The following is a 144179-nucleotide window of genomic DNA, read 5'->3' as shown; positions in this document are numbered from 1 at the left end:
ATCACCTGTGTGCTCCATGGAGCATACGGATTTGCTCAGCCTTTTATGCCACAGAGGACTTAAACCTGCAAAGTCAACCACATTGTTTTCCTCTGGAAGATTTATGGAACTGCAGACTATTATTTTTCACCTGGGGCTTCTGAGGTCCCCAGTTAAAATACGTCTGTTCTGGCATCACTTTCCCTCAAGAATACTTTCTGCTTTCTAATTCGTGTTGGTATTTTACCCTGACCATTATAGTTCCCACTGTAGTTCTGATTGGCATTCTAGCTTGTAGATCAGTCTCTGGTGAGTATATCTTAATTTTTGACTCTTGCAAAAATGAGTTCATTACCCTGCAATATCAAGAACCAACCCTTAGTGGTAACCAAGCAGATTCTCATCAGAGATCTAGCTGCTTTTGGCACACTCAAGTGTTCATAGTCAACTGTTCCAAGTTGAATTTGTCTTTTCTAAAAACCCAAAATACCCTTCTTTTCTTTTTTTGTTCCCTATCTTGTGTGGTGTCACCACCATCCACTCCAAAATCAGGAGTCATCTCTTTACTGGCTGTGTCCTTCTCCCTCATGCATCCAGTTAGTAAGACTCCACTTCCTGTAGTTTCTTGAATCCATCCCCCATCAGCCTTGCTTCGGTTTAGATACAACTTATGTTGCTGTTGACTCTCTACAAGTTTCCTGTCACTGTCTACCCATTCCCAGGTTTTCAGCCCCACCCCAACCAATGCCAAGTTCACCCTCCTTCTCCTAGATAACATGGTTCATAAATATAGCCATCCCATTCTTCTCTCAATATCTTTCAACAAATCCCAAAGTTTAGGATGAAACTGCATCTCCAGAGCACCTCTGACCCCATCTCGCTGATGCACATTGTGCACTGTGAGGTTTGTTTTCTTGCTCTCCAGAGACTAATGAGGTAAAAAGCACTTCATGTGCACCAGGGCCTGCATTTGTAGCTTCTCGCCAAACAGATTGCATTTCACAAACTTCATGACAATGATCAAAACACATGGAAGTTGAAAAATAATACAGAGATACTGCATGTTCTCATCATCTATGAGCAATAAGTATCAACCCATACACAATCAGAATTGATCTCTGCCCCCTTCTCTTTCCTGCTGCTGCTGCTAAGTCACTTCAGTCGTGTCAGACTCTGTGTGACCCCACAGATGGCAGCCCACCAGGCTCCCCCATCCCTGGGATTCTCCAGGCAAGAACATTGGAGTGGGTTGCCATTTCCTTCTCCAATGCAGGAAAGTGAAAGTGAAGTCGCTCAGTTGTGCCCGACCCTCAGCGACCCCATGGACTGCAGCCTACCAGGCTCCTCCGTCCATGGGATTTTCCAGGCAAGAGTACTGGAGTGAGGTGCCATTGCCTTCTCCGTCTCTTTCCTACCACCATGCAATTAATTCAAAATCAACCCTATATGAGTACGTGCAGGAAATTGCTTTCAAAGGTGAACTGGAAGGCCTTATGAATAACACTAAATAAGCAATTTTTGGATCTGTTGTATTCCTCCATTTTATTGGCTTGTAAGATAATTCAGACATCCTCGATGCAGGAATAATGTTTTCAGTTTCTAGGTCCATGAACAATACACAGCCTTATAGGAAAAGAAACTTTTGCAGGTGACTCCAGCCAATGCAAGTGAGTGTACTAGGCCATGTGGTGTGCTGTGTGATGGTGCTGTAGGGCATATCAGGTGGCTGTAAGAAGCCTATGTCAAGCCAATAGATGAGAGTCTTCCTGGCATATACTAGAGGAACAGCATGCTCTCTTCATCTTTTCATTGCCTCCCTGATACTAGATGACTAAATGCCCCACTGTGAGATACCAGGTCTCTCAAGCTGCCCTGCGTAACTGGTGATTTCTGAGGCTTAACAATTCATTAAGGAAAGAAAGAGAGTAGGTAAATAAATAGATCCCTATAAGAAATTATCCTTTGGGCCACAACACAAAGGCCACACATACATATTTGAGGACTATAAGAATGTTTAAGGAAATCTCCTGACCCTGCTAAGGTAAGGCAGAATTAGAGTGATTGGTATGCTCCTATGCATGGTCACAGAAGAAGTCAGGAGGTTCTGACACCAAAATCAAAGGAACAAAAGCAAAAAATAAGCAAGCAGGGCTATATTAAACCAAAAGGCCTCTGCCCAGCAAAGGAAACCATCAATGAAATGAAAAGGCAACTATTAAATGGGTCAAAATACTTGCATGTCATATATCTGATAAGGGGCTAATATCCAAAAAAAAATATGGGAAATTCCCTGGTGGCTCAGATGGTAAAGAATCTGCCTGCAACACAGGAGACCCAGATTTGACCCCTGGGTAGGGAAGATCACCTGAAGGAAGAAATAGAATATGTAAAAACCTCATACAACTCAAGAGCAGAAAAGTGAATAGTGCCATTAAAACTGGGCAGAGGATCCGAATAGAAATTTTCCCAAAGACATACAGATGACCAGTGTTACTCGCTCACTTGTGTCTGACTCTTTGCAGACTCCATAGACTGTAGCTGGCCAGGCTTCTCTGTCCATGGACTTCTCCAGGCAAGAATACTGGAGTGGGTTGCCATTCCCTTCTCCAGCGGATCATCCCATCCTAAGGATCAAACCCAGGTCTCTCACATCGAAGGCAGATTCTTTACTTCTGAGCCACTAGGGAAGCCCAGATGGCCAACAGGTACATTAAAAGATGCTCTCACCACTATTATTCAACATAGTTTTGGAAGTCCTAGCTACAGCAATCAGAGAAGAAAAAGAAATAAAAGGAATCCAGACTGGAAAAGAAGAAGTAAAGCTCTCACTGTTTGCAGATGACATGATACTATACATAGAAAACCTTAAAGATACTATCAGAAAATTACTAGAGCTAATCAGTGAATTTAGCAATGTTGCAGGATACAAAATCAATACACAGAAATCACTTGCATCCCTCTACACTAACAATGAAAAATCAGGAAAAGAAATTAAGGAATGAATCCTATTCACCATTGCAACAAAAAGAATAAAATATATAGGAATAAACCTACCCGAGGAGACAAAAGAACTGTATCCTGTATACAGAAAATTATAAGTCACTGATGAAAGAAATCAAAGATTAAAAAAACAGGTGGAGAGATATTCCATGTTCCTGGGTAGGAAGAATCAATATTGTGAAAATGACTATACTACCAGAAGCAATATACAGATTCAATGTGATCCCTATCGAATTACCAATGGCATTTTTCACAGAACTAGAACAAAAATTTCACAATTCATTTGGAAACACAAAAGACCCCGAATAGCCAAAGCGGTCTTGGGAAAGAAGAATGGAGCTGGAGGAATCACCCTTCCTGACTTCAGATAATACTACAAAGCTACAGTCATCAAGACAGCATGGTACTGGCACAAAAACAGAAATATAGACCAATGGAAAAAGATCCAGAAATAAATTCATGCATCTATCCATACCTTATTTTTGACAAAGCAGGTAAGAATATACAATGGGGCAAAGATAGCCTCTTCAATAAGTGGTGCTGGGAAAACTAGACAGCTACATGTACAGAATGAAATTAGAACACTTCCTAACACCACACACAAAGATAAACTCAAAAAGGATTAAAGACATACATGTAAGACCAGAAACTATAAAACTCTTAGAGGAAAACACAGGCAGAACACTTGATGACATAAATCAAAGCAAGATCCTCTATGATCCACCACCTAGAGTAATAGAAATAAAAACAAGAGTAAACAAATGGGACCTAATTAAACTTAAAAGCTTTTGCACAGCAAAGGAAACTATAAACAAGGTGAAAAGACAACCCTCAGAATGGGAGAAAATAATAGCAAATGAAACAACTGACAGAGGATTAATTTGCAAAATATATAAGCAGCTCATACAACTCAATACCAGAAAAACAAACAACCCAATCAAAAAGTGGGGAGAAGACCTAAACAGACATTTCTCCCAAGACATACAGATGGCTAACAAGTACATGAGAAGATGCTCAAAATCACTTAGTATTAGAGAAATGCAAGTCAAAACTACAATGAGATATCACCTCACACTAGTCAGAATGGCCCTCATCAAAAAGTCTACAAACAATAAACCTGGAGAAAAAGGAACCCTCCTGTGCTGTTGGTGGGAATGTAAATTGATACAGCCACTATGGAAGATGGTATGGAGATTACTTAAAAAACCAGGAATAAAACCACCGTATGACCAAGCAATCCCACTCAGAGGCATATACCCTGAGGAAACCAAAATTGAAAAAGACACATGTACTCCACTGTTCATTGCAGCACTATTTACAATAGCTAGAACATGGAAGCAACCTAGATGTCCATTGACAGATGAATGGATAAAGAAGTTGTGGTACATATACACAATGGAATATTACTCAGCCATAAAAGGAATGCATTTGAGTCCGTTCTAATGAGGTGGATGAAACTAGAGCCTATCAGAGTGAAGTAAGTAGAAAGAGAAAAATAAATGTCGTACACTAATGCATATATCAAGAAGGTCAAGGTCAAGAAGCAACAGTTAGAACTGTACATGGAACAATAGACTGGTTCCAAAGCAGGAAAGGAGCATGTCAAGGCTCTATTTGTCACCCTGCTTATTTAACTTCTATGCAGAATACATCATGAGAAATGCCAGGCTGGATGAAGTACAAGCTGGAATCAAGATTGCCGGGAGAAATCTCAATAACCTCAGATATGCAGATGACACCACCTTTATGGCAGAGAGTGAGGAAGAACTAAAGAGCCTCTTCGTAGAAGTGAAAGAGGAGAAAGAAAAAGCTGGCTTAAAACTCAACATACAGGAAAGTAAGCTCATGGCATCTGGTCCCATCACTTCATGGCAAATAGATGGGGAAACAATGGACACAGTGACAGACTTTATTTTCTTGGGCTCCAAAATCACTGCAGATGGTGATTGCAGCCATGAAATTAAAAGACGCTTGCTCCATGGAAGAAAATCTATGACCAACCTAGACAGCATGTTAAAAATCAGAGACATTACTTTGCCAACAAAGGTCCATCTAGTCAAAGCTATGGTTTTTCCAGTAGTCATGTATGGATGTGAGAGTTGGACTATAAAGAAAGCTGAGCGCTGAAGAATTGATGCTTTTGAACTGTGGTGTTGGAGGAGACTCTTCAGAGTCTCTTGGACTGGAAGGAGATCTAACCAGTCAGTCCTAAAGGAAGTCAGTCATGAATATTCATTGACTGATGCTGATGCTGAAACTCCAATACTTTGGCCACCCGATGCAAAGAACTGACTCATTGGAAAACACTCTGATGCTGGGAAAGATTGAAGGCGGGAGGAGAAGGGGATGACAGAGGATGAGATGGTTGGATGGCATCACTGACTCAATGGACATGAATTTGAGTAAACTCCAGGAGTTGGTGATGGACAGGAAAGCCTGGCATGCTGCAGTCCATGGGCTGGGAAATAGTCGGACACGACTGAGTGATTGAACTGAATGCATATACCCAAAATCTAGAACGATGGTAACAAACAATTTATTTGCAGGACAGCAGTGGAGAAACAGACATAGAGAACAGACTAATGGACACAGGGAGAGGGGAGAAGAGGGTGAAATGTATGGAGAGAGTAACATGGAAACTTAAATTACCATATGTAAAATAGATAGGCAGTGGGAATTTGCCGTATGTTTCAGGGAAATCAAACAGGGTCTCTGTTTGAGACCCACAACCTAGAGTAGAGGGATGGGATGGGGAGGGAGATAGAAGGGAGGTTCAAGAAGTAGGGGACATATATATACCTATGGCTGATTCATTTTTAGGTTTGACTGACAACAACAAAATTCTGGAAAGCAATTATCTTTTAATTAAAAATAAATAGAAAAAAAAGATGCACTATGCTGTTAACCATCAGGGAAATGCAAATCAAAATGATAATGTGATATCACATCACACTTGTTAGAATGGCCATTATGAAAAAGAAGAGCTGTAACAAGTATTGACAAAAATGTGAAGAAATATGAATCTTCCTACACCACTGGTGGAAATGTAATTGGTGCAGCCACTATGGAAAACAATACGGATGTTCCTCAGAAACAAACAAACAAAAAAATAGAGCTACCATATGATCCAGCAATTCCACTCCTGGGTACGTATCACAAAAGAAAAAGAAAAATGCTAGCTTGAAAAGATACATGCAAGCCCTTTCCCAAGTGTTTTGGAGGAGACAAACCCAGCTGGCAGAAGCATTTGTAAAATGCTTATGTTTTTCAGTAAGATATGTATGTTGAAAAAGCTCCCACTTGTAGATGTTATTATTTGTGATGACTACAAGCATGATGGATGAACATATGGCTCTGGGTGTGCATCACACCAGATACCGAGTGGGACTCTGGGCTCTGTAATCTGGGCATTGATGAGAGGTGGTGGGTGGCAGGGGTAGGGGTCTCCAGGCCGGAACTGAAGTTCTCCCCTGGTTAAGGTAAGAAAGGTGGTAGGTAATCTGACACCTTCCTATGTGAAGTTATCCTTTTGCCTACCACATGAGAGCCACAATACATGTTCAGATATTGTGGGGTGTTGGGCAGTTCCTGGTAGAGTGAGGCAAAGTTAGGGTGACCAGCATGGTTCTGCAGAACATCAGTGCAGAAGTCACAGGGAACAAAACCGGAACCAGTGAGCATGCAGTTCTGTCTGGGTAAGATGGTAATTGATGTGAATGGTAAGTCTCATAAGGATATACCCTCTCCCCACTGCAGCCGCTGTAATAGCCCCCATACAGATCTTATGAGGTCACCAAACTGATGTTGCTCCTACTTGGAATGTTTCCCTTGATGCCGGAGCAAAGAGGAGGCCCATATAATTGCTCTTAGGCACTAAAAAGGCATTCCAACAGGGGTCTTCACCTAGTCCCCAGTTGAGCCCCCCTTCTGGTAAGCTTTCACTAGTGGTAAAGAACCCATCTGCCAATGCAGGAGATGTAAGAGACACGGGTTCCATCCCTGGGTCAAGAAGATCCCCTGGAAGAGGACATGGTAACCCACTCCAGTATTCTTCCGTCCACCTATAAAGTTGTTTGCTGCTCAGGATCTCATCTTGATTCCTTGGGTGACTCAAAGTTGAAGTGTTTACAGGAAAGAAAATCCTTTTTACACAGTTTTTTCATAGTTTCTCTTTTTTACTTAGTGTTTCAAACATATTAGACAAAACATAAGTATGGAAGGGATCTGGGCGTTATGGATTTAAATTATAAGTAAACTATAAACCTTTAATTATGCAGAGTTTTATAACGGAAAAACGTTTTAAAACGGGTCAATGTATGTTTAAACCACTAATCATATTAATAATATGTAACGAAATTTAAGTGAATTACAACCTGTCTTCCTGGAGTCTCTAGCCATTTAAATTTTTTTTTCTTTTCTTTGAAGCATATAAGCCATAGTAGGTTATAAGGAAAACTGAAGAGATCATTATACTTATTTCCATATTCATTCTAAATGGCTAACTGTATAATCTAATTTCTATTGAAGACAATTATAAGGAATAACTTCGAGCAGATTAATATTAAATTTCACATGGTTTACAAATCTCACTATTTAAAAAAGAGGAAAAAGAAAATGCCTTTATCTGACCATCCTCACTGGTGAGTGACCCAGCTGAAAGGTAAGCCTGGAATTATCCAGAAGCAACAATGCTCTGACTTTTCTTCCATTGTCATAAAACATTCGGTTGAAAAGGCCTCACGTCAGGAACACAGCTTTGAAAGAATCATTCTGAAAACGACTCCTTGGTGAAGCAAACATGTTTACTAGTTTTACAATCACAGATAATGCACGGTGTCCTCTCACACTTTAGGGCAGCTTTGCTCTGCAAATAAGGGTTAACCTTATCTTCTGAGTGTAATCTTAGTTTGCATGTTAAAAGGAGAACAGGCACTCTTGTTTATTTTCCTCCTTGGCATGTAGATCTCTGGTATCCTTGCCAGAGGAGTTTCTCACACTGATTTTTCACACTAAGGTCAGTTTCATCTCCAGTGTACAACTGAGCTACACATAATTTCTTGTCTTCGAGTCTTATAGATAACTTTTGTCCAAATGGCTCTGCTGCTGAAAAGTCGCTTCAGTCGTGTCTGAATCTGTGCGACCCCATAGACGGAAGCCCACCAGGCTCCCCTGTCCCTGGGATTCTCGAGGCAAGAATACGGGAGTGGGTTGCCATTTCCTTCTCCAATACATGAAAGTGAAAAGTGAAAGTGAAGTCGCACAGACTTCTCCGACTCTTATCCACCCCATGGACTGCAGCCTACCAGGCTCCTCTGAGCATAGGATTTTCCAGGCAAGAGTACTGGAGTAGGGTGCCATTGCCTTCTCCGCGAAATGGCTCAATAATAGGTAAACAATGAAAATTTGGAGACACTGACAACATGAGATATCCGGGTTCTTAGAAAGATGCCTTCTCCAAAGAACTATGCTAAGCAGTACAGGACGTGTAAGATGAAACAAGAGTCCTGTTCTTCAGGGATGCATAATACAGTAGCAAAAGCATGGGCTATGACAACAGGAGACCTACAATTGGTCTAATATCTGCCACCTGTAATCCACGTGACTCTGCGGACGCCGCGTCCTGTATCTGAATTTCTTTATACGTCAAAGTGAAATGTAAACGGAAGGGACACCAGGAGGTTCAAACCTACCTAACAAGAATAACGGAGAAGGCCGTGGCACCCCACTCCAGTACTCTTGCCTGGAAAATCCCATGGATAGAGGAGCCTGGAAGGCTGCAGTCCGTGGGGTCGCTGAGGGTCGGACACGACTGAGCGACTTCACTTTCACTTTTCACTTGCATGCATTGGAGAAGAAAATGGCAACCCACTCCAGTGTTCTTGCCTGGAGACTCCCAGGAACCGGGGGAGCCTGGTGGGCTGCCGTCCATGGGGTCGCACGGAGTCGGACACGACTCAAGCGACTTGGCGGCGGCGGCCACAGCAGCAGCAGCAGCATCAAGAATAAACAATAATAGTTGGGAAGCACGTGCCTGCAAACCAGAAAAGGATTTTTAAAATATCAGGGACTACTGCTCCTGATCCAGCGAGGGGTCTGGCCAGGAGGACCAAAAGCCTCTTAACTCGAGTCCCTGGGACAATCCTAGTGATGACTTTCGGGGACAGGGGTCCTAGCCAGGCGAACTTCCTGGGAGAAAAGGCCCCCGGCTGTTGGAACGCGATTCGGCAGTAATCTGGGCGCAAGACACGCGGCAAGTCGGGGGTCCGAGATCGCGGACGCTCGCAGGAGACAACCTCCTTCGCGGCGCCGCCAGGACTCCCGTGAGCCCGAGACTCGGTGACCTGAACTGTCCTTTTTTTCTGCATCCGGGGCTGACCCCAGGATGGGGCGGACGTGCGGGACGCTTCCTGACTCGCGTGTGCGCGCCTACGCAGGTTTGGGGGGCAGAGGAGAGGGGGTGATGGGCGTGGCTATCACGCAGCCACCGGAAGCCATCCTTTCGTTTCCGGTGGGCGCCCGGCCCACAGCACGAGACCCCAGAATGGCGAGCCGGGGTACGGTCTCGAGGCGCTAGAGGGGTCACGCCGGAGACTGAAGTCGCAAGGTCCGCGCGCGCCCGGGGCCTCGCGCCTTCCCGGCACCGCCCCCGGGGGCGCGGGAACCCGCACCTGCCTGCCTCCCCGCGACGGCGTGAGGTGTGGTGACTTGATAGCCGAGCCCAGGAAGAGGGAATTGGCGTCCACGGAAGCCAGAGCTGGGTGGAGGTAATCGAGAAGCTGATTTTCCTTGGGGGTTTGGTCAGGAGAGCCTCGAGAAATCCCGAGCCATACCCTTAGAGATACCTCACGAGCCAGCGGGGGTGGGGGGAAGGGCGGAAGTCAGCCGGGGCGGGCGGCCTTTTCGATGTCGCTGTGGCTTCTTTGCCAGGCGGCGGGTGGGTCTGAGACCCGGCGATACCTGTTCTCGAGGAGGCCGGTACTCAGGCCAGCACCTACAGTCATATATAACCTCCGGAAGCAAACTTCTGGACACCGTGTGGAAACAAACCCCAGGGTTGCTGCTGAAGTCGCCTCGGAGGCTGCTGGTGTGTTGAGAGCTTTTGGTACTTTGGACCCAGAAGGTGGAGGTGGGCCGTAGGGCGGAAAGGCCTACCAGGGCACCCAGCGAAACTTGCCCATTTCTGCTGGCTTATGAGCATATTACTGGTGAATTTGAAAGTCGCGCAGTTGTGTCCAACTCTCTGCGAATGCAGTCCGTGGAATTCTCCAGGCCAGAACACTGGGGAAACTGTAGCGTTTCCCGTCTCCAGGGGATCTTCCCAACCCAGGGGTCGAACCTAGGTCTCCCACATTGTGGGCGGATTCTTTACCACCGGAGCCACAAGGGGGAAGTCCCAAGAATACTGGAGTGGGTAGCCTGTCCCTTCTCCAGCAGATCTTCCCGGCCTAGGAATCGAACTGGGGTCTCCTGCATTGCAGGCGGAACTGAGCTAGCAGGGAAGCTCCGAGAAAGAGGTCATTTCAGCCTCCAAGACATTAGTTTCTGCTGACAGAGAAATGCAGGAAGTGTCCCTGTACCTCTGGAGCCATTCCTTTGAACACCTGTGGCTTCCTTGAAAGAGCCTTGTTGTTGTTTCTCTTGGGTCACCTCTGAGAAAATCAGACTCTCAAGGCCATCGTCAGCCTTGCTTAAAAATCTCTATGACCCTGAGGAAATGTCAAGTCAAGACAAGGGTTACCTTTTCTAGGACCTTTCTTGTTTCCGAAGATCCTTAATCGTCCCTGTTTCTCCGTTTGTGTGTGTGTGTGTGTGTGTGTGTGTGTGTGTGTGTTTTAAGAGTGTGACGTTTGGATATCTTGGAAACAAATCGAGCTGTCAGTTTTTCTAGTTAAGTGAGCAGAAAATTTCATACACAGGTAGAAAGGGGCTCCTGCTGCTGCTGCTGCTGCTAAGTCGTTTCAGTCGTGTCCGACTCTGTGGGACCCCATGGACGGCAGCCCACCAGGCTCCCCCCTCCCTGGGATTCTCCAGGCAAGAGTACTGGAGTGGGGTGCCATTGTGTTCTGTGAACAAGGCCACAGTGACATTCATATGTGTTCCCAGGAGGTGCCAATGAAGCAGTGTTAATGCCATCTAATAGCTTAGTGGGCGAAACTTGCTGAAAGGAATAAGGTTACTTTTTCTCTAATTTTTTTCTGATCTGAGTGTTTCAGTTTGCCTTCAAGTATTAATATGCTGAAAAAGATAATCTAGATGTTCCATGAAGCAAAGGAATCAGTCTGCATAAGAAGATGAAGGGACAGAGCGGTTGTCCCTCATCTCACTGAGGATAAGAAACTGGAATGATCTATTAAAATGTAGAGAAAGTCAAATACCCCCATTTATAAAGGTGGGACAGGAAGTACACAGATTAAGTATTGGATAACATCAAAGCTCCTTTTAGCAAATGCATGTAAGTTTTTTCATCCCTCAACCTTAAAGAAAAAGTGATGAACTAGCATTTCTCTTTCCAGAGTTGTATATTTGTTTCAAACTTGGGTAACAGAGGAAAGGTTGAAAACATGTCCTGAGTCTTGAGCCTTCACGAGTGGCAGTTAATTTTAAAGAGGAGGCAGAACGGTTACTTCTGTTCCTCCTTTTCTGATAACTTTCTGTTCTTCTTCTCTGATAAGTAAGTAAATGTGTGTCATGTGGCTTTCTTCTTGACGTGTACTTTTTTTTTCCTCCCCTCTCTCAGTGCCCTTGGGGAGAAGATCCACTCATTGGTTTTGTACCAAAGCTGACAAGGCCTCAGTTATCAGGTGGCCCAGGAGGATGTCACAAATAGAAGAAAAGCTGTTCCCAGAGCAAATAATGATGAGCCCTGTGAAGGCGCCTGCATGCTTGTACCCACATGTGGAGGTTTTACAGGGGACTAAGAGGTCTGTGAAAGAGAGTTCCAATAAGAGTAAGAAATCCAGCCCACAGATGGGCAGTCTTCATCCTGAGAGTGCTCGCCAGCACTTCCGGAGCTTCTGTTACCATGACACACCTGGACCGTATGAGGCTGTCAGCCAACTGCAGGAATTATGCTCTCAGTGGCTGAGGCCAGAGATCCACTCAAAAGAGCAAATCTTGGAATTGCTGGTGCTGGAGCAGTTCCTGGACGTTCTGCCCAGTCATATCCAGAACTGGGTGCAGAAGTATCATCCACAGAACGTCAAAGAGGCTGTGGCCCTGGTAGACCGCTTTCAGAGAGAATCTGGTGGAATAAGCAATGAGGTGAGCAGAAAGATTCCTTACATGTACACTGTGAAAGAGGGTGAAAGTGGGGTCAATAATTGGAGAATGAGATGGATTAAGTCACTCTTCTGTTGTTCCTTTAGAATAACTAAGTGCAATCTGAAATCACAGGCTTGCACTGACAGCTTCCAGGTTGGGGAGTTCCTGAGAGTCTTTTCCTGGCCTTAGAAAAAGAAATGCATTTTGCCCTCTTTAGGGCCAGGGTGAATTGAAGGTGGTGGGCCTGGCCTAGCATGGCCAAGGAGATAGGACCTAGCAGCCAAGAAATAAAAGGCAAGAAAATGCTAGGAAGGGAGGAAAAAACCTCCAAATGCAGGGTTTTAAAGGTCAAAGGCAGGAGAGGGTAGCAGCCAAAGTATAAATCAAACCTTTCTGGGGAGACTGCAAAGAAAGAGAGGAAATGGAAAGAGAAAAGGGAAACAAGGATCAGAAAGAAGAAAAAAGCTAACAGTAAAATGGAGAAAATCTGAATGCTGAGGGGTGGTGCTCTCTGGGCTGGGAACACACATCGCAGGGCCAGGAGAAAAGCGTCTCCATGGCCTGCCTTCATTGCTTTGCCTTGGCCTTGCTGGTGAGTGGGTAACCAGGTCTGCCCTGGGGCGATGGCAGCCTACTTGTCCTTGAGAGCCCCGCCTTGAGGAGCACAAGTGTCTTATACACCTGAAGTATATGGCAGAAAGTTGAATCCAGCTCTTTCCCCATTTTTTCCTCCGCTGCATCCCCTTTCTCCATGAAATTGTTCCCTGGACGTGGGAGGATTGGAAAATCCACCTGACAGAAAACCCTCTTTTATTCATTTTCTTATTCTTTAGAGGAAACTAGAAAATCAAAGTCCACTAAAGCAAGGATCCAAGCCTAGAAAGCAAGAGATTGGAGGCAGTGAGAGAACAGACAGCCTACCCCTACCCTGCTCTTGGCCTGAGCTGTGACTGTCCAAGGAGGTGTGGAGGCAAGCAAGTCATAGCTTCTCTCATTTTAATCTGATTTTCCCAGATCATGTGTACAGTTCTTTGTGAGAAAATCGTGGCGCAATATCTCTTCATTTTTAAAAATTTCCTTACTGCTCCCCAAACCTGGACTCTACTCTTATTTGTTCTTCCATCACCACCCCAAAACCAAAAGCTCTTTTCTAATGAGGATGGGGGTTATTTTTAGGTCACAACCCATCAACTGGGAAATGACACAGCGCTCTTGGGAGGAACAGCAGTGGCCCCAGGCTTTAAGTGGAAGCCAGCAGAGCCCCAGCCAGTGGGTGTGTTCCAGGAAGCATGTTCGAATATATACCAAGTACTGCAGGATCCGGGCTGGAATACTCACAAAGAAAGCCAGCCTGTGGATAAAGGAGGTGAGGAGTTTCATCATCATTATATTCTCCTGGGAGCTGTGATAGTAATTGGTTCAGGGAGCATTGCATGGGAATTTTCCAGGTGCCCAGTCATGCTTTCAGTTAGGATGTGTTTCTAGTGAGAGTACAGTAGGTCTGTGGTGGGTGAAGGTGAAGGCCATTCTGGGGTACAGAAGCATCCAAACCACAGAACCCTGGTATTCACAATGTGGACCTTTCTCTATAGAAATTTGAGAGGGGAGAAGAAGGTAGAGCAGGGACAAGGCAGGGGGGTCATCTCACCATTAGAAGTTAGAGGAGAAATTGGGATCAGAAATGGGCTGTCAGTGGCAGAATGGGAAGAGAATTGTACACCAGGAAAAAAGTGATAAAAGAAATCTCCCATGTTTCCCACCAAGGTTTTAATTTTCAAACACCTCTAATGCTTGCCTAGCTCAGTGAACATTTTCTTTAATGAGAGGAAAAGCAGTGGATTTCCTTTCATTTAATGAAAACTGGGAACCAGTTCTATGGAGTGGTGGCTTTTTGGTTCTAATTTATGAGAAGGCCACTTGTGGTGCACATGTGTGAGCTCGTGTGTGCACACACACACGTGAAGGTGAGCTGTCTTTACTGAGGGAGTCCTAAACTGTAGAAGTTGGTTTGGGGTATTCATAAACAGAAAAAATATATTTTTTTTCTGGCTCCTTCCCCACAGCTGTGCCTGCTGAAGAGAGTCCAACCTTTTCTGAGGAGAAAAGCACCCCAAGCTGCAAGTTGGCATCTAAGCTCACCTTGCCTATGTCCCAGGTGAGCTGTACTTTACAAGCGTTTTCAGGCAGCCTGAATGTGGCCTTGTCTGCTTTTCTCTGCTGCCCATGATCCTGCCTTACACAGCAGATGCTCTGAGGCACATTAGCCCAGGGTGTTCCCTAGGCAACTAGGATTGGCGCTGTGGGATTGGGCACCTCCCAAGCCGTGTACTGATCTCTTGGGCACCTTTCCTGTCATCTCACTCCTTTTCCCTTGAATCTTCTCTTAACTTTTTTGGTAACTGGCCTCCCATGTAATTCAGAAATGAGTGATAGGACGGCTTCTGTTGTAGCGAGTACTGAACTACAACTTACTCTCTTCTCTAGAGTCCGTTGACATTTGCAGATGTGGCCTTGTATTTTTCCGAGGAAGAATGGAAAATAATGACCCCTGATGAGAAGACCCTCTACCTTGATGTAATGCAGGAACTCTATGAGGATGTCGCCTCTGTAGGTAAAGAGTCTTCCTTTCCTTTGTACAGCAATTGAGCAATCTGTTACATCCTCAGTTCATGGAAAATGCACACCTGTGAGAGTGTCCCAGCAGTGGGTTGGTTCTCAGCTTGATGGTGTGAGGGGAGAGGGAAGGCAGATCCAGATCACCTGGAGAGCTTTTTACAAATACACCTCTTTCTCCTAAGTAGACTGCTTGATCTATCATACTCTTGCCCTACCCTGCAAGCCCACTCTTGCCAGATCTTTTCCATGTCAGTAGAAAGCACAGTTTACCCAGGTGTTCAGGCCCCAAAACTCTCAGTTATCCTTTTTTCCAGTCCTTTTGTTATCCCCTACCCCCCAGCCAATCAGGGAGCGAGTACTCTTAACTCTGTCTTCAAAAGAGCTCCTGAATACAACCATGTCTCAACCTCTTCTGCTCTTACCATCCTGGTCTCTGCCGCCTCATCTCTAACCAGGTCTGCTGGAATACCACAAGACTCCTGTCCCACGACGTTTCCATGTGTCCTTAGGGTTAGTTCCTAGCTTCCTCATTGTACATCCAGCCACAGCCACGGTAGAATATAAAGAAGATACTGAGTTTAAGATTCTGCCCATTTAAATGTTTGGAGTAAATAAAAGTATAGAGAGTTATTCGCTTTTTCTGAAAATAGTCTGGAATTTAGATGGCAGTCCATGACCTCCAAGTTTTATTCTCAGAGCGTTATCATTGCACCCTAAACTTAAAGTGATCTGTTTAGCACAAGGGCAAGAACCACAGACCCAACGTCCCTAAGAGTTCGAGGACATTCTTGGAGAGTCTCTTTGAGGTAAACGTACATATAGGAAGAGGAGAAAATTCCTTAATAGGAGCCTTTATAAAGGCTTAACAATTTTAAGATTTTGTTCCTCTATATTTTTAAAAATTAACCTCTTTATTGACTGACTTGTAGATTCACAAGCATATTTAAAATGTAATTCAAAGAACCCATATACGCTTTACCCATTTTCCCTCAGTGATAACTTTTGCAAACGTACATGACGTCACAACCAGGATAATAAAATGGGTACAGTCCACTGACCTTATTCATACTTTGATTTTCCTTGTATTCATTGGTGGGTGTGTATGTATTTAGTTATATAAGATTTGATCACGTGGAGGTTTGTATATTCACCACCCCAATGCAGATCCATTACCACAAGGATCCTTCCTGTTGCCCTTTTATCAATACAACAACACACCCTTCCCTCCCACACCCTACCTCATCACCAACCTGTGCCAACCACTGATCTGCTTACAGTTTTCAAAAATTTTGTCATTTCAAAAATAGAGCTTTGGGAGATTAACTTTTCTCCTTCACAATAATTCCCTGGAAATTCATCTGAGTTATTGTGTGTATCAGTAGTTCATTCATTTTTACTGCTGAGAAGTGTTCTGTAATATTGATAAACGATTGAAAGATATTTTTGCTGTCTTCAGTCTTGGGCTATTGTGAATAAAGCTGCCATGAACATTCCTGTACAGAATTTTGTGTAGAGATGGTAAGTTTGCGTTTCTCTGGGATAGAGAGTGAAAGAGTGAAATTGCCATTTCATATGGTAATTAGATGTTGAATGCTAAACTGGTTTGTAGAGTGGCTGCATTATTTGACCTTCCTGGCCAGCAATGGATGTGATCCTTTCTCCACATTCTTGCCATTGTTTAATAGTATTACCACTTAAAAATTTTTTGGCTTTCTGTTAAGTATGTAATGTTATCTCATTGTGGCTTGGACTTGCATTTCGCTAATAGCTGATGATGATGTAGTTTTTCATGTGCTTATTTGCCATCTTTATATTATCTTCAGTGAAACGGCCTTTGCCATGGTTTTCATTTGGTTGTTTTTTAAGTGTTGAATTTTGAGAGTTCTTGTATAGATTGTAGTGCTTTCTAGCGTATATGGTTTGCAAGTAGTTTCCCCAAGTCTGTATATTTTTCCTTTTATCCTCTTCCCATGGGTTTCCACAGAGTAAGTTTTTTATTTTGATGCCCAGTTTTTCACTTTTCTTTTTACCGGTTATCTTTGCTATCAGGGCTAGCCATAGATCCCTAAAATTTTCTATGTTTTTCCTAAAAGTTTTTTAAGTTTGCATTTAAGTCTGTGATTCATATTGAGTAGATTCTATATAAGATATGAAATTTAGATTGAAGCTCATTTGTGTTTTTGCTTGTGTAGGTCCAGTTGCTTCAGCCTTGTTTATTGAAAAGGCTGGCCTTCCTCCATTGAATTGCTTTTGCACTTTGGTCAAAATCAGTTGGGCATACTTGTGTATCTGTTTTGTTCCATCGAGTTATGTGTGAGTCTTTCTTCCCACTGTATTTTGTCAAGATCAATTTTATTTTAAGCTATGCTAGGGCCTGTCCCTTTCCATGTAAAGTTTAGAATACGCTTATCTATAAGAAACTTTTTTGGAATTTTGCTAGAAATAACATGAAACTATATGTGAATTTGAGGAGGAATGATCTCTTTACTGTGTTGATTTTTCCAAACAATGAACGCAGTATGTTTTTCAAGTTTTCTTTGATTTCTTTCATCATTTAAAAAATGTTATCTACTTATCTATTTTGGCTACACTGGGTCTTTACTGTGGTGTGCAGCCTCCCTAGTTAGAGCTCGAGGGCTCTCTCTAGTTGCAGGGTGCTAGCTTCATTGCCCTGGGGCATGTGGGATTTTAGTTCCCCAACCAGGGATCAGACCTGAGTCCCCTGCATTGGAAGGTGGATTCTTAACCACTGGACCACCAGGGAAGTCCCATCACCAACTTTCTGATAGAGAAAAAAATTTATTTTATCTATGTTTGTGTTAGTTATTCATCTACTTTTTATAATTTTCAGTGTGCAGATCCTCTACATGTTTGCCAAGCATATGCAGGAGCATTTAATTTTCATTGGCATAACTGTAAATGGTATTATTTTAAATTTTTGTTAAAACAAATGTTCAGTGTTTTTATATAGGTCTGCCTCTAATTTTATGTTTTCTTCTTTTATCCTGTGACCCTACTGAACTTGCTTATGAGTTCTAGGAAGGCGTTTTTTGGTAAATTTCTTGGGGTTTTTATACATAGTCACATGATCTACAGTGCTTTTTATTTCTTTATTTATTTGTTGCCTTGTTGCAGTAGGTCCAACTTCTGGTACAATGTTGAATATGAATGGTGAGAGCAAACATCCTTGCCTTCTTCTCAGTTTTATCATGGAAACGTTATGTCTTTCACTTTTACATGTGATGTTCGTGCAGGGTTTTTATTGATACTTTATCAGGTTGATAATAATTCCTAACTTTCCTAGGGTTTTATTTATTTATTTTTGGCTGTGCTGGGTCTTCATTGCAGCACTCGGGATCTCTTTAGTTGAAGTGTGTGAACACTTAGTTGTGGCATACAAATTCTTCGTTGCGTCCTTTCGGTATCTAGTTCCCTGACCAGGAATTGAACCTGGGCCGCTTGTATTGGGAATGTGGAGTCTCAGCCACTGGTCCACCAGGGAAGTCTCTCTTGAGTTTTTTTTATCGTTAATGGATGTAGGGTTTGTCAAATACTTTTCTGTGTCAGTCAATGGGATTATGATCTTTCAAAGCTTGTTGATATATGGTGGGTTATGTTGGTTGATTTCAAATATGGAAATCCTACTTGATCACGGTATATAATGCTTACATACTGTTACATTCAGCTTGCCAATATTTTGTTGAGGATTTTCGTGTTGAAGTTCATGGGAGATGTTAGTCTGTAGTTTTCCTTCTGAGTACTGTCTTTGTGTGATTTTGTTATCAGGGTAATTACTGGCCTTATGAAATGATTTGGGTAATAGTTCTTGTTTTCTGGAAGAGATGATATAAAAGTGGTGTTAATTGTATAGATACTTTGTAGAATGCTCCAGTAACACTATATGAATCTGGAGATGTCTGTTTTGGCAGCTTTTTAATTATGAGTTCAAGTTTTAATTTTCAGAGTGCTATTCAGATTATCTATTTCACACTGGTTGAATTCTGGTAGTTTGTAGATTTTGAGAAATTTACCCATTTCCCCCTAACTTTTAACATTTGTGAACATAAGTTGCTGATAGTATTCCCTTATTATCTCTTTAATTGCTGCAGAACGTGTAGTGATAGACCCAGTTCCTTCCTGATATGGATGGTTTGCATCTTCTTTCATTTTTGCCTAAGTTAATACAGGTTTATCAGTTCTATTAATTTTTGAGGAGCAAGTTTTTTGTTTAATTTTTGCTGTCATCTTTATTATTCCTTCAATTTTTATTTTCCTTTTATTCTAGCTTCTTCAGGTAGAAACGTAGATTATTTATTTGAGAGCTTTCCTCTTTTCTGTTGTGTGCCTTTAGGGCTATACATTTTCCTCTGAGCATTCCTATAGCTGCATTCCACATATTTTGATTATATTATATAATTTCATTTTCATTTAAGTATGTATTTTTAAATTTCCCTTGAGACTTTCTCTTTGAATCATGGATTATTAAGAAGTATATTTCCATTTGTCCCCATATATTTAAAATTTTTCTGTTGCCTTTGTGGTTTTGATTACCAATCTGATTCCATTTTTGTCAGATTGCTTTTTCTCACTCAGGTTGTGTTTTGGTTTTTTTTTTTTTTGGTTCTAGGTGTTCTGTGTGATTTGTGATCTGTTTTTTTGTATCCTGATCATTTTGTCTATTATGTTAGGAGAGTCTGAGTCCTATTTAAATATTTTAATGGGCAGTCACTCTGTTTTAGTTTAGCATGTAAGTTCTTTTCTACTTTGTGGAATATGTGTCTAGTGACAGCTTAATTTTCAGAGCCTTTATGGTATTATTTTGGTCTCCTCGATTTATGTGGTACTGCTGGGATTCCCATGTGCTCCTGCTCATGCTGCCAGAGAGTGAGGAATGAGGAAGATCATTACTTAGGCTAGAGTGTCTCTCAGTGGGAACCTCTGACCCTTAGGGATGAAGAGGCTTCCTGGGGCCGGCTGCTAGTGGCTGGTTAGCTAGGTCCATCTTGCTAGTTCTGCATGACCAATCTTACGTCTCCGATTGGAGTTCTGATGTTGTAAGATGGTTTCCCGTTTCCGATTGCGGATGGAGTGAGCCTATTCAGGTAGCCTTCTGTTGCTCGGTTGAGATTTGGAAAACACGAGATCTGGGTTGCCTACATTTCTGGATGTGGGGATGTAAGATACCTACTGTGTTACTCTTCCAGTCCTGGAGTCCCAAACCATTTTGCCTTCCTCTTACCACTTTATAGAATTCTCTGTTCATTGTATCTTGCATTCTTAAATGGATTTGTAGTTGTGCCCAGAAAGGAAGACCAGGGAAAAATGGGTCTGTGCCATTTTGTCCAGATTGGACCAAAAATCCCTTGTTTCCTGTATTTTTAAAAAGCTGTCAGCATTGATTTTTCTTCCATGCCGACAGTTTTCTTGTTCTGCGAAACAGATGGCTGATTCTTCTGTTTATTCCAACAGGGTTAAAGCTCACAAATGACACTGGAAATGACCCACCTGTATCTCTTCCTACATTAGAGATACAACCATCAGGATGCGAAGTATTAGGAAAGGCCACAATGAAAGATGCTGAGATAACAGTGGGCAATGAAAATCACGGTGATACATGCAGGGTACGGAAACGACCTCGCAGTCCCGAAGCCCCAGCTCTCGCCAGCCACTTCGTGCCTGGTGACAAACTGCACTGAAACTCTCAAAACGGGCCCTTTCCATGAAACTCAAGGAAATTATCTGAGTGCAGCCAACCTGTTGTTTCACTTTAGCCTAAGGAGGGAGCAGAAGAAAGAAATTTTTCATCAGAAACATGAATGATTGACCCTGACCGAAAAGGTAGGAGGCCAGAGGTTGGACTTGCGGGCTGGAGGGAGGCTGTTGCCATGGCATCTACATATCCAGCCCCTGGGGGGCTTGGGGGAGGAAGGGACCCGTGGAAGCCAGCCTGGAAAGCTGCCAAGCCAAGAGCAGGCAAGGCAGGGTGCACACAGGCCCTCTGGACAACCTTGTCATATTTCCAACTTGGGGATGAGAGGCAACTTCCTGGGCATCTCGGAGGGTCAGCCCATCACCTCGGCCCATGGCCCCGGTAGTGTCACCTGAACACGGGGGAATGGAGGGAAATGGCCCTGGAGAGGCCCTGAGAAAGCCCTAGAAGAGAGCGGATGCTGGCCCCCTTGTCCTCCACCCCTCAAGAGGCAGCCTGGACGGATGGTTGTGTTCTTGGCCCAAGCCCAGGTCTGTCACTTTCTCAGCCCTTCACAAGACTTCCTCCTGGCAGGTCTCTGGGACTGCTCTCTGCCTGCTCCTGCTGTCTCTCTTGCTCCTCTCCACCCTCCAAAGCTTTGCATCAGGGGACAGGGAAGAGTGGGAAATACGTGTTCCTCCCAGCCCTGCCCCATCTCAGCCACGCTCCCTCCACCTCCTACCAGTACCCTCCTGGTGCCACAGAATGCGCTGCTCCAGTCCTGGACAGCCTCCAGCAGCCCCTGTGTCCCAAAGGATTTGGGAAAGTGGGGGTCTCCTTGAGTGGCGGGCAGCTGTCAGGCCGGGGTGGGAGAGCAGATGGAGAAGAGGCTTGTAGGGTAGGCAACAACTGGGGAGACGGGGACATCTCTGGGTGAAGAGGCAACTCTCAAGTCCCCATGTTTTTCTTGCAGGAACTGGTTTTATAGAAGGTGAACCGCCCCTTCCGTGGTCTTGTCCAGAGAGTCAAATCCCTGCCTGGGGCACCCCTGACCCTAGAGTTGCCTGGGGAGCACCTGAGAAAATTGCCTGACCCCTCGAAGAGAGGCAGGGCCTTCCAGGTGGAGAGCCCGAGGGAAGGGGTGGCCTGGTGATCCAGTACTGGCATGGGGAAGGAAGGATGGAGCTAGAGACACTCTGGTGGAGCAGGTTCTCCCCACCTGCTGGGCTCTGGGAAGGGAGACATTTGCCCTTGTGACATAGATCAGAAGTGGGGGAGCTGAACCTGCCTCTGGGTCTGCACGGCCTACCTGCCCCCCAGTCTCTGGGAGACCTGGCACAGTGGGATGGGGGAGGGGAGCACAGGCTCCCAAGAGATCTAGAGAGAGAGAGAGGCCCGTGGCAGGGAAGGTGAGAGCAAGTCACAGGCAAGAACTGGGGGACAGTCTGAGCTGATACGGTCACTGGAGAGATGAGTCCCAGAACCCCCTTGGGGAGCAAGGTCCTTACACACAAACCTCCCCACCCCAACCCAAGCCCCATGCAAGGCTTAACCAGGGGTTCCTTGGTGTTGAGTGGCACAGGCCTCTCAGTTTGGGTGGGAGTGTCGGCTGACTCCTGGGGCCGAGTGTAATAGGAGGGAAGGGATACAAGTGGGTGGGGTGGAGCTGAGACCCACACATGACCCCATGTCTCTGTCTCCAGGCTGCCCCTCCTGCTAGGATCACACAGGAGCATCTGCTCTGGATGGGCCTGCAGCGGTCCTGGCTGTGCTGCTGACTGGTGCACCAGGAGCGGCACTGAGGGGAGCCGGGAGAGGCCCTGGCCCTCACCCACATCCCACATCCACATCTGCCCCCTCACTGATTGCTTGCGGTCCTGGTCCTCAGTTCCTGGGACTAAGAACCACAGCAGCCTGGTTGCCCCTGGGACAGAGGGGCTGAGCCTCACACCATGTGCCCTTCTCAGCCACCCAGGGCCCAGCTGAAGAGCTCTGCCTGCCTCACCCTGAGGCCTGAGGCTGTACCCAGGCTACCACATGCGCCCCGCAGATTCCCACAGACGGAAGGGCGCTGATGGCTTCCTCCCTTGTGCCAAGTTGCCTGGAAACCCCTGGTCCTGGTGGCCCCTCCTCCACCCCAACTGTGTCCCTCCAGGACCACTTCCGGGAGACTGCCAGCCTTTGGACTGCATCCCTGGAGTTCTGAGAGACTGTGACACGGGCTGCAGGGGAGGAGAGGAGCGGAGGACCAGGGGCCTCCTTGGGGCTGATGCGTAAATATGTCCTTTTCAAGTTTGGATCTCATCCTCCGTGTGACTGGATGCCCAGCTGCAGCCCCTTCCTGGGCCAGCCTGAGAGGACCTGGGGAGGGCACTAGGGAGGGTCTTTACTTAATATGTGCGTGCCTGTGTGTGAATGGGTGTGTGAGTGTGCATGTTGAGTGCATGTGTGAGTGTGGGGATGTGTGTGTGAATTTGCATGTTCATGCATGAGGGCTTGAGTGTGTAAGCGTGGGGATGTGTGTGTGGGTGTATGTGGATGAGTGTATGGGTATGAGTGCAGATGAATGCACGGATGTGTGTGTGTGAAGGTACGGGTGTGAGAGTGTGAATATACATGTCAGTGTGCATGTGTGAATGCGTGTGTGTGAGTGTTTATGCACACATGAGTGGCTGTGCGTTGCAGACGGTGCTGAGCTGTTAAGTGGGTGTGCTCTGGGGGACGGGCATCCTGTCCTCCCCAGGCTCCCAGCTCTGTTGGAGCTGCCTGGGCCCTGGGAGGCCGCTTCCCAAAGTGGAGAAAGTATGTTGGAGATTCAGGGGCCCCGGGCTTAGAGACCCATCATCACCTGCAGAGAATCCCCCCTCCCCATGGGGCTCTGGCTGGGGCTGTCTGCCCCCAAAGGTATTGGCTGTGGGAGGGGCGGGGACACGTCCTCAGCACGTGCTCCTGCCACTATTTTTCTTACTATTTTGATCTTGAGTAGTTTGCTGCTGCTGCTGCTCTCCCACCTCTTCCTCATCTCCTCACTAGGCCTCTGCTGCTCTCCTCTCTGTGTACTTTATTTATTTGCAATCTCTTTTTCAGGCAGTGGAGGTTCTACGCCATCACCGACTTGAATAAGACAGCTTTCCCTTTTCTGTGTGTGATGAACTCTCCACCAGTCAGCGCAGTCTGGTCAGAGAAATGTTCTTGTTTTCAGTGTTGTCAAATCTTGTGTCTATCTAAGTTAATAAAAAAAAATCATTTGAGTTCAATAAAAAAAAACACGGAGGCCTCTTGTTTCTGGTGTGGTGCCCCCTTGGAGGAGAGGGTCTGTTGGTGAGCTCACCCGACTCTGGTGGCCAGAAGCTGGGGGAGGGGAGCATCCTGAGGGCTATAATTGGGTGGGGTCATGGCAGGAAACCAGTGAATGTTATACTTCATATTAAGAGAACAAAGGGGTAATACATAATCATTCCAAAAGATTTAAAACATGGATTTGGTGAAATTCAATACCCATTCATGATTTTAACATCTTTTAAGAACATTGAAATTGTTAGGAACTCATTCTTCTGGCAAATAGTCTATAAAAAACCTCAGTGTGCATAGTATTTAATGGTGAAAGAATGTTCCTAATATTGGGAACAATGCATGGTGTCTACTCTTGCCATTTCTATTCATCATTGCAGTGGAAGCTTGAGCAAATGGAATAAGCCCCCTACCCTGACAAATCCATCCGAATTGGAAAGGAAGAAATAAAGCTTTATTTATTCACAGATCATCCTGTATGGAGAAAATAACAAGTAAAGCACAGACACAAAAAAGCCACTAGACCCATAAACAAATTTAGCAAGGCCAACAGGACACAATATCAACATCAAAATATCACTTATACTTGTACATACTAGCACCAAAAATTCCAAAAATGAAATTAAGAAAGCAACTGGATACACAATAGCCTTCAAAAGAATAAAACATTAGGGATAAATCCCATAAAAAATGAATAAGACCTGAAAACTAAAAATTACTTAAAACATTATAAGACATAGCTGAGAAAATTTAAACTTAGTAAAGATAGTTCATGGATTGGGAGACTCAATATGACAACCTTCCCCAAGTTTATCTGTAGATTGAGCCCAATATCTATCAAAATCTCAGCTGAATTTCCTGTAGAAGTTGACAAGCTGATCTTAAAATGTATGCGGAATATACATTTATATCACCTTAAATAGCCAAAACATTTTGAAAAAGGAAAACAGTTGAAGGATTTATCATACCTATTCCAGAAGTCATAAAGCCACAGCAATCAAAACAGTATGCATCTTGTACAAAGATAGTCATGTAGATCAGTGGAACAGATTGAGAAAGTATGAACAAATCCTTAAATTTATGATGAGATGGGTCTTCTATTGTGGCAAAATACACAACAAATGTCGCCATTTTAACCATTTTAAAGTATCAAATTCAGTAGCATGAAGTACATCCCCAATATGTAACCATCACCATTATCTAATTCTAGAATATTTCCATCACCACAGATGAGAACACCATGTGCATTGTCAGTCTTCATTACCTCCCTACCCTACTCCTTGGCAAATAGAAATATGCTTTCTGTCTCTATGTATATACTTTTTATGGGTATTTCATACAAATGGAATCATATGATATGTAACCTTTTATACCTGGCTTCTTAGTGTAATATTTTGTAGTTCATTCACATTATCTGTAGTTCATTCACATTATTGTATGTTTCTTTTAATGGGAGAATAAAATTCCATTTTATGGATATATGACATTTTATTTATCCAGTCATGTGTTTGTGGACATTTGTGTTGTTTCTACCTTTTTGCCATTGTGAATAGGGTTACTATGGACATTCAAGTACAGGTTTTGTTTGAACACCTGATTGCAATTTTGGGGGTCCACAACTAGGAGTAGAATTGCTGGATAACATGTTAATTCTGTGTTTAACTAATGGAAGAACTCACCAAACTGTTTTACATAGAGGCTGCACCATTTACAGTCCCACTTAGTAATGTGTGATGATTCCACACTCTCCAACAGTTGTTATTTTTCTTTTCTAATTTACGGTTATCCTAGTATGTGTGAAGCAATTTTCATGTGCATTTCCCTAAGGCTAATGATGTGAAATTGGACTTCCTGGTGGCTCAGACAGTAAAGAATCTGCCTGCAGTGCAGGAGACCAGGGTTTGATCCCTAGGTTGGGAAGATCCCCTGGAGAAAGTAATGGCTACCCACTCCGGTATTCTTGCCTGGAGAATTTCATGGACAGAGGAGCCTGGTGGGCTACAGTCCCTGGAATTGCAAAAGAGTTGGACATGACTGAGCAGCTGACACTTTCAACTTTCAATGATGTGGAGCATCTGTTCATTTGATTGGTAGCCATTTATGTTTTCTTTGCAGAAATATTAGTACTTTGGGATAAATTTGACAAAATTTCTGGAAGACCTGTACACTGAAAATTACAGAAGGAATTAAATACTACAAACATAAATTGATATCTCATGCTCACAGATTTGAACACTCAATATTGCTGGATGGGAGCTCTAGAAAACTGACCTATAGATTCAATGCATTCCCAGTGAAGCAACAGTAGGACTTTGAAAATAAATTGACAAAGTGATTCCACCTTTCCATAGAAATACAAAAGGCTAAGGAGAGCCAAAATTTTTGAAAAAGAACAAAGATGCAGGATTTATACTACTTCATTTCAAAACTTGATATAGATCAACAATAATTCAGTGTGATCTTGGTATAAAGATAGATTTACAGATCAATGGATGAGAACAGAGTTCACAATATACTCAAAACTATATGGACGATTGCCTTTGTTTAATTTATTTTAATTGGAGGCTAATTACGAGGTGGATGGAACTATTATACAGAGTGAGTAAGTCAGAAAGACTATTGCCTTCTGACTGAGATGTAAATTCAGTACAACAGAGAAAAATAACATTTTTAGCAAACTACTGGAAACATTTGAAAAGCACATCTTTAAAAACAAACTCACATAACATACAAAAATTAACTACATATCATGAGACAACACCAAAATACATGCCACCTGCAAAGTACTGTAGTACTGAGAAGCACTACTCCCTGGAAGCTTGAGGGCCAATAGGTTGACGTAAGTGAACTGTGTTGTACAAACAAACTAAGGAAGATTCATAATGATGCACCCAAAGCTACACAACTAGTGGGTGGGAGATGCAAGGTAGCAGCCAGGTTTCCTGACTTTCGGCTTAGGCTTTTCTGCACTATTCTGGTCAGTTGCACCCTGTGGCAGATTCCCTCTGATCCCAGAGGACAAGTTCATGCCTTGTTTCTGGGACAAAGCCCCTGTCACATGTCCTTGCATCTAAATCCATGACTTGTGGGACTTCCCTGGAGGTCCAGTAGTTAAGATTTCAGCCTCGGGGGCTCCCCAGGTGGTTCATTGTTTGAGAATCAGCCTGCCAGTGCATGACACGTGGCTTCGATCCCTGGTCCGGGAAGATTCCACTTTGCACGGAGCAACGAAGCTGGGTTCCACAACTGTGGAAGCCCTGGTGCCCTAGGTCCTGTGCTCTGAACCAAGAGAAGTCAGGGCAATGAGAAGTCTGAACGCTGCAAAAAAGAGTATTCCTGGCTCACCGCAGCTAGAGAAAGGCCCACCACAGCAACAAAGACCCAGCTGCTGCTGCTAAGTCGCTTCAGTCGTGTCCGACTCTGTGCGACCCCATAGACAGCCTCCCACCAGGCTCCCCTGTCCCTGGGATTCGCCAGGCAAGAACACTGGAGTGGGTTGCCATTTCCTTTTCCAATGCATGAAAGTGAAAAGTGAAAGTGAAGTTGTTCAGTCATGTCCGACTCTTAGGGACCCCATGGACTGCAGCCCACCAGGCTCCTCCATCCATGGGATTCTCCAGGCAAGAGTACTGGAGTGGGGTGCCATTGCCTTCTCCAAAGACCCAGCACAGCCAAAGTAAATATATAAATAAAAAATTATAAAGAACCTATGAACTGATTATGAGGTTCTGATATCTATGTTAGTGGAGCATCACCATCTGCTGGTTGATTCCTTGAACTATATCAGAAAGCCCTTGGGGTGTTGTGTTGCCAAAGGCTTCACCACAGACACAGTCACTGCTGCACAGCCAGTTTTGATAAGGTCAAGAGAAGAAAGAGAAGACAGCTTTGGGGGCACAGGAAGGGAGTGGGGGTGGTGGTGGATGTCAACGTGAGGCTATAGAATCTTGTATAACTCGAAAATATATTTGAGCAGCGTCTTCTACTTGTGGATTCCTTGAACTGCATCAGAAAGGTCCAGGGGAGATGTGTTCCTAAGGCCTCAACAACAGGAACAGTCACCTGAGAAGAGTCAGTTTTGATAAGGGCAAGAGGAGAAAGAGAAGTGAGGTCTTGGGGCACAGCATAGGAGTGGGAGGAGCGGATGTCAATGTGAGGCCGTAGAGCCTAGTGTAACTCAATAACCTACCATCTGCTGGTGGATCTCATGAACTACATCAGAAAGCCCTGGGGATGTGTTGGCCACTCATTTTACATCAATCAATGAACACTGACCAAGGGGAACATTGACCACATGGAAGCAGTCTATCCTCCAGGATAAATCTTTGTTACTGATCAGCTTGATTGAGAGCTGATCAGACGAGCTCCACAGTCTCAGGACCTCAAAAGGCAAGGCACTGGCTGAAGCTTGCAAGGGCGTGATGACTAAAGTTCTGCCTCTGACCTTCCATCCACACCAGCAGTGAGAGCCCTTAAGCCACTTCTGTAGTATATGCTTGCTTGCTACTCAAAGTGTGGTCTAGGGACCAGCAGCATTAGCATCACCTGGGAATTTCTGGCTCTGAGGCCTCCATCACAGGCCTATTGAACCAGGACTTGTATTTTCATAATATGCCTGGTGATTCCATGCACATTAAAGTTTGAGAAGCACTACACCCTGGTAGCTTGAGGACTGAGAGGTTAACAAAAAACTGTATTTTAAGTGAGTTTAAAAAGACTCACAATGATGTACAAAAGCCACAGAACTAGGGGTGGGAGATTCAAGGTTAGCAGCCAGATTGCTTGATGTTCAGCTGAGGCATTTCTTCACGATTTTGGTCAGTTGCACCCTGTTCATGCTTTGTTTCTTGGAGCAAGCTCCTGTCATATGTCTGCATCTAAATCTATGACCTGGGGGAACTTCCACAGTGGTCCAGTAGTTAAGACTTCACCTTCCAGGTCTTCCCTTGGGGTCCCAGTGGTTAAGATTCCACCTGCCAGTGCAAGGGACAGAGGTTCAATTTCTGGTACAGGAAGACCCCACATGCCAAGGGGGAACTAAGCCAGGGCGCCACAACTATTGAAGCCATCACTAGGGCCTGTGCTAGGAAACAAGTCACAGCAATGAGAAGCCCATAAAATTGAACCAAGAGAAGCCCTGGATCGCTGCAACTAGATAAAAGCCCACTGAAGCAAGGATGACCCATCACAGTCAAATAAATACATAAATAAAAAAAGAACCTATTAACTGATTGTGTGCTTCCGATTTCTATACTAGTGGAGAAGAGCCATCTGCTGGTGGATTCCTTGAATTACACCAGAAGTCCCTTGGAGTATTGTGTTGATAAGGTCTTCAGACACAGAGACAGTCACCCTCGTACAATTTTGATATGAACAAAAGAAGAGAAGAGAGGTCTTGAGGCACAGGAAGGGAGTGGGAGTAGATATCATTGTGAGACTGTGGAGCCAAGTAGAACTCGAAGAGCTAGTGAATCAGTGCCCTCTGATGGTGTATTCCTTGAACTACATCTGAGAGCTATGGAGGTGTTGTGTCAACAAGGCTTTCAGCGACAGGGAGAGTCACTCCTGCACAGTCACGTTTGATAAGGGCAAGAGAAGAAAGAAAAGACAGGTCTCGGGGCACAGGAAGGGAGTGGGAGAGTAAATGTCAATGTGAGGCTGTAGAGCCAGGTAGAATTCAGGAAATGTAGTGGAGCAGCACCATCTGCTAGTGGATTTGTTGAACTAAATCAGAAAAGCCTGTGGGTGTTGTGTTGCCAAGGCCTTCAGTCATAGGGACAGTGCCTCCTGCACACCCAGTCTTCAGAAGAGCAAGGTAAGAAAGAGAAGAGAGGTCTTGGGGTACAGGAAGAAAGTAGGGGGAGTATATCTCAATGTGAGACTGTAGATACTTAAATAACTGGAAAACTTAGTGGGGCAGCGCCATCTGCATGTGGAATTCTTGAAGGACATCACAAAGCCTTGTGGGTGTTGTGTGTCCATGACCTTCAGGTACAGGAACAGCCATCCAGCACAGACAGTTTTGATATGGGCAAGATGAGAAAGAGAAGGGGGGTGGTCCCAAGATGGTGGAGGAAAAGGATAGCGAGACCACTTTCTCACCCCCAAATCCATCAAAAGATCGTTTGAATGTTGAGCTACTTCCACAAAATAATTTCTGAACACTGGCAGAGGACACCAGGCACCCAGAAAAGCAGCCCAATCTATTCAAAAGGAGGTAGGACAAAATATAAAAGATGAAAACAGACAAAAGATTTAGGGACAGAGACCCGTCCTGGAAAGGGAGTTGTGAAGGAGAAGTTTCCACATTGTAGAAAACCCTTTCATAGGTGTGTCTGTGGGGAGTTTTGGGATCTCAGCGGGCAACATAACAGGACGGGGGGGATGCCCTACAGAATATGCGCCTCACCACAACTACAAGCAGAGATGGAGAAGCGGCACAGACACTCTCTTCCACCAGCAGCAGGTGGGGGCTGGACTGGGAGGTACAGGCTGCATCATCGATCCTTATGGTAAGGACCGGGCCTGAATGCCCTGAGGACAATCTGAGGAAGCCAATGTGAGATAGCAACCTAAACCGTGGGATTGCTAGAGAGATGAAAAACAAGAAATAAACCTTTCCTGTGAAAGGCTCTAATGCTACACGATGACCCCTGGTGTGCTCACAGAACAAAGGATTGAGCGAATACCAAATGAGAGCAAGCCAGCTGCCATTTAGGGCCCTCCCTCCCCAGTGCCAGAGAGGCAGCTGTGTCACAGCCAGAGCTGGAAGGCAAGGGACTGCTGCAATCTTGGCCCCAGAGACTGCATCTTCTATCAAACTGTGAGCAGGCTCCAAGTTGCTAATCATGTCTTCCTGGGATACTGGACAGTTCACATCTGCCAGGAGTGTCACAACCTGAGATCAGCTCCCCAGAGGAGATACGTAGCACACCTGAGGCTGTCACTGTGCACCTAGGAAACCAAGTGGCCAGGACCGGGGCGGTGCACAAGATGCATGGCCCACCTGGGACAGTGCACTCACCAAGCGCCCAGTTACCTGAGTTGCTCAGACCTGGGAAAGGCACAAAACCCACAGCCCATCTGGGTCTGTGCCCCTGCAGAGCACCCTAGAACCTGAGTGGCTTAGACCTGGGAAGTGCACAAAATGCAGGGCCCACTTGGGACAATGCCCTTGCAGAGCACCCTGGAGCCTGAGCAATGTGGACCCAGGAAGTACACACCACCTTGGGCTGTGGCAAACCCAGTGTGGTCCATCCACTGCAAGCACTCCCCACACATGCCAGTGGTATTTGTTTGCAGTGCCCTTCCCTCCCCACAACACAACTAAACAAGTGAGCCTAAATAAGTGGCCACCTTCGCCCCCTTGAGTCAGGGCAGAAATTAGACATGGAAGAGAACTGAAAACAGAGGAAGCCAAAATAAACAAAGAAGGGGGAACCACTCTGCAAGTGACAAGTGCAACAGAATCAAACCCTGCAGTTAATGTTGAGACTGTGCACTTGAGAGGCACCTATAGACCTTGAAAACAAGATCTCAAGCCAGAGATGAGCCAGAATATATATAAGATATATATGCCAGATATACAAGCCAGAATAAGGGGTTATCTGACTGGTTCCAAATAGGAAAAGGAGTACGTCAAGGCTGTATATTGTCACCCTGATTATTTAACTTATATGCAGAGTACATCATGAGAAACGCTGGGCTGGAAGAAGCACAAGCTGGAATCAAGATTGCCAAGAGAAACATCAATAACCTCAGATATGCCGATGACACCACTCTTATGGCAGAAAGTGAAAAGGAACTAAAAGCCTCTTGATGAAAGTGAAAATGGAGAGTGAAAAAGTTGGCTTAAAGCTCAACATTCAGAAAATGAGGATCATGGCATCCGGTCCCACCACTTCATGGGAAATAGGTGGGGAAACAGTGGAAACAGGGTCAGACTTTATTTTGGGGGGCTCCAAAATCACTGCAGATGGTGACTGCAGCCATGAAATTAAAAGACACTTACTCCTTGGAAGGAAAGTTATGACCAATCTAGATAGCGTATTCAAAAGCAGAGACATTCCTTTGCCAACAAAGGTTCGTCTAGTCAAGGCTATGGTTTTTCCTGTGGTCATGTATGGATGTGAGAGTTGGACTGTGAAGAAGGCTGAGTGCCAAAGAATTGATGCTTTTGAACTGTGGTGTTGGAGAAGACTCTTGAGAGTCCCTTGGACTGCAAGGAGATCCAACCAGTCCATTCTGAAGGAGATCAGCCCTGGGATTTCTTTGGAAGGAATGATGCTAAAGCTGAAACTCCAGTACTTTGGCCACCTCATGTGAAGAGTTGACTCATTGGAAAAGACTCTGATGCTGGGAGGGATTGGGGGCAGGAGGAGAAGGGGACGACAGGATGAGATGGCTGGATGTCATCACTGACTCGATGGACATGAGTCTGAGTGAACTCCGGGAGTTGGTGATGGACAGGGAGGCCTGGCGTGCTGCGATTCATGGGGTCGCAAAGAGTCAGACACGACTGAGCGACTGAACTGAACTGAACTGACACTGAACTGACCCCACACTGCCCACAAAAGGTCCAGAGAAATGCCTAGATGTATTTTTACTATGATTATTTTTTGATTTTTAAAAAATTTTGGTTATTACTCTTTTAACTTTCATTTTTATAGCCTTCTATTACCTTTCTTTAGGTGTAGGGTTAGGTTATTTATTTGACTTTTTTCTTGTTTCTTGAGGTATGCCTGTATTGCTATGAACTTTCCCCTTAAGACTGCTTTTAAAGTGTCCCACAGGTTTTGAGTTGTTGTGTTTTCATTTTCATTAGTTTCTATGCAAATTTTGATTTCTTTTTTGATTTCTTCTGTGATTTGTTGGTTATTCAGCAGCGTGTTGTTCAGCCTCCATATGTTGGCATTTTTAATAGTTTTTCTCCTGTAATTGAGATCTAATTTTACTGCATTGTGGTCAGAAAAGATGCTTGGAATGCTTTCTATTTTTTTGAATTTACCAAGGCTAGATTTATGGCCCAGGATGTGATCTATCCTGGAGAAGGTTCCATGTGCGCTTGAGAAAAAGGTGAAATTCATTGTTTTGGGATGAAATGTCCTATAGATATCAATTAGGTCTAACTGGTCTATTGTATCATTTAACGTTTGTGTTTCCTTTTAATTTTCTGTTTAGTTGATCTATCCATAGGTGTGAGTGGGGAATTAAAGTCTCCCACTATTATTGTGCTATTGTTAATTTCTCCTTTCATACTTGTTAGCATTTGTCTTACATATTGCGGCGCTCCCGTGTTGGGTGCATATATATTTATAATTGTTATAGCTTCTTCTTGGATTGATCCTTTGATCATTATGTAGTGACCATCTTTGTCTCTTTTCACAGCCTTTGTTTTAAAGTCTATTTTATCTGATATAAGTATTGCTACTCCTGCTTTCTTTTGGTCCCTATTTGCATGGAAAATCTTTTTCCAGCCCTTCACTTTCAGTCTGTATGTGTCCCCTGTTTTGAGGTGGGTCTCTTGTAGACAACATATGTAGGGGTCTTGTTTTTGTATCCATTCAGCCAGTCTTTGTCTTTTGGTTGGGGCATTCAACCCATTTACGTTTAAGGTAATTACTGATAAGTATGATCCCGTTGCCATTTACTTTATTGTTTTGGGTTTGAGTTTATACACCGTTTTTGTGTTTCCTGTCTAGAGAATATCCTTTAGTATTTGTTGGAGAGCTGGTTTGGTGGTGCTGAATTCTCTCAGCTTTTGCTTGTCTGAGAAGCTTTTGATTTCTCCTTCATACTTGAATGAGATCCTTGCTGGGTACAATAACCTGGGCTGTAGGTTATTTTCTCTCATCATTTTAAGTATGTCTTGCCATTCCCTCCTGGCTTGAAGAGTTTCTATTGAAAGATCAGCTGTTATCCTTATGGGAATTCCCTTGTGTGTTATTTGTTGTTTTTCCCTTGCTGCTTTTACTATTTGTTCTTTGTGTTTGATCTTTGTTAATTTGATTAATATGTGTCTTGGGGTGTTTCGCCTTGGGTTTATCCTGTTTGGGACTCTCTGGGTTTCTTGGACTTGGGTGATTATTTCCTTCCCCATTTTAGGGAAGTTTTCAACTATCATCTGTTCAAGTATTTTCTCGTGGTCTTTCTTTTTGTCTTCTTCTTCTGGGACCCCTATGATTCGAATGTTGTAGCGTTTAATATTGTCCTGGAGGTCTCTGAGATTGTCCTCATTTCTTTTAATTCATTTTTCTTTTATCCTCTCTGATTCATTTATTTCTACCATTCTATCTTCTAATTCACTAATCCTATCTTCTGCCTCTGTTATTCTACTATCTTTTGCCTCCAGAGTGTTTTTAATTTCATTTATTGCATTATTCATTATATATTGACTCTTTTTTATTTCTTCTAGGTCCTTGTTAAACCTTTCTTGCATCTTCTCAATCTTTGTCTCCAAGCTATTTATCTGTGATTCCATTTTGATTTCAAGATTTTGGATCAATTTCACTATCATTATTCGGAATTCTTTATCAGGTAGATTCCCTATCTCTTCCACTTTTGTTTGGTTTGGTGGGCATTTATCCTGTTCCTTTATCTGCTGGGTATTCCTCTGTCTCTTCATCTTGTTTAAATTGCTGAGTTTGGGGTGTCCTTTCTGTATTCTGGCAGTTTGTGGAGTTCTCTTTATTGTGGCGTTTCCTCGCTCTGTGTGGGTTTGTACAGGTGGCTTGTCAAGATTTCTTAGTTAGGGAAGCTTGTGTCGGTGTTCTGGTGGGTGGAGCTGTATTTCTTCTCTCTGGAGTGCAATGAAATGTCCAGTAATGAGTTATGGGATGTCTATGGTTTTGGGGTGACTTTGGGCTGCCTGTATCTTGGAGCTCAGGGCTGTGTTCCTTGCTGCTGAAGAATTTGCTTGGTATGTCTTGCCCTGAAGCTTGTTTCACCCAGAGAGGTTTACAGCGTTATATGGAGAAGAGAAGAGTGAGGAGGGAGTTAGAGGTGACCCGAATGAGATGAGGTGGAATCAATAGAGGAGAGAGTGGGCTGTTCAGTAATCTCTTCCTTATGTGCACTCCACCACTGGACCGGTCAGAGTTGTTCACAGAGTTATATAGAGAAGAGAAGAAGGAGGAAGGTGGCAGAGGTGGCCAGGAGGATAAATGGGGGGAATGAAAAGGAGGGAGACAGATCCAGCCAGTAATCAGTTCCATAAGTGTTCTCTACCGTCTGGAACACACAGAAATTCACAGAGTTGGGTAGAGTAGAGAGGGGTTAGGGAGGAGACACAGGCGACCTGGTGGAGAAAAAGGAGAGTCCAAAGTGAGAGAGAGCAGTTAAGCCAGTAATCTCGCTCTAGTGAAAAATGGGTACTGAAGATTGGGTTCTTAAAGGTACAAAATTGGTAACAAATACATAAAAGCAAAAATTAAAAATCTAGAGTAGAGTTTGGAATTTTAAAAATACGATGTTAAAGAAAAGAAGAAGGAAAAGAAAGAGAGAAAAAACGAACAAACAAAAACAAACAAGGTCGTGAAAATTATAAAGAAAATATAGGTACAAAATTGATAACTAATACCAAAAAGCAAAAGTTAAAAATCTAGAGTAGAGTTTGGAATTTCAAAAATACAATGTTAAAAAAAGAAGAAGAAAAAGAGAGAGGAAAAAAAAAAACAAGAACCAACAAAGTCGCATAAATTATAAAAAAAAAATACAGGTACAAAATTGATAACAAATACCAAAAAGCATAAATTAAAAATCTAGAGTAGAGTTTGGAATTTCAGATATACAATGTTATTTAAAAGAAGAAGAGAAAGAAACAGAGAAAAAGAAAAATAAAAAATAAAAAAGGGTCACAGAAATTATTTAAAAAATATATATATATATAGGTACAAAATTGATAACAAATACCAAAAAGCTAAAATTAAAAATCTAGAGTAGAGTTTGGAATTTCAAAAATACAATGTTAGAGAAAAGAAGGAAAAAAAAAGGTCAAAAAATATAAAATATATATATATATATGTATATGAAGTTTGCTTTAAAAAAAAGGGTCTTTTTTTTGCAAAGTAATCTGTTATAAAAGTGGAAATTAAAGGAATAATAGAGGACTTAAATTTTTTTTTAATTAAAAAAAAATTAAAAAAAAAAAGAAAGAAAGAATGATCGTACAAATAGTAAAAATATATCTAGGACTTTCTCCGGTTTTGTTGTGAGTATTGTGGGTTCAGTTCATTTTTGGCTAGTTCCTTGGTCTGACTTATATTTCTCAAGATCTATAGGCCCCTTCCTATGTAGTTGGTAGTAACCACAGGGTTTTAATCTATTGCCTGTAGCTTCCAAGGCGGTTCCCTCTGTTATAACTTCTTCTGTTTGCTGGTCTCTTCAGTGTCTGGTTTCTGCCCTGACACAAAGGGGACGGTGGAGGACACTTTTTTTTTTTTTTTTAGGCTCACTTGTTCAGTCCCACTGAGGGGAGGTGGGGAGGTAGGGAGGGATGCTGCAAACAAATAACACTGGTGTGTGCTCGCAGTGCCTCAGCCACATTGGGTCTGCCCCCTGTTCACGGCGCGTGTAGCCTCTCTGCCCACACTGCTCAGGCTCTAGGTTGCTCCGCCGGGAACCATCCATGGCCGGCCCTGGGCTACCTGTACTTCCCAGGTCCAAGCCGCTCAGGTTCAGGCACTCGGGTAGTCCTCAGAGGCATAGACTCTCGGTTGGGCCTGCGTTTTGTGCCCTTCCCAGATCCGAGCAGCTCAGGTGATGAGGTGTTTGGCACGCGCAATTGCTGTGACTTGTCGCCTCCCTGCCGCTCGGTTATCTAGGTGTGCACCAGCACACCTTCTCAGGCAGATGTTGACCGTCCAGACCCCCAAGAAGTTTTAGTTAGCAAAGAAGCCTGCTTACAGTTTTGTAGATAATGTCTCTCTGGGGCAGCGATTGTCCCCTTCCGGCTCTGGCTGCCTATCACCAGAGGGGGATGGTCTGCCGCCGGTATCTCTGTTCAGTCCTTTGTTCCGTGCGCGGGCGTGGCGGTGTCATAGGTTAGGGCTGGCTTTTCGCGTGGTAGATATTCCACAGTCTGGTTTGCTAGCCCAAATTATTTCGCTCAGATAGCGCTCGGGGTATTCAGGCCAGATTCTTGCGATGCAGCCCGCGCCGCGCCTCCCTGCCCAGCCCCCACTTGCTAATGGCGGATGCAGGTGTCTGCACTGCTTCTCTGCTGGGGGAGTTAGCGTAGGGCTCGCAATGTGCGGGTTTTAATTGTTTATTTATTTTTCCTCCCTGTTATGTTGCCCTCTGTGCTTCCAAGGCTCGGCACAGATTCGGCAGTGAGAAGGTTTCCTGGTGTTTGGAAACTTCTCTCTTTTTAAGACTCCCTTCCCAGGACGGAACTCCGTCCCTCCCTCTTTTGTCCGTTTTTTTGTCTTTTATATTTTTTCCTACCTCCTTTCGAAGACTTGGGGTGCTTTTCTGGGTGCCTGATGTCCTCTGCCGGCATTCAGAAGTTGTTTTGTGGAATTTACTCGGCGTTTAAATGTTCTTCTGATGAATTTGTGGGGGAGAGAGTGTTCTCCCGGTCCTACTCCTCGCCATCTTAGCTCCTCCCCCGACCACAGCTTTCTTATCCATTCATCTGCTGATGGACATCTAGGTTGCTTCCATGTCCTGGCTATTATAAACAGTGCTGCGATGAACACTGGGGTACACGTGTCTCTTTTAATTCTGGTTTCCTCATCAGAATTGATGCTTTTGAACTATGGTGTTGGAGAAGACTCTTGAGAGTCCCTTGGACTGCAAGGAGATCCAACCAGTCCATCCTAAAGGAGATTACTCCTGGGTGTTCACTGGAAGGACTGATGCTGAAGCTGAAACTCCAATACTTTGGCCACCTCATGCAAAGAGTTGACTCATTGGAAAAGACCCTGATGCTGGGATGGATTGGGGGCAGGAGGAGTGGGGGATGACAGAGGATGAGATGGCTGGATGGCATCACTGACTCGATGGACGTGAGTTTGGGTAAACTCCGGGAGTTGGTGATGGACAGGGAGGCCTGGTGTGCTGCGATTCATGGGGTCACAAAGAGTCAGACACGAGTCAGTGACTGAATTGAACTGAGTGCAGAGGAGCATGAATGTGAAAGAACATGGCCTTCTCAGGGAAGAACACATATTCTGGCCTCATGGGAGACGAAGAGAGTTAATGATATAACTTGCAAATGATGAAGGGAAAAAAGATAAGTGGCCCAAGGCAAAGAAACATGAGTTGGATGTGGTAAGCTCCACTGAGATCCAATTTCTTTTCAAATCTACCATTTGGGTGTCAGTGCAGGGTCAGAAGAAGAGGGAGACAGAGCACCCATGGTCACCGTACTCCAACACCACGTGAGCCTTTCACATGCACAAGCACAACATGTCTGCTGCCCCGTGGAACAGGGCGTGGCTGTGGGTGCAGACATCGAAGGCAAGGACCATGGTGTCACCAGAGAAGCCATAAAGGCAGCCATTAACCACATGTTAAACCAGGTCAGTCCTGTTGGGACCATCTTGAGAAGAGGAATGACCACCTCCATGGCCACCTGCAGTAGTGCTTGAATGCAAGTGTCAGATGCATTTTGAGTTTCAGCAGCCATGCATGGAGACCCCAAGGATTGGCAGCCCTTAGTGGATCCCTCCAAGAGCCCGTGAGCCAGATCTCTATCCTGCCTCCCTGAGGCAGACTCTAGACTTAGCCCTCACCACCTGGCTGAGGGCTGGCCTCCAGATATCCTAGAGGATCTGCCTGCCTAAGCCATGCTTCTGGTACCTCCCTTGGGAGGCCTGGCATGGCCACACCTCCTGGCATCCCTTCCTGGGGTCAGGTGTGGGCCTGTTACTGACACTACTTGCCTGCCTGTCCACATCTTTGATGCTCCTCCTTCTGTCAAAGCATTGAGTGTCTGCACTGAAGTAGTGTTCACCAGGGCTTCCATACGTGTAGGTAAACACACACACACACTGACAAAAGGTCATTCACATTATCAACTTTATATTATATGTGCAAAGCTCCTACAAAAGATGTCTCTCAAATTTGATCCACTCATGGATGAAGTGAAAGCACCGGTTTCCCTGCTTTCTTAATGTTAGATTTTCCAACCAACATTGTACATGTTATAGGGAAAAGGCGAGTCTTAAGTTCTTTGGTTTGCATGTGTTTGTTTGTTTGTTTTTTGCATGTGTTTGAATAATACTCGGGGGCAGACAAAAAGCATTTGAATGAAAATTATACCAGATATTCACTGGACTTCTGGAACTATTCTCTGTGGATTGCCTGATCAAGAACTTGGCCCATCGATCATTGGTCAGTGTGAGGGTGTCCCTGGTAAATCCAGACTTGTGTCTGGTTTTTGTAGTGATGGCATTCTAGCTTAGGACAGTGACATTAACCAGTGAAGTTCAGTGGAACCGGGAATCCTTAGTGTCAGAGTTGCCACCCTCGTCCTTCCCTCAGGAGATGGGCTCCATGCTGCCACAACATAGGGCTGGACCAGGGTATGAAAATTGTCGTGTGTCATCTTCTGGGACTTGGTTCAGTCACTAAGAGTAGATCTACATCTGGAAGAGTAATGGCTGCCCCAGTAGACCCACATCACTTGTCACAATCAGCAGAGAAACTCAGACCACACATAGCAGGAACTGGACCTTCATGTCGGTGCCACTGTGGCTGGAGACTAGGACGAAATTGTAGCCTGTGTCCTAGCCTGTGTCCCTGGGATACAGACAGATGGAAAAAGAAATCACTGGAGGGATATAGTGACAGAAAAACGAATGGGGAGGCAGAAGGAAGGCTGAAAGGACACCAGTACTGGAAGCAAGGCACAGACTAGCCTGCATTTGCCTCTGTCTAGAGGAGACTTGTGCCCTAGGGGCTTCCAAGATACTCACAGCCTTTCCAGTCTGAGTCCACCCTTCCTCCAAGCATCACCAGAATACCTCCGTGCCTGGAGATCCATCCCAAATATCATGAGATGACCACCAGTCAATCCCAAAGTCTTGGCAGAAAGGTGGTCTAGGCCTTTCATGTCTTGGCATTCCTTCGGTGGGGAAAAGAATCAGAACAAAAAGCAGAAAAGGAACCCAGAATGGGCAGGTCCCTACTGATCCTGTTCTCCTATAACCTACCTGTCACCCATTCATTTATCTCCTAGGTGAGACCACATTCAAGGAAAAACATGAGTAGAATTAGGCAGCGATCCCCTGCTCTCTGAATGTGTGTGTGTTGGGGGGGGGGTGGGGGGAGGTGGGGTGTGGAAGGGGCAGGTGAGCCTTAGCGATTTACAAGGTCCTTGACCTCCACCAGAAGAACAGAGTTCTAAAGGTGCACACCAGGTTCAGGAGTTATGTGTGCTGCTTTATGAATGTGCCTGTGCACTGAGACCCTCCTTCTGAGTGTCAGGATATCCTGTGTTTCACATAGATGCCCTTGCATCATCACATTTATCCTCACATCAATAGTTATGAGGGAGACACATACAGCCTGGCCCATAAAAAGCCCTCAATAAATGGAAAAAATTATGCTCACTCTCTCAAGTCTTCCCCAGGTTCAAAATGCCTTGGTCTCTTATAACACAGAAAACATGCCCATTGATTAATTTTGTAATTGATAACCACAGATCCTGTATTTGGAGTACTGGTGAGAAGTAGTCCCACCTGCTCCATCATCCAAATCTCAGCATGTTTCTCTCCTGCCTGCTGACTTGGACTTGCATAGCTAAGTCTGGTAGCTCACATCTTAATGGATAAGTTATTCTTTAACACCAGTAGGTCATTATACTGAGACAAAGAAAGAAATTTCAGCTGTAATGACTGTATAGAAGACCTTCAACCTCCACATACAGAGGAACCCCTTGGGCGGGAGGTCACACATTGCAGCTTTGGGGATCCCTTGACCGTGATGGCAAGATGTGTGTTGCTGACACCTGCAGTCTTGAAGGTCCTTTTGAATAACTGGGGAGAAACCTGAGCCCACCACCCGGTGGGCACATCTTCAATCAGGACAGACTGTCACAGTCTTGCTTTATTTTCCTCAGGAGGATGATTTCAATGAGCACAAGGTTTTAATGACCTCCTTAGCCCTCCTTGCCTTAGGCTGTCCAGGCACCCAAGTTTTCCCCCTCAATCCAAAGTTACATGAGCCTTGTGCAAGCATGTGCACTACATGTGTGGCGGCCATGTGGAACAGGGTGTGACTGTGCATGTGCACATAGAAGACAAGGACCATGGCTTCGCCCGAGGAGCAGTATGGGTAGCCACCCACCCCATGTTGGACAAGGTCAACATATAAATGAACTGGAGGGTGAACAATGGCTCCTACTTATTCCTCTTGCTTGTGGTACTGTTGGCACAAGTTCCACTGAAAGAAGTTCCCTGTGGCCTGAATTTTGCCCAGGGTGCGGCAATCACAATTTGTGGGGGACAGAAACCTGCAGAGACCTGATTTCTCATGTTAGGGTATTGGAGGCAAATACAAAGCTACATAAGAAACAAAGCTTTAATTTTCCCTATTAAACTGACAGCACACCTTCACTCCTCCATTTGCTTTAGAAGGTTAACTTTGGAAAATGTGTCAGTTCTTCATCTGCCTCTTTATATGTGTGGAAATCATTTAAAAAGCTCAATAAGCCTCTTGCCAATTTGACAACTCAGGAATGCTCCTTTAAGGACCTGGCAGGAAAATCCTTGCAAAGCGTGGTGCTAGGTCAGAGAACAACTTAAGCAGTTGAAACCAGAAAGTGCTAGAGCTCCTGGACACTCAGAGAAAGAAAAGACCATCAAAGCAGTGCACAAGAGTCAGTAAAGCTGCAGGAGAAAATCATGAAAAGGTGAGGGAAGGTAGCATCTCAGGAGGATTACAGCATCTGCAGAAGCAAGAGGTGTTCCTTCTCAGAACTCCCTCAGGTTATGTTATTATGCAAGAGGAGGAAACATTATAAACAAAATTAAACAGTGTGCAGAAAGTGCAGAGGTAGGGAAATCATCTCCTGGCAGAGAGGACCACAATTCACTAGGAAAATGAAAAGTGAAGACTTGAACCCAATATTAATGCCTAACATTCAATAGAGGTCCAAATTCACAAACCTCACACCTATCCACGTGCTTTACTATCTTCTATATCACAGTTATGGCCACCCAATGGTAGTGTGAGTGAACACGATTAGATGACAGGAGAAAGAGCCCTGAACTCACAGTGTCTCCCATATGTTTCACACCAAAGATCCTTGTCCTCTCCACTGTCAGTCCACTCTCCGAGCCTCTTCCTCATACCCCTGCTGACCCAAATTTCCCTAATCAAGAGGAAGCAAGACCTTAAATGGGGGAACTACTGGGCCCTTTCCCTCCCCAAAATGAGCTCCCCTTTCTGCTCACCCACTCCTGTAGCACAACACCACAAACAATGTGTAACTTCCCCTTCACTGTGGTACTAACAACACCTTCTTCCTTGAGAGTGCAGATAAGGTCCCCTTGAGGCAGTATCATTCCCACCAACCTGAAGACGCATATGGAAGTGAAGCCACCACCTAGCAGAAAAGGCTATCTAGCAGATCCACAAGGGGAGAGACAGATACAGCCTGGGGGCATAGCCCTCTCCAGCAAGAGGAAACCAAGGTTTTCATCCTCCAGTCGTCACACCTGACTCAGGAGTTTCCTGGACATCCAGGCTCATTGGTGCATGCCCGGAAGGAAAAAAGGCCTGTATCAAGGACGGCTCATTGACAAGACCTACCTGACTTCCTTTTTCCAACCAATGTGCAGAGTGTGCTCAGCGGAAGAGTGCCAAAAGCAAACGTGGAAAGTTCTAAAAACATACCCACACACAGAGATGAGACACCTCACAATTCACAATATCCCTGCTCTGCACAATGGCACAGAATTCTGACAACAAGCGACTTTCAACTTCTGCCCAGAGCTTACATTACCCAAGGCTTTTGCGGCACAGATGTCTGATTCAGGCCAGAGGTAGCTTACCGTCCAGACCCAACATTTCCCATAACCCTTGCTTAGAGTAGTCTGACACAAGCCAGAGCTCACTACACCCAGAACCCCTCATTTTGAATGTCCCTTGCAGCATTGAAGTCTGACTCACCAGAGCTATCTTACCATCTGGATGCAACATTTCCCATGACCTTGACTTTAGAGAAGTCTGACTCAGGTGAGAGACAACTGATGCCCTGATCCCCACATTTCCTATGACCTCTGTGGCTCAGAAATCTGACCCAGGCCAAAGGGAACTTAAGAGCTGGGCCAAACATTTCCCATGACCCTTGCTTTAGAGAATTCTGACTCAGGCCAGAGCCAACTTACACCCTGAACCCCACATTTCCTATGTCCTTTAGAGAGGGTATCAGGCAGGAAGGAAAGGCATCTCCAAATGGAGGAGATAGGCAGCAAGTGTCAGACACTTTTTCTCTCTCCCTTAAGCAGCAGGAGGAAACAAACTACAAGTGTCGGATTTTTCCCTTCTCTAATTTCTTTTAAAATTTTGTGTTGCCATGACTTTACCTGGTTCCACCTGAACTTAACTTGCCTCAAACCCTGAGGTAACCACACATTTTTCTTATGGAAATGTTTTTCTTAAGCTATGTTAGTGAACTATGTATTTACCCTAGACTCTGTCTTTCTTCACATTGGTTCTGCCTAAGACTCAGAAGGGACTTGACAAGCCAGGATGTTTTAGTCCTGCAAGTGTTCTTTTAAGCTATGCTTCAAGGAGGCTATCACTTTGTTTGGAAACCTGCCTTTCTTCAAGATTCATGTCAATGGTTTTATGGCACAGGACAACTCACCTTGTGCCAATGCTATCACAAAATGCATGATGTGGGTGAGGAGCCTGGTGCCAGTCTCTGAGTTGTGAGACGTTTCCTTTCTCTGATTAGCAGCATGCTGGTAGTGATATCAGTTCAGTTCAGTTCAGTCGCTCAGTCGTGTCCGACTCTTTGTGACCCCATGAATCGCAGCACGCCAGGCCTCCCTGTCTATCACCACCTCCCGGAGTTCACTCAGTGAGTCAGTGATGCCATCCAGCCATCTCATCCTCTGCCATCCCCTTCTCCTCCTGCCCCCAATCCCTCCCAGCATCAAAGTCTTTTCCAATGAGTCAACTCTTCCCATGAGGTGGTCAAAGTACTGGAGTTAGCGATATAACTTCTGGCTAAAGACTAGCATGGGGACACTCTTTCTGCCCCCTTCTGATGTCTACATCACAAGCTTACACTATCTACTTCATACTTTTATAAAACTGTATTACACAAGCACTCTGAGTGATTAGGCTTCATCACTGGCGCAGAATTGAATTCCTCTCCTCTGGAGGCCAAGAATCCCCAATTCTTTCCATGCTCAACAACATTTCTCCTTGCGGTACACAGGTCTGACACAGGAAAGTGCTACCTTACAACCTGAACCCAATATTTCCCATGACCCATGCTCTAGAAAACTCTGACTTGGGCCAGAATCAATTTATTTCCTGAAACCCACATTTCCTATGTCATTTACGACAGAAAGTATGACTCAGGCCAGAGCTAATTTAACACCCAGACCCAACATTTTCCATGGTCCTTGTGGCACAGAAGTTTGACTCAGGACAGAAGTAACTTATGCTCCTGACCCAACATTTCGCATGCTCCTTGCAGAGAAGTCTGACTCAGGAAAGAGCCTATTTAACACCTGGACCTAACATTTCCCATGATCCTTGCTTTAGTGAAGTATGACTCAGGCCAGAGCTGACTTACTACCCCAACCTAACATTTGCAATCCGCTATGTGGCACAGATGTTTGAATCAGGCCAGAGAATCTTTACTACCCAGACCCAACATTTCCCATGACCCTTGCTTTAGAGAAGTCTGACTCAGGCCAGAGCCACCTTAGGCCTGGAACCCCACATTTTCTATGCCATTCATGATACACAAGTCTGACACATGCCAGAGCAAACTCACCACCCAGACCCAGCATTCCCCATGCCAGTGGGAAAAGGGAAGTCTGACTCAAATTAGAGCCATTTGACGTTCAGGATCCAACATTTCTATGGCCCTGTGTAACACAAACGTCTGACTCAGGCTAGAGCAAACTTTTTCCCCAGACCCAATATTTACCATGACCTTCTTGTGACACAGAGTCTAACTCAGGCCAGTGCCATCTTACCACCCACACCCAACTTTCCCCAAGCACCATAGTACACAGAATTCTGACAACAATCGCCATGTCCACAAGCTACCAATGCCACTCTGGGCCTTCTTTAGGACTTTCACAAGGCACTTGGGTTGTGTGAGCTTTGAAGGAAGTAGAGTCTGGCAGGTATCTCAGTAGAACATACCAAGAATAGCTGCTGACTTTCAGCTGTCTCTTTATGGCAAACAGGGACATCTCAACAGGAGAGCTGAGCTCAACCAAGTACAGTCAACCTCAATGGGCACCTCCCAGGAGACCCTCAGAATACTCTTCTAGGCCACAGTATAGGAGGGGCAGTGGCCACGTTTCCTGAGCTGTTTTTAACAGCCTAAGGCAGTGCCCAGACTGAAGCAGGAACACAAGAACTTGTCTAGCAGTGACATCTAATAGTCTGAGGAATGCTGTAAAGAAGGGTAAAGCCCCCGTTATAAAAGTCTCACCTGTGCCTGAAGGCAATGTAGTCTCATGTCTCACTCAAGGATGTGCATTTCTATCATTGGTCTTCATGCTTTGCCGATCCCAGGCAGGGACAAGTATGTGGAAGGGGAAGAAAACACTTTTTGGATACAGGAAGCTTCTCGTATTTTTCACACCACAGTGCTTTGTCCTTAATCATTATGAGCAGCTGCATCCAGTGCTGCTCTGCCCTACCCTCTGCCCACCTGCAACCCGCAGGCCTCAGAAGGAGAGACCACGGTCTATATGCCATTCCATCTTTCCTGATCAGAGACTCCTGCCCTCGTGTGACCCAGTAACCTCTATAAGCCTCTCTGAAAGAAGAGACAATCAAACTGGCTGGCCAATCAGCCATGAAATCCATTTATTTCAACATGTATTCTCCCCAATTTGGGGAACATTTACCTTACCCGTTATTTCTACTACAGTAAAAACACACTGTGTCACCCCCAGATAACGATGTTGACTGGAAATGAAGTGGAGATGGAGGTGTGGGAACCACTGACTTTTGAAGCAAGAAAATATTACTTAAGAAGGCTTCTCACAGCTTCATAAATAACATCACCAGATATGGGGCCAGCTAAACCCAGCTGTAACACCCATCTACACCATATGTGGGGGGAGGAGCTCTGTTACCATGGCAATGTAATGATCCATTCTATACAACGAATGTCCCCTGCAAAATAGAGCTTTATCTATTTCTTACAAAGAGTACTCAAATCACAGGATTTGAGAAGATTAAGAAATAAACCAATGAAAAGAACTGAGGATAGTTCTTGCTTCTATTAGCCTTCGTATCAGTGGTGGTTGTGGTGGATTTCTTAATAGCATCAGCACCAGCAAAAGCACTATCATGGCCACCATCATCATCGTCATTTCCAGTAGGCTAACATGCCACTCCAAATGACTGCTGGTATCCTGATGAATCTAGTTTCTGCACATAACAGGAAAGCAGTATAAAAAAGAAAGATACCCCATTGCAAAATAATCGCCTTCAGATGCCAAATATTTCCCATTTCTCTGTCACCCACAGAAATCAGGGGCAAGCATGAGCTTGACACAGATAACTTAGATTGAAGACCTTAGATTGAAGACATTACCATTCCCACCCGAGAGAAAACATTCATTATTTGAACTTGATACAGGTAACTTGATAAATTCATTCATTGATACGGATAACTTGACACAGATAACTTGATACATTCATCGATTGAGCTTGATAAATATCATTTAGATTGAAGACCTTAGACTGAAGACATTACCATTCCCACCTGAGAGAAAACATTCATCAAATATATGCCTCAGGAGGCTAAGTGACTATGCAGGGCTAGGGAACAGCACCAGGAATAGCACAGAGGAGCCAGGTCACATCTGACCTGTACTGAGTAGCGTCCACTTGTCTTGCTCAAGACTGTCAGTTCTTGAGACTGCCGCCAATGGGCAAAACACTCTTTGCGAGTGCTCTGCCTTGTGACTGCTTCCTAAGAAGACAATAGTCAGCAGAAGTACGCATGAAAAAATTCACTGAGGCCCTTCCCCCTCCAAAGAAGAGATTCAGGATGACTGGGATGCAATGGGCAGCCAGTACAAGCCTGTGTGGAAAGGAGAGAAGGGGCCACGGTTAGTGTTAAGTTTCACAACTCTTTTGTCTAGCAGATGAGCCGGGCTTGGTCACCATCATGTCTCATGGTGACTGAACACAGGTTAGGAGAAACCTTTCTCTCAGTATTATACATTTCAGTCTGTCACCGCATGAGGAATCCACAATGACACCCATCATCCAAGGATTTAAAGTAATTTAACCCATTAAAAGTGTAAAAGAAAAGAGGATGAATGTCAATGTGCTGGGAAAAGGCCACACACTCTAGTTTCCCACCAAAAAGGAAATGTGTAATTTGAACATCGGTGGGTGAAATTCAGGACTTGTGATGCCAGCTTCTGACTCAAACTTGTACCACTAATAAACCAGAGGAACCAGAGCTGTCTGTTGAGACCGAAGGTTAGAAGGCTCTTTGAGTACATTTCTACTGAACATTTTCTCCTCCCACTTCAGTTGAGCAAATGACCTCGCCTGAATGTTGATAAATTAATCAACACAGAGAAAAGAAATAACTTAATATACAAAGAGGAAGAGTAGAAACCTTTCTGTCACTGCCAGGTAACAGTCACCCTCTGGCCAGCAGAGGGTTCACACCCTGGAAACTCTTCACAGGTGCAGGTGTGAAGCCATGTCAGCCGCCACATGAGGTGTCTAAGTTGACCAGTGCAGAATGTCACTCTCAGTAAGGAAAAGCCGAGTCCAGGGCTGCCTCTTGCTTTACAGCAGGACTAAGGACTTGTGGTTTCCAATAAGATTCTTCAGTAACTCCTGAGGTAACTTGAGGGACCAGAGAAAGGAAACAAGCGTGTAAATGAAATGATGCCAAAGTGTAAAGAGCTGGGGCAGGAAAAGGAAACGGTGGCAAGAAAAGGAGTTGAACCTAATACCATCCCTTTCTGCTCCAGCAGGTGGATTCACAAAGTGGGGGACAATATTCCTTGAGCACCAACTGTACCCGAAGTACTTAATAAAGGTTATCACACTGGATTCTCACAACATCCAAGACAGCATGCTAGAGATCCCATTGTGCAAAAGAGGGGGGAGTCAAGCTCAAATGTGATACTAAGAGAGAGCTGAGAGACTTTCAGATTCAGATACTGGAGGCTTTTTGTGTACGAAACACTTAGTATAATCCCAGCAATGTCTGCAAGGAAACACACAGCCAAGAATTACTTGAAGGGTGAAAATTTGAAGAAGTATTGATTCCTGACTTGACAATCACTTCTATTATATTCCCAGGAACCTTATCACATGTAAAAGGGGTCTGGGAATCCACCACTGACCACCACCCGCTTGGTCCACAGGTTCCATTTTAGACTTTTTCATAGACAGAAATATTTTCAATTACCTTCAGATCCATATTGTCATATTTGGGAAAATGGCACCCAGGCAGCACAAATTCCTCATTCATGTGGTTTATTTTCAACAGGCCAAGCCAGTCTATCTCTCTGCTGCCAGCTAGTACATGTATTTCCAAGCAGAATAAAAAGAGAGATCAACCCTTTGATGGTAAACCATCAAAATCATGTGATTTTGAAAACTGACATTCTAAAAGTCAATGTGTCTGCAACACAGGCAACAATGAACAGAGGATCATGATTAAGGACTGGAAAAAGATACCACTGTCTTATTTAAGGAACTGATTCAATTAACAGCTTCCACCACAGAATTAGCAAACCATGTCCAGGGAGAGACCTTGACACTGTTTTCTTAGGGACCCAGGAAAAGCATTTCAGCACCATCTTCAGTTATGCTACAGGTGACAGGAAACAAATCTTACCCTCTGCCCAGCATATTTGGCCCACATAACATAAGTTTGATCTTACGTGTCTAGTGGATCAGGCCAGTTGGTTCCAAATCCACTCTTCACTTGACAGTCCCCTAGGCTGACCAGCACTGGACTTTTCCATCACACGTCCTAGAGGAGACCTGCAAGAAGACTGCCTGTGGGTAGACAGACTAGCACAACTGCAGGAAAATCAAGTAACTTGAAAATTCATATAGGTGGGTGTCTGGGGCAAACACACCGTTTCCCTTATGTAGAGAAGCTTCCAAAAACATTGAGCTCTGGAACCCAATCATGCTACATCTTCCCATGATCAAGTAGGCCAAATGTTATGAAAGGTAACATAAGACAGAGACTGATCTTCAGAGATATGGCTGCCTCTTGAAAATGAACCACTGGTTCATCCTGCTTTAACCAAATATCACAGAGTAATTATGGAACATTACAGTGAAAGGCCATGACACTTGAAGAAGGACAGTCTCAGAGAACACCTTTTACTTTTTCTTTTCTCAGAGCTTGGGCCAGTGGACAGTTTGACATCAGTCGCTGCTGTTAAACAAGGGTTAAAAAACCAATCAGAAAATTTTTTCCTTATTTATGCAAAAAAGATAATGGAAAACTTTTACAGAAAACTTATGAAACAGCCCTGGACCTACATGTAACTGGGTTAAATGACACCAAACACTTACATTTTCGGCAGAAGATCCCAAACTCCATTAATCGCAGACGTAGTCAGATGAAATGCATTCAGTGTCATAACACATCAAAGACAAAGTCATATGATTAATTCTGCATTTAAAAATCAACACTATGCCCCAATGTTTATTCTCAAGGATGTTTATGAAGAAGGAACAATACCAGAATATAAACAAAATTATTCTATCAAACAAGAAATTATAATACAAAATAAAGCATAATCAGAAGTGAAGTTCATTTCCTCTCAATTGAAATTTGCACAAAACTATTTAAAGAAATACTAGGGTGCCCCAGGGACACAATTTACTGAATGCAGTGGGATGAACATGTAAAATGAAAATGTTAAGAGCATCCAGTCTTGGCTGACAAGAGGGGCTCATGCACATCCACAGTGACTGTGCACATTCGAGCACCCAGCCGGTCCATTCAATTCAGAATATGCCCACTGAAAATACGTTTATTTGAAGAGTATTTGTGAAACACGACGAAGATCGCAGTTAAGCAAAGTCAAATGATTTCAACGCCCTAAAAAGGCCCACTCCATTATAATGTATAATGAAAACAAAAGGAGAACGCTGGGTGCATGATATCCTTCTCAGTTTGAAAGAAAGCAACAGCCCAAGAGAAGGCTCTTCTCTTATTTGTAACCTTCAAACATCACCAAGTATTTTAAGGGCCATTTGTGCTTGAACAGAACGATCTTAAACACACACAAAATGCAAAACTGCTTTCAAAGGTGACTGAAGACCATGTCCAGGGTCTGTGAACAAGCCCCAAGCCGATCAAGCGGTCTGTGTACTCAATTTTCTCGTTAACATTCTCAGGATTTGTGTTCCATTTTAAGGCAAAACCACGAAGGAGACTAATCTGAAAGTTAACAAAGAAATGATATTAAACTTAAAGCCAAGTTGTTAAATGAAACATAGAACACCAAGGCAGCCAAGGTCTGTCAGCTTTCGAAATAGCGCCCGAATGCCCTCAGAGACTTACTTTCTCCTTTCACGTGGAAAATAACAGAAACACTCTCAATGGTTAAGAAATGGTTAAGAAAGTTACCTAGGACTGTTACTTTATCACCATGCATGTCTCTGGGCAAATACACCCTCCTTTCTAGAGACTGTATCATGCTAGCTGCACCAAGAGTCTACTTTCTCTGATTATTTTTCTACTTACCATTCATGTACATAATCCATATCTTTGGCTATTTGGGGACGTTTGTGTTTCCATATGAATTGTGAAATTTTTTGTTCTAGTTCTGTGTGTGTGTGTGTGTGCCTGCACGTGTGGAAGCCCTGACGCACACACACTTACAAAATTCATTCACATTCTCAACTTTACATAATGTGTGCAAACCTCCTAAAAAGATGTCTCCCATATTAGATCCACTCATGAATGGAATGCAAGTACCTGTTTCCCTGCATTTTTAATGTTAGATTTTTCAATCATCATTGTACATTTTATAGGGAAAGGTGCATCTTAATTTCTTTGATTTGAATGTGTCGCATAATATCCGGGGGCAGACTGAATAACATTTGAATGAAAATTATACCGGATATCCACTGCACTTCTGTAACTAGCCATTCTGTGGGTTGTCTTTTCACCTTGTTTATACTTTCCTTTGCTGTTCAAAAGCTTTTAGGTTTAATCAGGTCCCACTTGTTTACCTTTGTTTTTATCTCCATGACTCTAGGAGGTGGGTCATAGAGGATCTTGCTTTGATTTATGTCATCAAGTGTTCTGCCTATATTTCCCTCTAGGAGTTTTATTGCTTTTGGCCTTACATTTAGGTCTTAAATCCATGTTGAGTTTATCTTTGTGTATTGTATTAGGAACTGTGCTGATTTCATTCTTTTACATTTAGCTGTCCAGTTTTCTGAGCACCATTTATTGAAGAGACTGTCTTTGCCCCATTGTATATTCTTGCCTCCTATCTCAAAAATAAGTTACCTATAGGTGCATGGGCTTATTGCTGGGCTTTCTATCTTGTTCCATTGGTCTATGTTTCTGTTTTTGTGCCAGTACCATACTGTCTTGATGACTGTAGCTTTGTAGTATAACCTGAAGTCAGGAAGCGTGATTCCTCCAGCTCCATTCTTCTTTCTCAAGACTCTTTTGGCTATTTGGGGACGTTTGTGTTTCCATATGAATTGTGAAATTTTTTGTTCTAGTTCTGTGAAAAATGCCACTGGTAATTTGATAGGGATTGCATTAAATCTGCAGATTGCATTTGGTAGTATTTTCGCAATATTGAGTCTTCCTACCCAGGAACACGGAATATCTCTCCATCTGTCCATCTCATCTTCGATTTTTTTCACTAGAGTCTTATAGTTTTTATCTATAGTTCTTTCATCTCCTAAGGTAAGTTTATTCCTAGATATTTATTTTTTTGTTGCAATGGTGAATGGGATTTATTCCTTAATTGCACTTTTTGATTTTTCATTGTTAGTATATAGAAATGTAGGTGATTTCTGTGTATTGATTTTGTATCCTGCAACATTGCTAAATTCACTGATTAGCTCTAGTAATTTTTCATACTATCTTTAGGGTTTTCTATGTACAGTATCATATCATCTGCAAACAGTGAGAGCTTTACTTCTTCTTTTCTGATCTGGATTCCTTTTATTTCTTTTTCTTCTCTGATTGCTGTAGCTAGGACTTCCAGAACTATGTTGAATAATAGTGGTGAAAGTGGACACCCATGTCTACTTCCTGATCTTAGGAGGAATGCTTTCCATTTTTCACCATTGAGAAGAATGTTTGCTATAGGCTTGTCAAATATGGCCTTTCCTATGTTGAGCTTGGTTGCTTCTATGTCCTTCTTGTTCCTTCTATGTCATCCTTTCTTGAAGAGTTTTAATCATAAATAGGTGCTGAATTTTTCAAAAGCTTTTTCTGCATCTATTGAGATAATCATATGGTTTTAATCTTTCAATTTGTTAATACGGTATATCAATTGATTGATTTCCATATAATGAAGAATCCTTGCATCCATGGAATAAACGCAACTTGATCATGGTGTATGAGCTTTTTGATGTGTTGCTGAATTCTTTTTGCTAAAAGTTTGTTGAGGATTTTTGCATGTATGTTCATCAGTGATATTGGCCTGTAATTTTCTTTTTTGTGTGTTGTCTTTGTCTGGTTTCTGTATCAGGGTGATGGTGGCCTTGTGGAATGAATTTAGAAGTGTTCCTTCCTCTGCAAATGTTTGAAAGACTTTTAGAAGGATAGGCATTAGCTCTTCTCTAAATGTTTGATAGAATTCTCCTGTGAAACCATCTGGTCCTGGGATTTTGTTTTTTGGGAGTTTTTTTTTTTTTAATCACAGCTTCAATTTTAGTGCTTGTAATTGGGTTGTTCATAATTTCTATTTCTTACTGGTTCTGTCTTGGCAGATTGAACTTTTCTAAGAATCTGTCCATTTCTTCCAGGTTATCTATTTTATTGCCATATAGTTGTTCATAATAGTTTCTTATAATCCTTTGTATTTCTGCATTGTCTGTTGTAACCTCTCCTTTTTCACTTCTAACTTTGTTGCTTTGATTCTTCTCTCTTTTTTTCTTGATGAGACTGGCTCAGAGTTTTCTTCCAAAAGGAAGAAAGAATTCAACCTTCTTCAAGGGAAGATTTCAACTTTCCTTGAAGCCTGAAAAAAGGAGACCTCAAACACAATAACTTAAAAAGAAGTGAAAAGGCAGAGAAATACTGCACAAGTGGTGGAACAAACTAGAAACACAGAAGTCAAAATAATTGAAGAGGAAATAGGAAAATTACCTGAAAAAGAATTCAGAATAATGTTTGTAAAGATGATCAAAAGCCTTGAAAACAAAATGGAGAAAATGCAAGAATCAATTAACAAAGACCTAGAAGAATTAAAGAAGAAGCATACAGAGACAAAAAATCAAAATTATTGAAATCAAAAATACTCTAGAAAGAATCAATAGCAGAATACCTGAGGCAGAAGAATGGATCAGTGAGCTGGAAGATCAAACTGTGGAAATAACTTCAGAAGAGAAGAATAAAGTAAAACGATTAAAAAGAAATGAGGACAGTGTCAGAGACCTCTGGGACCATATCAAACACACCAACATTCGAACTACAGGCTTCCCAGAAGAAGAGGAAAACAAATGGTACGACAAAGTTTTTGAAGAGATTATAGTTGAAAACTTCCCCAACATGAAAAAGGAAATAGCCGTTAAGTCCAAGAGGCAGAAAGAGTCCCATACAGGATAAACTTTCATGACTATCCCTGTGACTGAAAGTTTTGGTAATAAAACACTTGTAGGGTTCCTGATGTAGTTCGTGGAATTCACCAGCAGATGGCACTGCTCCACTACCTTTTCGAGTTAAATGACACTGTACACCCTCCCATTGACAGCGACTATCCCCACTCCCTTCCTATGCACCAAGTCCTCTCTTATCTACCCTCTCTTGTCCATATCACAATTAGTTGTGGACAGCTAATTGTCCCTTCCTCTGAGTGCCTTGGAAATACATCTTTCCCTGGAATTTCTGCTGTCTTTCAAGAAATTCACCAATGGATGCCATTGCTCCACTAAGTTCTCCAGTTATACAAGATTTCATACATTCCATTGATATCTACTACCCACTCCATTCCTGTGTCCCAGGATCTCTTTTCTTTCTTTTCTTTCCTTTAACAAAATGGCAGTTTTTGAGTGTTTTCCCATGTCGTGAAGGCCGTGGCAACACTTCTTTCTCATGGCTTTCTGTTGTAGTTCAAGGCATCCACCATCAGACTGTGCTACTCTAGCCGGTATCAAGTTATACAAGTCTCTACATGTTCCCATTGACATCTACTCCCACCACTCCTTTCCTGTGCCACCACCTCTCTTCCCTTAACACTACGGGGTGTGCTTGGGTGATTGTCCATGCCAATGAGTAAGTGAAAGTCACTCAGTCATGTCTGACTCTGCAACTCCATGGACTTTACAGTCCATGCAATTCTCCAGGCCAGAATACTTGAGTGGGTAGCGGTTCCCTTCTGCAGTGGATCTTTCCCAACCCAGGGATCGAACCCAGGTGTCCCACATTGCAGGCAGATTCTTTACCAGCTGAGCCACAAGGGAAGCCCCCGTGGCAATGAAGGTCTTGGCAACGCATCCATCCTTCCAATGGCTTTCTGTTGTAGTTCAAGGAAACTACCACCAGGTGGCGCTGCTCCACTTGGTTTTCAAGTTATGTGAAACCCTATAGGTTCTCATTGACATCTATTTCCCCCACTTCCTTCTTCCCCAATACCTCTTTTCTTTTTCTTTTCCTTGCTCTTAACAAAACAGGCTGTGCCTGAGTGACTGTCCACATCAATGAAGGTCTTGGCTATACATCTTCCCAAACGTTCTCTGCTGCAGGTGGAGGAGTCCAACAGCCTATGACATGCTCCACTAGGCTATCCGCTGATACCAGGCTCTACACCCTCACATTGACATCTATTCTACCCACTCCCTTCCTGTGCCCCAAGACCTTTTTCCCTTTTTTATCTTGCCCTTAAAAAATTGTCTGTGCATGGTTGTTTCCCTGTCTCTGAAAGACGTGGCAACACAACACCTCTATGGCTTTATTATATACTAGAAGCATTCCACCAGCAAATGATGCTGTTCCACTAGGTTCTCAGGTTATACTATGCTCTACACTCTCCCACTGACATGTACTACCCCACACTTTTCTGTGCTCCAAGACCTCTCCTATCTTTCTTTTCTTGTCCATATCAAATCTGGCTGTGGACGGGTGATTGTTCTTGTTGCTGAAGGCCTTAGAAACACATCTTCCCCTCGGGCTTTTGCTGTCTTTCAAGGAATTCACCAGTAGGTGGTGTAACTCCACGAATTTTTTGAGTCATAAAAAGTTCTACACACTCCCATTGACATCTACTACCACACTCCCTTCTTGTGAAACAACGTGTCCCTTCTCTTTCTTTTCTTTCCCTGAAGAAAACTGGCTGTGCTTGGGTGATTGCCCATGTCTTTGAAGGACTTGGCAACACATCTTTCCTATGGCTTTCTGCTGTAGTTCAAGGAATTCACCAGCAGATGGCGATCCTTTAACAGGTTTTCAAGTTACGCGAGCCTCTACACTTTCCCAGTGACATATACTTCTGCCACTCCCACCCTGTGCCCTGATACTGCTCTTCTTTTTCTTTCCTTTCCTTTAACACAACTGGCTGTGCTTGGGTGACTGCCCATGTCAATGAAGGCCTTGGCAACACATCTTCTAAAATGCTTTCTGCTGCAATTCAAGGAATCCACCAATAGACGAGGCTGCTCCATTAGGTTTTCTCTACAGCCTCACATTGACGTCTTGTCTACCCACTCCCTTACTTTGCCCCAAGACCTCTTTTCTCTTTCTTTTCTTGTCCTTATCGAAGCTGGCTGTGAACGGGTGATTATCCTTATCATTGAATATCTTGGCAAGACATCTTCCACAGAGGTTTCTGCAGTCGTTCAAGAAATCCACTGATAGATAGAGCTGCTCCACTAAATTTAAGAGCTATACAAGTTTCTACACTCTCCTCTTGACATTTACTACTGACTCCCTTCCTGTGCCCCAAGATGTCCCTTCTCTTTCTTTTCTTTCTCTTAACAAAACTGGCTTTGCTTGGGTGACTGTCATCATCACTGAAGACCTTGACAGCTCAAAACACACCCTTGGCTCTCTGATATATACTAAGAAATCCAACAGCATATGGCTCTGGTCCACAGGTTTTCCAGTTATACGATGCCCTACATCCTCACATTGACATCTAGTCTACACACTCCCTTCTTGTACCCAAAGACCTCTTTTCTCTTGCCCTTAACATAAGGCGTTTAAAGGTGACTGTTCCTGTCGGTGAAGTACTTAGCAAAACAGTATACCCATGTCCTTCTGATGTACTTCAAGGAGTCCACCAGCACATGGTGCTGCTCCCCTAGAGTTTTGAGTTATACAAGGCTCTACGGACTCACATCGACATCTACTCCCCTCACTCACTTCCTGTGTGCCAAGACCTCTCTTCTCTTTCCTCTCTTCCCTTTAACAAAACTGGCTGTGCTTTGATGACTGTCTATGTGAATGAAGGCCTTGGCGACACATCTCACTCGGGGCTTGCTACTGTAGTTCAAAGAATCTACCCATAGATGGCGCTGCTCTACTAGGTTTTCCGCTGATAGGCTCAAACCTGGGTCCGGAAGATGCCCTGGAGAAGGAAATGGCAACCCACTCCAGTATTCTTGCCTGGAAAATTCCATGGATGGAGGAGCCTGGTAGGCTACAGTCCATGGGGTTGCAAAGAGTCAGACACGACTGAGCAACTTAACTTTCTTCTCTTTTCTTTTCTCCCACTTCTTTCCTGTGCCCAACATGTATCTTCCCTTTCTTCTCTTGTGCTTATCAAAACTGTCCATGCTGGATGGCTGTCCCAGTGGCTGAAGGTCTTGGTAACACAGCAACCACAAGATTTTCTGCTGTAGTTTGAGAAATCCACCAGCAGACTGCACTGGTCAACTAAGCTTTGGGGTCATAGGAGGCTCAACCAACCACCTCACACTGACATCTACCCCATCCACTCCCTTCTGTGCACCAAGACCTCTGTTCTCTTTCTTCCCTTGCTTCTATCAAAACTGGCTGTGCACAGATGACTGTCCTTGTCGCTGAATGCCTTAGCAACACAATACTCTTGTCTTTGTGGTGTAGTTCAAGGTACCAGCAGATGATGCTGCTACTCTAGGTTCTCGAGTTATATGCAGCTCTGCAGCCTCACATTGACATCTACTCCCCGTCAATCTCTTTCTGCGACCCAAGACTACTCTTCTCTTTCTTCCTTGCACATAACAAATCTAGCTGTGGTTGGGTGACTGTCCATGTCGCTGGAGGCCTAGGCAAAACATCTCTCCCTGGACTTTCTGATAGACTTCAAGGAAACCACCCATACATAGTATTGTTCCATTCAGTCACTTCAGTTCAGTTCAGTCACTCAGTCATGTCCGACTCTTTGCGACCCCATGAATCGCAGCACACCAGGCCTCCCTGTCCATCACCAACTCCCGGAGTTCACTGAGACTCACGTCCATCGAGTCAGTGATGCCATCCAGCCATCTCATCCTCTGTCGTCCCCTTCTCCTCCTGCCCCCAATCCCTCCCAGCATCAGAGTCTTTTCCAATGAGTCAACTCTTCGCATCAGGTGGCCAAAGTACTGGAGTTTCTGCTTTAGCATCATTCCTTCCAAAGAAATCCCAGGGCTGATCTCCTTCAGAATGGACTGGTTGGATCTCCTTGCAGTCCAAGGACTCTCAAGAGTCTTCTCTAACACCACAGTTCAAAAGCATCAATTCTTCGGCGCTCAGCCTTCTTCACAGTCCAACTCTCACATCCATACATGACCACAGGAAAAACCATAGCCTTGACTAGCCGGACCTTTGTTGGCAAAGTAATGTCTCTGCTTTTGAATATGCTATCTAGGTTGGACATAACTTTCCTTCCAAGGAGTAAGCGTCTTTTAATTTCATGGCTGCAGTCACCATCTGCAGTGATTTTGGAGCCCCCAAAAATAAAGTCTGACACTGTTTCCCCATCTATTTCCCATGAAGTGATGGGGCCGGATGCCATGATCTTCGTTTTCTGAATGTTGAGCTTTAAGCCAACTTTTTCACTCTCCTCTTTCACTTTCATCAAGAGGCTTTTGAGTTCCTCTTCACTTTCTGCTATAAGGATGGTGTCATCTGCATATCTGAGGTTATTGATATTTCTCCCGGCAATCTTGATTCCAGCTTGTGTTTCTTAGGTTTTCTAATAATATGAGGCTGTACAGCCTCACATTGACATCTTCTACCCACTCCCTTCCTGTGCCCAAGATCTCTCTTTTATTTCTTCTCTAGCCCTTATCAAAACTGTCTGTGCAGGGGAGTCAGACCCGGTCACTGAATGCTTTGGAACACAACACCGACCAGGCTTTCTTATATAGCTCGAGGCATCCACCAGCAAATGGCACAGCTCCACTAAGTTCTCGAGTTATATGAGGCTCTAAAGCATCACATTGACATATATCCCTACCACTCCTTTCCTGTGCCCCAAGATCTCTCTTCTTTTTCTTTTCTTGTCCGTATCAAAACTGACTGTGCATAGATGATTGTCCCTGCCGCTGAATGCCTTGAAAACACATCTTCCTAGGGATTTCTGCTGTCTTTCAAGGAATCCACCAGTAGACGGCCCTGCTCCACTATGTTTTCCAGTGATACGATGTTCTATAACCTCACATTGACATCTCATCTACCCACAACCTTCCTCTGCACAAAGAACTCTCTTATCGGTCTTCTCTTGCCCTTCTGAAAACTGGCTGTGTACACAGTGGTCTATGTCGCTGAAGGCCTTGACAACAAAACACCCCCATGGTTCTCTGATGTATACCAAGAAATGCAACAGCATATGGGGCTGCTCCACCAGGTTTGCAAGTTATAGGAGGCTCTACAAATTCTTATTGACATCTACTCCCTCTCACTGTCTTCCTGTGCCCCAAGACATGTCTTTGTTTTCCTCTCTTGTCTTTATCAAAACTGGCTGTGCAGAGGTGACATTTCATGCCACTGCAGGCCATAGCACCAAAATAACCCATGTCTTTGTGATGTACTTCAAAGTAATCTGCAAGCAGATGGTGAAATATCACTAGGTTTTTTAGTTGCATGGGGCTGTACAAGCAACTATTGACATCTACTTCCCCCAGTCCCTTCCTGTGACCCAAAACCTCTCTTCTCTTTCTTTTCTTGCCCTTATAAAAACTGGTTGTGCACGGAAGACTGACTCTTTGACTTAAAGACTTAGAAACACAACACTCCAACTGCTTTCTGATGTAGAATTTATCCACCAGAAGATGGCAGTGCTCCACTCCGTTTTTAAGTTCTATGAGGCTCTAGCCTAACATTGACATCTATTCTTCCCACCCCCTTCCTGTGGCGAAACCCCTCTCCTCTTTCTCCTCTTGCTCTTATCAAAACTGTCTGTGAAGGATGACTGTCCCTGTGCCTGAAGGCCTTGCCAACACAACAACTTCAGAGCATTTTGCTGTAGTTCAGGTGGGTGGAGTTGGATCTCTTCTCTCTGGAATGCAATGAAGTGTCCAGTAGTGAGTTTGGGGGTATCTATGGGTTTGGTATGTATTGGGCAGGGCATCGATTAATGTTCAGGGTCGCGTTCCTGTTCTGCTGGAGAATTAACCTGGTGTGTCTTGCACTGGAACTTGTTGGCTCTTGAGTGGGGCTTGGTTGCAGTGTAGGTATGGAGACTTTTGGGTGAGCTCTTGTTTATTAATGTTCCCTGGAGTCAGGAGTTCTCTGATGTTCTAAAGTTCTGGAGTTGGGCCTCCTGCCTCTGGGTTTTGGTCCTCCTCTTACAGTAGCCTCCAGACTTCTCTATCCATACAGCACAGAAGATAAAACCCCTAGGTTAATGGTGAAACAGCTCTCCACAGCCAGGAATACCCAGAGAGATTCACAGAGTTATATAGAGAAGAGATGAGGGAGGAGGGAGATAGAAGTGATCATGAGGAGAAAAGGGAGAGTCAAAAGTGGAGAGAGCAATCAAGCCAGTAATCATATCCCTAAGTGAAAATGGATACTGAAGATTAGATTCTTAAAGGTACAAAATTGATAACAAATATCAAAAAGCAAAGTTTAAAAACCTAGAAGTTAGACTCTCAAAAACACAATATAAAAAATATGAAACAAAGTCAATCACAAAAATTGAAAAATATATATGGAATTGATTTTTAAAATAGGGGTTTTTTAATATAAATTTATTTATTTTAATTAAAGGCTAATTACTTTACAACATTGTATTGATTTTGCCATACATCAACATGAATCCGCCACAGGTGTACACGTGTTCCCCATCCTGAACACCCCTCCCACATCCCTCCCCGTACCATCCCTCTGGGTCATCCCAGTGCACCAGCCCAGAGCATCCTGTATCATGCATTGAACCTGGACTGGCGATTTGTTTCACATATGATATTATACATGTTTCAATGCCATTCTCCCAAATCTTCCCACCCTCGCCCTCTCCCACAGAGTCCAAAAGACTGTTCTATACATTTGTGTCTCTTTTGCTGTCTCACATACAAGGTTATTGTTACCATCTCTCTAAATTCCGTATATATGTGTTAGTATACTGTATTGGTGTTTTTCTTTCTGGCTTACTTCACTCTGTATAATAGGCTCCAGTTTCATCCACCTCATTAGAACTGATTCAAATGTATTCATTTTAATGGCTGAGTAATACTCCATTGTGTATATGTACCACAGCTTTCTTATCCATTCGTCTGCTGATGGACATCTAGGTTGCTTCCATGTCCTGGCTATTATAAACAGTGCTGCGATGAACATTGGGGGTACACGTGTCTCTTTCAATTCTGGTTTCGCCCAGCAGTGGGATTGCTGGGTCGTATGGCAGTTCTATTTCTATTTTAAGGAATCTCCACACTGTTCTCCATAGTGGCTGTACTAGTTTGCATTCCCACCAACAGTGTAAGAGGGTTCCCTTTTCTCCACATCCTCTCCAGCATTTATTGCTTGTAGACTTTTGGATAGCAGCCATTCTGACTGGCGTGAAATGGTACCTCATTGTGGTTTGATTTGCATTTCTCTGATAATGAATGATGTTGAGCATCTTTTCATGTGTTTGTTAGCCATCTGTATGTCTTCTTTGGAGAAATGTCTATTTAGTTCTTTGGCCCACTTTTTGATTGGGTCGTTTATTTTTCTGGAACTGAGCTGCGGGAGTTGCTTGTATATTTTTGAGATTAATTCTTTGTCAGTTGCTTCATTTGCTATTATTTTCTGCCATTTTGAAGGCTGTCTTTTCACCTTGCTTATAGTTTCCTTTATTGTACAGAAGCTTTTAAGTTTAATTAGGTCCCATTTGTTTATTTTTGCTTTTATTTCCATTACTCTGGGAGGTGTGTCATAGAGGATCCTACTGTGATTTATGTAAGGGAGTGCTTTGAATATGTTCTCCTCTAGGAATGTTATAGTTTCTAGTCCTGCATTTGAATCTTTAATCCATTTTGAGTTTATTTTTCTGTATGGTGTTAGAAAGTGTTCTAGTTTCATTCTTTTACAAGTGGTTGACCAGTTTTCCCAGCACCACTTGTTGAAGAGATTGTCTTTAAAAATAGGGCTTTTTTTTAAAGAAAGGTTATAGGCTATAAAATGAAAGTTAAAGGAGTAATAAAGAATCAAAATTTTTAAAACTCTAAACATGATAATAGTAAAAATATATCTAGGTATTTCTCTAGAGCTGTTGTGGGCAGTGTGGGGTCAGTTCAGTGTCAGATAATCCCTTATTCTGGCTTGTACTTGTTCTCAAAAGGTCTATAGGTGCCTCTCAAGTGCACAGTCTCGGCATTAACTGCAGGGTTTTAATCTGTTGCACCTGTCACTTCCAGAGTGGTTCCCCCTTTGTTTATTTTGGCTTCCTCTGTTTGCAAGTCTCTTCCATGTCTAATTTCTGCCCTGATACAAGGGGGCGAAGTGGCCCCTTATTTAGGCTCACTTGTTTAGTTGTGTTGTGGGGAGGGAGGGGCACTGCAAACAAATACCACTGGCATGTGTGGGGAGTGCTTGCAGTGGATGGACCACACTGGGTTTGCCACAGCCCAAGGCGGCGTGTCCTTCCTGGGTCCACCCTGCTCAGGCTCCAGGGTGCTCTGCAAGGGAATTGTCCCAAGTGGGCCCTGTGTTTTATTCACTTCCCAGGTCTAAGCCATTCAGGTTCTCAGGTGCTCCACAAGGCCACAGACCCAGAAGGGCTGTGAGTTTTGTGCCCTTCCCTGGTCCAACCCACTCAGGAGACTGGGTGCTTGGCGAGCACCCGGTGGGCCATGAGTTTTATGCACTTCCCCGGTCTGGCTGCTTGGTTTCCCAGGTGAGGGTACAGTTCCAGGTGTGCTGTGTGACTCCTCTGGGGAGCTGATCTCAGGCCGTGACACTCCTGGCAGATGTGAACTGCCCAGGATTCCAGGAAGACACGGTTAGCAACTGGGAGCCTGCTCACAGTTTGGTGGAAGCTGCAGTCTCTGGGGCCAAGAGGGCAGCAGCCCCTTGCCCTCTGGCTCTGGCTGTCACACAGCTGCCTCTCTGGCTCTGGGGAGGGAAGGCCCTAAACAGCAACGGGCTTGTTCTCCTTGTTCTCTAGGGCACAACCCTTTGTTCTCTGAGCATGCCAGGGGTCACCATATGGCATTAGAGCCTTTTGTAGGAAAGGTCCTTTTTTTTTTTTCTTGCCTCATTCGCAATCCCAAGGTTTGGGTTGTTATGTCGCATTAACTCCCTCAGATTGTCCTCAGGGCATTCAAGTCTGGTCCTTACCCTAAGGACCGATGAATCAGCCCATGCTTCCCTGCCCAGGCCCCACTCACTGCTGCCAGATGTGAACTTCTGAGCTGCTTCTCCACAAATATTCGTGGTTAGGCACGTATTCTATGGGTGTTTTTTTTTCAGTTATGTTACCCTCTGAGATCCCAAAGCTCCCCACTGACGTGCCCATGAGAGGGTTTTCTGTTGTGTGTAAACTTCTCCTTCTTCACCCCTCCCTCCCCAGGATGGGTCTCTGTTCCTAAATCCTTTGTTTCTGTTTTTGTCTTTTATATTTTGTCCTACCTCCTTTTGAAAAGATTGGGCTGCCTTTCTGGGTGCCTGGTGTCCTCCACCAGCGTTCAGAAGTTGTTTTGTAGAAGTTGCTCAACATTCAAATGATCTTTTGATGAATTTGGGGGGAATAAAGTGGTCTCCCTGGCCTATTCCTCTGCCGCCTTGGGACCTCCCCCCACAAAAAATTCATGAAATAAATAATATTTAGATCTACATCCTCACCCCAGGGACAAAGGCACCTGAGCCATTCACATTCAGTCAGTCTTGTCCAACCCTTTGTGACCCCATGGACTGTAGACCCAAGGCTCCTCTGTCCATGGGATTCCCCAGGCAAGAACACTGGAGTGAGTTGCCATTTCCTCCTCCAAGGGATCTTCTTCACCCAGGGATCGAACCTGCATCTCCTACACAATAGGCAGATTCTTTACCACTGAGCAACCTGTGAGCTTCCTCAAAGCCACCAGAGGAGTCCTCCTATTGTACACTCCTGTCCAGTCCATCTTCCTGCTGCTTCCTACTATGGTGAGGCTTTCTTTTTTGTGTGTAAATTATGTTTTATTGAAAGTATCTTTCATTCATTGCATATGCTTTCTGTGTTATGCCACGTGTTTTAACATCAAAGGTTAAATTATTTTTTACATGCAAGGAGTGGAAATAGTTTTCCCCACATGGGATTACTGATTATAAGATGATGACACATCACATGGGTTGTGTGTTTTTAAATTGAATAGCTAGCTAACTGTCTTAATTATATTTCCTCCCAAACCACGAACTGAGTAGTAACTGAACACATTCAAAGCTGAGAGGATTAAAAATGCAAAAACAAGTCCTCAGATCCAGTTACCAGAGCCCTGCTACATACTGGCTAATCAATACCAGGGAGATGGAAGACATTCTGATAACACCACTTGGAGCATTTATCTCAAGTAAGATAAGGCTTTTTTTTTTTTTTTTAGTAAATCATAATAATAAAGACCAGAACTTTGGTGCTTAGAAGAATAAAGACCAGAACTTTGATGCTGAGAAGGTCAAACTTAGACGAATTTTAAATGAGAACCATCTAATAAACTCAATCTGTTTGTTACAGCAGCACCCACAGTGAACAGAGGAACACAAATAGACTGGAAAAAGATGCTACTGACCAGTGAGAGGAGTAGGTTGTCTCTACTATGGAGCAAATCAGCAATGCCCTGGAGTGACCCTACCCCTACTGTTAGTTCCTGTCTCTAGAGACCCAGGGAATGCATTTCAGCACCAACTTTAGTGATGGCACAGAGGATAGGAGAGAATTGCTGCCTCTGCCAGTACTCCTACCTCCCTAAATAGAGATGTACTACTTTTCTGGCTGGTCTTGACAATTAGGTCTGGCTCCACTTTCTTCACAAGTCCCTAGGCTAACCAGTATTGAATTTTTCCAACAACAGGTCCTGAAAAATTGACTATTGTGCATGCTCTGTACACGTAACTATCGCTGTGTGCTATGTGTACCAGAAGACTGGAACTCACAGACTGGGTTCCCTCAGCCTCTGGCTGGTGGTTGGGTTTGGTCAACGGTAAGCAACTTCATGAATTCCAAGGATGGGGGAGGGGAGAGGCCAAAGTGTTTAATCCCTACCACAACCCTGAATTGTCATTATTGTCACCAGACCAAACTTGGGTCCATCCATCCACAGGCAGTCAAGCCAGAATACTAACACCAGGTTGTGGTGAAGGAAAATGCAGCATTTTTCCTAAGGGTTCCAATACAAGGATGACAAGTGCATCCTACTTTAAAACCCTGAATTCCCCAGAAGGTTGCAGCATAGCATTTTTAAAGGCCAAGTGAGGGAGGCATGTGTCAGGGCCTATGATCAGCTTGTGCACAATTCTCTGCTTGGCTGGTGGTGATCAATTCTTAGGCGCCAGAAGGTCTAGGGGCTAGTGATCATGATCCTCAAGCAGTTAATTTCTTCCATTTGATTTTGGTGGGTTTAGCATCGGAAAAACTCAGGAAATTTGCATCACATAGCATCATCTAGGTACTTCAGAGAGAAACTAAAGTAAAGGATATGGGGGAGGGGTATGGCCCCATAGGGTCCTACTCAGTTCCACTGTGTCTCTCGCAGTGGCTGTGTCCCTCCGCAATTGTGGCTGCTGGTGAGTGCCCCTTCCTCTATGAATCTGTAATGACAGAAACTAGATCGGTGGTTGATGAGAAGTGGGAAGCAGGAAAGGACAGGAGGAAGAAATTACAAAGGGGCCTGAGAAGACCTGTGGGTGATGGATACATTCACTTGATTGTACTGATTGATAGTTTCAAGTGGGCATACATACTTTAATAGTTATTAAATCATATACTTTAAATATATTCCTTATATTGTGAGTCAATTTTACTTCAATAAAAGTGGCTAAAAAAATAAAATGAACATTCTCTTTTATTTCATGCCATATGCACACATTTTTTGGCCAGACCAGGCAAATTCTCTCCTGTGTGCAGACAACTCCAGTGGGCCCACCTGCTTACTCTCTTGGCAGTCCTTTGCACCATGAGCAAGAAGTGCCCAGCCACCACTGCAGCAGAGCAGGGGAAACCAAAAATTATTTTGAAGTGTGTAACAGATCAAAGTGTAAAACTAAAAGAACTAAAAAACAAGGCTTAGGAGGTCTTGGCAACTTTTTAACATGCACAGATTTCTTACATAGCATCAAAAACCATGAACCATAAAGAAAACACTGATAAATTTCATCAAAATTTGAAAGAAAAGTCATCTTTGAAATACTTTGTGATACTTAACAGCAAGCCACAGAGTGGGAAAAAGTACTTTCAAAACATATATCCCTCAAATGCTTGATATCTAGAATATACCAATATAAAGCCCTCTTATTGTTGTTGTTTAGTTGCTAAGTCACGATCGATTCTTTTGCTAACGCACAGACTATAGCCTGCCAGGCTCCTCGTCCATTAGATTTCCCAGGCAAGAATACTGGAGTGGGTTGCCATGCCTTCCTCCAGGGAATCTTCTTGACCTAGGGATCAAACCCATGTCTCCGGCATTGGCAGGCAGATTCTTTACCACTGAGCGACCAGTGAAACCCATAAAGCCCTCTTACAACTCAATAATAAGTAAACCAGCTAATTTGTTAAAGGAGTAAAAGATTTGAATGGATACCCTACAAGAAAATAGATACTGAATGGCAAACACGCACATGAAAAGATACTCAGCATCATTACTTGTAAGGGAAATGCAAAAGAAATCCACAGTGAAATATCAGTACACGAGGGCGGGATGATTTGAGAGAACAGCACTGAAACATGTTTATTACCATATGTAAGGGCTTCCCTGATAGTTCAGTTGGTAAAGAATCCACCTGCAATGTAGGAGACCTGGTTGGATTTTTGAGTCAGGAAGATCCACTGGAGAAGGGATAGGCTACCCACTCCAGTATTCTTGGGCTTCCCTTGTGGCTCAGCCGGTAAAGAATCTGCCTGCAATGCGGGAGACCTTGGGCTTCCCCTGTGGCTCATCTGGTAAAGAATCTGCCTGCAATGCGGGAGACCTGGGTTCAATCCCTGGGTTGGGAAGATCCCCTGGAGAAGGGAAAGGCTACCCACTCCATTAATCTGGCCTGGAGAATTCCATGGACTGTATAGTCCAGGGGGTCACAAAGAGTCGGACACAACTGAGCAGACACAACTGAGCGACTTTTCACTTCAGACGGGCTGGGGAGGGAGGTGGGACGGGGTTCAGGGTTGGGGAACACATGTACACCCGTGTCTGATGCATGTCAATGTATGGTAAAAACCACCACAATATTGTAAAATAATTAGCCTCCAATTAAAACAAATTAATTTTTCAAAAAAGAATCCAACTGCCAAGGGTTGCTATTAAATGTATGTCAGTAGGTCAAGCCTACATTCAAGACTGCAATTGTCCAAGGGAGTGGATACCAAGCAGCTGGGATCACTAGGTGCAGTCTTAAAGGCTGATTACCATACATGAATTGCTCAGTGATTAGTGACATATCTATATAATAGAACACTACTTAGCAATAAAAAGGAATTAAATATTTACTTGCAACAACAAGGATGAATCTCAAAAATAATATGCTTATATGCACACTACTATATTTAAAATGGGTAAGAAAACAAGGACCTACAGTATAGTACAGAGAATTCTGCTCAATATTATGTAACAACCTAAATGGGAAAAGAATTTGGGGAAAAAATACATGTGTATGTATAACTGAATCACCTTGCTGTACACTGGAAACTAACATAATATTGTAAATCAACTATCAGTTCGGTTCAGTTGCTCAGTCATGTCCGACTCTTTGTGACCCCATGAATCGCAGCACACCAGGCCTCCCTGTCCATCACCAACTCCCAGAGTTCACTCAAACTCATGTTCATCAAGTCAGTGATGCCATCCAGCCATCTCATCCTCTGTCGTCCCCTTCTCCTCCTGCCCCCAATCCCTCCCAGCATCAGAGTCTTTTCCAGTAAGTCAACTCTTCGCATGAGGTGACCAAAGTATTGGAGTTTCAGCTTTAGCATCAGTCCTTCCAATGAACACCCAGGACTGATCTCCTTTAGGATGGACTGGTTGGATCTCCTTGCAGTCCAAGGACTCTCAAGAGTCTTCTCCAACACCACAGTTCAAAAGCATCAATTCTTCAGTGCTCAGCTTTCTTCACAGTCCAACTCTCACATCCATACATGACCACTGGAAAAACCATAGCCTTGACTAGACGGACCTTTGTTGGCAAAGTAATGTCTCTGCTTTTCAATATGTTATCTAGGTTGGACATAACTTTTCTTCCAAGGAGTAAGCGTCTTTTAATTTTATGGCTGCAATCACCATCTGCAGTGATTTTGGAGCCCAAAAAATAAAGTCTGACACTGTTTCCACTGTTTCCCCATTTATGTCCCATGAAGTAATGGGACCAGATGCCATGATCCTCGTTTTCTGAATGTTGAGCTTTAAGCCAACTTTTTCACTCTCCTCTTTCACTTTCATCAAGAGGCTTTTTAGTTCAAATTTAAAAAGTTTAAAAAACAAAACAACAAAAAATATGCTTAGCACAGGAGGCTAGATTTCATAGTGTATAATTCCATTTATGTGAAACAGAATAACAAATCTATAATAGCAAAAACAAATGTAGAATGACAGAAAACAGATCAAGGGTGGACTAGGCATGAAGAGAAGGCGTTGTCTGTAGAAAGGAACTTTCTGCTGTGATGGAAATATTCGGTATCTTGATTGTGGCAATAGCTACACAGGGGAATGAATACTTTTAACAGAACTCATCAAAATGTGTTCTTATTAGCACTGCATTTCATTATATGTTAATTATGCCTCAAACACAGGAAAAGGTGGAAGTAGGGACTCCATCAGGACCCTGGGGCTTAAGGAAAGGCCTGGCAGTGAACTCCCTGGGTGTTATTTTGCCTCTCACATATCCCCAAAAGGGCACTGGAGGAGCCTGCAATCCAGAACCATCAACAAAGAAAAGCTCCAAGAAAAGCTCTTCCCCATAACCAAGGGACTGGGAAAAGGTGGCCTAACAGAGCAGGGCACCTTTTTGCCAATAGTCACCTTCCTCCAAGTCTCTTTTCTGCAGTTTCAGCAGGGCTGGGTGGGGAGCTGGTCTTCAATACCCGCTTCAACCTCCTCATGAAAATAAGAGGGCAGGACTAATCAATCCTTTGCTTTTCTACCCACTGTCAGTAGCCAATTATTATTAGTTTTTAGCTTTTATTTTTAAATTAATTTGTATTGGAGTATGGTTGCTTTACAATGTTTTGTTAGTTTCTCAGTGTGCAGCAAAATGAATCAGCTGTACATATAAATGTTGCTGTTGTTTAGTCCCTAATTCATGTCCAACTCTTTTGCAACCCCATGGACTGTAGCCTGCCTAGCTCCTCTGTCCATGGGATTTCCCAGGCAAGAATACTGAAGTTGGTTGCCATTTCCATCTCCAATACATATACATATAACTTTTGTGGATTTGGGTTTCCTTCCCATTTAGGTTACCACAGAGCATTGAGTAGAGTTCCCTGTGCTATACAAGTAGGTTCTCATTAGTTATCTATTTTATATATAGTAGAGTATATATGTCAATCTCAATCTCCCAGTTCATCCCACCCCCTTCCCCTCTTTGTATCCATATGTTTGTTCTCTATATCTGTGTCTCTATTTCTGCTTTGCAAATAAGTTCATCTGCATCAGTTTTCTAGATTCCACATATAAATGATATACAGTATTTGTTTTTCTCGTTCTGACTTGCTTCACTCTGTATGACAGTGTCTAGATCCATCCATGTTTCTTCAAATAGCACATTTCGTTCCTTTTTATGTCAACAGCCAATTCTGTATCTAGCAAATACAACCTTCAGGAATGAAAGTGAAATAAATATATTCTCAGATGAAGGAAATCTAAGAGAGTTGGTTGCCAACAGACCTACCTTTAAAGAATGGCTAAAGGAAATTCATTAACTGCCGGGAGCCGGTGAGGCATTCCGCTCGTGACAAAGGTCATGAGGAAGGAGGCTCGGCATACGCAAAGGCGGGATCGAGCCTCAGGAGTCCCCCCGGATATTCTCGAGCATTTTCCCCCCAAAAAACCAGAGTCTGCCTACTTTATTGCTTTGTGCTCTCACCTCTGACTTTACTGGGGGCTGTCCCCTACCACCATCTCTCTCTCTCTGTCAAAGAGTTAACTTACAGCTCCAATGAATAAAGTTCCTGGGCAATTAGGAGTGTTTAAATCCAAACCCCTCAGATGGCTCTCTAACTCGCCTTACAAGTTTACCCGGACTCCTGCAGCTATGCATACGATTGTTTACAGTCTCCTAGCCTCCAGAGGCATGGGATTCTTAAGATATTCAAATAGCTTAGAGCCTCTCAGAGAGTTAAAAACTGTCAGAATAAACTAGTAAAGGATTTCATTGATGAGTCAATGCTTGTTGCCAAGTTTTCACATCCCCTGAATTGTATCCTTGAATGTGTATTAATTAATAGTTGGTATATAGAAAAAAATAAGTAGTGGCCTTGGTGTTAGTAACTTTAGACCCTTAAGGTAATAAATTATTTTCTTTGTTGTAAACCCATTACACATCCGCCCTATAGGAATGCAATTTTATCTTTGGAGGATGGCACGAAACCTTAAAATAATTACTCTTAGAGAAAATAAGTCTTTGTTGATAAGTTCTTGTCAAGAGTCATAAAATGTTAGTAGGCCTTCTGGCCAGAAGATGATGTAAATCACCTAAACCATTTGTATACGATAAATTTGCAGGAAAGAAACCTTGGTTTTTGATAAGAATCAAAGACTGCTGACTTTGCATCCCCTATTATCCTCTATGTGTAACTTAGGGTATAAAAGCCCCTGTTAAAAATAAAGCTACGGGCCTTGCTCCCCAACGCTTGGTCTCCCCATGTCATTCTTCCCTTTAACTTCCAGCTGAGTCTCCATCTGGAACGCAGAACCCACCACGCTTACTAATTATGCCTGGGCTTCTAAGACCCACTCGAGAAGGTGTCTAGGGTGAGGCACCTTCCGCTATTCGAGAGGGTGCCTGCGGCCTACGTAAGTGGTGCAAACTTCTTGTCTTGAAGTTTTATTGGTCTCCCGTGTAAACCAAGCTACTCAGCCTCTTTTCTCCACTGAATTTTCCTACTGAGCTATCCTCATTCTATCATTCTTTATATCTCTAATTAGCATATAAATAGTCGCCTAGGCCGTCTCTCCTTCGAATACCCTGGATCAGCTGGGGCTGGTCCCCAGCAAGTGGCGCCCGGGACAGGTGTTTTCGAAGGTAAGCTCCCAGCAATTGGGGTCACCAGCCCTATTGCTCCCCGTTCTCGGAACAACTGGGTTATCAGCCCTCTTGTTCCCCCACGGAGCACTTTGGGTCAACAGCCCTACTGCTCCTCCCTTGGAACAGTTTGGGCCATCAGCCTACTGTTCCTCCCCCGGAACAATCTGGGTCACCAGCCCTATTGTTCTTCCAGTGTTCGGGACGGCTAGGACCCCACTCAAGGGTGCCGCGGTCCCCCCTGTAGGATAGACAGGGCGAGAGGAGTGGGAAGTGTTGAAAGTGTTCAAGAGTTAGACTTAGAGAGAGAAAACAGTTTCTGAAGTTAAAAGGCCAAAGAAAAGCCTGATCTTTTGATAGCTTAAAGCAAAATCTTTTACTACACTTAATTTTCTGACATGGGTAATACTGAATCAAATGAAAGACAGCTCTTTATAGGAGTAATTTTACAGTTATTAGGTAAAAGAGGAATCAAAGTTAAAAAATCTGCCATTCAATCATTTTTTTCATTTGTACAAGAGCACTGTCCCTGGTTTCCAGACGAAGGCTCTGTTAACTTAGATGTCTGGGAAAAAGTAGGAAAACAGCTAAAAACTTACCATGCCGAACATGGCTCAGAAAAGGTGCCTAATGACGCCTTTTCCTTATGGAATATCATTAGAGATGTCTTAGACCCTGCCCCTGATTCAGAAAAAGTACATCTTAAAAGTGATAGTGAAGAAAATGCTGTAGCTAAACCTGCCCCTGAATCTAAAAGAGTAACTTTTAAAGAGGAAAATGAGGTCGAAACTGTAGTTAAACCTGAAGAAAATGAGAAAAACGAAGACCCGCCTGACTATCAGCAACTAAGAAAAATGTTAGCAGCCATGACTACTCAGGAACAACCTAAAGATAGGGATGAGGAACAAGATCAGCCTTCCCCAAAAGAAAAAGAGAATTTAGGCGAGATAACAGCTAAATATCACTCTGATGGAGATTGGCATCTCTTAAACAAAGATGCCCCAAAAGGCCTAAGAGAAACTTCCCCTGTCAGACCATCCGCTCCTAGGAGCTTGAGGGAAACATCCCCAATCAGACAGTTTGTAAGATTTAGTCACCAAACAGTTAAAGGATCTCCGGAGCAGGAGAAGAGAAATACGGGACGCTCCCATGCCTCCATGCCTCCTCCTCCGTGTGGGGGTAAAGGGCCTCCTCTAGGAGTTTCCCGGAGAAGGGTTTTCTCTAGTCCCGAGGATAAATTTGATCCTCACCTTGAGGCTTCTTTTCTAGTCCCCTCTGCAGTTTAGATAGGGTAAAGAAGATACAAAATAAATAAAAATATTCTCAAAAAAAATTTTAAAAAAATGGGTTTCTCTGCATCTAAGAATAGACAAATGTTTATTGGCTCTGTGAAATATGATTAGAAATGTCCTGGACCCCTGTCATGAGGCTGTTAAATAGCCTTTGAGGGAGGCTATAGTGGTAGATGGTGGTGAGTCTCCACTTTCTGCATAGATCATAATTTCTGCTATTGGAAAAAAAAAAAAAGGAGGGAGAAAGTGCTTTACCTCCCGAGGAAGGAGAGGGTTTACAGGACGCTGCGGCCGAGCGCCCTGGAGAGCTCCCCCCCCCCTCTGCACAAACCTTTAAAAAACTTATCCACCACTTTCTGATTTAAGGTGATCGCCACCACCTCTGTTGGTGCTTCCCAGGACCCAGGAGTTCCCCACTTTGCCCCCAAAGCCTCTCAAAGCGTTGCCTAAGCCTGAGGAAGATAAAAAGTTTTTTGAACAGTGGAGCTTTTAAAACAGACTGCGTGCACAATATGCAGAGCATGCTCCTTAGAGAAAACCTCCTCAGGGGGGTCTCATCCAGGCTAGGAAAAAAGCGAAAGGGGATTTAGCAACAATATTAACCCCTGATGTGCCGCTTACTCCAATTCCAACGGGAGTGGCTGGCCCCCTACCTGAGGACATTGTAAGATTTGTCCTGGGGCGTAGCTCACTTTCTTTTCAAAATAAAAAAAAAAAAAAAGAGAGAGAGAGAAAAGAAATTTCGGTGGTGCATGGTGTAGTAGATTCTGATTATATTGGAAAAATTAAAAGTTTTGATCTCACCGCCTAACAAAACTGTACAAATTAATAAAGGTCAAAGAGTAACACAGCTTTTACTTTTACCTTACTATCAGACAAGAAAAAACTTGACTTCTCAAGCTAGGAGCCACAAAACATTTGGATCTAGTGATCTAGCCTTTTGGGTGCAGGAAGTTACAGTTCCAAGGCCTTTAAAAGATCTTTTAATTCAAGGGAATAAAATGTCAAGACTGAGCAGTTATTTAGGCTTTTCAACATTTAAGAGACCACACCTTTAATCTTTTGACTGACTCCAGATATATTGTGGGGTTATTTCCTCATATTGAAACTGCTAATATTCCAAAAAATAAAACTACTATCTTCTCCTTGTTATCTGATTTACAAAAAGAGATTAAACACAGAGATAAAAAATATATTGTGGGACATATTAGAGTCCATTTCAACTTGCCCAGCCCTTTACATGAAGGAAATGCCTTGGTAGATGCATTGACTAAAGTAATTGTTTTAAATTACATAAAAAGATTGATAAGGCCAAAAATTCTCGCAAAATTCACCATCAAAATGCAGCTGGTTTAAGGTATAAATTTCATATCCCTAGGGAAACAGCTGGACAAAAAGTTATGTCCAAATTGTAATTAATCACTTAAACGTAAACACACAGGGGCAGACTACAATGATGAGACACTAGATGCCTGAATTACAGGCTACGACTCGGCCCCTGGTCAAGTAAAAAGACCTCCTTACTGGAGAGTGTAAAAGGCCAGATGTGTTGCTAACTTGTGGGAGAGGGTATGCTTATATATTTCTACAGAATGCAGATTCTCCGATTTGGATCTCAGAAAAATTCGTCATGTCACATTCCCCAAAGACCAGGTTCGCGGCGCGCGCACTCGCTCGCTCCCCCTCCCCTAGCCAGCTCTCTCCTCCACGCCGCCAGCGGCGCCCCGCACCCTCCTTGCAGCACCCTGCGACCTAGAGCAAGAAGTCTGTGCGGCGAGTGAGGGCCAGAGAGGAAAGCGCGCCCGCGGAATGCAGTCCAGACCAGCGCACTCCCGCCGGCGACAGGAAAACGCCCGGAGCCCAAGCGGCGGCGGCTAGCCCGAGTCCGCGAACCCCGCCCCTCCGCCCGCCGTAGACGCCGCAGCCCACAGCCTGCCGTTCCCGTTCTGCCTCCTGATGCTGCGGACACTGCTCCGCCGAGCCGATGCCTACAGCTGCTCCTTGTTTCATCTTGTTTAAATCCTCAATATAATGTTTGCTCCTTTGTGGTGGTGTTGTGAACAAATGTATGCTCTCATCTTGTTTAAATCCTCAATATAATGTTTGCTCCTTTGTAATGTTACAACGTCCACCTTATCTTATGATGTAACCACTTATTGAATTATGCTCTTGCTGTATTACAACAACTGCAGGATTTAATGCGAACACGACGGTTTGTGGGCTTACTTATCTTGGGAATAGCAGCTTTGATAAGTGCAATTACTTCTGTTACTGTGGCAGCAATATCATTGACTCAACAAGTACATACTGCTCAATATGTTGATTCTATGTCCAAAAATGTTTCTTTAGCATTGGCAACACAGGAAGCTATAGACAGAAAATTAGAAATGAGGGTAGATGCCCTAGAGGAAGCAGTAATACATATTGGGACTGAATTGCAGGCTTTAAAGGTGAAAATGGCATTGTCTTGTCATGCTGACTACCGGTGGATATGTGTAACACCCCTGAAAGTAAATGAGACAGATTTTGAATGGGAAAAGATTAAAAACCATATTTCAGGTATCTGGAACAGCTCTGACATTGGCTTAGACTTAGGGAAACTTCACAATCAAATAGCAACCCTGGAACACTCCCGATTAGATTTTACTGCCGCTGGAACAGCAAATGATTTCTTCCATACTTTCTCTAACTACATTTCAGGAAAAAATATTCTGTCTACCTTCCTTGGCTATGCTACGTTGGCTGTTTTAATTTTACTTCTAATAATCATTCTTCCTTGTATTGTCAGGATTCTTCGGCAGAGCATTCAGAGGCTCGCGACTGAGCTACATCTGGCTGTTTTAAGAAATAAAAAAGGGGGAGATGCCGGGAGCCGGTGAGGCATTCCGCTCATGACAAAGGTCATGAGGAAGGCGGCTCGGCATACGCAAAGGCGGGATCGAGCCTCAGGAGTCCGCCCGGATATTCTCGAGCATTTTCCCCCAAAAAAACCAGAGTCTGCCTACTTTATTGCTTTGTGCTCTCACCTCTGACTTTACTGGGGGCTGTCCCCTACCACCATCTCTCTCTCTCTGTCAAAGAGTTAACTTACAGCTCCAATGAATAAAGTTCCTGGGCAATTAGGAGTGTTTAAATCCAAACCCCTCAGATGGCTCTCTAACTCGCCTGACAAGTTTACCCGGACTCCTGCAGCTATGCATACGATTGTTTACAGTCTCCTAGCCTCCAGAGGCATGGGAAGCTTAAGATATTCAAATAGCTTAGAGCCTCTCAGAGAGTTAAAAACTGTCGGAATAAACTAGTAAAGGATTTCATTGATGAGTCAATGCTTGTTGCCAAGTTTTCACATCCCCTGAATTGTATCCTTGAATGTGTATTAATTAATAGTTGGTATATAGAAAAAAATAAGTAGTGGCCTTGGTGTTAGTAACTTTAGACCCTTAAGGTAATAAATTATTTTCTTTGTTGTAAACCCATTACACATCCGCCCTATAGGAATGCAATTTTATCTTTGGAGGATGGCACGAAACCTTAAAATAATTACTCTTAGAGAAAATAAGTCTTTGTTGATAAGTTCTTGTCAAGAGTCATAAAATGTTAGTAGGCCTTCTGGCCAGAAGATGATGTAAATCACCTAAACCATTTGTATACGATAAATTTGCAGGAAAGAAACCTTGGTTTTTGATAAGAATCAAAGACTGCTGACTTTGCATCCCCTATTATCCTCTATGTGTAACTTAGGGTATAAAAGCCCCTGTTAAAAATAAAGCTACGGGCCTTGCTCCCCAACGCTTGGTCTCCCCATGTCATTCTTCCCTTTAACTTCCAGCTGAGTCTCCATCTGGAACGCAGAACCCACCACGCTTACTAATTATGCCTGGGCTTCTAAGACCCACTCGAGAAGGTGTCTAGGGTGAGGCACCTTCCGCTATTCGAGAGGGTGCCTGCGGCCTACGTAAGTGGTGCAAACTTCTTGTCTTGAAGTTTTATTGGTCTCCCGCGTAAACCAAGCTACTCAGCCTCTTTTCTCCACTGAATTTTCCTACTGAACTATCCTCATTCTATCATTCTTTATATCTCTAATTAGCATATAAATAGTCGCCTAGGCCGTCTCTCCTTCGAATACCCTGGATCAGCTGGGGCTGGTCCCCGGCAATTAACCAGAAAGGAAATTATAACACAACAAGGATGGGTCTTTAGGAAAGAAGAGCGATAAAGTGAGTAAAAGTTAAGGCAAATAGAATACTCCTCATGAATTTTTTAAGATCATGTTTCATCATTAAAGCAAAAACTGTACCATCATGTGATGTGAGTTCAATGTGCACAGAGGAAATACTTAAGTTATTTCTATTTAAATGTGGGAGGATAGAGGAACCAAAATGGAAGCAAAATTTTTCTACTTGATGAAGTGATTGAAATGATGATACCAGTAAACCAGGATATGTACACATGTATATTGCATTGAAAACTATAAAATAAAACAATAAAATAAACCATATGAAGAGCTATATTCAAAAGTAATTTCCAAAAAATGCTTAGGTGTCCTACAAGAAAGCAAGAAAAGGAAAACAGAGTAATGAGAAACAGAAAACAAATAATAAAGCAGCAGACTTAAGCTTAAATATGACATAATTACTTTAAATGTAAATGGTGTAGGAATAACAATTAAAAGAAATTAGCAGAGTAGATTTTTTAAAAACACCACCAAATTCTATGCTGTACACAAGAACCTCACTTCAAATTTTCATGGTGTTTTAAAGATTTATTCATTCTAAGCATAGTTTTATGCTTCTTACACACAACAACTAAAATTACTTTATTTTATAACATAAACAATGGTGAACTTGAAAGCAACCAAGCCTGGAACTGTGAAGGATCTTTTGTGCCATCTAGTTTAATGGCCTCATCATGGAAAACTTAGTTTAACAATATCCTAGACCAACAATTAATTTCTAGGTGATGCTAGTATACTTAAGATGGCAGTCGTCTCACTACTCCTCAAGTCTATCCATTCCCTAGGTTGACCAAGGACGGTTGCAGCCCTCCGGTCTTAATTCCAAACCATGCAATAGTACAGCGGTAATTTCATTTCTCTTGGGCCTGGTAAACTTTCAAGTATTTGAACATGCTGTCATATGTCCTTTCCAAGTCTTTGTTCTCTAAACCAGGTGTCCCCCACCTCCGGGATCTAATGCTTAATGATCTGAGGTGGAGCTGATGTGATAATAATAGGAATAAAGTGCACAATAAATGCAATGCATTTGAATCATCCTGAAACCACCCCCCAACACTGTTCCATGGAAACATTGTCTTCCACAGAATCAGTCCTTGGTGCCAAAAAGGTCTGTTGGCAACCAATTCTCTGCTGCTCTAAACCACAAATGTTTCTTTCATCCATTCATCACAAGACATGGATCCAGCTCTTTTATCACCCACATTGCCTTCCTCTGGAAACACTCCAGAAGAATGCTTTTCTTAAAGTCTTAAAACAAATCTTTAAGTATTTAAAAGCATTGAAAGTATACAGAGTTTAATTTCTGACCACAATGGGATCAAACTAGAAATTAATAACAGAAGGACAGCAAGAAAGTCTCCAAATGTGTTGAAAAAAACCACACTTCTAATTAATTCTCCATAATTTCTATATGGTAACAATAAGCATGTAAAAATGTAAACTAATATATATTTATAATTTATAATTGCTTCAAAGAAAATGAATACCTGAGAACATATTTATTAAACATACACAGGATCTGAATGCAGAAAATTATACAAATTTTGGTGAAATTTATTAAACATGTACAGGATCTGAATGCAGAAAATTATACCAATTTTGGTGAAAGAAATCAAGGATCTAAATAAATAAATAAAGAGATATACTCATGGGAAATGCCAAATGAGTCATAAGCTGGAATCAAGATTGCCAGAAGAAATATTAACAACCTCAGATATGCAGATGACACCACCCTAATGGCAGAAAGCAATGAGGAACTAAAGAGCCTCTTGGTGAAGGTCAAAGAGGAGAGTGAAAAAGCTGGCTTAAAACTCAACATTCAAAAAACCAAGATCATGGCATCTGGTCCCATCACTTCATGGCAAATAGATGGGGAAAAAATTGCAACAGTGACAGATTTTATTTTCTTGGGTTCCAAAATCACTGCAAACAGTGACTGCAGACACAAAATTAAAAGATGCTTGCTCCTTGGAAGAAAAGCTATTGACAAACCTAAACAACATACTAAAAAGCAGAGACATTGCTTTGCCAACAGAGGTCCATATAGTCAATGCTGTGGTTTTTCAGTAGTCATGTACAGATGTGAGAGTTGGACCATAAAAAAGGCTGAGAGCCAAAGAACTGATGCTTTCGAACTATGATTCTGGAGAAGACTCTTGAAAGTCCCTTGGACTGCAAGGATATCAAACAAGTCAATCCTAAAGGAAATCAATCCTGAATACTCATTGGAAGGACTGATGCTGAAGCTGAAGCTCCAATACTTTGGCTACCTGATGCGAAGAGCTGACTTATTTGGAAAAGACCCTGAAACTTGAAAAGATTTAAGGCAGGAGGAGAAGGGGATGACAAAGGATGAGATGGTTGGATGGCATCACCGATGCAATGGACTTGAGTTTGAGAAAACTCTGGGAGATGGTGAAAGACAGGGAACCTGGCCTGCTGCAGTTCATGGAGTTGCAAAGAGCTGGACATGACTTAGCGACTGAACAGCAACAATAACAACTGTGTTCATGGACTGAAATATTAAACATATAAATGATGTCCATTCTCACCCAAACTGATCTGTAAGTTTAACACTTGCTAGCAAGCATTTTGTACCCATAGACAAGTTTATCCTAAAATTTGTACAGATGAACACCAGCCCTAGAATAGCTAAATAAATGTTGAAGAAGAAAAATAAAGTGTGAGGAATCACTCTAACCAATAGTAACATATACTCTATAGCTACAGTAATCAAAATAGTGTGATATTGGAGAGAGGATGGATAGACACATAGACCAAAGCAACAGAAGAGAGAACATCAAAATAGACCCACAGAAATATGCTCCACTGGTTTTTGACAAAGATGAAAGAAAAAAAATTCAAGGGAGGAAGGATAGCTTTTTTAAACAAACTGTGCTCTAGCAATTGGGCATTTTTAGTCAAAAATTGAACCTGGATTTAAACCTCCAAACCCTAAATAAATATGAACTCAAAATGGACTACAGACTTAAATGTGAAATAAAACTTTAAAATATTTAAAAGAAAACATAGAATATCTTTGAGACCTAAGGCCTGGTAAAAAGTTCTGACATATAATACCAGAGCCATGATCCATAAATAAATTGGACCTCATCAAATCAAAAATTGTGCTGTAAGAAAGCCCTTGTTAACAGAATGAAAATACAAGCTACAGATTGGGTGGAAAAATATTTGCAAACCATCTATCCAACAAAAGAGTCATATCTAGAATATATTATATAGAACTCACGAAACTTAATAATAAAAACAAGCAGTTCAATTAGAACATGACAAGACATTTAGCTAAGGAGGATATATGGGGTTTCCCAGGTGGCGCTAGTTTTAAAGAACCCACTTGCCAATGCAGGAGACATAAGAGATGCGGGTTTGATCCATGGATTCCCTGGAGGAGGGCATGGCAACCCACTCCAGTATTCTTGCCAGGAGAATCCCATGGACAGAGGAGCCTGGCAGGCTACAGTCCATAGGGTCGTGAAGAGTCAGACACAACTGAAGCGACTTAGCGTGCATGCACAGACAATATACAGATAGAAAATAAGCACATAAAAAGATTTTCGCCATTATTAGCCATAAGGGAAATATTGGGTTAGCCAAAAAGTTTCAATTAACTTTTAGGCTAACCCCAATATAAATTAAAACCACAATAAGATATCACAATACACCTATCATAATGGCTAAAATTTTTAAAAATAGTGATAACATCAAAGGCTGACAAGGATGTAGAGAAACAATATATTCAGAAATTGCTGACCCAGAGTGTAAAATGTTACAGCCACATTGGAAATTTTAACTGAGTCTTATGAAACTAAACAGGCACTTACCATACAGCTTAGAAATTGTACTCTTGGGCATTTATCCCAGATAAAGAGAAAATTTTGTTCACACAATAATCAGTGAACAAATATTCACAGCAGCTTTATCCCTAATAGTTCCAAACTGGAAGCCCTGGTGTCCTTCTTGGGTAGGAGGTATACAAATTCTGGTGCAACCATGCGAAGGAATACTAACTTAGCAATAAAAGCAGTGAACTATTGACACTTGACATTTCCAGCAACTTGGATGACTCTCCAAAGAAGAATGAGAAAAAAAAAATCCCAGACTGAGTGAAAAAGCCAATCTCCAAAGTAAAAAAAAAAAAAAAACCCAATCCCCAAAAGTTACATCCTATAAGATTCCATTTTTACAACATTCTCAAAAAGACTAAATTATAGAAATAGACAGCAGATTAGTGGTTGTGAAGCATTAAGGAAGGCGAACAGGAGAGAAGTGGGTGTGGTCAAAAAAAAGGGCAACATGAGGGATCCTTATAGTTATGAAACTGTTCTGTATCTTGACTGTGATGGTGGATGCATGAACGCACATATGTGATAAAACTGCATAGAACAATTCACAAACACACACACACAAACGAAAAAGTAAATTGGGGAAATCTGAACAAGATCGGTAGATTGTGTCAATGTCCTGATTTTGATATTGCACCATACTGCAGTTTTGATAGATGTGGAAAACTGTGGAAAATTGGGTAAAATGTACGCGGATCTATTTTTTTCTTGCAACTGTATGTAAATCTACAGTTACCTCTAAATAAAAAGTTTCATTAAAAATTCAATTGCAGGGACTTCCCTGGTGGTTCAGTAGCTAAGACCCTGATCTCCCAGCGCAGGGGGACTCAGATTCTATCCCTGGGTAGGGAATTAGATCCCACATGCCACAACGAAGACGGAAGATCCTGTGTGCCACAACTAAGACCTTGGTGCAGCCAAATAAATAAATTTTAAAAATAATTGCATTCTGTATATGGAAAGTGAACATGTGGAAACCAAAATTAAGCACACAGTACCATTTACAGCCATTCTAAAGGAAATGAAATAGATGAAACTCTAACAAAATATGTATAGGGTTGCTGAGTAAGTACAAAGAGGTGGCTCAAATCAGTTCTTTTGTGGTGTTGGAATATTTTTGTATCTTGATCATAGTGGTGGTTGCATGAATCCTGACATGGGATAAAATTGCTAGAGCGATACAGGCACACATACACACAAATTAATGCAGCTTAGAAAAATGGAGAAACCCAAATTGGGCCTGTAGTCTAGTCAAGAGTAATATACCAGTGTCAGTTTCCTAGTTTTAATATTATACTGCATCTACAGAAAATGTCACCATTGGGGTACGCGGGTAAAAGGCACAAGGTCTTTTTTGTGCTATTTGTGCAACTTCCCTGAGTCTATAATTATTTCAAAATAAAATGCTAAAGATAAATGAGATGTGGACAAGAAGAGGTTTCAGAAATGATTGGAGGGAACAGGCTCTGCACATGAATGAGGCAGGATCCAGTCTAGGAAAAAAAAAAAAAAGGTTTCTATGTAGCTTAAGTCTATATTCATGTGGCCCCTTCTGTTTCAAATATTTTTGTTGTATTATACAAGTAATAGTTACAGATACACAAATGGATATACATACATATACACGAAAAACAAAAGGTATGTCTTTCTTCCTACTTCCTTAACCAGAGTAAATGATGTTCAATAATGTGACATTTATCTACCCTGATTTTTTTATGCATTCGTATTCATGCATGGTTATATTGTTGTGATCCAATAACCTAGTGCCTCTCAAACTCTCTCTTCTCCAGGACAACTGCTCAATCAGTGTATATGAATCTGCTGGGTTTCTTAAACATTTATACAGATGTCACAGAGATATTCAGTATGACTGAACAGGCATTCTGAGAGGAATTAGTAAGGTATTAACTTAGGCCAGCCCTCCTTGTGAAAACTGGGATGAAATCTTCATGAATCAACTTTTGCAGACGGCTTTTTAAAAGTCCTGACTACAATGAAGCAAGCACATTTCAATAATTCTGAAAATGTCATGGACTTTGAATTGGATTTGGTTTAGATAAAGATTAGGTGAAACCACGAAAGGGCTTTAAAACCCAAGAGCAGATAAACAGCAATGAATGAGGGCAAATGTACAGCTGAGAAGACCTTGCGCAGCATCCAGGGCAAAGACAGACTAAGAGGAGTGCATAGAAATCACCATGGGATGAAAGGTAAGGACAATGGGGGTAAAGGAGCATTCACGAAATACACATGAACGGGGGGGAAATGAGCATGTAGGTTTGGTGAAATTCCACAGTGCAGAGTTACCAGAAAAAAACATGAATTAAAAGTACAGTGGCTAGCTGGCCAGATTTTCTGCGGAGACAGTGAGGGAAAGGGGATGGTGTAAACGGATAAAGAGCTCCGGGTGGGCCTTCCTTGCAGAATAGCGCATTCTGCAAAAGGATCCCAGGAGCGCAGCACTTGACAAAAAAAAGCTTTCAGGCCCTCCGGCTCTCTTAGGAGTCTGGGAGGAGGCGGGGCTTCTCGGAGGGGCAGGTACCGGGGGTGGGGCTGAGTCGTTGGCAGCAGCTCTGTGGTACCCGACAAGGGGCAGGGCCATGCTAGGGGCGGAGCTGCGCAGGCGGTCGCCAATGTGCGTGCAGGCGAGGGGGCGGAGCTGTCCCTAGGCAGCTCAGGTGGGGCCTTGGCTGTGGCGGAGGAGTCATCGGGAGCCCAGCCCCTGAGGGGAGACTGAAGGCGGGGCGCGGCGGAACAGGGCGGGGTGGGACGCGACTGCTGTTGGCCAGCGGCTCCAGGCCTTGCGTCCACCTGTCCGCCAGCTCGTGCTGCGGTCGGTCCGCGGGGCCCGCGCCGGCCCGGGCCCATGGCGGCGTCGGGGGCTCTGTCTGCGGCGGCGGCGGCAGCGGCCCTGTCGGGCGTGGCAGTGCGGCTGGCGCGCTCAGCCGCGATCCGCGGCTCCTACGGTGCCTTCTGAAAGGGGCTCACGCGCACTTTGATCACCTTCTTCGAACTGGCTTAGCGTCTGCGCATGAACTTCCCCTATTTCTACACCGTGGCCTCGGTGATGCTCAACGTGCGCCTGCAGGTGAGGATCGAGTGAACGCCCGCTACCACCTCCGCCCGGCCGCGACGGCAGGGGCATCAGCATGAAGGATCACTGGGCCGGGGGCCGCCGGGACGCTCCGGGGGACGAGGAAGGAGCGGATCAGGCCTCTGAGCCCTAGACCTCCGCCGAGGACACAGCCACCGAGCCCTGGCTCTGGCCAGCCACTTCGCGGCCGGTGACGAACTGCACTGAAACTCTCAAAACAGGCCCTTTGCATCGAACTCGAGAAAAGTATCTGAGTGCAGCCGACCTGTTGCCTCACTTTGGCCGAAGGGGGGAGCAGAAGGAAGAAATTCTTCAGTAGGAACATGAATGACTGACCCCGACCGAAAAGGTAGGAGGCCAGAGGTTGGACTTGCGGGCTGGAGGGAGGTGGTGGCCATGACATCTAGATGTCCAGGCTGCTGGGTGGCTTGGGGAGATGAGGAAGGGACCTGAGGAAACCAGCCTGGAAAGCTGCCTGGCCGAGAGCAGGCAAGGCAGGGTGCATGCAGGCCCTCTGGACTCCCTTGTCATATATCCAAGATGGGGATGAGGGGCAGCTGCCTGGGCATCTCCGAGGGTCAGCCCATCACCTCGGCCCACGGCCCCGGTAGTGTCGCCTGAACACAGGGGAATAGAGGGAAATGGCCCTGGAGAGGCCCAGAAAGCCCTGGAAGAGAGCGGATGCTGGCCCCCTTGTCCTCCACCCCTCGAGAGGCAGCCTGGACGGATGGTTGTGTTCTTGGCCCAAGCCCAGGTCTGTCTCTTTCTCAGCCCTTCACAAGACTTCCTCCTGGCGGGTCTCTGGGACTGCTCTCTGCCTGCTCCTGCTGTCTCTCTTGCTCCTCTCCACCCTCCAAAGCTTTGCATCAGGGGACAGGGAAGAGGGAAAGACGTGTTCCTCCCAGCCCTGCCCCATCTCAGCCACGCTCCCTCCACCTCCTATCAGTGCCTTCCTGGTGCTACAGAATGCGCTGCTCCAGTCCTGGACAGCCTCCAGCAGCCCCTGTGTCCCAAAGGATTTGGGAAAGTGGGGGTCTCCTTGAGTGGAGGGCAGCTGTCAGGCTGGGATGGGAGAGCCGATGGAGAAGAGGCTTGTAGGGTAGGCGACAGTTGGGGAGACAGGGATGTCTTTGGGTGAGGAGGCAACTCTCAAGTCCCAATGTTTTTCTTGTAAGAACTGGTGTTATAGAAGGTGAACTGCCCCTTCTGTGGTCAAGAGAATCAAATCCCTGCCTGGGGCACCCGAGAGAAGGGACTGACCCCTCGAGGAGAGGCAGGGCCTTCCAGGTGGAGAGCCCAAGGGGAGGGGTGGCCTGGTGATCCAGTACTGGCATGAGGGAGGAAGGATGGTGCTGGAGACACTCTGGTGGAGCTCTGTTCTCCCCACCTGCTGGGCTCTGGGAAGGGAGACATTTGCCCTTGTCACATAGATCAGAAGTGGGGGAGCTGAACCTGCCTCCAGGCCTGAATTCCCCACCTGCCCCCCAGTCTCTGGGAGACCTGGCACAGTGGGATGGGGGAAGGGAGCACAGGCTCCCAAGGGACCTAGAGAGAAAGGCCCGTGGCAGGGAAGGTTGGGTGTATGGCAAGTCACGGGGAAGAACCAGGGGACAGTCTAAGCTGAGATGGTCACAGGAGAGATGAGTCCCAGAACCCCTGGGGAGCAAGGTATTCACACACAGTCAGGCCTTCCCACCCCAACCCAAGCCCCACACAAGGCTTAACCAGGGGTTCCTTGGTGTTGAGTGGCACAGGCCTCTCAGTTTGGGTAGGAGTGTTGGCTGGCTCCTGGGGCCGAGTGTAATAGGAGGGAAGGGATACAAGTGGGTGGGGTGGAGCTGAGACCCACGCATGACCCCATGTCTCTGTCTCCAGGCTGCCCCTCCTGCTAGGATCACACAGGAGCATCTGCTCTGGATGGGCCTGCAGCGGTCCTGGCTGTGCTGCTGACTGGTGCACCAGGAGCGGCACTGAGGGGAGCCGGGAGAGGCCCTGGCCCTCACCTCCATCCCACATCCACGTCTGCCCCCTCACTGATTGCTTGCGGTCCTGGTCCTCAGTTCCTGGGACTAAGAACCACAGCAGCCTGGTTGCCCCTGGGACAGAGGGGCTGAGCCTCACACCATGTGCCCTTCTCAGCCACCCAGGGCCCGGCTGAAGAGCTCTGCCTGCCTCACCCCGAGGCCTGAGGCTGCACCCAGGCTACCACATGCCCCCCGCAGATTCCCACAGATGGAAGGGCGCTGATGGCTTCCTCCCTTGTGCCAAGTTGCCTGGAAACCCCTGGTCCTGGTGGCCCCTCCTCCACCCCAACTGTGTCCCTCCAGGACCACTTCCGGGAGACTGCCAGCCTTTGGACTGCATCCCTGGAGTTCTGAGAGACTGTGACTTGGGCTGCAGGGGAGGAGAGGAGCGGAGGACCAGGGGCCTCCTTGGGGCTGATGCGTAAATGGGCCCTTTTCAAGTTTGGATCTCACCCTCTGGGTGACTGGATCCCCAGCTGCAGCCTCTTCCTGGGCCAGCCTAAGAGGGCCTGAGGAGGGCACTAGGGAGGGTCTTTACTTAATATGTGCATGCCTGTGTGTGAATGTGTGTGTGAGTGTGCATGTTGAGTGCATGTGTGAGTGTGGGATGTGTGTGGGCATGTATGTGCGAGTATGTATGCACATGCATGAGGGCTTGAGTGTGTGAGTGTGTGAGGGGGTGTGTGGATGAGTGTGTGGGTATGAGTACAGATGCATGAATGCACAGATGTTTGTGTGTGAATGTGCGGATGTGAGTGTGTGTGTGTGTGAATACACGTGTCAGTGTGCATTTGTGAATGGGTGTGTGTCTGTGCACAAGTGTGTGATTGCTTGTGCACACACAAGTGACTATGCGCTGCAGAGGGTGCAGAGCTGTTTAGCTGGTGTGCAGTGCAGGACGGGCTCCCTGTCCTTCCCGGGCTCGTGGCTCTGTTGGAGCTGCCTGGGCCCTGGGAGGGTGTTTCCCAAAGTGGATAATGTATGTTGGAGATTCAGGGGCCCCGGGCTCAGAGACCCCTCGTCACCTGCAGAGAATCCCCGCTCCTTGTGGGGCTCTGGCTGGGGCTGTCCGCCCCCAAAGATGTTGGCCGTGGGAGGGGCGGGGACACGTCCTCAGCACGTGTTCCTGCCACTGCTCTTCTTACCGTTTTGATCTTGAGTCGTTGGCTGCTTCTGCTCTCCCGTCTCTTCCTCATCTCCCGACTGGGCCCCTGCTGCTCTCTTTGCACTTTATTTTCAGTCTGGTTTTCAGGCAGTGGAGCTTACACACAATCACTGACTTGAATAAGACCACTGCTCCTTTTCTGTGTGTGATGACCTCTGCACCAGTCAGCGCAGTCTGGTCAGAGAAATGTTCTTGTTTCCAGTGTTGTCAAATCTTGTGTCTGTCTAAGTTAATAAAAAATATTCTTTGAATTGAATAAAATGAAAACTGGAGGCCTCTTGTTTCTGGTGTGGTGCCCCCTTGGAGGAGGGGGGCTGGGGGTGAGCTCACCCTACTCTGGCGGCCAGAAGCTGGGGCAGGGGAGCATCCTGAGGGCTATAAGTGGGTGGGGTCATGGCAGGGATGGTGGCCTGTTCAGAAGATGCTCTGAGACAGGACTTGACTTGGAGCGCTGCTCCCATGATGAGAAGTCAGCAGCACAGGCCTGGCCTAAGATGAAGCGATTGTCCCAGTTTGTCCCATTCACAAACTATTTGAATAACCATACAGCTAAGCGTTTTCTTTATTTTAAAGCCTGGTGTTAGAAAGCACTTAATTCAGTTGAACCCCAAGGATGGGCTGGGGTAGGTGAGGTGAAATGGACCGTCTGCAGATCACTTTGTGTCACCCGGAGGCCCCTCTGCAGCAGCAGGTGGCAGGGACCCATCGCTTCCCTGGCAGCCAGGTTGGTGCTCGTTTTGAAGAAGATCAACGTTGGGGACCAGAGACCAGCTTCCCTTCCCTCCACCTTAGACTCAAGCTGTCCCATCACAGGGCCCGGGGTGGGGACTCCGAGACTGCTGCAGAGGGAGCGGGGGTGGTGGTCAGAGGCTGTGGGAGGGAGGCCTGCAGAGAAGCACAGCACCCACCTCAGAGGGAGGAAGGTAGGGCCCTCTTCTGCGCACAGAAACAGAAACGTCAGGTCGTGGGGTGGCTGAGACCTGTGCTTAAGCAGAGTCCCACGACAGGACCAAGGCTCTGAGCTACTGGCAGATCTTAAGGCCTGGCCCTGACATTCCCTGAGGGTCCTGTCACCCCACTGGAGGGACTCATTCTCTGCTCCCCATCCTCCCTGTCTGCCTCCTGACTCTGCCCACCCTTAGACCAGGATCCAGCTCAGACCCCACCTCCACACCTGCATTCACCTACCCAGGCAGGGAGGAAGAGCACACAGCCTCCCCAGCCCTTATCTGGGCACCCTCGGCCCCCCCCAAGAGATGATTGTCTGCTCTCCCTCCTTAGCCTCAGCCTCTGGTCTCAGCCAGACCTCTCCTGCTGTGTCTTTCCTGTCACCTCCTGCTCTGCTCTTTCACTTCCACCACCCTGAGCTAAGGGCTGACTCAGCATCTGGGCCCAGGCACAGCCTGTGGCTTCTGGTCCAGTGTTCTCGCTGCCTCTGGGTCTCCTTCTTGGCACCCATGATTGTCCTGTGCCTGAGGCTGCTTCTGAGCCTGCACCCTGCACCCCGTCCAGCTCTCAGCTCCCTGCACCCACTTGCCCAGCCCCTCCAGGGAGGCCCATTCCAGCCCTTCTGCTGCCCCCCACACCCAACCAGGCAGGAGGAAGATGCCCAGACAGTGCCTACCCATGAAAGCCAGCACAGTGGGGCTTCCCCTCTGGCCAGAGCGCCTCCTGGGGCCTATGACCGACTTTCCCAACCTCCACAAACAGTAGGCCTCCATGGGCCACAGCTCCCCACCAAGGCACTGGGTATCCCCCCCCAACCCTGTGCACTCAGAGACAATCTCACTCCCCACTGCCCCGCTGACAGTGGCAGAAGCTCCTGATTATCTTGAGGCTGTGTTCCACCTCAGCACTGGGAACCAGGCTGAACCTGGGAGCCTCTGCCTCTTCTGCAGAGCAGTCCCCAAGGCTACCTCAGGCCAGCTTCTCCCTTGCCTGGTCACCAAGCCCTTCTCGAGGCTTCCCTCAGTGGCTGCCATGACAGCCCTCCCTCTCTGTGGCCACCACAGGGTCCATCTGCAGCAACCGCCACTGCTCATCCACCCACAACACCCCTTACCCAGAAATCCGAGGTCTCGTCAGGAATCCCTCCTTCCCCTGCCTCCCACACCCCAATTTATGCCACACATCCCCTGTAGCTCATTAACATTCACCCTGATAATGGGGTCACAGTGGCACCCAGAGGGCCTCAGGGAAGGTGATTCTTCAGAGACCCTCAACCGCTCATTTGGCAAGACATATTTCCTGGACTCCTCTCCATGCCCGACCCCAAAGTAGGCCCTGAGCACTGAACCCATGGACCAGACAGAGGAGCCCACACAGACCATGTGAGAGCATAATAGGTGCAGGGCTCATGGGAGGGTTCAGTCAGGAGGAATGCGACCCCTCGTGTACCCAGGAAGTAATCTGGGGTGTCGTTGCTATGGCCAGCTCCAGGTCCAAGGTTAACTCAGAGCAGCCTGGCCACCCGGAGCAGCAGAGCCATAGGTGACTTTCCCAGTTCCCAGAGACTGGCAGCCAAAGATTGTATTTTTACATGGTGTAGATTAAAAAGAAATGTCAGGACACATGTGGCAGGAATTCCAATGAATGCCCCAGACACAACTGGAAGGTAATTCCATCGATGTTCTCGAGGCAATTTTTCTGGAAAGTCTTATCGAAAGTTGTTTCCAGGTGAATACCACGGCAGATCGGAGCACTTTTTAAAGCATTTTTTATTCAGATGTTGTGCACATCCTTAACCCAGACCCCGTGGAGTGTTCTCCATCCTGCTTTTCCTACCTCTCTCTACAACAGGGTTTTGCACCCAGGAGTACAGAGGGCAGAGCCCCAGTCCAGGAATGAAAGGCCGGGTGGGTTCCAGCTCCACAGATCACCAGCTCTGGGCATGTGGGCATGGCACCGTGCCTCCCTGCACCCATTTCCTGGCCTACAGGCACAGTAGTGCAGGCCCCAGGGAAGCAACTTCTCAGTTCTTTTTGATAGTTTGAGACCAGTAAACTATTTTCTCTATGTTTCTGTTTTCTCATTTTCTATGACTTCATGATGATGGCAAAAATCCATGTACATGCCACCTGCGAAATACCGCAGTTTGACCTTGCCTTGCCGGGCGCCTTTTCTGCAAGGTCAAATTTAACAGAAAGCCAGTCTCTGTCACCCTGGGAATCCCAGTCATAGCTAAAGCAGAGGCTCTACAACCTCATCTTGACACCCATTCCTCCCACTCCCTTTCTGTGCCCCAAGACCTCTCTTCTCATCCCCTTAGCATCTATGTCGTTTTTTTTAGAAATGTCTGTTTAGCTTTTCTGCCCATTTTTTTCATTTTCTTATATTGAGTTTCCTGATTTGTTTGTATATTTTGGAAATTAAACCCTTGATAAATTAGGAGTATGGTATTAACGTATACACACTGCTGCTGCTGCTAAGTCACTTCAGTCGTGTCCGACTCTGTGCGACCCCATAGATGGCAGCCCACCAGACCGTGCCGTCCCTGGGATTCTCTAGGCAAGAACACTGGAGTGGGTTGCCATTTCCTTCTCCAATGCATGACAGTGAAAAGTGAAAGCGAAGTCGCTCAGTCGTGTCCGACTCTTCGTGACCCCATGGACTGCAGCCTACTAGGCTCCTCCGTCCATGGGATTTTCCAGGCAAGAGTACTGGAGTGGGGTGCCATCGCCTTCTCCCATATACACACTACTATATATAAAATAAACAAGGACTTACTGTAAAGCATAGAGAACGATATTCACTATTTTCTAATAACTCAGAAAAATTTTAAAAAGAATATACGTATATAAAACCGAATCACTGCTGTGCTCCTAAAACTAACACAATATTGTATATCAGCTGTACTACAATTTAAAAAACAAAGCTGACTGTATATGCATGACTGCTTCTGTCAATGAAGTTCTTGGTCACACAATACCCACTGGGTTTTCTGATATAGTTCAAGGGATCAACCAGCTCTGGCCAGCCTTGGACTGGAGCATGGAGCCTTCACCAAGTTTTGGCAGAATTTGCTTTCTGTAATGAACAAACCATGAGGACGAGATATACAGGTTTTCAAGTTATAGGAGGTGCAAGATCTTGAGCAAATAAGAATCTATGAACTGACTATGTGCTTCAGATTTCTATGCACACCACAAGATTTGAAAATACATCTGGGATGCAGGGTACCCCCTTAAGTCACCAGGGACTTTTCAGAACACCAGCAGTACTGGAAATTGTCATTACCTCTTATACACCAGGCACGTGGTGCTTGGAGCAGACTTGGGAGGGGAAACTAGCTGGGTTCGAACCCAGACTCTTGACTGGAGTCACTTTGGCCAGGTCCTTCAGACTCTCTGGGCTTCCCTGGTGGCTGAGTGGTAAAGAATCTGCTTGAAACCCGCTTGAGAGGCGGGTTCGATCCCTGGGTCAGGAAAATCCTCTGGAGAACGGAATGGCTACCCACTTCAGCATTCTTGCCTGGAGAATTTCAAGGACAGAGGAGCCTGGCGGGCTATGTTCCATGGGGGTCATAAAGGGTAAGACAGGACTGAGCGACTGAGCACATTCAGATTCTCTGTCATTCACTTCATCTGCGAGATGGTGAGTAATTCCATGGTTCTCTGAGGAACATGTGAACCAGTACACATCAATCACTGAACACTGAGCACGGTGACTGACTCGTGGAAGTGGTCTGTACACAAGACCCCATCTTTGTTAGTGATCAGCTCGATACAGAGCTGGTCAGAAGAGCTGCTCAGTCTCAGGACATCAAAAGACAAGCTGCTCTTGCTGAAGCTGGGGAGGGGCTGGTGACTAGAGTCCTGCCTCTGGCCTCCACACCAGCAGAGAGCGCCCTTGAGCCACTTCTGTAGTGGACGCTTGCCTGCTACTCAAAGTGTGGTCCAGGGACCAGCTGCATCAGTATCACCTGGGAACTTGTCACTCTGAGGCCTCCACCACAGGCGTATTGAATTAGGACTTACACTTTCATAATAACTGGTGATTAGAGTTTGAAAGCACTACTCCCTGATATCTTGAGAGTCGAGAGGTTGACATAAGTAAACTGTATTTTAAATGAACTGAAAAAGGACGTACAGTGACGTACCCAAAACCACAAAACTAATGGGTGGCAGAGCCAAGATTAGCATCCAGGTTTCCTGACTTTCAGCTCAGGCTTTTCTGCACGATTCTGATCAGTTGCACCCTGTGGCAGATTCTCCTCTGGTCCCAGGGGACAAGTTCATGTCTTGTTTCTGCAACCAAGCCCCTGTCATATGTCCTTGCATCTAAATCCATGACTTGTGAGACTTCCTTGGTTATCCAGCAGTTAAGATTTCACCTTCCAGTGCTCCCTTGATGGTTCAGTGGTTGAGAATTATCCTGCCAGTTCACTGCACAAGGCTTCCATCTCTGGTCCAGGAAGATCCCACTTGCCACAGAGCAACGAAGCCAGGTAGCCACAACCGTGGAAGCCTTCTGGCCCTAGAGCCTGTGCTTCGAAACAAGAGAAGCCACGGCAATGAAAAGCCCACGTACTGAAACCAAGAGTAGCCCTGGCTCGCTGTAGCCAGAGAAAAGACCCAGCACAGCCAAAATAAATAACTTAGGAACCGCAATGGCACCCCACACCAGTACTCTTGCCTGGAAAATCCCATGGACGGAGGAGCCTGGTAGGCTGCAGTCCATGGGGTCGCTAAGAGTCGGACACGACTGAGCGACTTCACTTTCACTTTTCACTGTCAAGCATTGGTGGAGGAAATGGCAACCCACTCCAGTGTTCTTGCCTGGAGAATCCCAGGGACGGCGGGGCCCGGTGGGCTGCCATCTATGGGGTCGCACAGAGTCGGACACGACTGAAGCGACTTAGCAGCAGCAGCAGGAACCGATTACATTCTTCCGATTTCTGAGTGGAGCATCGCCACCTGCTGGTTGATCCCTTGAACTACATCAGAAAGCCCTAAAGGTGTTGTGTTGCCAAGGCCTTCAGCGACAGGGACAGTCATCCGTACACAGCCAGTTTTGATAAGGGCAAGATAAGAAAGAGAAGAGAGGCCTTGGGACACACGAAGGGAGTGGGAGTAATATATGTCAACGTGAGTGTGCAGAGCCTCCTATAACTCGAAAACCCAGTGGAGCTGCGCCATCTACTGGTGGATTCTTTGAATTATATCAGAAAACCTGGGGGTGTTGTGTTGGCAATTCACATCACATCAATCAGTGGACACTGAGCACAGTGGCTGACACGCAGAAGCGGTCTATCCATGAGGACCCGTCTTCGTTAGTGATCAGCTTGATTCTGAGCTGGTCAGAAGAGCTGCTTAGTCTCAGGATGTCAAAACGGAGCACCGCGTCAGGGTCAAGGGCATAAACTCTCTATTTAGACACAGCAGCTCTACCACTTAACCAGGGCAGGCCACTCGGCCTTTCTGAGCCGCAACTTCGTGACTGGTCAAATTGGCGTGGGTAGCACCCACCTGGCGACTGTCGTGGGTCCAGTGTGGCCGCGAGCATGGGTAAGGGCCTGGCTCGTCCTGGGACGGGTTCGGTGGGCGGCAACTTCTGTGTGAACCCGGCTGCGGGGGCGCCCCCACTGCACACCATCTGGAAACAACTCACTCCTTCCGCCTCATCTGTAGCTCCTTCACCCAGTTCTCATCTGCTTGCCCTCAGCTGCACAGAGTGGGTAGCCGAGATCCAAAGGAAGAAAAAAGAAAACAGGAAATGGAAGGGATTCTATTCATCAACCTTCCCTGGATTTGGGAAAGACAAAGCCACCCTGCGACTTTCAGGGTGTACTACAGCTGAAACCCCCTCACAGCCTCCCCCTGCTGTCTCTTTGGTGTACCTGAACCTTTGGCCTCCCACAGCCAAAGGAGCAAGACAGTTGGTACTACTGCCTCTCCTTCTGGGTTCGGGGAGGGGGGCCGCTGGGAGGGCAACTGAAGGCTGAGAGCTCCGCTAGATTCCTGCCCTCCCTCGGTTCTGCCCTCTGCCTCCACCAATCCCTATCTATGCTTTTCCATCATCTGTGTGCTCCATGGAGCATACGGATTTGCTCAGCCTTTTATGCCACAGAGGACTTAAACCTGCAAAGTCAACCACATTGTTTTCCTCTGGAAGATTTATGGAACTGCAGACTATTATTTTTCACCTGGGGCTTCTGAGGTCCCCAGTTAAAATACATCTGTTCTGGCATCACTTTCCCTCAAGAATACTTTCTGCTTTCTAATTCGTGTTGGTATTTTACCCTGACCATTATAGTTCCCACTGTAGTTCTGATTGGCATTCTAGCTTGTAGATCAGTCTCTGGTGAGTATATCTTAATTTTTGACTCTTGCAAAAATGAGTTCATTACCCTGCAATATCAAGAACCAACCCTTAGTGGTAACCAAGCAGATTCTCATCAGAGATCTAGCTGCTTTTGGCACACTCAAGTGTTCATAGCCAACTGTTCCAAGTTGAATTTGTCTTTTCTAAAAACCCAAAATACCCTTCTTTTCTTTTTTGGTTCCCTATCTTGTGTGGTGTCACCACCATCCACTCCAAAATCAGGAGTCGTCTCTTTACTGGCTGTGTCCTTCTCCCTCATGCATCCAGTTAGTAAGACTCTACTTCCTGTTGTTTCTTGAATCCATCCCCCATCAACCTTGCTTCGGTTTAGATACAACTTATGTTGCTGTTGACTCTCTACAAGTTTCCTGTCACTGTCTACCCATTCCCAGGTTTTCAGCCCCACCCCAACCAATGCCAAGTTCACCCTCCTTCTCCTAGATAACATGGTTCATAAATATAGCCATCCCATTCTTCTCTCAATATCTTTCAACAAATCCCAAAGTTTAGGATGAAACTGCATCTCCAGAGCACCTCTGACCCCATCTCGCTGATGCACATTGTGCACTGTGAGGTTTGTTTTCTTGCTCTCCAGAGACTAATGAGGTAAAAGAGCACTTCATGTGCACCAGGGCCTGCACTTGTAGCTTTTCGCCAAACAGATTGCATTTCACAAACTTCATGACAATGATCAAAACACATGGAAGTTGAAAAATAATACAGAGATACTGCATGTTCTCATCATCTATGAGCAATAAGTATCAACCCATACACAATCAGAATTGATCTCTGCCCCCTTCTCTTTCCTGCTGCTGCTGCTAAGTCACTTCAGTCGTGTCAGACTCTGTGTGATCCCACAGATGGCAGCCCACCAGGCTCCCCCATCCCTGGGATTCTCCAGGCAAGAACATTGGAGTGGGTTGCCATTTCCTTCTCCAATGCAGGAAAGTGAAGTCGCTCAGTTGTGCCCGACCCTCAGCGACCCCATGGACTGCAGCCTACCAGGCTCCTCCGCCCATGGGATTTTCCAGGCAAGAGAACTGGAGTGAGGTGCCATTGCCTTCTCCGTCTCTTTCCTACCACCATGCAATTAATTCAAAATCAACCCCATATGAGTATGTGCAGGAAATTGCTTTCAAAGGTGAACTGGAAGGCCTTATGAATAACACTAAATAAGCAATTTTTGGATCTGTTGTATTCCTCCATTTTATTGGCTTGTGAGATAATTCAGACATCCTCGATGCAGGAATAATGTTTTCAGTTTCTAGGTCAATGAACAATACACAGCCTTATAGGAAAAGAAACTTTTGCAGGTGACTCCAGCCAATGCAAGTGAGTGTACTAGGCCATGTGGTGTGCTGTGTGATGGTGCTGTAGGGCATATCAGGTGGCTGTAAGAAGCCTATGCCAAGCCAATAGATGAGAGTCTTCCTGGCACATACTAGAGGAACTGCATGCTCTCTTCATCTTTTCATTGCCTCCCTGATACTAGATGACTAAATGCCCCACTGTGAGATACCAGGTCTCTCAAGCTGCCCTGCGTAACTGGTGATTTCTGAGGCTTAACAATTCATTAAGGAAAGAAAGAGAGTAAGTAAATAAATAGATCCCTATAAGAAATTATCCTTTGGGCCACAACACAAAGGCCACACATACATATTTGAGGACTATAAGAATGTTTAAGGAAATCTCCTGACCCTGCTAAGGTAAGGCAGAATTAGAGTGATTGGTATGCTCCTATGCATGGTCACAGAAGAAGTCAGGAGGTTCTGACACCAAAATCAAAGGAACAAAAGCAAAAAATAAGCAAGCAGGGCTATATTAAACTAAAAGGCCTCTGCCCAGCAAAGGAAACCATCAATGAAATGAAAAGGCAACTATTAAATGGGTCAAAATACTTGCATGTCATGTATCTGATAAGGGGCTAATATCCAAAAAAAATATGGGAACTTCCCTGGTGGCTCAGATGGTAAAGAATCTGCCTGCAACTCAGGAGATCCAGATTTGACCCCTGGGTAGGGAAGATCACCTGAAGGAAGAAATAGAATATGTAAAAACCTCATACAACTCAAGAGCAGAAAAGTGAATAGTGCCATTAAAACTGGGCAGAGGATCCGAATAGAAATTTTCCCAAAGACATACAGATGACCAGTGTTACTCACTCACTTGTGTCTGACTCTTTGCAGACTCCATGGACTGTAGCTGGCCAGGCTTCTCTGTCCATGGACTTCTCCAGGCAAGAATACTGGAGTGGGTTGCCATTCCCTTCTCCAGCGGATCATCCCATCCTAAGGATCAAACCCAGGTCTCTCACATCGCAGGCAGATTCTTTACTTCTGAGCCACCAGGGAAGCCCAGATGGCCAACAGGTACATTAAAAGATGCTCTCACCACCATTATTCAACATAGTTTTGGAAGTCCTAGCTACAGCAATCAGAGAAGAAAAAGAAATAAAAGGAATCCAGACTGGAAAAGAAGAAGTAAAGCTCTCACTGTTTGCAGATGACATGATACTATACATAGAAAACCTTAAAGATACTATCAGAAAATTACTAGAGATAATCAGTGAATTTAGCAATGTTGCAGGATACAAAATCAATACACAGAAATCACTTGCATCCCTGTACACTAACAATGAAAAATCAGGAAAAGAAATTAAGGAATGAATCCTATTCACCATTGCAACAAAAAGAATAAAATATATAGGAATAAACCTACCCGAGGAGACAAAAGAACTGTATCCTGTATACAGAAAATTATAAGTCACTGATGAAAGAAATAAAAGATTAAAAAAACAGGTGGAGAGATATTCCATGTTCCTGGGTAGGAAGAATCAATATTGTGAAAATGACTATACTACCAGAAGCAATATACAGATTCAATGTGATCCCTATCGAATTACCAATGGCATTTTTCACAGAACTAGAACAAAAATTTCACAATTCATTTGGAAACACAAAAGACCCCGAATAGCCAAAGTGGTCTTGGGAGAGGAGAATGGAGCTGGAGGAATCACCCTTCCTGACTTCAGATAATACTACAAAGCTACAGTCATCAAGACAGCATGGTACTGGCACAAAAACAGAAATATAGACCAATGGAAAAAGATCCAGAAATAAATTCATGCATCTATCCATACCTTATTTTTGACAAAGCAGGTAAGAATATACAATGGGGCAAAGATAGCCTCTTCAATAAGTGGTGCTGGGAAAACTAGACAGCTACATGTACAGAATGAAATTAGAACACTTCCTAACACCACACACAAAGATAAACTCAAAAAGGATTAAAGACATACATGTAAGACCAGAAACTATAAAACTCTTAGAGGAAAACACAGGCAGAACACTTGATGACATAAATCAAAGCAAGATCCTCTATGATCCACCACCTAGAGTAATAGAAATAAAAACAAGAGTAAACAAATGGGACCTAATTAAACTTAAAAGCTTTGGCACAGCAAAGGAAACTGTAAACAAGGTGAAAAGACAGCCTTCAGAATGGGAGAAAATAATAGCAAATGAAACAACTGACAGAGGATTAATTTGCAAAATATATAAGCAGCTCATACAACTCAATACCAGAAAAACAAACAACCCAATCAAAAAGTGGGGAGAAGACCTAAACAGACATTTCTCCAAAGACATACAGATGGCTAACAAGTCCATGAGAAAATGCTCAACATCACTTAGTATTAGAGAAATGCAAGTCAAAACTACAATGAGATATCACCTCACACTAGTCAGAATGGCCCTCATCAAAAAGTCTACAAACAATAAACCTGGAGAAAAAGTAACCCTCCTGTGCTGTTGGTGGGAATGTAAATTGATACAGCCACTATGGAAGATGGTATGGAGATTACTTAAAAAACCAGGAATAAAACCACCGTATGACGAAACAATACCACTCAGAGGCATATACCCTGAGGAAACCAAAATTGAAAAAGACACATGTACTCCACTGTTCATTGCAGCACTATTTACAATACCTAGAACATGGAAGCAACCTAGATGTCCATTGACAGATGAATGGATAAAGAAGTTGTAGTACATATACACAATGGAATATTACTCAGCCATAAAAGGAATGCATTTGAGTCCGTTCTAATGAGGTGGATGAAACTAGAGCCTATCAGAGTGAAGTAAGTAGAAAGAGAAAAATAAATGTCGTACACTAATGCATATATCAAGAAGGTCAAGGTCAAGAAGCAACAGTTAGAACTGTACATGGAACAATAGACTGGTTCCAAAGCAGGAAAGGAGCGTGTCAAGTCTGTATATTGTCACCCTGCTTATTTAACTTCTATGCAGAATACATCATGAGAAATGCCAGGCTGGATGAAGTACAAGCTGGAATCAAGATTGCTGGGAGAAGTCTCAATAACCTCAGATATGCAGATGACACCACCTTTATGGCAGAGAGTGAGGAAGAACTAAAGAGCCTCTTGGTAGAAGTGAAAGAGGAGAAAGAAAAAGCTGGCTTAAAACTCAACATACAGGAAACTAAGCTCATGGCATCTGGTCCCATCACTTCATGGCAAATAGATGGGGAAACAATGGACACAGTGACAGACTTTATTTTCTTGGGCTCCAAAATCACTGCAGATGGTGATTGCAGCCATGAAATTAAAAGATGCTTGCTCCATGGATGAAAAGCTATGACCAACCTAGACAGCATGTTAAAAATCAGAGACATTACTTTGCCAACAAAGGTCCATCTAGTCAAAGCTATGGTTTTTCCAGTAGTCATGTATGGATGTGAGAGTTGGACTATAAAGAAAGCTGAGCGCTGAAGAATTGATGCTTTTGAACTGTGGTGTTGGAGGAGACTCTTCAGAGTCTCTTGGACTGGAAGGAGATCTAACCAGTCAATCCTAAAGGAATTCAGTCCTGAATATTCATTGACTGATGCTGATGCTGAAACTCCAATACTTTGGCCACCCGATGCAAAGAACTGACTCATTGGAAAACACCCTGATGCTGGGAAAGATTGAAGGCGGGAGGAGAAGGGGATGACAGAGGATGAGATGGTTGGATGGCATCACTGACTCAATGGACATGAATTTGAGTAAACTCCGGGAGTTGGTGATGGACAGGGAAGCCTGGCATGCTGCAGTCCATGGGCTGGGAAACAGTCGGACACGACTGAGTGATTGAACTGAATGCATATACCCGAAATCTAGAACGATGGTAACAAACAATTTATTTGCAGGACAGCAGTGGAGAAACAGACATAGAGAACAGACTAATGGACACAGGGAGAGGGGAGAAGAGGGTGAAATGTATGGAGAGAGTAACATGGAAACTTAAATTACCATATGTAAAATAGATAGGCAGTGGGAATTTGCAGTATGTTTCAGGGAAATCAAACAGGGTCTCTGTTTGAGACCCACAACCTAGAGTAGAGGGATGGGATGGGGAGGGAGATAGGAGGGAGGTTCAAGAAGTAAGGGACATATATATACCTACGGCTGATTCATTTTGAGGTTTGACTGAAAACAACAAAATTCTGTAAAGCAATTATCTTTTAATTAAAAAATAAATAGAAAAAAAAAAGATGCACTATGCTGTTAACCATCAGGGAAATGCAAATCAAAATGATAATGTGATATCACATCACACTTGTTAGAATGGCCATTATGAAAAAGAAGAGCTGTAACAAGTATTGACAATAATGTGAAGAAATATGAATCTTCCTACACCACTGGTGGAAATGTAATTGGTGCAGCCACTATGGAAAACAATATGGATGTTCCTCAGAAACAAACAAACAAAAAAATAGAGCTACCATATGATCCAGCAATTCCACTCCTGGGTACGTATCACAAAAGAAAAAGAAAAATGCTAGCTTGAAAAGATACATGCAAGCCCTTTCCCAAGTGTTTTGGAGGAGACAAACTCAGCTGGCAGAAGCATTTGTAAAATGCTTATGTTTTTCAGTAAGATATGTATGTTGAAAAAGCTCCCACTTGCAGATGTTATTATTTGTGATGACTACAAGCATGATTGATGAAGATATGGCTCTGGGTGTGCATCACACCAGATACCGAGTGGGACTCTGGGCTCCGTAATCTGGGCATTGATGAGAGGTGGTGGGTGGCAGGGGGAGGGGTCTCCAGGCCGGAATTGAAGTTCTCCCCTGGTTAAGGTAAGAAAGGTGGTAGGTAATCTGACACCTTCCTATGTGAAGTGATCCTTTTGCCTACCACATGAGAGCCACAATACATGTTCAGATATTGTGGGGTGTTGGGCAGTTCCTGGTAGAGTGAGGCAAAGTTAGGGTGACCAGCACGGTTCTGCAGAACATCAGTGCAGAAGTCACAGGGAACAAAACCGGAACCAGTGAGCATGCAGTTCTGTCTGGGTAAGATGGTAATTGATGTGAATGGTAAGTCTCATAAGGATTTACCCTCTCCCCACTGCAGCCACTGTAATAGCCCCCATACAGATCTTATGAGGTCACCAAACTGATGTTGCTCCTACTTGGAATGTTTCCCTTGACGCCGGAGCAAAGAGGAGGCCCATATAATTGCTCTTAGGCACTAAAAAGGCATTCCAACAGGGGTCTTCACCTAGTCCCCAATTGAGCCCCCCTTCTGGTAAGCTTTCACTAGTGGTAAAGAACCCATCTGCCAATGCAGGAGATGTAAGAGACACGGGTTCCATCCCTGGGTCAAGAAGATCCACTGGAAGAGGACATGGCAACCCACTCCAGTATTCTTCCGTCCACCTTTAAAGTTGTTTGCTGCTCAGGATCACATCTTGATTCCTTGGGTGACTCAAAGTTGAAGTGTTTACAGGAAAGAAAATCCTTTTTACACAGATTTTACATAGTTTCTCTTTTTTACTTAGTGTTTCAAACATATTAGACAAAACATAAGTATGGAAGAGATCTGGGCGTTATGGATTTAAATTATAAGTGAACTATAAACCTTTAATTATGCAGAGTTTTATAACGGAAAAACGTTTTAAAACGGGTCAATGTATGCTTAAACCACTAATCATATTAATATGTAATGAAATTTAAGTGAATTACAACCTGTCTTCCTGGAGTCTCTAGTCATTTAAATTTTTTTTTCTTTTCTTTGAAGCATATAAGCCATAGTAGGTTATAAGGAAAACTGAAGAGATCATTATACTTATTTTCATATTCATTCTAAATGGCTTACTGTATAATCTAATTTCTAGTGAAGACAATTATAAGGAATAACTTTGAGCAGATTAATATTAAATTTCACATGGTTTACAAATCTCACTATTTAAAAAAGAGGAAAAAGAAAATGCCTTTATCTGACCATCCTCACTGGTGAGTGACCCAGCTGAAAGGTAAGCCTGGAATTATCCAGAAGCAACAATGCTCTGACTTTTCTTCCATTGTCATAAAACATTCGGTTGAAAAGGCCTCACCTCAGGAACACAGCTTTGAAAGAATCATTCTGAAAACGACTCCTTGGTGAAGCAAACATGTTTACTAGTTTTACAATCACAGATAATGCACGGTGTCCTCTCACACTTTAGGGCAGCTTTGCTCTGCAAATAAGGATTAACCTTATCTTCTGAGTGTAATCTTAGTTTGCATGTTAAAAGGCGGACAGGCACTCCTTTTTTATTTTCCTCCTTGGCATGTAGATCTCTGGTATCCTTGCCAGAGGAGTTTCTCACACTGATTTTTCACACTAAGGTCAGTTTCATCTCCAGTGTACAACTGAGCTACACATACTTTCTTGTCTTCGAGTATTATAGATAACTTTTGTCCAAATGGCTCTGCTGCTGAAAAGTCGCTTCAGTCGTGTCTGAATCTGTGCGACCGCATAGACGGAAGCCCACAAGGCTCCCCTGTCCTTGGGATTCTTGAGGCAAGAATACGGGAGTGGGTTGCCATTTCATTCTCCAATACATGAAAGTGAAAAGTGAAAGTGAAGTCGCACAGACTTCTCCGACTCTTAGTGACCCCATGGACTGCAGCCTACCAGGCTCCTCCGAGCATAGGATTTTCCAGGCAAGAGTACTGGAGTGGGGTGCCATAGCCTTCTCCGCCAAATGGCTCAATGCTTAGGTAAAGGATGAAAATTTGGAGACACTGACAACCTGAGATATCCGGGTTCTTAGCAAGATGCCTTCTCCAAAGAACTATGCTAAGCACTACAGGACGTGTAAGATGAAACAAGAGTCCTGTCCTTCAGGGACGCCTAATACAGTAGCAAAAGCATGGGCTATGACAACAGGAGACCTACAATTGGTCTAAAATCTGCCACCTGTAATCCACGTGACTCTGCGGACGCCGCGTCCTGTATCTGAATTTCTTTATACGTCAAAGCGAAATGTAAACGGAAGGGACACCACGAGGTTCAAACCTAGCTAACAAGAATAACGGAGAAGGCCGTGGCACCCCACTCCAGTACTCTTGCCTGGAAAATCCCATGGACGGAGGAGCCTGGAAGGCTGCAGTCCGTGGGGTCGCTGAGGGTCGGACACGACTGAGCGACTTCACTTTCACTTTTCACTTGCATGCATTGGAGAAGAAAATGGCAACCCACTCCAGTGTTCTTGCCTGGAGACTCCCAGGGACCGGGGGAGCCTGGTGGGCTGCCGTCCATGGGGTCGCACAGAGTCGGACACGACTCAAGCGACTTGGCGGTGGCGGTGGCGGTGGCGGCGGCGGCGGCGGCGGCGGTGGCGGCGGCAGCAGCAGCAGCAACAAGAATAAACAACAATAGTTGGGAAGCACGTGCCTGCAAACCAGAGAAGGATTTTAAAAACATGAGGGACTGCTGCTCCTGATCCAGCGAGGGGTCTGGCCAGGAGGACCAAAAGCCTCCTAACTCGAGTCCTCGGGACAATCCTAGTGATGACTTTCGGAGACGGGGGTCCTAGCCAGGCGAACTGCGCGGTAGAAAAGGCCACCGGCTGTTGGAACGCGATTCGGCAGTAATCTGGACGCAAGACACGCGGCATGTCGGCGGGAGGGGGGGGGTCGGAGATCGCGGACGCTCGCAGGAGACAACCTCCTTCGCGGCGCCGCCAGGACTCCCGTGAGCCCGAGACTCGGTGACCTGAACTGTCCTTTTTTTCTGCATCCGGGGCTGACCCCAGGATGGGGCGGACGTGCGGGACGCTTCCTGACTCGCGTGTGCGCGCCTACGCAGGTTTTGGGGGCAGAGGAGGTGGGGGGGGGGGGGTGTGATGGGCGTGGCTATCACGCAGCCACCGGAAGCCGTCCTTTCGTTTCCGGTGGGCGCCCGGCCCACAGCACGAGACCCCAGAATGGCGAGCCGGGGTACGGTCTCGAGGCGCTAGAGGGGTCACGCCGGAGACTGAAGTCGCAAGGTCCGCGCGCGCCCGGGGCCTCGCGCCTTCCCGGCACCGCCCCCGGGGGCGCGGGAACCCGCACCTGCCTGCCTCCCCGCGACGGCGTGAGGTGTGGTGACTTGATAGCCGAGCCCAGGAAGAGGGAATTGGCGTCCACGGAAGCCAGAGCTGGGTGGAGGTAATCGAGAAGCTGATTTTCCTTGGGGGTTTGGTCAGGAGAGCGCCGAGAAATCACGAGCCGTACCCTTAGAGATAGCTCACGAGCCGGCGGGGGTGGGGGGAAGGGCGGAAGTTAGCCGGGGCGGGCGGCCTTCTCGATGTCGCTGTGGCTTCTTTGCCGGGCGGCGGGCGGGTCTGAGACCCGGCGATACCTGTTCTCGAGGAGGCCGGTACTCAGGCAGGCACCTACAGTCATATCTAACCTCCGGAAGCAAACTTCTGGACACCGTGTGGAAACAAAACCCAGGGTTGCTGCTGAAGTAGACTCCGGGGGCTGCTGGTGCGTGGAGAGCTTTTGGTACTTTGGACCCAGAAGGTGGAGGTGGGCCATAGGGCGGAAAGGCCTACCAGTGCACCCAGCGAAACTTGCCCGTTTCTGCTGGCTTATGCGCATATTACTGGTGAACTTGAAAGTCGCGCAGTTGTGTCCAACTCTTTGCGAATGCAGTCCGTGGACTTCTCCAGGCCAGAACACTGGGGAAACTGTAGCGTTTCCCGTCTCCAGGGGATCTTCCCAACCCAGGGGTCGAACCTAGGTCTCCCACATTGTGGGCGGGTTCTTTACCACCTGAGCCACAAAGGGGAAGTCCCAAGAATACTGGAGTGGGTGGCCTATCCCTTCTGCAGCAATTCTTCCCGGTCTAGGAATCGAACTGGGGTCTCCTGCGTTGCGTTGCGTTGCAGGCGGATTCTTTACTCAAACTGAACTAGCAGGGAAGCTCCGAGCAAGAGGTCATTTCAGCCTCCAAGACAGTAGTTTGTGCTGACAGAGAAGCGCAGGCAGCGTCCCTGTACCTCTCGAGCCATTTCTTTGAACACCTGTGGCTTCCTTGAAAGAGCCTTGTTGTCGTTTCTCTTGGGTCACCTCTGAGAAAATGAGACTCTCAAGGCCATCGTCAGCCTTGTTTAAAAACCTCTTATGACCCTGAGGAAATACCAAGTCCAGACAAGGGTTACCTTTTCTAGGACCTTTCTTGTTTCCGAACAACCTTTATCGTCCCTGTTTCTCCGTGTGTGTGTGTGTGTGTGTGTGTGTGTGTGTGTGTGTGTGTGTTTTAAGAGTGTGACGTTTGGATATCTTGGAAACAAAGCCAGCTGTCAGTTTTTCTAGTAAAGTGAGCAGAAATTTTCATACACAGGTAGAAAGGGGCTGCTGCTGCTGCTGCTGCTGCTGCTGCTAAGTCGCTTCAGTCGTGTCCGACTCTGTTGGGACCCCATGGACGGCAGCCCACCAGGCTCCTCCGTCCATGGGATTCTCCAGGCAAGAGTACTGGAGTGGGGTGCCATAGCCTTCTCCACCAAATGGCTCAATGCTTAGGTAAAGGATGAAAATTTGGAGACACTGACAACCTGAGATATCCGGGTTCTTAGCAAGATGCCTTCTCCAAAGAACTATGCTAAGCACTACAGGACGTGTAAGATGAAACAAGAGTCCTGTCCTTCAGGGACGCCTAATACAGTAGCAAAAGCATGGGCTATGACAACAGGAGACCTACAATTGGTCTAAAATCTGCCACCTGTAATCCACGTGACTCTGCGGACGCCGCGTCCTGTATCTGAATTTCTTTATACGTCAAAGCGAAATGTAAACGGAAGGGACACCACGAGGTTCAAACCTAGCTAACAAGAATAACGGAGAAGGCCGTGGCACCCCACTCCAGTACTCTTGCCTGGAAAATCCCATGGACGGAGGAGCCTGGAAGGCTGCAGTCCGTGGGGTCGCTGAGGGTCGGACACGACTGAGCGACTTCACTTTCACTTTTCACTTGCATGCATTGGAGAAGAAAATGGCAACCCACTCCAGTGTTCTTGCCTGGAGACTCCCAGGGACCGGGGGAGCCTGGTGGGCTGCCGTCCATGGGGTCGCACAGAGTCGGACACGACTCAAGCGACTTGGCGGTGGCGGTGGCGGTGGTGGCGGCGGCGGCGGCGGCGGCGGTGGCGGCGGCAGCAGCAGCAGCAACAAGAATAAACAACAATAGTTGGGAAGCACGTGCCTGCAAACCAGAGAAGGATTTTAAAAACATGAGGGACTGCTGCTCCTGATCCAGCGAGGGGTCTGGCCAGGAGGACCAAAAGCCTCCTAACTCGAGTCCTCGGGACAATCCTAGTGATGACTTTCGGAGACGGGGGTCCTAGCCAGGCGAACTGCGCGGTAGAAAAGGCCACCGGCTGTTGGAACGCGATTCGGCAGTAATCTGGACGCAAGACACGCGGCATGTCGGCGGGAGGGGGGGGGTCGGAGATCGCGGACGCTCGCAGGAGACAACCTCCTTCGCGGCGCCGCCAGGACTCCCGTGAGCCCGAGACTCGGTGACCTGAACTGTCCTTTTTTTCTGCATCCGGGGCTGACCCCAGGATGGGGCGGACGTGCGGGACGCTTCCTGACTCGCGTGTGCGCGCCTACGCAGGTTTTGGGGGCAGAGGAGGTGGGGGGGGGGGGGTGTGATGGGCGTGGCTATCACGCAGCCACCGGAAGCCGTCCTTTCGTTTCCGGTGGGCGCCCGGCCCACAGCACGAGACCCCAGAATGGCGAGCCGGGGTACGGTCTCGAGGCGCTAGAGGGGTCACGCCGGAGACTGAAGTCGCAAGGTCCGCGCGCGCCCGGGGCCTCGCGCCTTCCCGGCACCGCCCCCGGGGGCGCGGGAACCCGCACCTGCCTGCCTCCCCGCGACGGCGTGAGGTGTGGTGACTTGATAGCCGAGCCCAGGAAGAGGGAATTGGCGTCCACGGAAGCCAGAGCTGGGTGGAGGTAATCGAGAAGCTGATTTTCCTTGGGGGTTTGGTCAGGAGAGCGCCGAGAAATCACGAGCCGTACCCTTAGAGATAGCTCACGAGCCGGCGGGGGTGGGGGGAAGGGCGGAAGTTAGCCGGGGCGGGCGGCCTTCTCGATGTCGCTGTGGCTTCTTTGCCGGGCGGCGGGCGGGTCTGAGACCCGGCGATACCTGTTCTCGAGGAGGCCGGTACTCAGGCAGGCACCTACAGTCATATCTAACCTCCGGAAGCAAACTTCTGGACACCGTGTGGAAACAAAACCCAGGGTTGCTGCTGAAGTAGACTCCGGGGGCTGCTGGTGCGTGGAGAGCTTTTGGTACTTTGGACCCAGAAGGTGGAGGTGGGCCATAGGGCGGAAAGGCCTACCAGTGCACCCAGCGAAACTTGCCCGTTTCTGCTGGCTTATGCGCATATTACTGGTGAACTTGAAAGTCGCGCAGTTGTGTCCAACTCTTTGCGAATGCAGTCCGTGGACTTCTCCAGGCCAGAACACTGGGGAAACTGTAGCGTTTCCCGTCTCCAGGGGATCTTCCCAACCCAGGGGTCGAACCTAGGTCTCCCACATTGTGGGCGGGTTCTTTACCACCTGAGCCACAAAGGGGAAGTCCCAAGAATACTGGAGTGGGTGGCCTATCCCTTCTGCAGCAATTCTTCCCGGTCTAGGAATCGAACTGGGGTCTCCTGCGTTGCGTTGCGTTGCAGGCGGATTCTTTACTCAAACTGAACTAGCAGGGAAGCTCCGAGCAAGAGGTCATTTCAGCCTCCAAGACAGTAGTTTGTGCTGACAGAGAAGCGCAGGCAGCGTCCCTGTACCTCTCGAGCCATTTCTTTGAACACCTGTGGCTTCCTTGAAAGAGCCTTGTTGTCGTTTCTCTTGGGTCACCTCTGAGAAAATGAGACTCTCAAGGCCATCGTCAGCCTTGTTTAAAAACCTCTTATGACCCTGAGGAAATACCAAGTCCAGACAAGGGTTACCTTTTCTAGGACCTTTCTTGTTTCCGAACAACCTTTATCGTCCCTGTTTCTCCGTGTGTGTGTGTGTGTGTGTGTGTGTGTGTGTGTGTGTGTGTTTTAAGAGTGTGACGTTTGGATATCTTGGAAACAAAGCCAGCTGTCAGTTTTTCTAGTAAAGTGAGCAGAAATTTTCATACACAGGTAGAAAGGGGCTGCTGCTGCTGCTGCTGCTGCTGCTGCTAAGTCGCTTCAGTCGTGTCCGACTCTGTTGGGACCCCATGGACGGCAGCCCACCAGGCTCCTCCGTCCATGGGATTCTCCAGGCAAGAGTACTGGAGTGGGGTGCCATAGCCGTCTCCACCAAATGGCTCAATGCTTAGGTAAAGGATGAAAATTTGGAGACACTGACAACCTGAGATATCCGGGTTCTTAGCAAGATGCCTTCTCCAAAGAACTATGCTAAGCACTACAGGACGTGTAAGATGAAACAAGAGTCCTGTCCTTCAGGGACGCCTAATACAGTAGCAAAAGCATGGGCTATGACAACAGGAGACCTACAATTGGTCTAAAATCTGCCACCTGTAATCCACGTGACTCTGCGGACGCCGCGTCCTGTATCTGAATTTCTTTATACGTCAAAGCGAAATGTAAACGGAAGGGACACCACGAGGTTCAAACCTAGCTAACAAGAATAACGGAGAAGGCCGTGGCACCCCACTCCAGTACTCTTGCCTGGAAAATCCCATGGACGGAGGAGCCTGGAAGGCTGCAGTCCGTGGGGTCGCTGAGGGTCGGACACGACTGAGCGACTTCACTTTCACTTTTCACTTGCATGCATTGGAGAAGAAAATGGCAACCCACTCCAGTGTTCTTGCCTGGAGACTCCCAGGGACCGGGGGAGCCTGGTGGGCTGCCGTCCATGGGGTCGCACAGAGTCGGACACGACTCAAGCGACTTGGCGGTGGCGGTGGCGGTGGTGGCGGCGGCGGCGGCGGCGGCGGCGGTGGCGGCGGCAGCAGCAGCAGCAACAAGAATAAACAACAATAGTTGGGAAGCACGTGCCTGCAAACCAGAGAAGGATTTTAAAAACATGAGGGACTGCTGCTCCTGATCCAGCGAGGGGTCTGGCCAGGAGGACCAAAAGCCTCCTAACTCGAGTCCTCGGGACAATCCTAGTGATGACTTTCGGAGACGGGGGTCCTAGCCAGGCGAACTGCGCGGTAGAAAAGGCCACCGGCTGTTGGAACGCGATTCGGCAGTAATCTGGACGCAAGACACGCGGCATGTCGGCGGGAGGGGGGGGGTCGGAGATCGCGGACGCTCGCAGGAGACAACCTCCTTCGCGGCGCCGCCAGGACTCCCGTGAGCCCGAGACTCGGTGACCTGAACTGTCCTTTTTTTCTGCATCCGGGGCTGACCCCAGGATGGGGCGGACGTGCGGGACGCTTCCTGACTCGCGTGTGCGCGCCTACGCAGGTTTTGGGGGCAGAGGAGGTGGGGGGGGGGGTGTGATGGGCGTGGCTATCACGCAGCCACCGGAAGCCGTCCTTTCGTTTCCGGTGGGCGCCCGGCCCACAGCACGAGACCCCAGAATGGCGAGCCGGGGTACGGTCTCGAGGCGCTAGAGGGGTCACGCCGGAGACTGAAGTCGCAAGGTCCGCGCGCGCCCGGGGCCTCGCGCCTTCCCGGCACCGCCCCCGGGGGCGCGGGAACCCGCACCTGCCTGCCTCCCCGCGACGGCGTGAGGTGTGGTGACTTGATAGCCGAGCCCAGGAAGAGGGAATTGGCGTCCACGGAAGCCAGAGCTGGGTGGAGGTAATCGAGAAGCTGATTTTCCTTGGGGGTTTGGTCAGGAGAGCGCCGAGAAATCACGAGCCGTACCCTTAGAGATAGCTCACGAGCCGGCGGGGGTGGGGGGAAGGGCGGAAGTTAGCCGGGGCGGGCGGCCTTCTCGATGTCGCTGTGGCTTCTTTGCCGGGCGGCGGGCGGGTCTGAGACCCGGCGATACCTGTTCTCGAGGAGGCCGGTACTCAGGCAGGCACCTACAGTCATATCTAACCTCCGGAAGCAAACTTCTGGACACCGTGTGGAAACAAAACCCAGGGTTGCTGCTGAAGTAGACTCCGGGGGCTGCTGGTGCGTGGAGAGCTTTTGGTACTTTGGACCCAGAAGGTGGAGGTGGGCCATAGGGCGGAAAGGCCTACCAGTGCACCCAGCGAAACTTGCCCGTTTCTGCTGGCTTATGCGCATATTACTGGTGAACTTGAAAGTCGCGCAGTTGTGTCCAACTCTTTGCGAATGCAGTCCGTGGACTTCTCCAGGCCAGAACACTGGGGAAACTGTAGCGTTTCCCGTCTCCAGGGGATCTTCCCAACCCAGGGGTCGAACCTAGGTCTCCCACATTGTGGGCGGGTTCTTTACCACCTGAGCCACAAAGGGGAAGTCCCAAGAATACTGGAGTGGGTGGCCTATCCCTTCTGCAGCAATTCTTCCCGGTCTAGGAATCGAACTGGGGTCTCCTGCGTTGCGTTGCGTTGCAGGCGGATTCTTTACTCAAACTGAACTAGCAGGGAAGCTCCGAGCAAGAGGTCATTTCAGCCTCCAAGACAGTAGTTTGTGCTGACAGAGAAGCGCAGGCAGCGTCCCTGTACCTCTCGAGCCATTTCTTTGAACACCTGTGGCTTCCTTGAAAGAGCCTTGTTGTCGTTTCTCTTGGGTCACCTCTGAGAAAATGAGACTCTCAAGGCCATCGTCAGCCTTGTTTAAAAACCTCTTATGACCCTGAGGAAATACCAAGTCCAGACAAGGGTTACCTTTTCTAGGACCTTTCTTGTTTCCGAACAACCTTTATCGTCCCTGTTTCTCCGTGTGTGTGTGTGTGTGTGTGTGTGTGTGTGTGTGTGTGTGTTTTAAGAGTGTGACGTTTGGATATCTTGGAAACAAAGCCAGCTGTCAGTTTTTCTAGTAAAGTGAGCAGAAATTTTCATACACAGGTAGAAAGGGGCTGCTGCTGCTGCTGCTGCTGCTGCTGCTAAGTCGCTTCAGTCGTGTCCGACTCTGTTGGGACCCCATGGACGGCAGCCCACCAGGCTCCCCCCTCCCTGGGATTCTCCAGGCAAGAGTACTGGAGTGGGGTGCCATTGCCTTCTGTGAACAAGGGGCACAGTGATATTCATATGTGTTACCAGGAGGTCCCAAAGAAGCAGTGTTAATGGCATCTAATAGCTTAGAGGGGGAAACTTACTGAAAGGAATAAGGTTACTTTTTTTCTATTTTTTTCTGATCTGGGTGTCTCAGTTTCACTTCAAGTATTAATATGATGTGAAAGAGAATCTAGATGTTCTATGGAGCAAAGGAATCATTCTGCATAAAAGGTGAAGGGACAGAGCATTTGTCCCTCATCTCACTGAGGATAAGAAACTGGAATGATCTATTAAAATGTAGAGAAAGTCAAATACCCCCGTTTTTAAAGGTGGGACAGGAAGTGCACAGATTAAGTATTGGATAACATCAAAGCTCCTTTTAGCAAATGCGTGTAAGTTTTTTATTCCTCAACCTTAAAGAAAACGTGATGAACTCACATTTGTCTTTCCAGAGTTGTATATTTGTTTCAAACTTGGGTAACAGAGGAAAGGTTGAAAACATGTCCTGAGTCTTGAGCCTTCACGAGTGGCAGTTAATTTTAAAGAGGAGGCAGAACGGTTACTTTCTCTTCCTCCTTTTCTGATAACTTTCTGTTCTTCTTCTCTGATAAGTAAGTAAATGTGCGTCATGTGGCTTTCTTCTTGACGTGTACTTTTTTTCCCCTCCCCTCTCTCAGTGCCCTTGGGGAGAAGATCCACTCATTGGTTTTGTACCAAAGCTGACAAGGCCTCAGTTATCAGGTGGCCCAGGAGGATGTCACAAATAGAAGAAAAGCTGTTCCCAGAGCAAATAATGATGAGCCCTGTGAAGGCGCCTGCATGCTTGTACCCACATGTGGAGGTTTTACAGGGGACTAAGAGGTCTGTGAAAGAGAGTTCCAATAAGAGTAAGAAATCCAGCCCACAGATGGGCAGTCTTCATCCTGAGAGTGCTCGCCAGCACTTCCGGAGCTTCTGTTACCATGACACACCTGGACCGTATGAGGCTGTCAGCCAACTGCAGGAATTATGCTCTCAGTGGCTGAGGCCAGAGATCCACTCAAAAGAGCAAATCTTGGAGTTGCTGGTGCTGGAGCAGTTCCTGGACGTTCTGCCCAGTCATATCCAGAACTGGGTGCAGAAGTATCATCCACAGAACGTCAAAGAGGCTGTGGCCCTGGTAGACCGCTTTCACAGAGAATGTGGTGGAATAAGCAATGAGGTGAGCAGAAAGATTCCTTATATGTACACTGTGAAAGAGGGTGAAAGTGGGGTCAATAATTGGAGAATGAGATGGATTAAGTCACTCTTCTGTTGTTCCTTTAGAATAACTAAGTGCAATCTGAAATCACAGGCTTGCAGTGACAGCTTCCAGGTTGGGGAGTTCCTGAGAGTCTTTTCCTGGCCTTAGAAAAAGAAATGCATTTTGCCCTCTTTAGGGCCAGGGTGAATTGAAGGTGGTGGGCCTGGCCTAGCATGGCCAAGGAGACAGGACTTAGCAGCCAAGAAATAAAAGGCAAGAAAATGCTAGGAAGGGAGGAAAAAACCTCCAAATGCAGGGTTTTAAAGGTCAAAGGCAGGAGAGTGTAGCAGCCAAAGTATAAATCAAACCTTTCTGGGGAGACTGCAAAGAAAGAGAAGAAATGGAAAAAGAAAAGGGGAAAAAGGATCAGAAACAAGATATAAGCTCACAGTAAAATGGAGAAAATCAGAATGCTGAGGCGTGGTGCTCTCTGGGCTGGGAACACACATCGCAGGGCCAGGAGAAAAGCGTCTCCGTGGCCTGCCTTCATGCTTTGCCTTGGCTTTGCTGGTGAGTAGGTAACCAGGTCTGCCCTGGGGAGATGGCAGCCTACTTCTCCTTGAGAGCCCCGCCTTGAGGAGCACAAGTGTCTTATACACCTGAAGTGTATGGCGGAAAGTTGAATCCAGCTCTTCCCCCATTTTTTCCTCCGCTGCATCCCCTTTGTCCATGAAATTGTTCCCTGGACGTGGGAGGATTGGAAAATCCAACTGACAGAAAACTCTCTTTTATTCATTTTCTTATTCTTTAGAGGAAACTAGAAAATAAAAGTCCACTAAATCAAGGATCCAAGTCTAGAAAGCAAGAGATTGGAGGCAGTGAGAGAACAGGCAGCCTACCCCTACCCTGCTCTTGGCCTGAGCTGTGGCTGTCCAAGGAGGTGTGGAGGCAAGCAAGTCATAGCTTCTCTCATTTTAATCTGATTTTCCCAGATCATGTGTACAGTTCCTTGTGAGAAAATCATGGCGCAATATCTCTTCATTTTTAAAAATTTCCTTACACACTCCCCAAACCTGGACTCTACTCTTGTTTGTTCTTCCATCACCACCCCAAAACCAAAAGCTCTTTTCTAATGAGGATGGGGGTTATTTTTAGGTCACAACCCACCAACTGGGAAATGACACAGTGCTCTTGGGAGGAACAGCAGTGGCCCCAGGCTTTAAGTGGAAGCCAGCAGAGCCCCAACCAATGGGTGTGTTCCAGGGAGAAAGTTCGAATATATACCAGGTACTGCAGGAGCCGCGCTGGAATACTCACAAAGAAAGCCAGCCTGTGGATGAAGGAGGTGAGGAGTTTCATCATAATTATCTTCTCCTGGGAGCTGTGATAGTAATTGGTTCAGGGAGCATTCCATGGGAATTTTCCAGGTGCCCAGTCATGCTTTCAGTTAGGATGACTGTCTAGTGGGAGTACAGTAGGTCCGTGGTGGGTGAAGGTGAAGGCCATTCTGGGGTACAGAAGCATCCAAACCACAGAACCCTGGTATTCACAATGTGGACCTTTCTCTATAGAAATTTGAGAGGGGAGAAGAAGGTAGAGCAAGGACAAGGCGGGGGTTTGGGGTCATCTCACCATTAGAAGTTAGAGGAGAAATTGGGATCAGAAATGGGCTGTCAGTGGCAGAATGGGAAGAGAATTGTACACCAGGAAAAAAGTGATAAAAGAAATCTCCCATGTTTCCCACCAAGGTTTTAATTTTCAAACACCTCTAATGCTTGCCTAGTTCAGTGAACATTTTCTTTAATGAGAGGAAAAGCAGTGGATTTCATTTCATTTAATGAAAACTGGGAACCAGTTCTATGGAGTGGTGGCTTTTTGGTTCTAATTTATGAGAAGGCCACTTGTGGTGCACATGTGTGAGCTCGTGTGTGCACACACACACGTGAAGGTGAGCTGTCTTTACTGAGGGAGTCCTAAACTGTAGAAGTTGGTTTGGGGTGTTCCTAAACAGAAAATATATTCTTTTTTCTGGCTCCTTCCCCACAGCTGTGCCTGCTGAAGAGAGTCCAACCTTTTCTGAGGAGAAAAGCACCCCAAGCTGCAAGTTGGCATCTAAGCTCACCTTGCCTAAGTCCCAGGTGAGCTGTACTTTACAAGCATTTTCAGGCAGCCTGAATGTGGCCTTGTCTGCTTTTCTCTGCTGCCCATGATCCTGCCTTACACAGCAGATGCTCTGAGGCACATTAGCCCCGGGTGTTCCCTAGGCAACTAGGATTGGCGCTGTGGGATTGGGCACCTCCCAAGCCGTGTACTGATCTCTTGGGCACCTTTCCTGTCTCTCACTCCTTTTCCCTTGAATCTTCTCTTAACGTTTTTGGTAACTGGCCTCCCATGTAATTCAGAAATGAGTGATAGGACGGCTTCTGTTGTAGCGAGTACTGAACTACAGCTTACTCTCTTCTCTAGCGTCCATTGACATTTGAAGATGTGGCCTTGTATTTTTCCGAGGAAGAATGGAAAATAATGACCCCTGATCAGAAAACCCTCTACTTTGATGTAATGGAAGAACTCTATGAGGATGTCACCTTTCTAGGTAAAGAGTCTTCCTTTCCTTTGTACAGCAATTGAGCAATCTGTTACATCCTCAGTTCGTGGAAAATGCACACCTGTGAGAGTGTCCCAGTGTCCCAGCAGTGGGTTGGTTCTCAGCTTGATGGTGTGAGGGGAGAGGGAAGGCAGATCCAGATCACCTGGAGAGCTTTTTACAGATACACATCTTTCTCCTAAGTAGACTGCTTGATCTATCATACTCTTGCCCTACCCTGCAAGCCCACTCTTGCCAGATCTTTTCCATGTCCGTAGAAAGCACAGTTTACCCAGTTGTTCAGGCCCCAAAACTCTCAGTTATCCTTTTTTCCAGTCCTTTGGTTATCCCCTACCCCCCAGCCAATCAGGGAGCAAGTACTCTTAACTCTGTCTTCAAAAGAGCTCCTGAATACAACCATGTCTCAACCTCTTCTGCTCTTACCATCCTGGTCTCCGCCGCCTCATCTCTAACCAGGTCTGCTGGAATATCACAGGACTCCTGTCCCACGACGTTTCCGTGTGTCCTTAGGGTTAGGTCCTAGGTTCCTCATTGCACATCCAGCCACAGCCACGGTAGAATATAAAGAAGATACTGAGTTTAAGATTCTGCCCATTTAAATGTTTGGAGTAAATAAAAGTATAGGGAGTTATTCACTTTTTCTGAAAATAGTCTGGAATTTAGATGGCAGTCCATGACCTCCAAGTTTTATTCTCAGAGTGTTATCATTGCACCCTAAACTTAAAGTGATCTGTTTAGCACAAGGGCAAGAACCATAGACCCAACGTCCCTAAGAGTTCGAGGACATTCTTCGAGAGTCTCTTTGAGGTAAACGTACATATAGGAAGAGGAGAAAATTCCTTAATAGGAGCCTTTATAAAGGCTTAACAATTTTAAGATTTTGTTCCTCTATATTCTTAAAAATTAACCTCTTTATTGACTGACTTGTACATTCACATGCATATTTAAAATGTAACACAAAGAACCCATATACACTTTACCCATTTTCCTCAGTGATAACTTTTGCAAACGTACATGATGTCACAACCAGGATAATAAAGTGGGTACAGTCCACTGACCTTATTCATATTTTCATTTTTCTTGTATTCATTGGTGGGTATGTATTTAGTTATATAAGATTTGATCACGTGGAGGTTTGTATATTCACCACCCCAATGCAGATCCATTACCACAAGGATCCTTCCTGTTGCCCTTTTATCAATACAACAACACACCCTTCCCTCCCACACCCTACCTCGTCACCAACCTGTGCCAACCACTGATCTGCTTACAGTTTTTAAAAATTTTGTCATTTCAAAAATAGAGCTTTGGGAGATTAACTTTTCTCCTTCACAATAATTCCCTGGAAATTCATCTAAGTTATTGTGTGTATCAGTAGTTCATTCATTTTTACTGCTGAGAAGTGTTCTGTAATATTGATAAACCATTGAAAGATATTTTTGCTGTCTTCAGTCTTGGGCTATTGTGAATAAAGCTGCCATGAACATTCCTGTACAGAATTTTGTGTAGAGATGGTAAGTTTGCGTTTCTCTGGGATAGAGAGTGAAAGAGTGAAATTGCCGTTTCATATGGTAATCAGATGTTGAATGCTAAACTGGTTTTCAGAGTGGCTGCATCATTTGACCTTCCTAGCCAGCAATGGATGTGATCGTTTGTCCACATTCTTGCCATTGTTTAATAGTATTACCACTTAAAAATTTTTTGGCTTTCTGTTAAGTATGTAATGTTATCTCATTGTGGCTTGGACTTGCATTTCGCTAATAGCTGATGATATGTAGTTTTTCATGTGCTTATTTGCCATCTTTATATTATCTTCAGTGGAACGGCCTTTGCCATGGTTTTCATTTGGTTGTTTTTTAAGTGTTGAATTTTGAGAGTTCTTGTATAGATTGTAGTGCTTTCTAGCGTATATGGTTTGCAAGTAGTTTCCCCAAGTCTGTATATTTTTCTTTTTTCCGCTTCCCATGGGTTTCCACAGAGTAAGTTTTTTATTTTGATGCCCAGTTTTTCACTTTTCTTTTTACTGATTGTATGTTTGCTATCAGGGCAAGCCATAGATCCCTAAAATTTTCTAAGTTTTTCCTAAAAGTTTTTTAAGTTTGCATTTAAGTCTGTGATTCATATTGAGTAGATTCTATATAAGATACGAAATTTAGATTGAAGCTCATTTGTTTTTTTGCCTGTGTAGGTCCAGTTGCTTCAGCCTTGTTTATTGAAAAGGCTGGCCTTCCTCCATTGAATTGCTTTTGCACTTTGGTCAAAATCAGTTGGGCATACTTGTGTATCTGTTTTGTTCCATCGAGTTATGTGTGAGTCTTTCTTCCCACTTTATTCTTTTGTCAAGATTAATTTTATTTTAAGCTATGCTAGGGCCTGTCCCTTTCCATGTAAAGTTTAGAATACGCTTACCTATAAGAAACTTTTTTGGAATTTTGCTAGAAATAACATTAAACTACATGTGAATTTGAGGAGGAATGATCTCTTTACCGTGTTGATTTTTCCAAACAATGAACACAGTATGTTTTTCAAGTTTTCTTTGATTTCTTTCATCATTTAAAAAATGTTACCTACTTACCTATTTTGGCTACACTGGGTCTTTTCTACTTTGTGGAATATGTGTCTAGTGACAGCTTAATTTTCAGAGCCTTTATGTTATTTTGGTCTTCTCGATTTATGTGGTACTGCTGGGATTCCCATGTGCTCCTGCTCATGCTGCCAGAGAGTGAGGAATGAGGAAGATCTTTACTTAGGCTAGAGTGTCTCTCAGTGGGAATCTCTTACCCATAGGGATGAAGAGGCTTCCTGGGGCCGGCTGCTAGTGGCTGGTTAGCTAGGTCCATCTTGCTAGTTCTGCATGACCAATCTTACGTCTCCGATTGGAGTTCTGATGTTGTCAGATGGTTTCCCGTTTCCGATTGCGGATGGAGTGAGCCTATTCAGGTACCCTTCTGTTGCTCGGTTGAGATTTGGAAAACACGAGATCTGGGTTGCCTACATTTTTGGATGTGGGGATGTAAGATACCTACTGTGTTACTCTTCCAGTCCTGGAGTCCCAAACCATTTTGCCTTCCTCTTACCACTTTATAGAATTCTCTGTTCATTGTATCTTGCATTCTTAAATGGATTTGTAGTTGTGCCCAGAAAGGAAGACCAGGGAAAAATGGGTCTGTGCCATTTTGTCCAGATTGGACCAAAAATCCCTTGTTTCCTGTATTTTTAAAAAGCTGTCAGCATTGATTTTTCTTCCATGCCGACAGTTTTCTTGTTCTGCGAAACAGATGGCTGATTCTTCTGTTTATTCCAACAGGGTTAAAGCTCACAAATGACACTGGAAATGACCCACCTGTATCTCTTCCTACATTAGAGATACAACCATCAGGATACAAAGTATTAGGAAAGGCCACAATGAAAGATGCTGAGATAACAGTGGGCAATGAAAATCACGGTGATACACGCAGGGTACGGAAACGACCTCGCAGTCCCGAAGCCCCAGCTCTCGCCAGCCACTTCGTGCCTGGTGACAAACTGCACTGAAACTCTCAAAACGGGCCCTTTCCATGAAACTCAAGGAAATTATCTGAGTGCAGCCAACCTGTTGTTTCACTTTAGCCTAAGGAGGGAGCAGAAGGAAGAAATTTTTCATTAGAAACATGAATGATTGACCCTGACCGAAAAGGTAGGAGGCCAGAGGTTGGACTTGCGGGCTGGAGGGAGGCTGTTGCCATGGCATCTACATATCCAGCCCCTGGGGGGCTTGGGGGAGGAAGGGACCCGTGGAAGCCAGCCTGGAAAGCTGCCAAGCCAAGAGCAGGCAAGGCAGGGTGCACACAGGCCCTCTGGACAACCTTGTCATATTTCCAACTTGGGGATGAGAGGCAGCTTCCTGGGCATCTCGGAGGGTCAGCCCATCACCTCGGCCCATGGCCCCGGTAGTGTCACCTGAACACGGGGGAATGGAGGGAAATGGCCCTGGAGAGGCCCTGAGAAAGCCCTAGAAGAGAGCGGATGCTGGCCCCCTTGTCCTCCACCCCTCGAGAGGCAGCCTGGACGGATGGTTGTGTTCTTGGCCCAAGCCCAGGTCTGTCACTTTCTCAGCCCTTCACAAGACTTCCTCCTGGCAGGTCTCTGGGACTGCTCTCTGCCTGCTCCCGCTGTCTCTCTTGCTCCTCTCCACCCTCCAAAGCTTTGCATCAGGGGACAGGGAAGAGTGGGAAATACGTGTTCCTCCCAGCCCTGCCCCATCTCAGCCACGCTCCCTCCACCTCCTACCAGTACCCTCCTGGTGCCACAGAATGCGCTGCTCCAGTCCTGGACAGCCTCCAGCAGCCCCTGTGTCCCAAAGGATTTGGGAAAGTGGGGGTCTCCTTGAGTGGCGGGCAGCTGTCAGGCCGGGGTGGGAGAGCAGATGGAGAAGAGGCTTGTAGGGTAGGCAACAACTGGGGAGACGGGGACATCTCTGGGTGAAGAGGCAACTCTCAAGTCCCCATGTTTTTCTTGCAGGAACTGGTTTTATAGAAGGTGAACCGCCCCTTCCGTGGTCTTGTCCAGAGAGTCAAATCCCTGCCTGGGGCACCCCTGACCCTAGAGTTGCCTGGGGAGCACCCGAGAAAATTGCCTGACCCCTCGAAGAGAGGCAGGGCCTTCCAGGTGGAGAGCCCGAGGGAAGGGGTGGCCTGGTGATCCAGTACTGGCATGGGGAAGGAAGGATGGAGCTAGAGACACTCTGGTGGAGCAGGTTCTCCCCACCTGCTGGGCTCTGGGAAGGGAGACATTTGCCCTTGTGACATAGATCAGAAGTGGGGGAGCTGAACCTGCCTCTGGGTCTGCACGGCCTACCTGCCCCCCAGTCTCTGGGAGACCTGGCACAGTGGGATGGGGGAGGGGAGCACAGGCTCCCAAGAGATCTAGAGAGAGAGAGAGGCCCGTGGCAGCGAAGGTGAGAGCAAGTCACAGGCAAGAACTGGGGGACAGTCTGAGCTGATACGGTCACTGGAGAGATGAGTCCCAGAACCCCCTTGGGGAGCAAGGTCCTTACACACAAACCTCCCCACCCCAACCCAAGCCCCATGCAAGGCTTAACCAGGGGTTCCTTGGTGTTGAGTGCCACAGGCCTCTCAGTTTGGGTGGGGGTGTCAGCTGGCTCCTGGGGCCGAGTGTAATAGGAGGGAAGGGATACAAGTGGGTGGGGTGGAGCTGAGACCCACACATGACCCCATGTCTCTGTCTCCAGGCTGCCCCTCCTGCTAGGATCACACAGGAGCATCTGCTCTGGATGGGCCTGCAGCGGTCCTGGCTGTGCTGCTGACTGGTGCACCAGGAGTGGCACTGAGGGGAGCCGGGAGAGGCCCTGGCCCTCACCCCCATCCCACATCCACATCTGCCCCCTCACTGATTGCTTGCGGTCCTGGTCCTCAGTTGCTGGGACTAAGAACCACAGCAGCCTGGTTGCCCCTGGGACAGAGGGGCTGAGCCTCACACCATGTGCCCTTCTCAGCCACCCAGGGCCCAGCTGAAGAGCTCTGCCTGCCTCACCCTGAGGCCTGAGGCTGCACCCAGGCTACCACATGCGCCCCACAGATTCCCACAGACGGAAGGGCGCTGATGGCTTCCTCCCTTGTGCCAAGTTGCCTGGAAACCCCTGGTCCTGGTGGCCCCTCCTCCACCCCAACTGTGTCCCTCCAGGACCACTTCCGGGAGACTGCCAGCCTTTGGACTGCATCCCTGGAGTTCTGAGAGACTGTGACTTGGGCTGCAGGGGAGGAGAGGAGCGGAGGACCAGGGGCCTCCTTGGGGCTGATGCATAAATATGTCCTTTTCAAGTTTGGATCTCATCCTCCGGGTGACTGGATGCTCAGCTGCAGCCCCTTCCTGGGCCAGCCTGAGAGGACCTGGGGAGGGCACTAGGGAGGGTCTTTACTTAATATGTGCGTGCCTGTGTGTGAATGGGTGTGTGAGTGTGCATGTTGAGTGCATGTGTGAGTGTGGGGATGTGTGTGTGAATTTGCATGTTCATGCATGAGGGCTTGAGTGTGTGAGCGTGGGGATGTGTGTGTGTGTATGTGGATGAGTGTATGGGTATGAGTGCAGATGAATGCACGGATGTGTGTGTGTGAAGGTACGGGTGTGAGAGTGTGAATATACATGTCAGTGTGCATGTGTGAATGCGTGTGTGTGAGTGTTTATGCACACATGAGTGGCTGTGCGTTGCAGACGGTGCTGAGCTGTTCAGTGGGTGTGCTCTGGGGGACGGGCATCCTGTCCTCCCCAGGCTCCCAGCTCTGTTGGAGCTGCCTGGGCCCTGGGAGGCCGCTTCCCAAAGTGGAGAAAGTATGTTGGAGATTCAGGGGCCCCGGGCTTAGAGACCCATCATCACCTGCAGAGAATCCCCCCTCCCCATGGGGCTCTGGCTGGGGCTGTCCGCCCCCAAAGGTATTGGCTGTGGGAGGGGCGGAGACACGTCCTCAGCACGTGCTCCTGCCACTATTTTTCTTACTATTTTGATCTTGAGTAGTTTGCTGCTGCTGCTGCTCTCCCACCTCTTCCTCATCTCCTCACTAGGCCTCTGCTGCTCTCCTCTCTGTGTACTTTATTTATTTGCAATCTCTTTTTCAGGCAGTGGAGGTTCTACGCCATCACCGACTTGAATAAGACAGCTTTCCCTTTTCTGTGTGTGATGAACTCTCCACCAGTCAGCGCAGTCTGGTCAGAGAAATGTTCTTGTTTTCAGTGTTGTCAAATCTTGTGTCTATCTAAGTTAATAAAAAAAAATCATTTGAGTTCAATAAAAAAAAACACGGAGGCCTCTTGTTTCTGGTGTGGTGCCCCCTTGGAGGAGAGGGTCTGTTGGTGAGCTCACCCGACTCTGGTGGCCAGAAGCTGGGGGAGGGGAGCATCCTGAGGGCTATAATTGGGTGGGGTCATGGCAGGAAACCAGTGAATGTTATACTTCATATTAAGAGAACAAAGGGGTAATACATAATCATTCCAAAAGATTTAAAACATGGATTTGGTGAAATTCAATACCCATTCATGATTTTAACATCTTTTAAGAACATTGAAATTGTTAGGAACTCATTCTTCTGGCAAATAGTCTATAAAAAACCTCAGTGTGCATAATATTTAATGGTGAAAGAATGTTCCTAATATTGGGAACAATGCATGGTGTCTACTCTTGCCATTTCTATTCATCATTGCAGTGGAAGCTTGAGCGAATGGAATAAGCCCCCTACCCTGACAAATCCATCCGAATTGGAAAGGAAGAAATAAAGCTTTATTTATTCACAGATCATCCTGTATGGAGAAAATAACAAGTAAAGCACAGACTCAAAAAAGCCACTAGACCCATAAACAAATTTAGCAAGGCCAACAGGACACAATATCAACATCAAAATATCACTTATACTTGTACATACTAGCACCAAAAATTCCAAAAATGAAATTAAGAAAGCAACTGGATACACAATAGCCTTCAAAAGAATAAAACATTAGGGATAAATCCCATAAAAAATGAATAAGACCTGAAAACTAAAAAGTACTTAAAACATTATAAGACATAGCTGAGAAAATTTAAACTTAGTAAAGATAGTTCATGGATTGGGAGACTCAATATGACAACCTTCCCCAAGTTTATCTGTAGATTGAGCCCAATATCTATCAAAATCTCAGCTGAATTTCCTGTAGAAGTTGACAAGCTGATCTTAAAATGTATGCGGAATATACATTTATATCACCTTAAATAGCCAAAACATTTTGAAAAAGGAAAACAGTTGAAGGATTTATCATACCTATTCCAGAAGTCATAAAGCCACAGCAATCAAAACAGTATGCATCTTGTACAAAGATAGTCATGTAGATCAGTGGAACAGACTGAGAAAGTATGAACAAATCCTTAAATTTATGATGAGATGGGTCTTCTATTGTGGCAAAATACACAACAAATGTCGCCATTTTAACCATTTTAAAGTATCAAATTCAGTAGCATGAAGTACATCCCCAATATGTAACCATCACCATTATCTAATTCTAGAATATTTCCATCACCACAGATGAGAACACCATGTGCATTGTCAGTCATCAATACCTCCCTACCCTACTCCTTGGCAAATACAAACGTGCTTTCTGTCTCTATGTATATACTTTTTATGGGTATTTCATACAAATGGAATCATATGATATGTAACCTTTTACACCTGGCTTCTTAGTGTAATATTTTGTAGTTCATTCACATTATCTGTAGTTCATTCACATTATTGTATGTTTCTTTTAATGGGAGAATAAAATTCCATTTTATGGATATATGACATTTTATTTATCCAGTCATGTGTTTGTGGACATTTGTGTTGTTTCTACCTTTTTGCCATTGTGAATAGGGTTACTATGGACATTCAAGTACAGGTTTTGTTTGAACACCTGATTGCAATTTTGGGGGTCCACAACTAGGAGTAGAATTGCTGGATAACATGTTAATTCTGTGTTTAACTAATGGAAGAACTCACCAAACTGTTTTACATAGAGGCTGCACCATTTACAGTCCCACTTAGTAATGTATGATGATTCCACACTCTCCAACAGTTGTTATTTTTCTTTTCTAATTTACGGTTATCCTAGTATGTGTGAAGCAATTTTCATGTGCATTTCCCTAAGGCTAATGATGTGAAATTGGACTTCCTGGTGGCTCAGACAGTAAAGAATCTGCCTGCAGTGCAGGAGACCAGGGTTTGATCCCTAGGTTGGGAAGATCCCCTGGAGAAGGTAATGGTTACCCACTCCAGTATTCTTGCCTGGAGAATTTCATGGACAGAGGAGCCTGGTGGGCTACAGTCCCTGGAATTGCAAAAGAGTTGGACATGACTGAGCAGCTGACACTTTCAACTTTCAATGACATGGAGCATCTGTTCATTTGGTAGCCATTTATGTGTTTTCTTTGCAGAAATACTAGTACTTTGGGATAAATTTGACAAAATTTCTGGAAGACCTGTACACTGAAAATTACAGAAGGAATTAAATACTACAAACATAAATTGATATCTCATGCTCACAGATTTGAACACTCAATATTGCTGGATGGGAGCTCTAGAAAACTGACCTATAGATTCAATGCATTCCCAATGAAGCAACAGTCGGACTTTGAAAATAAATTGACAAAGTGATTCCACCTTTCCATAGAAATACAAAAGGCTAAGGAGAGCCAAAATTTTTGAAAAAGAACAAAGATGCAGGATTTATACTACTTCATTTCAAAACTTGATATAGATCAACAATAATTCAGTGTGATCTTGGTATAAAGATAGATTTACAGATCAATGGATCAGAACAGAGTTCACAATATACTCAAAACTATATGGACAATTGCCTTTTTTTTAAATTTATTTTAATTGGAGGCTAATTACGAGGTGGATGGAACTATTATACAGAGTGAAGTAATTCAGAAAGACGCCTTCTGACTGAGATGTAAATGCAGTACAACAGAAAAATAACATTTTCAGCAAAATACTGAAAACATTGGAAAAGCACATCTTTAAAAACAAAAAAACACATAACATACAAAAATTAACTAGATATCATGAGACAACACCAAAATACATGCCACCTGCAAAGTACTGCAGTACTGAGAAGCACTACTCCCTGGAAGCTTGAGGGCCAAGAGGTTGACGTAAGTGAACTGTGTTGTACAAACAAACTAAGGAAGATTCATAATGATGCACCCAAAGCTACACAACTAGTGGGTGGGAGATGCAAGGTAGCAGCCAGGTTTCCTGACTTTCGGCTTAGGCTTTTCTGCACTATTCTGGTCAGTTGCACCCTGTGGCAGATTCCCTCTGATCCCAGAGGACAAGTTCATGCCTTGTTTCTGGGACAAAGCCCCTGTCACATGTCCCTGCATCTAAATCCATGACTTGTGGGACTTCCCTGGAGGTCCAGTAGTTAAGATTTCAGCCTCGGGGGCTCCCCAGGTGGTTCACTGGTTGAGAATCAGCCTGCCAGTGCATGACACGTGGCTTCGATCCCTGGTCCGGGAAGATTCCACTTTGCACGGAGCAACGAAGCTGGGTTCCACAACTGTGGAAGCCCTGGTGCCCTAGGTCCTGTGCTCTGAAATGAGAAGTCAGGGCAATGAGAAGTCTGAACGCTGCAAAAAAGAGTATCCCTGGCTCACCGCAGCTAGAGAAAGGCCCAGCACAGCAACAAAGACCCAGCTGCTGCTGCTAAGTCACTTCAGTTGTGTCCGACTCTGTGCAACCCCATAGACAGCCTCCCACCAGGCTCCCCTGTCCCTGGGATTCTCCAGGCAAGAACACTGGAGTGGGTTGCCATTTCCTCCTCCAATGCATGAAAGTGAAAAGTGAAAGTGAAGTCGCTCAGTCATGTCCGACTCTTAGCGACCCCATGGACTGCAGCCCACCAGGCTCCTCCATCCATGGGATTCTCCAGGCAAGAGTACTGGAGTGGGGTGCCATTGCCTTCTCCAAAGACCCAGCACAGCCAAAGTAAATATATAAATAAAAAATTATAAAGAACCTATGAACTGATTATGAGGTTCTGATATCTATGTTAGTGGAGCATCACCATCTGCTGGTTGATTCCTTGAACTATATCAGAAAGCCCTTGGGGTGTTGTGTTGCCAAAGGCTTCACCACAGACACAGTCACTGCTGCACAGCCAGTTTTGATAAGGTCAAGAGAAGAAAGAGAAGATAGCTTTGGGGGCACAGGAAGGGAGTGGGGGTGGTGGTGGATGTCAACGTGAGGCTATAGAATCTTGTATAACTCGAAAATATATTTGAGCAGCGTCTTCTACTTGTGGATTCCTTGAACTGCATCAGAAAGGTCCAGGGGAGATGTGTTCCTAAGGCCTCAGCAACAGGAACAGTCACCTGAGAAGAGTCAGTTTTGATAAGGGCAAGAGGAGAAAGAGAAGTGAGGTCTTGGGGCACAGCATAGGAGTGGGAGGAGCGGATGTCAATGTGAGGCCGTAGAGCCTAGTGTAACTCAATAACCTACCATCTGCTGGTGGATCTCATGAACTACATCAGAAAGCCCTGGGGATGAGTTGGCCACTCATTTTACATCAATCAATGAACACTGACCAAGGGGAACATTGACCACGTGGAAGCAGTCTATCCTCCAGGATAAATCTTTGTTACTGATCAGCTTGATTGAGAGCTGATCAGACGAGCTCCACAGTCTCAGGACCTCAAAAGGCAAGGCACTGGCTGAAGCTGCAAGGGCATGGTGACTAAAGTTCTGCCTCTGACCTTCCATCCACACCAGCAGTGAGAGTCCTTAAGCCACTTCTGTAGTATATGCTTGCTTGCTACTCAAAGTGTGGTCTAGGGACCAGCAGCATTAGCATCACCTGGGAATTTCTGACTCTGAGGCCTCCATCACAGGCCTATTGAACCAGGACTTGCACTTTCATAATATGCCTGGTGATTCCATGCACATTAAAGTTTGAGAAGCACTACACCCTGGTAGCTTGAGGACCGAGAGGTTAACATAAGTGAACTGTATTTTAAGTGAGTTTAAGGCAAAACTAATACAATTATGTAAAGTTTAAAAATAAAATAAAATTTAAAGACTCACAATGATGTACAAAAGCCACAGAACTAGGGGTGGGAGATTCAAGGTTAGCAGCCAGTTTGCTTGATTTTCAGCTCAGGCACTTCTTCACGATTTTGGTCAGTTGCACCCTGTTCATGCTTTGTTTCTTGGACCAAGCTCCCGTCATATGTCTGCATCTAAATCTATGACCTGGGGGAACTTCCACAGTGGTCCAGTAGTTAAGACTTCACCTTCCAGGTCTTCCCTTGGGGTCCCAGTGGTTAAGATTCCACCTGCCACTGCAGGGGACAGAGGTTCAATTTCTGGTACAGGAAGACCCCACATGCCAAGGGGGAACTAAGCCAGGGCGCCACAACTATTGAAGCCATCACTAGGGCCTGTGCTAGGAAACAAGTCACAGCAATGAGAAGCTCATAAAATTGAACCAAGAGAAGCCCTGGATCGCCGCAACTAGATAAAAGCCCACTGAAGCAAGGATGACCCATCACAGTCAAATAAATACATAAATAAAAAAAGGAACCTATTAACTGATTCTGTGCTTCTGATTTCTATGCTAGTGGAGAAGAGCCATCTGCTGGTGGATTCCTTGAATTACATCAGAAGTCCCTTGGAGTATTGTGTTGCTAAGGTCTTCAGACAGAGACAGTCACCCTCGCACAATTTTGATATGGACAAAAGAAGAAAGAGAAGAGAGGTCTTGAGGCACAGGAAGGGAGTGGGAGTAGATATCACTGTGAGACTGTGGAGCCAAGTAGAACTCGAAGAGCTAGTGAATCAGTGCCTTCTGATGGTGTATTCCTTGAACTACATCTGAGAGCCATGGAGGTGTTGTGTCAACAAGGCTTTCAGCGACAGGGAGAGTCACTCCTGCACAGTCACGTTTGATAAGGGCAAGAGAAGAAAGAAAAGACAGGTCTCGGGGCACAGGAAGGGAGTGGGAGAGTAAATGTCAATGTGAGGCTGTAGAGCCAGGTAGAATTCAGGAAATGTAGTGGAGCAGCACCATCTGCTAGTGGATTTGTTGAACTAAATCAGAAAAGCCTGTGGGTATTGTGTTGCCAAGGCCTTCAGTCACAGGGACAGTGCCTCCTGCACACTCTGTCTTCAGAAGAGCAAGGTAAGAAAGAGAAGAGAGGTCTTGGGGTACAGGAAGAAAGTAGGGGGAGTATATCTCAATGTGAGACTGTAGATACTTATATAACTGGAAAACTTAGTGGGGCAGCACCATCTGCATGTGGAATTCTTGAAGGACATCACAAAGCCTTGTGGGTGTTGTGTGTCCATGACCTTCAGGTACAGGAACAGCCATCCAGCACAGACAGTTTTGATATGGGCAAGATGAGAAAGAGAAGGGGGGTGGTCCCAAGATGGTGGAGGAAAAGGATAGCGAGACCACTTTCTCACCCCCAAATTCATCAAAAGATCATTTGAATGTTGAGCAACTTCCACAAAATAATTTCTGAACACTGGCAGAGGACACCAGGCACCCAGAAAAGCAGCCCAATCTATTCAAAAGGAGGTAGGACAAAATATAAAAGATGAAAACAGACAAAAGATTTAGGGACAGAGACCCGTCCTGGAAAGGGAGTCGTGAAGGAGAAGTTTCCACATTGTAGAAAACCCTTTCATAGGTGTGTCTGTGGGGAGTTTTGGGATCTCAGCGGGCAACATAACAGAACGGGGGGGATGCCCTACAGAATATGCGCCTCACCACAACTACAAGCAGAGATGGAGAAGCGGCACAGACACTCTCTTCCACCAGCAGCAGGTGGGGGCTGGACTGGGAGGTACAGGCTGCATCATCGGTCCTTACGGTAAGGACCAGGCCTGAATGCCCTGAGGACAATCTGAGGAAGCCAATGTGAGATAGCAACCTAAACCGTGGGATTGCTAGAGAGATGAAAAACAAGAAATAATCCTTTCCTGTGAAAGGCTCTAATGCTACACGATGACCCCTGGTGTGCTCACAGAACAAAGGATTGAGCGAATACCAAATGAGAGCAAGCCAGCTGCCATTTAGGGCCCTCCCTCCCCAGTGCCAGAGAGGCAGCTGTGTCACCGCCAGAGCCGGAAGCCAAGGGACTGCTGCAATCTTGGCCCCAGAGACTGCATCTTCTATCAAACTGTGAGCAGGCTCCAAGTTGCTAATCATGTCTTCCTGGGATACTGGACAGTTCACATCTGCCAGGAGTGTCACAACCTGAGATCAGCTCCCCAGAGGAGATACGTAGCACACCTGAGGCTGTCACAGTGCACCTAGGAAACCAAGTGGCCAGGACCGGGGCGGTGCACAAGATGCATGGCCCACCTGGGACAGTGCACTCACCAAGCGCCCAGTTACCTGAGTTGCTCAGACCTGGGAAAGGCACAAAACCCACAGCCCATCTGGGTCTGTGCCCCTGCAGAGCACCCTAGAACCTGAGTGGCTTAGACCCGGGAAGTGCACAAAATGCAGGGCCCACTTGGGACAATGCCCTTGCAGAGCACCCTGGAGCCTGAGCAGGGTGGACCCAGGAAGGACACGCCGCCTTGGGCTGTGGCAAACCCAGTGTGGTCCATCCACTGCAAGCACTCCCCACACATGCCAGTGGTATTTGTTTGCAGTGCCCTTCCCTCCCCACAACACAACTAAACAAGTGAGCCTAAATAAGTGGCCACCTTCGCCCCCTTGTATCAGGGCAGAAATTAGACATGGAAGAGACTTGCAAACAGAGGAAGCCAAAATAAACAAAGAAGGGGGAACCACTCTGGAAGTGACAGGTGCAACAGATTAAAACCCTGCAGTTAATGTTGAGACTGTGCACTTGAGAGGCACCTATAGACCTTGAAAACAAGATCTCAAGCCAGAGATGAGCCAGAATATATATAAGATATATGTGCCAGATATACAAGCCAGAATAAGGGGTTATCTGACTGGTTCCAAATAGGAAAAGGAGTACGTCAAGGCTGTGTATTGTCACCCTGCTTATTTAACTTATATGTAGAGTACATCATGAGAAACACTGACTGGAAGAAGCACAAGCTGGAATCAAGATTGCCGGGAGAAATATCAATAACCTCAGATATGCAGATGACACCACTCTTATGGCAGAAAGTGAAGAGGAACTAAAAAGCCTCTTGATGAAAGTGAAAGAGGAGAGTGAAAAAGTTGGCTTAAAGCTCAACATTCAGAAAACGAAGATCATGGCATCTGGTCCCATCACTTCGTGGGAAATAGATGGGGAAACAGTGGAAACAGGCTTAGACTTTATTTTTGGGGGCTCCAAAATCACTGCAGATGGTGACTGCAGCCATGAAATTAAAAGACACTTACTCCTTGGAAGGAAAGTTATGACCAACCTAGATAGTGTATTCAAAAGCAGAGACATTACTTTGCCAACAAAAGTTCATCTAGTCAAGGCTATGGTTTTTCCTGTGGTCATGTATGGATGTGAGAGTTGGACTGTGAAGAAGGCTGAGCGCCGAAGAATTGATGCTTTTGAACTGTGGTGTTGGAGAAGACTCTTGAGAGTCCCTTGGACTGCAAGGAGATCCAACCAGTCCATTCTGAAGGAGATCAGCCGTGGGATTTCTTTGGAAGGAATGATGCTAAAGCTGAAACTCCAGTACTTTGGCCACCTCATGTGAAGAGTTGACTCATTGGAAAAGACTCTGATGCTGGGAGGGATTGGGGGCAGGAGGAGAAGGGACGACAGAGGATGAGATGGCTGGATGGCATCACTGACTCGATGGATGTGAGTCTGAGTGAACTCCGGGAGTTGGTGATGGACAGGGAGGCCTGGCGTGCTGCGATTCATGGGGTCGCAAAGAGTCAGACATGACTGAGCGACTGAACTGAACTGAACTGACACTGAACTGACGCCACACTGCCCACAAAAGGTCCAGAGAAATGCCTAGATGTATTTTTACTATGATCATTTTTTGTTTTTTAAAAAATTTTGGTTATTACTCTTTTAACTTTCAGTTTTATAGCCTTCTATTACCTTTCTTTTTAAAAAAAAAAACTATTTTTTAAAATTAATTCCATATTTATTTTTCATTTTTTTGATTGATTTTGTTTTGTAGTTTTTATATTGTGTTTTTGAGAGTCTAACTTCTAGGTTTTTAACCTTTGCTTTTTGATATTTGTTATCAATTTTGTACCGTTAAGAATCGAACCTTCAGTATCCATTTTCACTTAGGGATATGATTACTGGCTTGATTGCTCTCTCCACTTTTGACTCTCCCTTTTCTCCTCATGATCACTTCTATCTCCCTCCTCCCTCTTTTCTTCTCTATATAACTCTGTGAATCTCTCTGGGTATTCCTGGCTGTGGAGAGTTGTTTCACCATTAACCTAGGGGTTTTATCTTCTGTGCTGTATGGATAGAGAAGTCTGGAGGCTACTGTAAGAGGAGGACCAAAACCCAGAGGCAGGAGGCCCAACTCCAGAACTTTAGAACATCAGAGAACTCCTGACTCCAGGGAACATTAATAAACAAGAGCTCACCCAAAAGTCTCCATACCTACACTGCAACCAAGCCCCACTCAAGAGCCAACAAGTTCCAGTGCAAGACACACCAGGTTAATTCTCTGGCAAAACAGGAACACGACCCAAAACATACCAAACCTATAGAAATAGGCCTGGTCTGTTCTGAGGAGACATCCATTTCTGTGAAAAGGTCTTGGCAGGCTCAAGAGTGGTCATAAGTAGAGGAGGAAGACCATCCAAGAAGCGGAGCTGTGGGCAAGATGAAATCATGTGGGACATTTCTGAAGATGAGAGAACAGACTGGTTGGGCTGGAATGGAGTCCACGTTGAGAAGGAGAGTTTACAGTGATAAGATCAGTAGGACATGGTGCAGCGGCCAGATCAGGATGGCCCCGATACCAACTAAGAAGTTGATTTTATGATTCTGACAACGGGCAACAATTCATTGACTTATCCTTCACTTATCCATCCACTCATTCAGCAAACATTTGTGGAGACTCTACTTTCTGCCAGTCCCAGCACCTGTTCCTGGCTGGGCACACAGAGATGAGGAAGATGGGATCCTTGCTTTTAACATGGTCACTGTCTTGAAAGGCAGTCCAACTCATCATCAATAAATGTCCGATTATAAGAATGTGCCAGAGAGCACAGGGGAGGGGGCGTTAGGAGAGTTGTGGTGCAGTTATTGCGGCAAGATGGGGGGAGGGTGGGGGTTGAGGGTTCAGCTAGGTGTGTTCTTTAGCTAAGTACTTCCAGAATGACCTCACATGGTCCAGTGCTTGCTGTGTGACCATCCATGAACCACAGGACAATGTGAAGTGTTTCATTAGTAAAATGTTTTCAAAATGTTTTAATGTAATATTTTGAATTTTCCTACTTTCCTGAGAAGAAATATCTATGCTTTCTGAGACAGTGGCGACTACATAGATGTTAACTGAACTGCTTTTATATGTCCTTAGTTGGCAAGAAGTTGGACCTTACATCACTCCCTCCCCAACTGGCTTATCATGCCCAGGGGCCTGCCTCCTGAAGCATGGAAGATTCCACTTTAGAAGCTACATGGGCAGCAGCAAGAAGAATGGAAGGGAAAGAGCTTAGTAAAGACCCAAGTAAAGAGAACCAAATTGTCACCAAATTCACGCTGACAGGAACAAACCAGGGACTCTGCTGGCTCATGACTCCACAACACACTGAGGTAAAGAGAATACAGAGAGCTGGACAAGTTCAGGGAGGACCCAGCACAAGAACGGGGGCTCATTTAAAATGGAAGAGATTCATTTGGGTATCAAAAAGAATGCCAGGCTGGAGCAGAAATGTATAAAATGGCAACATGAAGAGCTCTGTTCCTTCTTCCCAGTGAAACAACCATAAAGCTGAATGTTTCTGAAGGACACAACCATTTCAAGTCTCTGAAAGTTCAGAGAGTATTCAGCAAATAGGGATACCTTTATTTTAAAAAAAATCTACTAAATCTCAGTAAGAACAGCTCCCTTATCCAACTCCCACTTTGGCATGTTGGAAGCTCAAATCCTCTGGGCTGCAGTTCAGGACCACGGGCTAAGATTTCTCCCCAGGGGAAGCAGACTGTCACCATTTCTTACCTAGCTTCATGTTTAGAGATTTAGAGCTCAGAGAAGTGAGGGGAGCAGAAAAACCAAAGACACTAGTTCTTTGAAAAGATCAATAAAATCGACAAACCTTCAGATAAGTAGACCAAGGAAAATCTGAGAAGACTCATATTACTATAATCAGGAATGAAAGATGGAACATTACTACTGGTATGATAGGAATAAAAAGCATTATACAGTGGGTGTTTAGAAAAGGCAGAGGAACCAGAGATCAAATTGCCAACATTCGTTGAATCACAGAGAAAGCAAGGGAATTCCAGAAAAATATCTACTTCTGCTTCATTGACTATGCTGAAGCCTTTGACTGTGTGGATCACAACAAACTGTGGAAAATTCTTAGAGATGGGAATACCAGACCACATTACCTGTCTCCTGAGAAACCTGTATGTGGGTCAAGAAGCAATAGTTAGAACTGGACATGGAACAACGGACTGGTTCAAAACTGGGAAAGGAGAACATCAAGGCTGTATATCGTCAACCTGCTTATTTAACTTCTATGCAGAGTACATCATGTGAAACGCCAGGCTGGGTAAAGCACAAGCTGGAATCATGATTGCTGGGAGAAATATCAATCACCTCAGATGTGCAGATGACACCAGCCTTACGGCAGAAAGTGAAGAGGAGCTAAAGAGCCTCTTGATGAAAGTGAAAGAGGAGAGCAAAAAAGCTGGCTTGAAACTCAACATTCAAAAAAACAAAGATCATGGCACCCAGTCCCATCACTTCATGGCAAATGGAAGGGGGAAAAAGTGGAAACCGTGGGAGATTTTATTTCCTTGGGCTCCAAAATCACTGCAGATGGTGACTGCAGCCATGAAATTAAAAGATGCTTGTTCCTTGGAAGAAAAGCTATGACAAACCTAGACAGTGTGTTACAAAGCAGAGGCATTACTTTGCCGACTAAGGTCTGTATAGTCAAAACTATGGTTTCTCCAGTAGTCGTGTTGGGTGTCAGATGTAGACCATAAAGAAGGCTGAGCGCTGAAGAATTGATGATTAAAAAAGTCAATCCTAAAGGAAATCAGTCCTGAATATTTGTTGAAAAGACTGATGCTGAAGCTGAAGCTCCAATATTTTGGCCACCTGATGTGAACAGCCTATTCACTGGAAAAGACTCTGATGCTGGGAAAGACTGAAGGCAGGAGGAGAAGGGGACGACAGTGGACGAGATGGTTGGATGGCATCACTGACTCAATGGACATGAGTTTGAGCAAGCTCTGGGAGATGGTGAAGGACAGAGAAGCCTGGCGTGCTGCAGTCCATGATGTCACAAAGAATCAGACAGTATTTAGTGGCTGAGCAGCAACAACAATAAAGTGGATGACTTCCCTGGTGGTCCAGTGCTTAAGACTCTGCACTCCCAATGCAGGGGCCTGGGTTTGATCCCTGGCCAGAGAACTAAGATCTCACATGGCATGCAGACAGTCAAAAAGAAAATTATAAAGGAGTACTAGGAACTTGTTGTATGCCAAGAAATTAGATAACCAAGATGAGATGGAAACATTCCTAGAAAGACACAAAATATCAAAACTGATTCAAAAAGAAATAAGAAATCTAACTGGACTTTAAAAAGTTAATAGATTGAATTTCATAACTCAAATAATTTACCACAGTTAATAAACCAGGCTCATATGGCTTCATGGGGCTTAACTGTACCAAACTTTTAAAGAAGAATTAACATCAATCCTTCTTTTTTTTTAATTTTATTTTATTTTTAAACTTTACAATATTGTATTAGTTTTGCCAAATATTGAAATGAATCCGCCACAGGTATACACGTGTTCCCCATCCTGAAACCTCCTCCCTCCTCCCTCCCCATACCCGCCCTCTGGGTCGTCCCAGTGCACCAGCCCCAAGCATCCAGTATCGTGCATCGAACCTGGACTGGTGACTCGTTTCATACATGATATTATACATGTTTCAATGCCATTCTCCCAAATCTCCCCACCCTCTCCCTCTCCCTCTCCCACAGAGTCCATAAGACTGATCTACACATCAGTGTCTCTTTTGCTGTCTCGTACACAGGGTTATTGTTACCATTTTTCTAAATTCCATATATATGCATTAGTATACTGTATTGGTGTTTTTCTTTCTGGCTTACTTCACTCTGTATAAGAGGTTCCAGTTTCATCCGTCTCATTAGAACTGATTCAAATGTATTCTTTTTAATGGCTGAGTAATACTCCATTGTATATATGTACCACTGCTTTCTTATCCATTCATCTGCTGATGGGCATCTAGGTTGCTTCCATGTCCTGGCTATTATAAACAGTGCTGCGATGAACATTGGGGTACACGTGTCTCTTTCAATTCTGGTTTCGCCCAGCAGTGGGATTGCTGGGTCGTATGGCAGTTCTATTTCTATTTTAAGGAATCTCCACACTGTTCTCCATAGTGGCTGTACTAGTTTGCATTCCCACCAACAGTGTAAGAGGGTTCCCTTTTCTCCACATCCTCTCCAGCATTTATTGCTTGTAGACTTTTGGATAGCAGCCATTCTGACTGGGGTGAAATGGTACCTCATTGTGGTTGGATTTGCATTTCTCTGATAATGAATGATGTTGAGCATCTTTTCATGTGTTTGTTAGCCATCTATATGTCTTCTTTGGAGAAATGTCTATTTAGTTCTTTGGCCCACTTTTTGATTGGGTCGTTTATTTTTCTGGAAGTGAGCTGCAGGAGTTGCTTGTATATTTTTGAGATTAATTCTTTGTCAGTTGCTTTATTTGCTATTATTTTCTGCCATTTTGAAGGCTGTCTTTTCACCTTGCTTATAGTTTCCTTTATTGTACAGAAGCTTTTAAGTTTAATTAGGTATCATTTGTTTATTTTTGCTTTTATTTCCAATATTCTGGGAGGTGTGTCATAGAGGATCCTACTGTGATTTATGTAAGGGAGTGCTTTGAATATGTTCTCCTCTAGGAATTTTATAGTTTCTAGTCCTGCATTTGAATCTTTAATCCATTTTGAGTTTATTTTTGTGTATGGTGTTAGAAAGTGTTCTAGTTTCATTCTATTACAAGTGGTTGACCAGTTTTCCCAGCACCACTTGTTGAAGAGATTGTCTTTAAAAATAGGGTTTTTTTTAAAGAAAGGTTATAGGCTATAAAATGAAAGTTAAAGGAGTAATAAAGAATCAAAATTTTTAAAACTCTAAACATGATAATAGTAAAAATATATCTAGGTATTTCTCTAGAACTGTTGTGGGCAGTGTGGGGTCAGTTCAGTGTCAGATAATCCCTTATTCTGGCTTGTACTTGTTCTCAAAAGGTCTATAGGTGCCTCTCAAGTGCACAGTCTCGGCATTAACTGCAGGGTTTTAATCTGTTGCACCTGTCACTTCCAGAGTGGTTCCCCCTTTGTTTATTTTGGCTTCCTCTGTTTGCAAGTCTCTTCCATGTCTAATTTCTGCCCTGATGCAAGGGGGCGAAGGTGGCCACTTATTTAGGCTCACTTGTTTAGTTGTGTTGTGGGGAGGGAGGGACACTGCAAACAAATACCACTGGCATGTGTGGGGAGTGCTTGCAGTGGATGGACCACACTGGGTTTGCCACAGCCCAAGGCGGCATGTCCTTCCTGGGTCCACCCTGCTCAGGCTCCAGGGTGCTCTGCAAGGGAATTGTCCCAAGTGGGCCCTGTGTTTTATTCACTTCCCAGGTCTAAGCCACTCAGGTCCTCAGGTGCTCCACAAGGCCACAGACCCAGAAGGGCTGTGAGTTTTATGCCCTTCCCTGGTCCAACCCACTCAGGATACTGGGTGCTTGGCGAGCACCCGGTGGGCCATGAATTTTATGCACTTCCCCGGTCTGGCTGCTTGGTTTCCCAGGTGAGGGTACAGTTCCAGGTATGCTGTGTGACTCCTCTGGGGAGCTGATCTCAGGCCGTGACACTCCTGGCAGATGTGAACTGCCCAGGATCCCAGGAAGACACGGTTAGCAACTGGGAGCCTGCTCACAGTTTGGTGGAAGCTGCAGTCTCTGGGGCCAAGAGGGCAGCAGCCCCTTGCCCTCTGGCTCTGGCTGTCACACAGCTGCCTCTCTGGCTCTGGGGAGGGAAGGCCCTAAACAGCAACGGGCTTGTTCTCCTTGTTCTCTAGGGCACAACCCTTTGTTCTCTGAGCATGCCAGGAGTCACCGTATGGCATTAGAGCCTTTCGTAGGAAAGGTCGTTTTTTTGTTTTTTTTTTTTCTTGTCTCATTCGCAATCCCAAGGTTTGGGTTTTTATGTCGCATTAACTCCCTCAGATTGTCCTCAGGTCATTCAAGTCTGGTCCTTACCCTAAGGACCGATGAATCAGCCCATGCTTCCCTGCCCAGGCCCCACTCACTGCTGCCAGATGTGAACTTCTGAGCTGCTTCTCCACAAATATTCGTGGTTAGGCATGTATTCTATGGGCTTTTTTTTTTTTTCCAGTTATGTTACCCTCTGAGATCCCAAAGCTCCCCACTGACGTGCCCATGAGAGGGTTTTCTGTTGTGTGTAAACTTCTCCTTCTTCACCCCTCCCTCCCCAGGATGGGTCTCTGTTCCTAAATCCTTTGTTTCTGTTTTTGTCTTTTATATTTTGTCCTACCTCCTTTTGAAAAGATTGGGCTGCCTTTCTGGGTGCCTGGTGTCCTCCACCAGCATTCAGAAGTTGTTTTGTAGAAGTTGCTCAACATTCAAATGATCTTTTGATGAATTTGAGGGGAATAAAGTGGTCTCCCTGGCCTATTCCTCTGCCGCCTTGGGACCTCCCCCCTCAAAAAATTCATAAAATAAATAATATTTAGATCTACATTCTCACCCCTGGGACAAAGGCACCTGAGCCATTCACATTCAGTCAGTCTCGTCCAACCCTTTGTGACCCCATGGACTGTAGACCCAAGGCTCCTCTGTCCATGGGATTCCCCAGGCAAGAACACTGGAGTGAGTTGCCATTTCCTCCTCCAAGGGATCTTCTTCACCCAGGGATCGAACCTGCATCTCCTACACAATAGGCAGATTCTTTACCACTGAGCAACCTGTGAGCTTCCTCAAAGCCACCAGAGGAGTCCTCCTATTGTACACTCCTGTCCAGTCCATCTTCCTGCTGCTTCCTACTATGGTGAGGCTTTCTTTTTTGTGTGTAAATTATGTTTTATTGAAAGTATCTTTCATTCATTGCAGATGCTTTCTGTGTTATGCCACGTGTTTTAACATCAAAGGTTAAATTATTTTTTACATGCAAGGAGTGGAAATAGTTTTCCCCACATGGGATTACTGATTATAAGATGATGACACATCACATGGGTTGTGTGTTTTTAAATTGAATAGCTAGCTAACTGTCTTAATTATATTTCCTCCCAAACCACGAACTGAGTAGTAACTGAACACATTCAAAGCTGAGAGGATAAAAAATGCAAAAACCAGTCCTCAGATCCAGTTACCAGAGCCCTGCTACATACTGGCTAATCAATACCAGGGAGATTGAAGACATTCTGATAACACCACTTGGAGCATTTATCTCAAGTAAGATAAGGCTTTTTTTTTTTTTTTAGTAAATCATAATAATAAAGACCAGAACTTTGGTGCTTAGAAGAATAAAGACCAGAACTTTGATGCTGAGAAGGTCAAACTTAGATTAATTTTAAATGAGAACCGTCTAATAAGCTCAATCTGTTTGTTACAGCAGCACCCACAGTGAACAGAGGAACACAAATAGACTGGAAAAAGATGCTACTGACCAGTGAGAGGAGTAGGTTGTCTCTACTATGGAGCAAATCAGCAATGCCCTGGAGTGACCCTACCCCTACTGTTAGTTCCTGTCTCTAGAGACCCAGGGAATACATTTCAGCACCAACTTTAGTGATGGCACAGAGGATAGGAGAGAATTGCTGCCTCTGCCAGTACTCCTACCTCCCTAAATAGAGATGTACTACTTTTCTGGCTGGTCTTGACAATTAGGTCTGGCTCCACTTTCTTCACAAGTCCCTAGGCTAACCAGTATTGAATTTTTCCAACAACACGTCCTGAAAAATTGACTATTGTGCATGCTCTGTACACGTAACTATCGCTGTGTGCTATGTGTACCAGAAGACTGGAACTCACAGACTGGGTTCCCTCAGCCTCTGGCTGGTGGTTGGGTTTGGTCAACGGTAAGCAACTTCATGAATTCCAAGGATGGGGGAGGGGAGAGGCCAAAGTGTTTAATCCCTACCACAACCCTGAATTGTCATTATTGTCACCAGACCAAACTTGGGTCCATTCATCCACAGGCAGTCAAGCCAATATACTAACACCAGGTTGTGGTGAAGGAAAATGCAGCATTTTTCCTAAGGGTTCCAATACAAGGATGACAAGTGCATCCTACTTTAAAACCCTGAATTCCCCAGAAGGCTGCAGCATAGCGCTTTTAAAGGCCAAATGAGGGAGGCATGTGTCAGGGCCTATGATCAGCTTGTGCACAATTCTCTGCTTGGCTGGTGGTGATCAATTCTTAGGCGCCAGAAGGTCTAGGGACTAGTGATCATGATCCTCAAGTAGTTAATTTCTTCCATTTGATTTTGGTGGGTTTAGCATCGGAAAAACTCAGGAAATTTGCATCACATAGAATCATCTAGGTACTTCAGAGAGAAACCAAAGTAAAAGATATGAGGGGGGGGTTATGGCCCCATAGGGTCCTACTCAGTTCCACTGTGTATCTCGCAGTGGCTGTGTCCCTCTGCAATTGTGGCTGCTGGTGAGTGCCCCTTCCTCTATGAATCTGTAATGACAGAAACTAGATCGGTGGTTGATGAGAAGTGGGAAGCAGGAAAGGACAGGAGGAAGAAATTACAAAGGGGCCTGAGAAGACCTGTGGGTGATGGATACATTCACTTGATTGTACTGATTGGTAATTTCAAGTGGGCATACATACTTAAATAGTTATTAAATCATATACTTTAAATATATTCCTTATGTTGTGAGTCAATTTTGCTTCAATAAAAGTGGCTAAAAAAATAAAATGAACATTCTCTTTTATTCCATGCCATATGCACACATTTTTTGGCCAGACCAGGCAAATTCTCTCCTGTGTGCAGACAACTCCAGCGGGCCCACCTGCCTACTCTCTTGGCAGTCCTTTGCACCATGAGCGAGAAGTGCCCAGCCACCACTGAAGCAGGGCAGGGGAAACCAAAAATTATTTTGAAGTGTGTAACAGATCAAAGTGTAAAACTAAAAGAACTCAAAAACAAGGCTTAGGAGGTCTTGGCAACTTTTTAACATGCACAGATTTCTTACATAGCATCAAAAACCATGAACCATAAAGAAAACACTGATAAATTTCATCAAAATTTGAAAGAAAAGTCATCTTTGAAATACTTTGTGATACTTAATGGCAAGCCACAGAGTTGAAAAAAGTACTTTCAAAACATATATCCCTCAAATGCTTGATATCTAGAATATATCAATATAAAGCCCTCTTATTGTTGTTGTTTAGTTGCTAAGTCATGATCGATTCTTTTGCTAACGCACAGACTATAGCCTGCCAGGCTCCTCGTCCATTAGATTTCCCAGGCAGGAATACTGGAGTGGGTTGCCATGGCTTCCTCCAGGGAATCTTCTTGACCCAGGGATCAAACCCATGTCTCCTGCATCAGCAGGCAGATTCTTTACCACTGAGCGACCAGTGAAACCCATAAAGCCCTCTTACAACTCAATAATAAGTAAACAAGCTAATTTGTTAAAGGAGTAAAAGATTTGAATGGATACCCTACAAGAAAATAGATACTGAATGGCAAACACGCACATGAAAAGATACTCAGCATCATTACTTGTAAGGGAAATGCAAAAGAAATCCACAGTGAAATATCAGTACACGAGGGTGGGATGATTTGAGAGAACAGCATTGAAACATGTTTATTACCATATGTAAGGGCTTCCCTGATAGTTCAGTTGGTAAAGAATCCACCTGCAATGTAGGAGACCTGGTTCGATTTTTGAGTCAGGAAGATCCACTGGAGAAGGGAAAGGCTACCCACTCCAGTAATCTGGCCTGGAGAATTCCATGGACTGTATAGTCCAGGGGGTCACAAAGAGTCGGACACAACTGAGCGGACACAACTGAGCGACTTTTCACTTCAGACGGGCTGGGGAGGGAGGTGGGATGGGGTTCAGGGTTGGGGAACACGTATACACCCGTGGCTGATGCGTGTCAATGTATGGTAAAAACCACCACAATATTGTAAAGTTATTAGCCTCCAATTAAAACAAATTAATTTTTCAAAAAAGAATCAAACTGCCAAGGGTTGTTATTAAATGTATGTCAGTAGGTCAAGCCTACATTCAAGACCGCAATTGTCCAAGGGAGTGAATACCAAGCAGCTGGGATCACTGGGTGAAGACTTAAAGGCTGATTACCATAAGTGAATTGCTCAGTGATTAGTGACATATCTATATAATAGAAAACTACTTAGCAATAAAAAGGAATTAAATATTTACTTGCAACAACAAGGATGAATCTCAAAAATAATATGCTTATATGCACACTACTATATTTAAAATGGGTAAGAAAACAAGGACCTACAGTATAGTACAGAGAATTCTGCTCAATATTATGTAACAACCTAAATGGGAAAAGAATTTGGGGAAAAAATACATGTGTATGTATAACTGAATCACCTTGCTGTACACCGGAAACTAACATAATATTGTAAATCAACTATCAGTTCGGTTCAGTTGCTCAGTCATGTCCGACTCTTTGTGACCCCATGAATCGCAGCACACCAGGCCTCCCTGTCCATCACCAACTCCCAGAGTTCACTCAAACTCATGTTCATCAAGTCAGTGATGCCATCCAGCCATCTCATCCTCTGTTGTCCCCTTCTCCTCCTGCCCCCAATCCCTCCCAGCATCAGAGTCTTTTCCAGTAAGTCAACTCTTCGCATGAGGTGACCAAAGTACTGGAGTTTCAGCTTTAGCATCAGTCCTTCCAATGAACACCCAGGACTGATTTCCTTTAGGATGGACTGGTTGGATCTCCTTGCAGTCCAAGGACTCTCAAGAGTCTTCTCCAACACCACAGTTCAAAAGCATCAATTCTTCAGTGCTCAGCTTTCTTCACAGTCCAACTCTCACATCCATACATGACCACTGGAAAAACCATAGCCTTGACTAGACGGACCTTTGTTGGCAAAGTAATGTCTCTGCTTTTCAATATGCTATCTAGGTTGGACATAACTTTTCTTCCAAGGAGTAAGCGTCTTTTAATTTTATGGCTGCAATCACCATCTGCAGTGATTTTGGAGCCCCAAAAATAAAGTCTGACACTGTTTCCACTGTTTCCCCATTTATGTCCCATGAAGTAATGGGACCAGATGCCATGATCCTCGTTTTCTGAATGTTGAGCTTTAAGCCAACTTTTTCACTCTCCTCTTTCACTTTCATCAAGAGGCTTTTTAGTTCAAATTTAAAAAGATTAAAAAACAAAACAACAAAAAATAATATGCTTAGCACAGGAGGCTAGAGTTCATAGTGTATAATTCCATTTATGTGAAACAGAATAACAAATCTATAATAGCAAAAACAAATGTAGAATGACAGAAAACAGATCAAGGGTGGACTGGGCATGAAGAGAAGGCGTTGTCTGTAGAAAGGAACTTTCTGCTGTGATGGAAATATTCGGTATCTTGATTGTGGCAATAGCTACACAGGGGGATGAATACTTTTAACAGAACTCATCAAAATGTGTTCTTATTAGCACTGCATTTCATTGTATGTTAATTATGCCTCAAACACAGGAAAAGGTGGAAGTAGGGACTCCATCAGGACCCTGGGGCTTAAGGAAAGGCCTGGCAGTGAACTCCCTGGGTGTTATTTTGCCTCTCACATATCCCCAAAAGGGCACTGGAGGAGCCTGCAATCCAGAACCATCAACAAAGAAAAGCTCCAAGAAAAGCTCTTCCCCATAACCAAGGGACTGGGAAAAGGTGGCCTAACAGAGCAGGGCACCTTTTTGCCAATAGTCACCTTCCTCCAAGTCTCTTTTCTGCAGTTTCAGCAGGGCTGGGTGGGGAGCTGGTCTTCAATACCCGCTTCAACCTCCTCATGAAAATAAGAGGGCAGGACTAATCAATCCTTTGCTTTTCTACCCACTGTCAGTAGCCAATTATTATTAGTTTTTAGCTTTTATTTTTAAATAATTTTTATTGGAGTATGGTTGCTTTACAATGTTTTGTTAGTTTCTCAGTGTGCAGCAAAATGAATCAGCTGTACATATAAATGTTGCTGTTGTTTAGTCCCTAATTCATGTCCAACTCTTTTGCAACCCCATGGACTGTAGCCTGTCTAGCTCCTCTGTCCATGGGATTTCCCAGGCAAGAATACTGAAGTTGGTTGCCATTTCCATCTCCAATACATATACATATAACTTTTGTGGATTTGGGTTTCCTTCCCATTTAGGTTACCACAGAGCATTGAGTAGAGTTCCCTGTGCTATACAAGTAGGTTCTCATTAGTTATCTATTTTATACATAGTAGAGTATATATGTCAATCTCAATCTCCCAATTCATCCCACCCCCTTCCCCTCTTTGTATCCATATGTTTGTTCTCTATATCTGTGTCTCTATTTCTGCTTTGCAAATAAGTTCATCTGCATCAGTTTTCTAGATTCCACATATAAGTGATATACAGTATTTGTTTTTCTCGTTCTGACTTGCTTCACTCTGTATGACAGTGTCTAGATCCATCCATGTTTCTTCAAATAGCACATTTCGTTCCTTTTTATGTCAACAGCCAATTCTGTATCTAGCAAATACAACCTTCAGGAATGAAAGTGAAATAAATATATTCTCAGATGAAGGAAATCTAAGAGAGTTGGTTGCCAACAGACCTACCTTTAAAGAATGGCTAAAGGAAATTCATTAACCAGAAAGGAAATTATAACACAACAAGGATGGGTCTTTAGGAAAGAAGAGCGATAAAGTGAGTAAAAGTTAAGGCAAATAGAATACTCCTCATGAATTTTTTAAGATCATGTTTCATCGTTAAAGCAAAAACTGTACCATCATGTGATGTGAGTTCAATGTGCACAGAGGAAATACTTAAGTTATTTCTATTTAAATGTGGGAGGATAGAGGAACCAAAATGGAAGCAAAATTTTTCTACTTGATGAAGTGATTGAAATGATGATACCAGTAAACTGGGATATGTACACATGTATATTGCATTGAAAACTATAAAATAAAACAATAAAATAAACTATATGAAGAGCTATATTCAAACGTAATTTCCAAAAAATGCTTAGGTGTCCTACAAGAAAGCAAGAAAAGGAAAACAGAGTAATGAGAAACAGAAAACAAATAATAAAGCAGCAGACTTAAGCTTAAATATGACATAATTACTTTAAATGTAAATGGTGTAGGAATAACAATTAAAAGAAATTAGCAGAGTAGATTTTTTAAAAACACCACCAAATTCTATGCTGTACACAAGAACCTCACTTCAAATTTTCATGGTGTTTTAAAGATTTATTCATTCTAAGCATAGTTTTATGCTTCTTACACACAACAAAGTAAAATTACTTTATTTTATAACATAAACAATGGTGAACTTGAAAGCAACCAAGCCTGGAACTGTGAAGGATCTTTTGTGCCATCTAGTTTAATGGCCTCATCATGGAAAACTTAGTTTAACAATATCCTAGACCAACAATTAATTTCTAGGTGATGCTAGTATACTTAAGATGGCAGTCGTCTCACTACCCCTCAAGTCTATCCATTCCCTAGGTTGACCAAGGACGGTTGCAGCCCTCTGGTCTTAATTCCAAACCATGCAATAGTACAGTGGTAATTTCATTTCTCTTGGGCCTGGTAAACTTTCAAGTATTTGAACATGCTGTCATATGTCCTTTCCAAGTCTTTGTTCTCTAAACCAGGTGTCCCCCACCTCCGGGATCTAATGCTTAATGATCTGAGGTGGAGCTGATGTGATAATAATAGGAATAAAGTGCACAATAAATGCAATGCATTTGAATCATCCTGAAACCACCCCCCAACACTGTTCCATGGAAACATTGTCTTCCACAGAATCAGTCCTTGGTGCCAAAAAGGTCTGTTGGCAACCAATTCTCTGCTGCTCTAAACCACAAATGTTTCTTTCATCCATTCATCACAAGACATGGATCCAGCTCTTTTATCACCCACATTGCCTTCCTCTGGAAACACTCCAGAAGAATGCTTTTCTTAAAGTCTTAAAACAAATCTTTAAGTATTTAAAAGCATTGAAAGTATACAGAGTTTAATTTCTGACCACAATGGGATCAAACTAGAAATTAATAACAGAAGGATAGCAAGAAAGTCTC

At 45.0% G+C, this 144179-nt stretch overlaps 2 protein-coding genes, 1 long non-coding RNA gene and 1 pseudogene across 3 annotated transcripts; 3 read left to right on the top strand and 1 right to left on the bottom strand.

Annotated features, from left to right (window-relative positions):
- Nucleotides 1-11694: 11694 nt before the first annotated feature.
- On the top strand, nt 11695-20635 carry LOC147341325 (zinc finger protein 75D-like). Its single transcript, XM_086389184.1, has 5 exons — nt 11695-12240; nt 13417-13606; nt 14304-14395; nt 14725-14851; nt 20326-20635. Exons 1-5 carry the CDS (start codon nt 11794-11796, stop codon nt 20550-20552), a joined length of 1083 nt encoding a protein of 360 aa, XP_086245310.1. The 5' UTR covers nt 11695-11793; the 3' UTR covers nt 20553-20635.
- Nucleotides 20636-45829: 25194 nt separating this feature from the next.
- LOC147341324 (uncharacterized) lies at nt 45830-80528 on the bottom strand. Its single transcript, XR_015159595.1, has 3 exons — nt 80366-80528; nt 47631-49018; nt 45830-47081 (listed from the first exon to the last, which is right to left on the bottom strand). It is a non-coding gene; the product is annotated as an uncharacterized LOC147341324 (long non-coding RNA).
- Nucleotides 80529-83118: 2590 nt separating this feature from the next.
- Nucleotides 83119-83633, top strand: LOC147341323 (small integral membrane protein 10-like protein 2A; annotated as a pseudogene).
- A 40-nt stretch (nt 83634-83673) lies between these two features.
- On the top strand, nt 83674-121017 carry LOC147341322 (zinc finger protein 75D-like). Its single transcript, XM_086389183.1, has 6 exons — nt 83674-83829; nt 111069-111592; nt 112769-112958; nt 113660-113751; nt 114080-114206; nt 117526-121017. Exons 1-6 carry the CDS (start codon nt 83808-83810, stop codon nt 117750-117752), a joined length of 1182 nt encoding a protein of 393 aa, XP_086245309.1. The 5' UTR covers nt 83674-83807; the 3' UTR covers nt 117753-121017.
- Nucleotides 121018-144179: the final 23162 nt, after the last annotated feature.

This window comes from Bos grunniens, chromosome X (genome assembly GCF_055505025.1).
Source record: "Bos grunniens cultivar Pamir isolate PY7600 chromosome X, Bosgru_T2T1.0, whole genome shotgun sequence".
NCBI lineage: Eukaryota > Metazoa > Chordata > Mammalia > Artiodactyla > Bovidae > Bos > Bos grunniens.
This window is presented reverse-complemented; position numbering and strand designations above follow the sequence as displayed.

Bases quoted from the DNA above. Each gene is read 5' to 3' on its own strand.
- LOC147341325 (XM_086389184.1), top strand. From the start codon at position 11,794: ATGTCACAAATAGAAGAAAAGCTGTTCCCAGAGCAAATAATGATGAGC. The intron at 12,241-13,416 runs GTGAGCAGAAAG...GGTTATTTTTAG, and splicing joins CTGGTGGAATAAGCAATGAG to GTCACAACCCATCAACTGGG. The intron at 14,852-20,325 runs GTAAAGAGTCTT...TTATTCCAACAG, and splicing joins TGAGGATGTCGCCTCTGTAG to GGTTAAAGCTCACAAATGAC.
- LOC147341322 (XM_086389183.1), top strand. From the start codon at position 83,808: ATGACTGACCCCGACCGAAAAG. The intron at 111,593-112,768 runs GTGAGCAGAAAG...GGTTATTTTTAG, and splicing joins GTGGTGGAATAAGCAATGAG to GTCACAACCCACCAACTGGG. The intron at 113,752-114,079 runs GTGAGCTGTACT...TCTCTTCTCTAG, and splicing joins TCACCTTGCCTAAGTCCCAG to CGTCCATTGACATTTGAAGA.